The 143,841-nt window shown below is 45.0% G+C and overlaps 4 protein-coding genes across 5 annotated transcripts; 2 read left to right on the forward strand and 2 right to left on the reverse strand.

The window, feature by feature from the left end:
- Nucleotides 1-17,170: 17,170 nt before the first annotated feature.
- Nucleotides 17,171-46,998, reverse strand: LOC311524807 (cytochrome P450 4B1-like). The gene is made up of 12 exons (XM_084636331.1): nt 46,650-46,998; nt 41,832-41,976; nt 40,380-40,424; nt 35,912-36,039; nt 32,338-32,462; nt 31,168-31,319; nt 30,302-30,408; nt 28,601-28,791; nt 27,606-27,739; nt 24,377-24,441; nt 20,601-20,683; nt 17,171-18,057 (listed from the first exon to the last, which is right to left on the reverse strand). Exons 1-12 carry the CDS (start codon nt 46,857-46,859, stop codon nt 17,889-17,891), a joined length of 1,554 nt encoding a protein of 517 aa, XP_084492457.1. The 5' UTR covers nt 46,860-46,998; the 3' UTR covers nt 17,171-17,888.
- A 14,657-nt stretch (nt 46,999-61,655) lies between these two features.
- Nucleotides 61,656-86,670, forward strand: EFCAB14 (EF-hand calcium binding domain 14). Of its 2 annotated transcripts, XR_014712674.1 has the most exons (12): nt 61,656-62,134; nt 64,660-64,808; nt 69,282-69,427; nt 72,302-72,400; nt 75,080-75,190; nt 76,205-76,306; nt 77,277-77,468; nt 78,556-78,642; nt 80,569-80,677; nt 81,850-81,981; nt 82,823-84,230; nt 85,466-86,670. XR_014712674.1 is itself a non-coding variant. In XM_084636873.1 (11 exons), exons 1-11 carry the CDS (start codon nt 61,947-61,949, stop codon nt 82,996-82,998), a joined length of 1,491 nt encoding a protein of 496 aa, XP_084492999.1. In that variant the 5' UTR covers nt 61,656-61,946; the 3' UTR covers nt 82,999-85,415. The 2 variants fall into 2 exon arrangements, 1 of the variants encoding a protein (XP_084492999.1); XM_084636873.1 differs by lacking the exon at nt 85,466-86,670 and having other exon boundaries at nt 82,823-85,415.
- A 996-nt stretch (nt 86,671-87,666) lies between these two features.
- Nucleotides 87,667-89,420, reverse strand: TEX38 (testis expressed 38). The gene has a single exon (XM_084636733.1). It carries the CDS (start codon nt 88,908-88,910, stop codon nt 88,329-88,331), a length of 582 nt encoding a protein of 193 aa, XP_084492859.1. The 5' UTR covers nt 88,911-89,420; the 3' UTR covers nt 87,667-88,328.
- Nucleotides 89,421-92,717: 3,297 nt separating this feature from the next.
- ATPAF1 (ATP synthase mitochondrial F1 complex assembly factor 1) lies at nt 92,718-114,092 on the forward strand. The gene is made up of 9 exons (XM_084636732.1): nt 92,718-93,000; nt 93,956-94,064; nt 95,944-95,994; nt 96,732-96,794; nt 98,109-98,159; nt 101,270-101,317; nt 103,610-103,705; nt 108,568-108,675; nt 112,829-114,092. The coding sequence occupies exons 1-9, from the start codon at nt 92,771-92,773 to the stop codon at nt 113,021-113,023; spliced, it is 951 nt and encodes a 316-aa protein (XP_084492858.1). The 5' UTR covers nt 92,718-92,770; the 3' UTR covers nt 113,024-114,092.
- The last annotated feature ends 29,749 nt before the right edge of the window (nt 114,093-143,841 follow it).

Consider the following 143,841-nt stretch of genomic DNA (forward strand, 5'->3'; position numbering starts at 1 on the left):
ACACCTGCGAAAAGTGTAACCACTTTGCGAGAGTTTGCAAGCAGGAAAACCATAGGCTCAAACAGAAACAACGTGTGCACGCCCTGTCCCAAGAAGGGAACAGCGCAAGCACCAGGGAAGAATTCTTCATTGGAACTGCACATGAAACTCCAGCACCTAGTGACTGAACTATTATGATAGAAACAAACAGAAACCTTGCGACTGGTAAGTTGGACAATGGTGCACTGGCAATTGTGGTACCAGCCTCTGTTGTGTGGGTCTTAAAGGAAAAACAAAGTCACACTGAAAAGAAACAGGTAAAGCTCAGTGCTTACAGGGGGGAGCTGACTCCAACTATCGGTGTACGTGCGCATGAAGTAAAGGGAAAAGACAATGTGGAAAGGATAGGGTTTGTAATTGTACAAGAGCGAAAAGCACCAATCCTAGGGTTGCAAACGTGTCAGACCCTGAGCCTTATACAGAGTGTGTTCTTTAGAGGGGGAGGGGATCACACATATTGAGGACCAGTACCAAGATGTCTTTAAGGGGACTGGAAAGCTCTCAACAGAATATAAGATAGAGTGGACTGAGGCCAATAGTCCCATAATACACCCCCCCTTAGGAGTGCACCTTTTTCTCAGGCAGAAGCTCAAAGAGGAACTGGACAAGTTCGTGGCACTAGGCACCATAGACAAAGTAGAACTAACAGAGTGGGTCCATTCTTTAGTAATGGTTGAAAAGAAAGATGGACCTCTTCACCTATGTCTAGACCCCAAGCAACTTAATAATATGTTTAAAAAGGGAACTTTTCCCTATATCTACAAGGGAAGAAATCTTTGGAGAAATGGTTGATGCCAAATATTTCTCCACACTAGATGTATCAGTTAGATTTCGGCAGGTTCCCTTAGAACAAAAGTAGCACACATTTGTACACTGGCCTTTGGGAGATACTGCTTTTGCGGACTACCTTTGGGTTATATCCTGCACCTGAAGTGTTCCACAGAAAAGCACAACAAATATTTGGTGGTCCTGAAGGTACCAAAGCATGGATGGATGATGTTTTAATTTGGGGACATATGCCAGAGGAACCATGACCAGAGGCTCAAAAGATCAATAGAAAGGGCTTGTTGAGGAGGGAAAAAGCTAAATCAACAAAAATGTAAATTTAGGGTCAGAGAAGCATACCTGGGAGAAAGGCTGATGGAACAGGAGATACAAGTAGATCTGAGCAGGATACAGGCAATTACCAATATGCTGGCCTAACAGACAAAGGTGAGGTACAAAAATTCCTAGGAATGATAAGTTTGTAGGGCAGTTTGTACCTAGATTCATAGACTTTAAGGTCAGAAGGGACTGTCATGATCATCTAGACCTGCACACTGCAGGCTACAGAACCTCACCCACCCACTCCTGTAATCGACCCCTAACCTCTGTCTGAGTTATTGAAGTCCTCAAATCATGATTTAAAGACTTCCAGTTACAGAGACTCCACCTCTAGTTCAAGCTAGCAGGTGACCCATGCCCCATGCTGCAGAGGAAGGCGAAATAACCCCCAGGTTCTCTGCCAACCTGACTCAGGGCAAAATTCCTTTCTAACCCCAAATAAGGTGATCTGTTAGAGCCTGAGCCTTTGGGCAAGACCTACCTAACTTGGCCGATAAAACCAGCAACATGCAAGCTCTTCTGTGTAAAAATGCTCAATGGACATGAGATGCCAATCATAATAAGGCACTTGAAAACCTGAAAAAGTTCATAAAAGAGCCTCCATTCCTTAGATATTATGACAGTAACTGCCCAATGATGGTGGCTACAGATGTTTCCAAAAAAGGCATTGGCACAGCACTCGTGCAAAAGTATGGTGAACACTGGAGACCTGTGGCGTATGCTTCCAGGGCACTAACCAAAACAGAGTGTCAATATGTTCCGATAGAAAAGGAGGCCTATGCCCTAGTTCATGGATGTAAAATGGGGCAGGTTTTTATTATGCGAGACCATAAATAGTCCACACGCCACGAGTAGCTATTGCAAACAAAGGGTTAGCAGACACTCCCCCTAGGATCCAGAGATTATTCTTTCATATGCAGTTGTAAATAGTATGCAAGCTTGGAAAAGACCTAGTGGTTGGGGACAGGGCATGAGCCACTTGTTCGGGGAGGCTAGCACCTGACTCCGTCCCTTCTGCTGGAGGCCTCACCCCATCTCCACCTCTTCTGCCCCCCTCCACCACCGGAGACCTGAGCCCCTAACTGCGGCCGCCAGCCCCAGTCCTGGCCAGCCTGCCTGAGTGCTCACAGCCCCGGAGTGCCGGGCGCCATGGCCCCAGCGACCCAGTGCCACCAGCACCGGGATGCCATGGCCCCAGCACCCCCAGCCCAGGAGCGCTGGGTGCTGTGGTGTCAATGTCCTCAGCCCCAGAGCGCCAGGCAGCTCCAGCACTGGCCCCAGCTGCCCTGAGTCCCAGGCCGCAGGCTGGCCTACTCTAGCTAATTGTTCCAAAAGCATTACGGAAAGACATGCAAAATTGAATACACAAAGGACAATTGGGAATGGGAAAATGTAAATGGAGGGTTAGAGATATTTTATGCTGGCCTCAAATGAATGTGAATGTAAGAACAGCCATACTGGGTCAAACCAATCGTCCATCTAGCACAGTTGTACGGGGAGATGTCAGCAAACCGTAAAATGACTGAAACAACTATGGCTTATTGCTAAAAGCAGCCAAGTCAGCAGTCTTAGCTTAACCAAGGAAGGAGGGGAGGGGGTTTTGGGTGCCACAGAAAGGGCAGCTTAACCCCGCGTCCTTCTTGATGAGAATTGTGTTGAAGTTGCTGACACATGCATTTTAGAAGAGCAGGATGTGCCCCAGGAATGTCTATTGGGGCCTCAAGGCTGCAAACTCTGGAAAAACCCACACCTGGTTAATCAATAATCAGAAGGAACCTCTTGCTTGACCATTGAAACTGCTTACTTAACAAGTTTTCTTTAAGGGACATGTCATTGTGTTACTAATGTGTAAAATAAGGGGGGAAAGTTTGAGGTGGTGGGACTCTTCGGGACTGGACTCTCCCTCTGGATGCATCTTGTGTTCCCCACTGGCAGATGGGCTGCCACTGTGCCACTCGAGAGCCACACTCAGCTTCGGTAATCATCGAGGGTTGGGGCTGTTTTACTAACCTGTTGCGGACGTGTGTAAATGCTTGAGACTAAGTAAAGTTTAGCTTTAAGTGAAAGGACTCTTGTGTTGTCCTGTTTGTGCCAGCCATTGATCGGTCGGATGGCCGTGTCTCCCCAGATTTATTTCCTGACACCACCTTGCACAGAGTAAAAGTTACCAAGAGCTTTTGGTTGAAAGAACCCCGGGTAACACAGTGGCCAATGCCAGCTGCTCCAGAGGGAATGAACAGAACAGGGAATCATCAGGTGATCCATCCCCTGTTGCCCATTCCCAGCTGTTGGCAAACAGAGGCTAGGGACACTTCAGAGCATGGTTTTGCATCCCTGTCCATCCTGGCTAATAGCTATTGCTGGACCTATGCTCCATGAACTTATCTAGTTCTTTTTTTAATCCTGTTATAATCTTGTCTTCACAATATCCCCTGGAAACGAGTTCCAGAGGTTGACTGTCCGTTGTGTGAAGAAATAGTTCCTTTTGTTTATTTTAAATCTGCTGCCTAATAATTTCATTTGGTGGCCCCTAGTTCTTGTGTTATGAGAAGGAATAAATAAGACTTCCTTATTTACTTTCTCCATTCCCGTCTTGATTTTATAGACCTCTATCATATCCCCCCTTAGTCGTCTCTTTTCCAAGATGAAAAGTCCCAGTCTTATTAATCTCTCCTCATATGGAAGCTGTTCCATGCCCCTAATCGTATTTGTTGCCCTTTTCTGAACCTTTTCCAATTCCAATATAAGTTTTTGAGATGAAGCGACCAGATCTGCACACAGTATTCAAGGTGTGGGCGTACCATGGATTTATATAGAGGCAATATGATATTTGCTGTCTTATTATCTATCCCTTTCCTAATGATTCCCAACATTCTGTTTGCTTTTTTAACTGCCATGGTACACTGAGTGGCTGTTTTCAGAGAACTATCCACAATGACGCCAAGATCTCTTTCTTGAGTGGTAACAGCTAATTTAGACTCCATTATTTTATATGTGTAGTTTGGACTATGTTTTCCAGTGTGTCTGACTGCATTTATCAACATTGAATTTCATCTCTCATTTTGTTGCCCAGTCACCCAGTTTTGTGAGATCCCTTTGTAATTCTTCAGTCTGCTTTGGATTTAACCATCTTGAATAGTGTTGTATCATCTGCAAATGTTGCCACCTGACTGTTTACCTCTTTTTCCAGATCATTTTTGAATATGTTGAATAGTGCTGGTCCCAGTACAGACCCCTGGGGGACACCACTATTTACCTCTGTCTGTTCTGAAAACTGACCATTTATTCCTACCCTTTGCTTCCCATCTTTTAACCAGGTTCTGATCCAGGAGAGGACCTTCCTTCTTATCCCATGACAGCTTACTTTGCTTAAGAGCCTTTGATGAGGGACCTTGTCAAAGGCTTTCTGAAAATCTAAGTACATTAGATCTCCTGGATCACTCTTGTCCACATGCTTGTTGACCCCCTCAAAGAATTCTAATAGATTGGTGAGGCATGATTTCCCTTTAGAAAAACCATGTTGACTCTTCCCCAACAATTGTGTTCATCTATGTGTCTGATAATTCTGTTCTTTACTATAGTTTCAATGAATTTACCAAGTACTAAAGTCAGGCTTACCGCCTGTAATTGCCAGGATCACCTCCGGAGTCTTTTTAAAAAATTGGCATTATATTAGTTATCCTCCAGTCGTCTGGTACATAGATGAGTACATAGAAGAAACCATTAGAGCTTGTGAAACATGACAGAAATACAGACCCAATCAAGTAAAGGGGCCCATAATCAGTGGTGAGCTGGAGCCAGTTCGCACCAGTTCACGCGAACCGGTTGTTAAATTTTGAAGCCGTTTTAGAACCGGTTGTTCACCCGCTTCCCTTCAGGTGGGCGCTGAGGCTTTAATGGGGTCCGGCTGGGAAGTGATGTAATTCCTCCTCCGGCCGCCAGGGGCGCTGTGCTGCGGGAGCCATGTGGGCTGCCGCCTGGCCCTGGGTGCGAGCCCTGGGGCCGCTGCTGCTTGGTGGGTCCCCGGCTCCTCTGCTGGGCCTGGGCTGCGTCCTGCTGCTCTCCCCGTGAGCACCCACCACCCTGCCCGCAGCCAGCCCCTGCCTGCAGCCAGCCCCTGCAGCCCCTGCCGCACGCACCCCCTGCCCTGCCCACAGCCAGCCCTGCACCCCCTGCCCTCAGCCAGCCCTGCCCCATGCCCCTGTCTGCAGCTGGCCCCATGTCCACTGGTGCCCTGCAGGTCCCAGGGCAGTAACCCTGCATACCTGCTTCAATGAGGGGGGCAGCGAGCAGCTGGGACCCACACATGTGCACGCCCTAGGGTGACCAGACAGCAAGTGTGAAAAATCAGGACAGGGGGTGCGGGGTAATAGGAGCCTATATAAGAAAAAGACCCCAAAATTGGGACTGTCCCTATAAAATCGGGACATCTGGTCACCCTAGCACACCCCCAGGGAGTGGCGGGGACCCACACATGTGAAACAGACCTCATTTCTAGTTCAGGCCCATCTTTTTAAAAAAGAACTTTAAGGAGGGTTAACACACACCCATATTTTCCCGGACAGGTCAGGCTTTTTGGTTCTTAAATTGCCATCCGGGAGGAATTTTTAAATTTTAAAAATTCCTCCCGGGAAAATACGGACGTATGGTAACCCTGTTGGTACAAAAAATACATACTGGGGCACATCCCTTAAATCTGAACGTTTTATAGGGAACCGGTTGTTAAGATTTTGGCAGCTCATCGCTGCCCATAATATTTACTCAGGAGAGTTTAGTTCCATGGTATAAAGTGGGCATTGATTTGTTCACATATGCGAGAAGAAACTGTATACTGGTTTGGGATTATTTACTGAAGTTTCCAAAAATAGCATTGCTAGAAAACACTACTGCAAAACATGTTATTATGCACATAAAGTTCTTTTTTGTTAGATATGGTATACCGGAAGTGGTCGTGTCAAATAATGGTCCACAGTTTGATGGATGTGAGTTTAGACAATTTGCTAACAAATAAGGGTGTAAACTAGAGCTATCAATTAATCACAGTTAATGCACGTGATTAACGTAAAACAAATTGACTGGATTAAACAAATAGTTGTGATGAATCGTAGTTTTAATTGCACTGTTAAACAATAATAGAATACTTATTTAAAGGTATTATAAATATTTTTGGATGTTTTTCTACATTTTCAAATATATTGATTTCAATTACAACAGAGACTACGAAATGTACAGTGCTCACTTTATATGATTATTTTTGATTAAAAATATTTGCTCTGAAAAAAATAAACAAAAGAAATAGTATTTTTCAATTCACCTCATAGAAGTCCACTCAGTCCTACTTCGTATTCAGTCAACTGCTAAAACAAACAAGTTTGTTTACATTTACAGGAGATAATGCTGCCTGCTTCTTATTTACAATGTCACCTGAAAGTGAGAACAAGCGTTCGCATGGCACGGTTGTAGCAGCGTTACAAGGTATATATATGACAGATGTGCTAAAGATTCATATACCCTTTCTTGCTTCGACCTATAGGCTCTAAAGTTTTACATTATTTTGGTTTTGAGTGCAGTTGTGCAAATAATAAGAATAATTCTCCATTTGTAAGTTGCACTTTCATGATAAAGAGATTTCACTACAGTACTTGTACAAGGTGAATTTAAATATGCTGTTCCTTTTGTTTCTCTTTTTTATAGTGCAAATATTTGTAATCAAAAATATATGAAGTGAGCGCTGTACACTTTATATTCTGCATTGTAATTGAAATCAGTATATTTGAAAATGTAGAAAAACATCCAAAACTATGCATGATACATTTAAATTGGTGTTCTGTTATTGTTTAACAGTGAGATTAAAACTGTGATTAATTGCAACTATATTTTTAATCTTGTGATTAACTGCAATTATTTTTTGTAATCATTTGACAGCCCTAGTGTAAAAACATTACATATAGTCCGAGATTTGCAGTGTAATGGTCTAGTGGAAAATGGCATAAAAATAATCAAGAAGCTGTTTAAAAAGGAAGAGGAGTCTAACTCTTACTTAAAATTGCTGCACCCTTAAAGCATGGTGGGACAAAGTGTGGGGAGCGAACAGGTGAGTCTGTGCTCTGAGCACTCAGACGTTAGTTAGCTCCCCTTGAGAAAGCTGGCAGTGGTAATTAGACAATCAGGTTGGTCGGCTTGGTGGGATCAGAAGCCAAGGCTGACAAAAAGGCAGGAAGGAAGTGCCAGGGGGAAACAGAGGGGATTAAAGCTAGCTGAGCCCAGATCTGCAGAGATGGAACCAGGAAGGGCCATGGAGGAGTCCACAGAGCGGGTGCGCATGGGTGGTACTGAACTCCACCATGCAGAGACTGAAGGGATAACAAACAGATGCAAGAGACTGAGCAGCACACCTCAAAGACTAACTGAAAATTGTTAGTGAGTTAGTAGGGGGTTGTATTTGTATATATACTGTTGTGTCTAACCTTCATGTTTATTTGGAGACGGGAGGTGAGAGGATATCTCTCTGAGAGTCTGGCTCAGCACAAGGCGGTTAAGGATGCCACAGAAACTCAGGGTTGGGCTTTCCTCTAATACAGAACCAGTACCTCAACTTTGTTAAAAGTCTCCTTTAGATGGACCAAGGAATATTCCAGATATTGTCTCATTGCACACTGGATCAGCCTTCATTGACAACTACTAGTAAAAGTCAGTCCCTTGGTAATCTGCATTTGAAAATATTGCAACATCATAGAATCATAGAATATCAGGGTTGGAGGGACCTCAGGAGGTCATCTACTCCAACCTCCTGCTCAAAGCAGGACCAATCCCCAACTAAATCATCCCAGCCAGGGCTTTGTCAAACCTGACCTTAAAAACTTCTAAGGAAGGAGATTCCACCACCTCCCTAGGTAACACATTCCGGTGTTTCACCACCCTCCTAGTGAAAAAGTTTTTCCTAATATCCAACCTAAACCTCCCCCACTGCAACTTGAGACCATTACTCCTCATTCTGTCATCTGCTACCACTGAGAACAGTCTAGATCCATCCTCTTTGGAACCCCCTTTCAGGTAGTTAAAAGCAGCTATCAAATCCCCCCTCATTCTTCTCTTCCATAGACTAAACAATCCCAGTTCCCTCAGCCTCTCCTCATACGTCATGTGCTCCAGTCCCCGAATCATTTTTGTTGCCCTGGACATTTTCCAATTTTTCTGCATCCTTCTTGTAGTGGGAGGCCCAAAACTGGACACCGTACACCAGATGAGGCCTCACCAATGTTGAATAGAGGGGAACGATCACAGTCCCTCGATCTGCTGGCAATGCCCCTACTTATACATCCCAAAATGCCATTGGCCTTCTTTGCAACAACAGCACACTGTTGACTCATATCCAGCTTCTCATCCAGTGTAACCCCTAGGTCCTTTTCTGCTGAACTGCTGCAGAGCCATTCGGTCCTTAGTCTGTAGTGGTGCATGGGATTCTTCCGTCCTAAATGCAGGACTCTGCACTTGTTCTTGTTGAACCTCATCAGATTTCTTTTGGCCCAATCCTCTAATTTGTCTAGGGACCTCTGTATCCTATCCCTACCCTCCAGCGTATCTACCTCTCCTCCCAGTTTAGTGTAATCTGCAAACTTGCTGAGGGTGCAATCCACACCATCCTCCAGATCATTTATGAAGATATTGAACAAAACCGGCCCCAGGACCGACCCTTGGGGCACTCCACTTGATACCGGCTGCCAACTAGACATGGAGCCATTGATCACTACCCATTGAGCCCGACAATCTAGCCAACTTTCTATCCACCTTATAGTCCATTCATCCAGCCCATACTTCTTTAATTTGCTGGCAAGAATACTGTGGGAGACCGTGTCAAAAGCTTTCTAAAGTCAAGGAACAACACGTCCACTGCTTTCCCCTCATCCACAGAGCAAGTTATCTCGTCATAGAAGGCAATTAGATTAGTCAGGCATTAACTGCCTTCCAAAGAACTCTCTGCTGCAGCAGAGCCCAGGATCAGCCTCCACCTCATGAGACACCTTGTGTGGAGCGGCTCTGACACAGCTGAGCTCCCGGTAGCTCAAAGCCCTTGGCAGCAAACAAGCGGTGATCTCACCCTTTGCATCACATCCAGGCTTCTCAGCTTGATCTTCAAGGCTCTGCACAGCTGCTCTGCTGCTGAAATGCCAGTTCCTATATCTTATTCCCCCAGCCAGCACTCCACCTAAGTCTGTCTCCTAACCGCTCCCCGTTGTAGCCTGATCCCACTCTCGCCGTCACAACTTCTTCCCCCTGCTGCTTGTGCCTAGGACAATCTCCTACCCACCATCTCTGAGCTCTCATTGCTGCAGCCATTGCTGCAGCCATCCAGAAGAGCAGCCTAGTCCCCAGTGGCCCCCTCCACAGCCAGAAGGGTAAAGAGAAGAGCCCAGTGCCCCTCTGTGACCTGGGGTATCCCTCACTGGAAATGCCACAGTCAGGGCAGGCTGCAAAAGAGAGACCAGATACTTCCAAGACCGGTGGGTAACACTGAAGTTAAACTCCCCAACCAGTCATAAACTGTGCTTCTGATCCCCCACTCTGGTTATCAAGAAGCAACCAAAGGAATCACACAGCCCCTTTTATTGCATTCCAGTTCTCTGCCTCCTAATCAGGACCTAGGTCCAGTATAGTGAGAAGTTATTTAAAAATCTCTGCTCACACATGCAAAATATTCCTCTGACCCCCAAAGGGTCAGCCACGTTACCAGATCAGTATAAGGTTTGGATCTTAACCAAAATCCCACTCTGCCAGCCAATTCTTTAGTGTCTAAAACTAAAGGTTTATTATAAAGAAAAAAGACAGAAGAAGAAGAGAGTTGTTAAATGGTAAACTGTTACATACAAACAAAGATTTCAAAGTCCATATATCAGGTTCCTAGCAGTATTGGTGAGTTTGCTGGCTTGAAAGTCCCTCTGGAACACATCCACAACTTGGATGGGTCATTCAGTCCTTTGTTCAGAACTTTGTTTGTAGAACGGTTACTCCAGAGGTAACAAACAGGAATGAAGACAAGAAGCAGAAGATCAGCTGCCTTTTCTAGTCTTTTGCCAGGCAGCTTGATTTCCTTTGTTCCAAACACAAGCTGCCCAGCAAATGGCCTGAAAGCCTTAGAGTTCTCTCCATAAGCATGTCCTGGCATGCCTTGCTGAGTCATAAGGTATATCCCTGACCCTTTCAATGGGTTCATTGTACAAGTGATGAGCCATCAAGCAGTCTAGGCAGCTCTGATGCCAAACTGTCTGGGGGTGTCATTCAGAAGCATGGCACAAGTTTGAAACACAGACATACATACATACATCTATAACGCATAATGCAAAGGTGACACGAACATATAAACAAGATCATCATACTTGGAAAATTATAACATTTCTGCAGATACCTTACATGGCATACCTGACACAACTCATTGCAATTTCACAATATTGGTGTTCATAATATCCTAAAGTGTCCTCCAAATTCCATACAGCGTCGCACCCTCCCTGCCACAGAAGCAGGAAGATGGGGTGAAGAACAAAGGGGCCTTTGCTTCTGGGTGAGCCCCCACACCCTGGGAAGGAGATGGTGCAGCCAAGATGTCGATGGGCACCATGGGTATGGTAGTTGGGGGTAGCGTGGGCAGTGTTGGGGAACTGAAGGGACACCACATATGGAGTATTGTCGGCCATCTGGCTTTTGGGGAGGCGCAGTCCAATGCACCACGGTGCACACAATGAACCATGGCCCAGCACCACTCTGGACCCTTCCCAGCCTTCCATGTGTGTGTGGGGGGGGGCATGAAAAGGGGTGTGGCCAGGAGTACACTTGTGCCCTGGTGATCCCCAGCTGCCAGAACAGCCCCTCGAGCCACACTGCACCCAGTACAACTTTACATTTCTCTTGGTAGCCAGTCCAGAGCCCAGCAGCCTGATTCAGTGTGCAGGTCATACACTATGTTACCACAGCCAGTTACCACTGGGGCCTTTATACTAGTATTTCCCCTTCGCTGTTTCAGAGCATCTTTTACGTTGTGAGTTCTTCGGGTCAGGGACCACGCCTGGCACACTGTGGTCATACTCAGCTCTAACTAATACCAGGGGTCGATTTCACCGGGGCTCTCTACTGTTGTTTTAATTACTAAAGCTGCTTTGTTTTCCCCCAGCATTCATGAAAGTACGTTGTATGTATCTTGCACTGTCTGAATCTGAGAGCCTGATCCAGCCCCTCAAGTCAATCGGAGTCCTTCTAACTGCTGCGAGTAAGCATTACAGTAAAAGCTGTGTTATCCGGCACTTAAAGCCTTAGAAACCGGCATGTCTGATATCTCCCAGTACAAATCTTCAATAGGGTTGACAGGTGTCCGGTTGACGTAGGGCCGGCAGGCTCCCTACCTGGTTCTGTGTGGCTCCCTGGAAGTGGCAACATGTCCCTGATGCTCCTGGGTGGAGGAACAGCCATGGGGGCTCTGTGCACTGTCCCCACCCTGCCCTGAGCACTGGCTCTGCAGCTCCCATTGGCCGGGAACCACGGCCAATGGGAGCTGTGGGGGCAGCACCTGTGGGTGGAGGTAGTGCGCAGAACTGCCTGGCCATGCCTCTGCTTAGGAGCAGCAGGGATATGTTGCCACTTCTGGGGACCCACACAAAGCCAGGTAGGGAGCCTGCTGGCCCTGCGCCAATCAGACAACTGGCAACCGTATTGAAGATTTGCAGGGACATGTCGCCACTTGCGGGGAGCTGCCCGAGGTGAGGAATACCTGTAGGAGCATGGGAAAGACAGAATGCTTGTCACATGGAGTGCTAATTAATCTCTACTTCTGGAGGAGGCAACAGATCTCTCAGATCATGAAATAGTGATTGCAGCAGAAACCTTTCCAAGCGAGGCTGGAAGACAGTGTCATGAAATAGCTCAGTAAAAGAAATTATTTTCACAGAAGAGTTGTGTTCTGCAGATCAGTTTTAGGTTCAAGTTTGTTCTTTTCCCTGTTTTAGAAGTCAGTGTAAAACCCTTTACCCTAGAGGCCAAGGGCTTTTCAGGATTGAAAAAATAAATAAATTGGACATATATATGGGTAATAAGAGTATCTAGAGTTCTGTTAGGGCAGAAAGAAGAGTTTGGGCATGTATATAAACCCTGGTGCTTCCAGGCATAACTAAGGGGGTCAGAATTTTTCCAGGAAGCAGATTATCCCATAACGGCCACTGCAGGGCTTCATGCACCTTCTTCCGACACAGCTGGCCACGGTTTGAGAGAGGATACTGGAGTAATGGTCTGATTCAGCCTGGCAGTTCATAGAATCATAGAATATTAGGGTTGGAAGAGACCTCTGTTTCTATGTTGCCATGTGTCACAGGGTCACTGGCCCATTTTAGGAGGGAGCAGGGGCCAGTGCACCTGTAACTGATTACCTGCAGCCAAATGGGTTTAAGGGAAGACACCTGGGCCTTAAAAAGGAGAAGATGGCAGCATGGGATGACTGGCTGCCCACTGACCTCTCTCCAGGCATGGAGCTAAGAATGTTGCTAGAGAAAATTGTGGTATAGTGCAGGAGCTCTGAGTAACCAGAAGAGCAGCAGAGGGGGTTTGCCTGCTGACCTCTCTGAGGCAGAGTTGAGGAAGGCTGAGCTCTAACTGGGAAGCGCTGGGCCTGGCTGCTTGGTGGAGCAGACTGGAACGGAAGAAATGCAGGACTAGCTGAAGACACCAGAGCTGAGTATGAGGATTTTGTGTCGGCGGGATGGACTTTAGTTTGGAACACCGATGATTGTTTTCGACTGTTTGTTATTAAGCGGGCCACAAGAGAGCCTGTCTGGAGTTTTATTAAGGAGCCCTCAGCGAAGGGGAAACTGAGACAGGCTGCTGCAGAGCCATTCTGAAGACACGACTGGGGGCTTGGGAGGTGATGCACCTTGTTACATCATGTTTCGTGGAAAGCTCTGAAAGGCTTCTTGAGAGACGAGGCCTTTACAAGGAATCATTTGAAACAGACAATGGATTTGACCAGTGCTGCCTTATCTCAGTTTGTGAATTGCCTGTGAACTCACTTTTTTCACTGTTGGTTATCTGCTGTTTGGTTTGAATATCTGTTGTTTCAGATTTCTTCATCCAGTAAGTACACTGTTTGTTCTGCAACTCATTCGAGCGGGCATTTGCAATCAAATGGACAATGCACAATTCTCCTTTGGCAAATATAGGTGGTAAAAATTATCCTGTGGGGAAATGTGACAACACCTTTGCGTTTAACTGCTTGCTCCTTTCTAGATGTAATTGAGGTTATGGAGAGGAAGTGACTAACAAGACCACAAAGAAGCAAGAGAGTGTTCTAGGCATGAGCAGCAGCCTGGAACAAGGGCGGAGAATTGGGAGCAGGGTGCACAGGGAGTGGTAAGGAAATCGGTTGTGTTGGCTCGAAGGGAGTGGGAAGAAAGCAGAGCACAGGTTTATACAGGAGTAGAGCCATTTTAGAGGTAGAAGGTTGAATTGGACTGGCAGGATGAAATGTCACTTATGTTCCCCTGCATAGTACAGAGGTCCCCAAACTGCGGGGCACGTTCCCCTAAAGGGGAATGTCTGAGGGTGGGGGGGCCTGGGCCAGCCCCCACGGGTGGGCGGGGAGACAGTGCCACCCAGCCCCTCCCTGGCCCTGGCCCCGGCCCCAGCCTCAGCGTGACTCCGACTTGGCAGTTTCAGGACATATCAAAAACTTATTCATGGGATGGAACATGACACTGGGTAGAGCCTTCCTGAGTAGACCTTCACTGAATGATCTAGTCATTTTTTCACTCCGAACCTGGTGGGGCAGTGAAATGAACGCACAATTGATGCAGTAAGATGAGCAAAATACAGATGTGGGTCTGGATTTCTGAACCCCTAAATTCATGAGGGCTTTTGCCCAGGGTGTTCGGTTGTCCAAGCAGAGAGAGTGGCATCAGCTGCACAAGTCATTAATGGATTTGGATTCTGGGATGGTCTAGTGCAGACCTGTCTCTAATAAGTTTGATGCTATTGTCTTTTGGTGTTTGAATGAAGCCGTAATTAAGAGCAATGCCAGATCTGATCCCCTCCCCTTCAGTCTCTTGAATTTGGGAGATGTTCTCCTGAAGCGCTGCAACTTGTAGCAAATGTCCTTTATCTGTTCATGGGTTTGAATTAGAACACCAGACCTGAATGCCTCTTATCCTTGGGGCAGTTCATATTTTGATCCACGTCTATGGCTCAGGCCCATCTTTGGATATTTAGTCCTGACGGTCCTATTTTGAGAGAGGGACACCCTACAGTAGGTGGAAGAACACTACTGTGAGAGCTTCTTATGCAAGGTGCATGCAACACAGATGCTTGTGCAACACAGATGCTTGCACAACAAAGACTTCTGTGTTACTACTCAGCAGTTCCAGGCACTGTCCTGGCTTCGCGTGTAATTTTATTGGCACAGTTACAGCCTGTAAATCAGAACAGTTGGAAAAGAGCCACAATCCCTGAGAACACCGTGTCCTACAATCAGATGCCATAGTTACAGGGGAAAAAAATGACGTAGTCCACGTTAAAGAGCATTTCACTCGCTAAAGCAACAGATCACAATCAAGATTGGAAGTGTACTCCTGAAGCTGCTAAATCTTGCCTGGGAAAGAAAAAATTCAGTATATTCCTCCCGATTAAAACACATTGCGCTGAAAAGGTTGATATTCCTCAGTGTTAATCTGGGGAAAATGCATTGCAAAATACAAAACACATGCCGCTGTGAGGGGGGATGAGTGGGTAAGGGTAACAAGGAGGGCTGCCCCATTAAGGGCTGGGAGTGGTGGGGAAGGGTCAGCCTGTTCTGGGGAGGGTCCTCGCAGGTTCTGGGAGTCATCAGACCCACTTGAGTGGAGGCAGGTGACTGAGTCTAATGATTACCAGCAAGGGAATAGAGAGAAGGGTCCCAGCTCTGTTAAAGGAGCCTGGGGCCCAGGAGAGGGCTATGAAAATGCCCTCCTCAAACAAAAGACCAAATTATAGACCTTGACGTAGAGAGCTGCAAGGGGCAGGAAGCCCTGGGGAAATCCCTGGGCAGAGGGAAGACCTTGGTTACTAGAATGCCAGAGGGGACCTGCACTCTACACTGGGGAGCAGGGGAATTGCTTTATGTTGTCACACCCATGTTTTCTTTTTTTGCATTTGGGCAGCAAATGCTGGGTTCTGAACTCTGGTTACTCATTTGGTGTCTGGACTGTTCGTGATATTGCTGGGCATGATCTGGGGCTCTTTACTTTCAAATTAACTTATCATATCAAATAGCAAAAGAGTTAAAAGGAGCAAACTACACTTTGGACAACGGAGAAAAAGCCGGCTGTATAGTGCTAAATACAGACTGACTTAACTAGTGCTTGCAAGCTGGGACCAATCAAGGTTCAACACTCCATGTGGGAGTTTTAAAAGCTCTCAGTATTTGCCTCATTCTGTCCCCATTGACATGAATGATCAAACTCCAGTGAGAGCTTAGTTAGCCCAGTGCTGAGTGTATTTGAAAAGCCTACCCCACCCTGCAGGAAACCTGACGAGGCTGTTTTAAATGAGGCCTAAGGAGAGGTATGGGCACCAAGGGGATTTCTTGTTTCCCCACAACTCTGCATCAGTTACACTGGTGGATTGACGAAGATGACACAAGGTGGGTTCTAGCCATGGCTGAGTCCTCGTACCCGAGGGATAGGTGCGCTTACAATCCACAGACTACTGGGGGGTCCCAAAATCACAGTTGAGATTGGTGAGCTCTCCTGCCTTTGTTGTGGTGGGCCTTCAACTATGAAACACGATCACCTTGACAATCATCCTCATTCATCTCTTCCCATTTTAGAGCCTGATCCAATTTTCACTGAAGTCAATGGAAAAGCTCCCACTGAGGTCAATAGGAATTAGATCCAGCCTTTAAGAAACACTGAAACCTTCCCCCCACCCCACCAAATGTGTTTCAGGGTAGCACCTGTCAGTTCCATCTTCATTATCGCCTGTAACTTCGCTTTTTGTGTATTGTCCCCCCCACACACACACTCTGTTTGCTTTACCACTTTGAATTATATGATGGTGGTTTGCTTTTTTAAATTTAATTACGTTTTCAGGCATTTGAATCAGTTTTTGTCCTGTTATTCAGCTTGAACGTCCTAGTGAGACGACAGGAGACTCCTTGGCTAAAATGTGGGAGGCACATCATAAGTGCATGGAGAAGTAAGAGGCAGGATCTATTCATCTGAGGATCTCTTGCACCATGTCCCATGTGTCGTACAGAATGGGGCTTGAGGACAGTGATGAGGCAGGAGATTTAGAACAAATACAAAGAATTTTTTTTTTTTTTTGTGGTTCAGTAGCTGGGTAACTTTGACTCCTGATAACATTCATGGCTATGCAAACAAAAGTCTTCCACTGACTTCAGGGGGCGTTAGACTGGATCTGGCCATAATTACAAGGGTAATCATAAAACTTCCTGCTTCAGAGTATGAACTGGCTATCTGCAATGCTCAGGAATGAATCTGCACCCTCAGAAACCAAATTGCCCTGACGAGAATTATAAGTTGTGGGGGGTGTTCATATTCCTCTGAAGTGTCAGATAGACAACTGCCGGAGACAGGGTATGATGGAAAGATAGTGTGATCTTTTATAACAGAAGGCAAAACGCCATGTGAGATGTTCCAATGGGCTTAGCTGGTACAGCAGCCTGGTGACTTCTTACTTTCACAGGCATTGTAAGTCGTATTTATAGACATGCCAATATTACTCAGCTAGGGGCACGGGTGTTCTGCAAGGGGGGTTCATGGGATTTGACACCCAGCATTGCAATCATTTCTCTTGTACAGTGGGCCAGATTCTTAGACCCGGTAAATCACCATAGCTCTGTTGAAGTCAATGGCGCTATACCAATTTACATTAGCTGAGGATCTGGTCTTATTCCTCCTGGTCCATGCTTTTTCCTTCCCCATTGCTAAGGTGTTTTCTGGGGTACTCCTGTTTGATCGGTTTAGCTATAAATGTCACTAATAACTCCATACAGCTGTTGTTATGTTAATAACTAGTTATTTATTAACACAGAAGACAGACACTGTCCCGAGCAGCTTTCCAGTCTTAATCAGATGCAGATAATGCAGTTTGCCCAGAGGTCGACAGTCCAAACTTTAAGTTTTTTAATAAGCATTGATTAAAGCTCAGTAATACTTGGCCTATTCCTGCAAGTGCAACATAAGGAGGGTTTTGAATGAGGACGGAGGGGTTCATATGCAGGCATTGTAGAAGGTATGGACAGTGGAAGAAGGACCCAAAAAGGTAACTAGGAGGGAAATTTAGGCTAGATGGATAGTAGGGAGCAGTCAGAGTTGCAAGAAAGAAGCTAGAACTTTGGGGCCTGATCCAATGCCCATTGCAGTCAAGGGAAAGGCTTCACTGGGTGCTGGACTGGACCCCTGTGCGAAAGACGAGAGGAAGCCAGTGAAGAGATGTGAAGAGGCAAGGTCAGAGCAGGGGCAGATGTTCCAAGGGGATCACTTGCTAGACAAAATCCTACTGTGCAATAAGATCCATGCCTTTTATTGAACCAACTACCTATGACACATCAGTTCAGGCCAATTTGGGCACTTTGGCTGATGGTGGCAGAAGAAGGGGGATGAAGATCTTTGGGCCCAAAAGTTTGTCTATTCTAACTAACTCCTTGATCTGATTCACATGGTACCATGTTATCTACTTGGTCCCTTTCCCGCACTTAGCACCGTGCAATATCGGCATCAGAGGACTTTCTTCAAGTGCAGGTGAATCCCGTTCTTGGAGCGTAAGATGAGCTGAGGTATTTTGATGGGGGGGTTGGCCAGATCCGGTGAGAGTTCGAAGCGGAGCAGAGTCAGGGCGAGAGCCACTTTCAACTCATTCATGGCGAACTGCTGCCCGATGCAGTTCCTGAGAAAAGAGACCCAAAGGAAATTCAGAGAAGCTGGGCCTGTATCAGCAAAAAGCATGAACCTCTCTCCATAGCTCACCCTCTCTTTTATATCTCTTTCGCCCAAGAACAGCCATTACTTATGGTTTTCTTTAGTTCTCTTACTCTGCCAGACAGACACAGTTATAGTACAGATGGCCATTTAGCAATTCCAGTAGCTGAGACTCACATACTACCTGCCTGATGTATCCAGCCTATTCTCAGACTTAACCAACCACTCGTCTTTCACACATGTTCTACTAAAACCCTCCATAAAGTTCCAGAGTGTCCCGTAAGACTCTTGCCCATCTGTCCCGTTTCTGGTCTCTGTGTGCAGCCCCTCAGGGGACAGGCCTCTTGCCTTTGCCCTGCCTTATGGTGAAATCTTGCAGTGTTTCCCCCACCAGATCAGGAATAAGGTACGCTCCCCCATGTATCAATGATTTATGACCTTGAAGGCTTGACTGGGTTTCAGGCACCTGTTTCCTCGCTTGGGTACCTGTAGCCAATGCTAGTAACCAACGGTCTCCTTCAAACACGGTGTTCATATTTATGTTTGTATTAGCCAAGATGGGCAGGATGGTGTCCCTAGCCTCTGTTTGCCAGAAGCTGGGAACGGGTGACAGGGGATGGATCACTTGATGATTACCTGTTCTGTTCATTCCCTCTGGGGCAACAGCATTGCCCACTGTCAGAAGAAAGGATACTGGGCTAGATGGACCTTTGGTTTGACCCAGTATGGCTGTTCTTATGTTGCCCCTTCTTGATGCAATCAAAGTTTGGGGCCTTGGGAATGTTCCAGTTGGAAGCAGAAATTAATGGAGTCTGGTATCTATCTTGTTTATTTACAAGGAATGTACAAAGTCCGTGTCTCTGAACACAGAAAGAACCAAAAATAAAAGGAGAAGTTTCTTATCTTAGAAGCCCAAAGTCTCTCTAGCTAACACCAGACCCCAAATCTTTCTCACTAGCCTTTTCCAGGGTCATAGTGTGCTTACAGGCTCCTGCTTGGATTTCTTGTCTCTCTCCCTCTCCCTTTCTGTTCTCAGTTTCTGTATGACCTCTCTCTTCCCACATCTAGTCTCCTGTCGACTGTAATATTTTGGTCTCATTTCGGTTGTTAGTGCTGTGTAATGATGGTGGCCTGTGATGTACTGAAGGTCAAAATAGAAGATCTGGTGGCCCCTTCTAGCCTTAAACTCTATGGGCATGGCTACACTTGCAGATGTAGTGCGCTTTGAGTTAAACCAGCCTTCATAGAGCGCAGTAGGGAAAGCGCTGCAGCGTGTCCACACTGACAGCTACAAGCGCACTGGCGTGGCCACATTTGCAGCCCTTGCAGCGGCATTGGGAGCGGTGCATTGTGGGCAGCTATTCCGGAATGCAAGTGACTGCAACGTGCTTTTCAAATGGGCGGGGGGGGGGGCGGTGGAGTGTGACAGGGGGGGTGTTGTGTGTATGTGGGGGGAGAGAGAGTGGGTTTTTGGGGGGCTGAGAGCATGTCAGCATGCTGTCTTGTAAGTTCAGATAGCAGCAGACACTCCCCCTTCCCCCCCACCTCTCTCTTTCTCACACAGCATTCCACACTAATGGTTGCTTTGTCTCGGAGCAGAGAAGCAGCTGGCTGTCAGAAACGGAGCTTTCAAAAGGCATATCCGCATTCCTGCAGCGATTCAAAAACAATGACAAGAGTGGCCACTTGACTTAAGGGGATTATGAGCCATTTCTGGAGGCTGATCAGAGCGCAGTCATGCAACACCTCGTTCACACTGACGCCCAGGCGTTGTAGCCAAGTCGCAACAAGCGTTATTCCTCTTGCCAAGGTGGAGTACCAGCAGCGCTGTAGCCGCGGAGTCATAGCGCTCTACGTGCCTTGCCAGTGTGGACGGGGAGTGAGCTAGGGCGCCCGGGGCTCCTTTACTGCGCTGTAACTCGCAAGTGTAGCCAAGCCCTATGACTCTAAAAGCCCTAGGACCATGAGAGGTTAAGAAGGAGAGTAAGGGAGGGGATGAGAGTGGGCACGAGAGAGATCAGGAGATGGGATGGGGTCACTTGGGCAAGTGGAGATATCAGAGGAGAAGAGCAGATGAGAATTTCTTTGTCTGAGATGGGGTAGACTCCTTGCATGATCCCAGCCAAGTCATTTAATCTCTTTGTGCCTCGGTTCCCGGTATCTAAAATAAGGATAATGCTACTTTCCTATTTTGTGTATTTAGATTATAAGCTCTTCGGGTGATGGTACATGACTGCCTAGCAAGGTGGGACAGGATCTTAGCTGGGGCCTCTGGGTGCTACCGGAATATAGATAAAAACTGATGTCAACTTGATAGAAAATATTAAGATTGTCTGTCTTTGGGGCAGGGCTCATCTGTTCCTTTGTGCTTGCACAATGGGGCCCAACCTTAGTTCTTGGCTGGGGTCTCTAAGTGCTTCTGCAATACAAATAGGAACATCTGCTAAATCACATTTAACAATGGTGGGTTCTTTTCTTCCCTTTGCCTTTTTAAATTAAAATATACTTCACCTTGACCCAGCAGCAAAAGGCAGGAAGGCATGAGAATGTCTGTCAGAGATGTTCTCTGGAGAAAATCTCCACGGATCAAACACCTGGAATGAAAGAGTTCATTTAAAAAACAAACAACAATGATCATTTCAGTTTCAAAACTACTGGCCAATTCTTTCAGAAGCGACTAGTGGCCTTGGTGTCTGTGTTCTCGATGCCCAATTTGAGACTCCTTTATAGGATAAAACTGGACAAATTCAGACAAGAAACAAGGCACAACTTATCTTTCACAGTGAGGGTGCTTATCCATAGGGGTGGATTATGATTTTGTGGGGCCCTGGGTCAGAGCAAGTGGGGGCCCCTCCCAACCCCTTCCACCTGCAGTCCCCCCTACACTGTTGCTGGGGAGCGGGGTCGGAGCATGGGGGCCTTGCCCACTCCTCAGGAGTGCCAGGCAGGCTAAGCAGGACAAACCCTCGTACCCTGACCCCGCTCCCCGGCTGGAGTGCCAGACAGATGCAGTGGGTTGGAGTGCGGGGGGCACCCATTTTTCCAGGAGCCTCCAATTGGCCAGGGCCTCTGGGCACAGGCCCCGTTGGCCCAGTGGCTAATCAGCCACTGCTTATCCATGGAACCACTGAACAAAGGACACAGTGGATTCTCCATCACTTGAAGTCTTTACATAGGTATCCAATCTTGATTTAAACAGCTTTCTCTAGCTCCGATAGAAATGGAGGGCTTGATATTGGAATTACTAGGTCCTGGTGTGCAGGAGATCAGACTAGATGATCTAATGGTCCCTTCTGGCCTTAGAATCTGTGTCTCTCTTCCCCACTTCAACCCCAGGAAGGGTCAAGTACCTGCCCTCTGAAAGTCAGGTCCCTTTAAGGGAAGTGTCCTAATTAAACTTGCTGATGACCCAAATTGGGAGCCATCAACAATACAGGTAGAACTGGAGAACTGAAGTAATAGAAATGGGATGAAATTTAATAGTATAAAGTGCAAGGTTATGCACTTAGACTAATAAGTATTTCTGCTATCCATCAGTTGGAAACAGGAGGAGAAAGACCAGGCTGCCTTAGTCAATCACAGTAAGACTATAAAAAGAAAAGGAGGACTTGTGTCACCTTAGAGACTAACAAATTTATTATGAGCATAAGCTTTCGTGAGCTACAGCTCACTTCATCAGTGGAATGCATCCGATGAAGTGAGCTGTAGCTCACGAAAGCTTATGCTCAAATAAATTTGTTAGTCTCTAAGGTGCCACAAGTCCTCCTTTTCTTTTGGCGGATACAAACTAACATGGCTGCTGCTCTGAAACCTGTCAGTAAGGCTATAAGCCACCACTGATGTGACTCTGGGGAAAAAAGGTAAAGGCAGTCCTAGGATGTATCAGGCAAGGTCCTTCCAGTAGAGAGAGAGAAGTATTAATGCCAGTAGTAGGCACTGATAAAACCTCATCTGGAATAGTGGACAGCTCGGGTCATGCATGTTTGAGAAAGATGAATTCAAATTGGAACAGGTGGAGAGAAGGGTTGCTAGGGTGATCGGGGGAATGGAGGGCCTGTTTAACCAGGGGAGATTAAAAGCCTAGCAAAATGAAGACTGGGAAGGGGATCTGATTGTTCTCTAAATACATTGGATTAAAATGGGGGAGGAGGTAAATTAGAGCGGGAGAAAGAGCTATTGAAAATAAAGCACAATCTTGGCACAAGAACAATTGGGGATCTACTCCCACAAACAAATTCAGGCTGGAAATGAGAAGAAGGTGTCCAGACATCAGAGGATTTAGGTCAGGGGTGGGCAAACTAACCAGCCCGGCCCGCGAGCTCCTCCTAACCAGCCCCTGAGCTCCGGCTGGGGAGGCTGCTCCGGCCCCTCCCCCGCTGCTCCCCCTCTCCCGCAGCCTCAGCGCGCCATGCGAGCAGCGCTCTGGGGGGGGGGGGGCTGCATACGCCGACGGATCAGCGCGGCAGCATGTCTGGCGGTGTGCTAAGGGGGCCTGGCTGGGCCGGGGCGGGGCAGGGGGGTTGGATAAGGGGCAGAGGGTCTCGGGGGGCGGTCAGGGGATGGGGAACGGGGGCGTTGGATAGGGTGTGGGAGTACGGATAGGGGTTGGGGCAGAAAGGGGACAGGGAGCAGGGGGTTGGATAGGGGGTGGGATCCTGGGGGGTGAGGGCAGGGGGGCTCTGGAGGGGGCTGTCAGGGGACAAGGAGCAGGGGGGCTTAGATCGGGAGTGCGGTCCTGGGGGGCAGTTAGGGTGGGGGGGGTCTCCGGAGGGGGCAGTCAGGGGACAAGGAGCTGGGGGAGTTGGATGGGTCGGGGGTTCTGAGGGGGGCAGTCAGGGGGTGGGAAGTGGGTGGGGGTCGGATGGGGGCGGGGCCGGGCTGTTTGGGGAGGCACAGCCTTCCCTACCCAGCCCTCCACACAATTCTGAACCCCGACGTGGCCCTTGGGCCAAAAAGTTTGCCCACCCTGTTTTAGGTTCTGGGACAGCCTCCCAACAGGAGCAGTGGGGCAGACGCCCTAATTTTCAGGCTGGAGCTTGATATGTTTATGGATGGGATTATATCACAGAGTTGCCTGCAAAAGCAGAGGACTGGACTCTGTCCTAGGAGGTCCCTTCCAGTCCTATGTTCTTTAGGTATCTCCAGTTGAGCACCCAAAAATCACTACTCACTTTTGAGGATCATGGCTATTATTTAGTTAGCCACCTGGCTCTAGTTGTCTCTGTTTTCATAAATTACAGCCCTTCGGTTGTATAATGGGGATTCTAGCATTGTAAAGCCACTCACTAGATGTAAGAATCAGGGAGAAAGTTTCCCTGCAGGCTTTTGCCTGTCTGAAAGCTCAACCCGATTTGCAGCTCAAAACAAGGTTGTGACACACTGAGATGGATTATTATTTTATTAATCTGAGTAAGGACTTAATCTCTCAGTTGGGCGTGGAGTGGCTCCAAAAACACTTAATAATAATCAACAATTTGCACAGCTATGGGACATTAACTGAGGATTGCAATGCAAACAATTAATTAAGCCTTCCAGTGCCCTTGTGAGGTACCAGTACAGATTGTTACCAAAGCCAATTTCTGTTTGGCTAAACTGACACCCACAGAAAGGTCTGGGCCCACATTTTGAAAAGTGGATGCTCACTCTGGGTGCCCCTTCTTCAAGGGGTGGGAAGGTTTAATTAATATGTCTAGATTCTCTGGGAGATCTTCAGATAAAAAGATGGTACAGATGTGCAAATAACTATTGTGTAAGTGCTTTAAGAGATCTACCGATCAGAAGAGGCTTCCTGAAATGCCTAATCAACACAGAGGAGGCAGGTGGACTTGTGAAATCCCTTTGCTGCTCTCCCCTAACTGTGTCTTTAATTGCTGACAAAGGTCTCTGACTCAAGGATGTCTCCAAGACCACGGAGTCAGACATTGTTCGAGCCAGGATTAAACCGAGGCGACCGGACTCCATGGGTTGTGTGCCCACGCACATGGATTTTCTTGTGGACTTTTTTTTTTGGGGGGGGGGGAGGGAGTGGGGTTTGTGGGGGGCAGGGCAGGGCGTGTTTTTGTGAAGTAGAAATAGCTCATCAATGCCACCCACCCATCTGGGGAGACAAAGCCAGGAAAGTCACAACACAGTGTGTATGAAATGTGTGCAGCCTACAATCTTCAATCACAGGGGCCTGTGTGCCAAGGTGTTTAGCTACTAAAGGTGCTGGCTCACCTACTAAAATACATACATTGAATGCACTTCTTGCAGCGGAAAGGGTCTCGTAACGACAAAAGAAAACATACCAGCGGATCTTTCCATATGCTGGGGTTTCTGTGAATGAGATAGATGCTTACTGCAGCCAAAGAGCCTGTAAAGCAAACAAAGGGGAGAAAATGTTTACTGATGCAGCAATTACAGAGGGAAATTCTATGGCCTGTGTTACACAGAAAACCTGCTTAGGTGATCAGTGGTCTCTTCTGGCCTTAGTCTGTGGATGAAATCTTGGCCCCACTGAAGCCCATAGAAGTTTTGCCATTTCTCCTATGAATCTTTGAACAGGAATTGGGATGTAAGGACCTACTATTTCATAGAATCATAGAAGATTAGGGTTGGAAGAGACCTCAGGAGGTCATCTCATCTAATCCCCTGCTCAAAGCAGGACCAACACCAACTAAATCATCCCAGCCAGGGCTTTGTCAAGTCGGGCCTTAAAAACCTCTATGGATGGAGATTCCACCACCTCCCTAGGTAACCCATTCCAGTACTTCACCACCCTCTGAGTGAAATAATAATTTCTTTGTTCTTAATCCATTTTATTCCATCTGTCTACATTTGACACTTGCTTAAGTGGCCAGAAGGTGGAAATTAGCAACAAGTTTCTGCTGCACCTACATCTTTCCCAGCCCCTGATTTAGCAGCCCACTTGCTGATCAGAAGAGTGGAGCTTCAGTACAAAATAATCTGTGTGTCTTGTCTCTCCGTCTGTAGGTCAAGATGGGATCATTTCACTCAGATGTGGTAGAACTCAGTTCACATGTGTTTAAAAGCATGACAGCGGGCTTGGAAGAAAAAAGGGCAGTTTTGAATAGTTTTTTCTTGGGGTATGTCTACACTTTGAGCAGGAGTGTAAATTCCAGCTTGAGGAGACATTGGACTTCAATGACTGCTTTTCACAAGGGGCCAATCACATATTATCTTGGGCTTGAGGGGCCTGATATAACACCCAGTAAAATCAATGGGTTTTAGATCAGGCCCTGTCAGAGGATTTCTATTTGATTTGTTTTCCAAATTAAATGTCACTTGTTCAGTATCCGTTTAGGAGAAGAACAAGTCAACAGGGTGAAAATCTGCTGATTCCTTCTGACAGGGGGGTACTAGGTGTTTGCTGCCCCCTGCTGGAGGCCCTGCTGGCATGGCAATCCTGCCCTATGAAGCAGTCCTTTCGGAAGAGAAGGGTAGCGAGTTCAGACCTCCAGGAGTTGCCTAGAGAGGCCTCCCGGGATCAACTGCTGGATGAATAAAAGTGAGGCTAGAAGGGCTGGGAGCAGGCAGAGGCCAATCAGGGGCCAGGAAGACAGATAAAAAGGGTTGGCTGCTGTTTTCAAAGGCCAGTTCTGGGTGTGGCTGTGACAGAGAAGGCTCCGTCTCCCTGATTTAAGACTAAAACCTGGGCTGGTCATAGGCCTAACACTGATAGTTTGGTTAGATCTGTGAAAGACTGTTATGTTATGGTCTTTAACACCCAGGTGGCCATTTTGAGTTGAAAATTATTTTACAGAAAACTAAATTAAGGTAAGCCTGCTCCACAGGACACCCCAGCTCTGGCGAGCCCATGATATCCCTATTGTGACTGTAGAGTAGCATCCCATTCCAATTTGTTTAGGTTACTGGAACCCCCGTGAGCATGAAAATTGTCAGGCATTAAACTATAAAACCATCATCTAGTATAAGATAAACCAAGAAATGAATGTATTTAAACAGTAGGGGGTGAAGTTCATCTCTGTGCAGAAGGGCTCATGAACCACTCACATCCCAATTAATCCTTATTTTTTAGGATTTAAATGAGGCGTACACCTTGTTCTGGCACATGGCCTGGGGTAAATTTCACACTACACACTTTGACGTGAATAATCGAGACTCTGGCATGAATAGAGAGGAACAAATTAAATGCAATGGATACAGGAGAGCAAAGTCCAACTTTCCTCATTCATTTTTAAAGCAAATATTGTGCAAAGTTCAGAACTAGGGCAGGGTGTTGGCCGGATAATCCTGCAGAAAGAAATCTGTTTGTCCACCAATAAGAAATTTCCCAGGGAGCAGCAGCAGTGTAAATTGCCCCCTGAGCCAGGCCAAGGTTTCACAGTACTGGCCTGGAGGGAGTTTAATCTCCAAGATCTCATTCCGTCTCTACTCTCTTCAGTTATGTTTCAGTTGTGGTGGGTTTCTGTATGATATGATACCCATCCACAGTGAAACAGCATTAATTAACAGTGAGTAATTATGGAACAATTTACGAACGGTTGTGGTGGATTCTCCATCACTGACCATTTTAAAATCAAAATTGGATGTTTTCTAAAAGATCTACTCTAGGAATTATTTGGGGAGTAGGGAAGTTCTCTGGTCTTTGCTATACAGAAGGTCGGACGAGGAGATCACAATGGTCCTTTCTGGCCGTAGCATCTAGTAACTGAACTTAGATCACTGATTCATTTCATATAGGCACATGACCAGTGGTCACAAATCATTCTTGCTCACTAATGTCATATGTTGTTTTTCAGCTGGCTAAACGTGCAATTCCATTACCCAACACTAGTCCCTAGAGCAATCGAGTATCCCTTTCTAAAGGACTTAAGTCTCCGCTCTTAACAATATTAGTGCGGTCAAAAATTTGACTGAAGATTTTTGCGTCGGAATTCATTCAATTGATTTCCAACAGTTTGATTCTAATCACCTTCTTCTTACTGCATTTCATCTCCTGACAACCAGAGGGTGATGTCTGCAGCTTTTTATATAAATGACAGGTTTCAGAGTAACAGCCGTGTTAGTCTGTATTCGCAAAAAGAAAAGGAGTACTTGTGGCACCTCAGAGACTAACCAATTTATTTGAGCATGAGCTTTCGTGAGCTACAGCTCACTTCATCAGATGAAGTGAGCTGTAGCTCACGAAAGCTTATGCTCAAATAAATTGGTTAGTCTCTGAGGTGCCACAAGTACTCCTTTTCTTTTTATATAAATGCTTGCTCTTCTAATGGCATATAACTTATTTAGGGGTGGGCCATATCCTTCTCTCCGTTTCTTAGGTTTTTAAAGTCCGGCTTGAAAAAACCTTGGTTGGGATGATTTATTTGGTGTTGGTCCTGCTTTGAGCCCGGGGTTGGACTAGATGACCTCCTAAGGTCTCTTCCAACCCTGATATTCTATGATTCTATGATTCTAACTCTCCTGGCTGTCAATGGGAGTTGTATCTTTATAGCTGAGAGCAGAATCTGACCATTAAAAATTAATGGAAAAGAGGAAGCCAAATGTACAGACCTTCTGGTAAAGTACGTCCATCGTGGAACGTGATGGGTTTGCTGAGCTGTCGGGATACTCCAGGTACCGGAGGGTAAAGACGAAGGCTCTCCTTAATGCACATGGTGCTGTAAGTCATCTTGCCAAGGTCATCCCTGAAATGACCCAAAGGCAAGGGTGTGAGTGAGTGATACAGATATTCCCAGTAGAGCTATTTTAGCAAGCAACAGCTGTACACAGAGCATACACAGAGTTTGCATCCGGCACACCTTTGGTTGTGATTTGGAATTATAATTTTCCCTACATCTGCTCAGACTTAATTTGTGGGTAACATATTGCACTGCCCGATGCCCTGAAATGCAGTTACACGGACTAGATTAAATATAGATCAGAGGTTCTTGGGCCGCATGTGACCCAATTACCACACAGCTGCAGCCCAGCTCAGCAATGTGCTACAGGCTGGCCAGCGAGGCGGGGTCCAGGCTGTCCTTCTGCCCGGCGCGGTGGGGTCAGGACTGCCGGCCCGCCCTGTGTGGTGGGGGTCTTGGGTTGAGGCTCCCAGCTGGCCCTGCGGGGTCGGGAGTCTGGGACTCCCAGCCGGCCCCGCGCGGTAGGGGATCCAGGGTCGCCACCCAGCCACACAAGCTCCAGGGTCCAACGCTGCCGCTCAGCCCCGCAAGCTCCAGGGCAGCTGGCCAGCCCCGTGCAACGAGAGTCCAAGGTCTGGGGCGGGCAGCCAGCTGGCCCCGCAAGGTGGGGGTCCAGGATCAGGGTCCGGGCTGCAGCCCACAATGATAAATAAGTTGAGAACCACTGATATAGATATTGCAGGCCCAGTTTTAAGAAGGGCGTAGCATCCACTACATCAAATGAAGTTATAACTACTGTGTATTCAGTGCCTCTGAAAACTAGGCCCTGAGCACCTTGGCTTTCTAAGCAACATTTATTAATATGTTATCACCTAGTAACGATATTGACAGGGTGGAATCAAATAAATACAAAAATATGAGATTCACCACTGGATAGTAGTCTGGTCTCCCAGAATCTCCTTGATCTCTTCCCTGCATCTCTGCTGGTGCTCTGGGTGCAGGGCCATGCAGTACAAGAGCCAGGAGATCCCACTGGCTGTGGTATCGTGACCCTCAAACATAAACGTGTCCACCTCGGCACGTAGGTCTTCATCGGATAATCCAGCTCCGTTTTCATCCTAACGACACATGGACACTGTCAGTGGCACAAATGAATCCAGCAGTAGGAATTACATTCACTCATCATGCTGGCTATGGCTAGGCCAACCAGTTCAGGCAGGAATCCAAAATCTCTTTGTTACAGTGCCCATGGACAACAACTGCTACCTCGCCTTGGCTCAGAAATGGGAAGAGGCAGGTTGGCTCCTCTTGTGGAGGAGCAGTGGAGAATCGCTCCTTACAGCACACTTCTCTGGTTTTCTCCAGGAAACATGCTCTCCCACTTTCCTGCAGAGACTGTTCTGGAGGCCCAAAGGGCCAAATTCATTCTGGCCTTAGCCAATTGACTGCCATGAAGTTAGACCAACTTTTGACCAGTTGTATCTATCTAACGCTGACAGACCCTGGTCGTTGGTGAGCGGGATCAAACCTGGGACCTCCGGAACTTAGTGCATGAGCGTGTACAGCATGAGCTAAAAGCCAACTGGCTGTTAGCTAAGGCTGTAGAGCAGACTCATTAATATCTTTCTCTAAGTGGGCACGGTGCCACTAGATGGGACAGAACACTACACCCAGGAGGTGTGTGGGTTACATCTACATTTCCTTTTCTTAATATTGCCCTTTTAGTCCAAGTTATGCCACCTGTCCGGGGAAAGGAGTTATGTCCCCTGTAAAAATTTATCTGCTGTTGTAGTAGCCAGGCAAGGTACTAACAAACGTCAACAGGACTTTATTTTTTAAAGTGGAAACCTCTTTTCCAAGCTGCTGCTGCACCCTCAGTAGCTCTCCCTCAGCCTCTTCAACTCCTCCCCCCTCCTTCCTGTTTCCTGTCCTTCCAGACACCCAACAGCCAGTGCTCCCAATTCTAATAATTACAAGCAACGTCTAAACACCACATCTGCCCTCTCCACTCTTCTGTGTAGATACACGCCACTCCAGGAGCTTCCAGCAAGCAACCATGAGGAAGGGAGAAGAGAATATTTTCACTCTCCAGCGCCATGGAAAGACTTGAGAGCAAGGCCTGCCTATGCTAGAGAGGGGTAAATTGAAGCAAGGGGGCTCCCTAGTGGACTGAATCAATTATTGCGGATTGGAAAAGGAGGTTATAGACAAGAAGTGAGGTTTACATCTGGATGCTTGATTGATGACTCACTGAGCACGGGGACTAACTTCTCTTTTCACTTTCTCTACAGGGGACCCTGCAGCTAAAGTCTGGGGGACCCTGCAGCTAAAGACTGGGGGACCCTGCAGCTAAAGTCTGGAGGCCTACCCAACTTTCAGTAGGATGAGAAGAGGGAATATTTTATTTAGTCACCAGGTGAAATTCACTCTATGCAATAGGCCAGCCATGAGGCTTACGCATCACTTCAGCCCCCATTTGAGGGCCTAAGTGGTGCGTAGGTCCTGTGCTGGCTCTCAGCACAGGGGTGCGGTTCGCTTAGTCTCACCCAGGCCTCTGGTGGTGAAGCCCAGTGGAACATACCCCCTGCTTGGTGGTATTTAGTGCACACGCATTCCTCCATAACTCACTTTGGCGTGGAGAAGAATATCCAGAAAGTCCAAGTGCTTCTTCTTCTGGACCTTCTCACGTTCTCGCTCATCCCTGAGAGACTCCTTCCGCTCCCTGATCACCTTGCCTGCATTAGAAAACGGTTGACGCACACCTTTCAGCTACAGCAGGTAGCGTACTGTAGTCCTGGAGGCTGCCTACATGCTCTCCAAACACAAAGTGGGGTGGCCATTCAACTGCACCGACCCTCGTCTGACCTATGGGAACATGGTAGCACTCACTCTGTTACCATAGTATGTAGATCTGATCCCTCAGATTTAGACTCCTGGTGTTCATTGAAATCAATGGATGTTAGGCGTCTAAATACCTTTGAAGAGATGGGCCCTTGTGCGTCAGCAAAGATCTGTTAGAAGGAGGACTTCAGGAGTGGAGATTTCCTCCTATCCTGACCCCATTTACCTTAGCACCTCCACCAACCCCATTTACTACACTTCAGGAACAATAGGGCACAATTAGGATTCAGAGAAAGGTCATTGATCAATTCCAGTCCAGACCGGGCATGAGTCAGCAGCCAAAGCTGTTACCCCAGGATGGCTATTCATTAGCCAATGTGAAACGAGTTGCTGGGTCTCAGCCTGGTTCCTAGCTGCCCTGTGCTCACATCATGAGAAACAACTGGTACAGCTGACAAGTAACTGGACCCCTGGCTGAAGATTCGGCACTGAGGCCAGAGAGTGTATGGGCCAGGTAGTCTGCACGACTCTCTCAGCTCTAGCCTTTTAGAAGAAGGTTGGAGCACGTTGGTCAGGTGCTGGGATGGCTGCTGTTAAACACCCGAAACGCACAAAGGATTCAGGAAACCAAAGGCCAGGGTGTTGGGAAGTACCTGTGTGGCGGTGTGCGAGCTGGCAGGCCTTCGCGAATTGGAAACCATGAGGGCTGAGCCAATAAATGAAATCATTGTGATACGGGAAGATGCGCAGCCTCTGGTGCACCAAGTAGCTGAGATCAAAGACGGCTCGGATGTAGGAATTCTCCCTGGGGTTGGAGGGGAGGGACAAACAGAAGGGATTTGCTTTCAGGAAATCAAATATTGTATGCCGCGGTGCACGTGGGCCCTGCTCACTTTCACCCATGGACACCATGACTTCCCAGCACCTCCTGGTCACAGGCTACAAAGCAGCACTGTCGTCTCAGAGGGAACAGTTATCTCTCTCCGAAGTATGAGCAATGTTAGTACCGTAATGTAACATGGGGGAGCAGCTGAACGGGATTTTAAAGCGGAAGATGGTGACCAAGCATAGAAGGGAGGGGCAAATACATCAGGACTCCATATATTCAACCAAATACCACCCAGGAAGGAGTGGGCTATCACTATTAGTTATAATACAGTAGCAACGGAAGGCCTTATGCAAGACCAGAGATCTTTTGGTCTAGGTCCTGTCTGCATATATGGTAAGACACAGTACACTGGACCATGCTGCAGGGAAATACACAGTCTGAATAAACAAGACAGTCAAAGGGTAGGAGAAAGGGAGAATTATTATTCCCCTTTTACGGATGGGAAACTGAGGCACAGAGATTAAGTGGCACAAAACGACTCTGTAGCAGAGCTGGAAATTGAAGCCAGAGGTCCCGCATCCCCGTCCAATGCCTGAACTGCAAGACCATCCTTCCTCTCTGCCTAAGGAGGGAGGGAAGCAAATATTGCAACCTTTGAAAAGGCGGCAGTGGTCTCAATAATGCATCCGCTCCTGGGAGCCCCAGAGACACTCTGGCAGAGACAGAATCTTTGCTGTGGGTTATCTGCTGAGAAGAAAATGTACATGCTGAGACTGTATAAAACTCTGGGAAATGTAAAAGTCACCTCTGGCACAGGGTGACTGGCAGCCAGAGGCAGGATTCCTGTGCATTCCGCCCATTAAACTTATGGACTGTTGGAGAACTTTTAAAATGAAGATGGGATAAATTTACCAGGCATAAGCAACTTGCACAGTTTATTCACGGCCAATGAATAGCAGCCTTCCATGAGGACCCGAGAGCACCCGGTACTGACCTGTCCGTCTGGCAGTTGCTCTGGTAACTGAAGGCACATTTCATGATGCTGTCGAGAGTCATCAAGCTGACATGTCCAAAGAGCTCCACCGACTTCTCCTGTGCGATCAGCTGTTCCCACTTATCCTAGTGCAGGAAGGAGATAGGTGAGAAGGCCCAGAAATGCCTTGCCCTGCAGTGTCAGCATTTACCTTCCACCTTAAAAATAAACGAGGGACACCTTGAACCAGTTGTGTATTCTGGGGACAAAAAATGGGAAAGGGAGATGTTCCCTTAATTCTCTTTTAGCGATGCTACCTTGAAGCAAGAGGAAGCTAGGAATCGACTTGGCACTTGTGGTATAGACCCAAGTTATTTTTCTCTCTCTTGCCTTTGTCCAGAGTCAGTTGCTTTGATCATTACACTGCAGGGTATCTTAGGGTATGGTAAATTAGTCCCCAAAATTACTGTGTACAAATGGTCCCTCTTTAGCCAAACCCTGATGCAAAGGTCTTGGGCTAGCCCCCTGCACAGGAGTGAGCTTTCACTGTAGTCCCCATGTATAGGATGCCAGACACTCTGCCCCCAGCCTGAGCAGTACCTTCCTCTTCCTTATGAGGCACATTCGCTACCAGACAGATATCTGTCCCATGCCAACATTGCCAGTGTCAATTCAGACAGGGGACACACTAATGCTGGCCCACAGCCCATCCTGACGTGTCAAATGTCATTGCCAAAGGCCTCCTTGGAAGAAGCCTCGGGCTCACATCATGATGAGGTCAGAAATAACGGCCACAAGGGGAAGTGTTTGAGTACAGCAGAAGCCACAAGGACAGCTGAGTGGTCCCACAATGGGCTCTTAATGTTTAGTTTCCTGTGTCACTGTGAGGCTCTTAGGTGTTATAATAAAAGTCAATCTAAAAATAATTTGTTCATTGATCAATGATTTCAGGTACCAGTACTGACTGATCTAAAGGCTACTGGTGGCTGAGGATGTCAGATGCTTTGGCGTTGGTATATGATTTGTATTGCTCCTTACTCCTGCGTAGGGGTGGCCATAGCTAGATTAGCCCAGAAGCAGCCCTGGGAAGGAAATTGACTAAAAGACTTGCAACTCCAGCCTGGGTTCTCCTTTGCATCAGTAGGGGTGTAAGTTGATTCAATCATTTGTAGGATGCAGCTTGCTTCCTTGTGTGTGTGGGGGGGGGGTAGGGTAGCATATCTATATAGGCTTGGAAGGATTAGATGCATTGATAAATATCAGTGAATGTTAATTTCAAATACATACACAAACAGAGGGGGGAAATATTTCCATAGATAATAAATCAAAATATACAGTTAGGAAAACTTAAAGTTTGATTTAAGGCTTTTAACTTTGTCAGCGTGATGTTGACAAACTGTATTTTAATGGTTAGAAAGCGTTACCTTTTTGAATCTCAATCTCTCTGTAATAATTATTGTCTGACACCCCCCTACCCGCCCCAATCATTTCCTGAAACTGTGAAAAATTTAAACTGACGATACAAAAAAAGCTTAACCCATAATTTTGCGCAACTGTCAAAATTTAAATCAAAAATTGAAAAAAAAATGCTTAAAAATAATCAATATTAGCTGTCCAAGATATAAAAATGAATCAATAAATTCTACCAAGCCCATGGAGAGAGAGATCACCCTCTCATGGCACATATCAGAATAACAGCATCTGTTATATGGTTTGTAAGTTTATAGGTTCAGTAAAGGTGTTATACTCTGTAAATGGCTTCCAGCTGTTAACACCTCGAAGCTTGCACTGGGTTATTACTGGCATGTTGGGGGGAGAAGCCACAACTCTGTGGCCACTCTGCTCCCCTCCTATCCTATTCCCTGCCCAACTTGCTGGGGATCAGAAGTAGTAACACTGCAATGTGGGATCTCACCTTCCCTCCTCCCGCCCACCTGAAGCTGCAGGCTAAATAGAAAAGCTGGGTCAGTGGGGCATTATGCGCCCCGCACCACCACAAGAAGGCAAGGGAGAATCTTGCCCATCATATTTAAAACTGGAATGTATTAGCTTTTTTGCTGCCCTATTAAAGAAAGCAGCAAAAAAGGCAGCAATACTGGTCAGTCTTAAGGAGGTGTGACCTGCTAGTGAATGTGTGCCCCTTCCAGACCCATTCCAAAGAGGGTCTGGGTCTGTTACAGCTCCCCACTACACCCGGAGGCTCTTTGGCTCCATACAAGATGTACAGGCTCATGTTTTCAGCAGTGGAAATCCCCCGTTCAATCCCAGTTATATTGGCTGACACATACAGAAGATAGGGCTGTTTTATTTTTCTGTAACGATAGCCCCATGTGGTTCAAACTTCATGCCAGTCTGTCAGTGTTATTGCTTCTCTCCGTGCACATGTTCAGTTCCCTCAGCAGTGAATCTAAGCTGCAGGCCTGTCTTTAATTCTCACACTAGAAGGCAGTGTTGTCCACATGGAATCAGAGTTCTTTCAGGGACAATGCATTGCCTGTTTAGTTGCTCTTGTACCCAGACTCCCTGACAATGTAGCTGCAGAAATTAATGATGGTCCCGTGCACAAATCTGGTAACTCTATTATTTTTTCTGCATAGAGCCCACCAAGAAGTGAAACTGTAGTTGCACTGTGTACTATGCAAAGCAGAGCTTGCAGTCTAAACATTGTGAATATTGGCATCTCGGGGTATTTTCTAATCCCCAGATCACAGGGTTGAAGTGTCCCCAATCCTAGGGTTTAGGAATGCATGAGATCCCTTATTTAATCCTGCCTTTCATATAAGTACCTTCAAAGAGTGCCACCAAGAACCTATTTAATGCCTTATTATATAGTAGTAATCACTATTGATGATTAGATGTGATTTTTGGATCATGGTAAAATGGAACCCCAAATCCCTGGATTCTAGAATTGTTCTAGAATTGTTAGCTATTGAAAAGCAAGGAAATACTGCAGCTGGAATCCACTTCAGAAAGGCCCAGACTGCCCATTTCCTGACATTTCTAATAAGCAAAATGCATTAATTAACTCGAGTCGAGCTGGTTGGGACCCATCCCTCACAAACCGTTTCATTGAAAAATGTGTCCCTCGCAGAGCTGCTCAGAACACCGGGGCATCTTCCATAGAAAAGGTCAACTTTTCAGTAGAAAACAAAACTCAGCCCCCCAAAAATATTTGGCTGTAAACTGCCGAAAAGTTTTTTAAAAAATTGTTTTTCAGTTTTGATGAGGAAAAAAAACAGAAATTTTCAAGGACAGCAGACCGGTCACAGCCAGATTTTCATTTACTCAAAACACCATTCTCTGATCAGCCCTGGTCCCTTATCTTGTTTTGTTTTTTTTTTTAAATGATATTATAGGCTCGGCCACAGAGTCTGTACAGCTTCTGGACCAATTAGTTGCGATATCTCAGAAAAGAATTGGGATTCATTCAAAAAGCTAACCACCAGAAGAGAGAATTTTCATAGAATTATAGACTGTACAGGCTGATAACAGCAAGGTAACAGCAAGGAAACTCTTGATCCATCACTTTGCCTTCAACCCATCAAGGATAAGAAACTAATATAATAAATATGGCAATAGCAGTAATCATTCCTACCAGCATCACTTTGGTAGAATCTGCCATCAATGGCACATAAGGTTTCAAAACGTCATAATGAAACCCTGGAGTCAGCAGTTTACGATGCTGGTACCACTTTGGCCCATGTAAGACCAATAATCCTTTCCCTGGGGGAACACAAATAGTGGAGTTCAGATCATTTCAGATTTTAAAGACCATAAGCAGACATTTTGATGTATACAGGTAAAGTCTGAGCCTACAGTAACCAGAACTTCCATCAGAGATGGAAACTATTTGGTCACATCTAATCCATCTCCTATTTGCTAGGATAATATATTTTCTAGTGCTATGAAAACAAACAACTGATAGGAATGTGGAGAGGATATTGATCTTTCATCTTCAAATTTCACCATGATTGCTCAGGATCATTCTCCAGGTGATGATTTTATTGTGGATAGGTGACCAGGTTTAGATGAAATAAGAACCTATTTGAATCTTCCACCCATAACTAGTCTTTTACCAGTCTCTAGTAAAATTAGCTTTGGTTGCATATTCATTTTCATGCTTCTCTGCATTTACCAGTTTCAGACCGGACCAGAAGTGGATGTACAGAAATGCCTGTAGAATGGCTGTGTTCCCAAGATTCCTGATTGGACCAGAAGCAAAGAATAGTCTAAATCACAAGAGAATGCCAGTTCTTATGAAATCCACAGCCAGATTTCTAGAGCCAGGAAGTTCAGATGAGCAGCTAAACTTTGGGTTGCTTCTTCAGACTGAACCTTTGGATCTTCGCCCATCACTAGTGCTTGCTGGATTCAAGGTATGTTAATGGAATTTCATTTGTATATATCACATAAGTATATGGTTGCCAACTTTGACAAATTCCCGGAGATGTCATCACATGACATAATCTTTAATTAAAGATTAATTTTTAATTCCTGGAGACTCCAGGACAATCATGGAGGGTTGGTAACCTTACATAAGTAGCATCATGTGGGGGAGAGACCTCAGTGTTGATACAAAAATGATAATAAAAATATTAACTTTTTTTTAAGTTGTTACAAACTTGTCTGCACCTTTACTGAACATTAAGATATAGCCATAATAATGTTTTAGCCAGGATGCTTGAAAATATAACAGACATGAGTTTAGCTAATTATGTTACAAAATGTTAAAGCTAATCAAAGAGATTTCAGAAGGTTTCTGTTTCTAATAGCCAAGGACAAGCAATCATCAAGTAGAATAACCATTTAAACCCTGATAGGAAGAAAACTGATTGTGAAAGAAATGCAAAGTTGTGTTATCAGAGCAATAAATCAAGAGGTAAATTGGGCCTATAACAAATCCCTTCCCCTTTTCTTTACAAAGAGAAACCCAAGTTTAAACTCACACAAGGAATGCTAGGAATATCCTCATTGAAACTGATTTATCCTGAAAATACACTAAAGTCTTCATTCTATATACCTGCAGAATATTCACGGTGGTAAATGTTTTTACTAGGGCTGTCAAGCCTTCCTATAATAATTGCTTGATATCATTGCTGTATGAATAGTAAGATGTTTTATGTACAAATATAGCAAAGTCATTTGATGCTAGACTAATGACTAATATAAGAAGCCATTTAAGTATAGAATAGTTATATTAATGGGGAATTAATTAATCAAAGCAAACCCTCATCCAACACAGGAGGAACATAAAATCATCATTCCCAAAATTTCCATCTAGAATCAACAACTTGAGCTAAGGTCTTACAAAGAGTTATTTAATTTTAAAAGACTGTTTTGAGGACTAAAAACTCTTATATAATGAACAGGAATGCTTGGACTTTTTGAAAACAGATTTTCACTTCCTGTCAAACTAAGGTAAAAACATTTTATTAGAAAATGGACTGACTGAAAAGAGTTAGTTTTAACTTTAAAAGTTATCTGGATATACCCTGCCACAAGAAAAAGGGTAATTAGCTGACTGACTAAGCGGCAGTTCTGCAGAAAAAGACCTGTGGATTACAGTGGATGAGAAGCTGGATAGGAGTCAGCAGTGTGCCCTTGTTGCCAAGAAGGCTAATGGCATATTGGGCTGCATTTGTAGGAGCATTGCCAGCAGATCGAGGGAAGTGATTATTCCCCTCTATTCGGCACTAGTGAGGCCACATCTGGAGTATTGCGTCCAGTTTTGGTCCCCCCCCCCCCCCCCGCTACAGAAGGGATGTGGACAAATTGGAGAGAGTCCAGTGGAGGGCAACAAAAATTATTAGAGGGCTGGGGCACATGACTTACGAGGAGAGGCTGAGGGAACTGGGTTTATTTAGTCTGCAGAAGAGAAGAATGTGGGGGTAGGGGGAAGGATTTGATAGCATCCTTCAATTGCCTGAAGGGGGGGTTCCAAAGAGGATGGAGCACGGCTGTTCTCCGTATTGGCAGATGACAGAACAAGGAGCAATGGTCTCAAGTTGCAGTGGGGAGGTTTAGGTTGGATATTAGGAGACACTATTTCACTAGGAGGGTGGTGAAGCACTGGAACGGGTTACCTAGGGAGGTGGTGGAATTTCCATCCTTTGAGGTTTTTAAGGCCCGGCTTGACAAAGCCCTGGCTGGGATGATTTAGTTGGGGTTGGTCCTGCTTTGAGCAGGGGGTTGGACTAGATGACCTCCTGAGGTCTTCCAACCCTAATATTCTATGATTCCATGATAAAGGAATGTTGCATATTCATTAGACAGACTGCATGTTCAGGAGTTGAAAATGTCACATAAGCCAATCCCAAAATCATGGAGTCAAAAAATTAACCAGAATCTAAAACAACTATAAAAAGGTTTGTTTTCCTATAATTTCACAAAAATAAGAAGGGATAAAAGACTGAAATAAACACCTCATGCTCACACACTCCCAGTACTCATAGAGAAAGCACGCCCTAACTCATCCTGTCCATCTCCACAAGCAAGCTGCCACAGACAGATAAGAAAAACAGAAAAGACTCAAGAAGAAACAACCCAAAGCAACCTCTCCATGACTTCAACATGGATCGGTGAGAGGAAGTTAACTCACTTGCAAGGGATTACATTTAAAACTCTTGTAATGATTTTATTGGAACATTGAAATGGCGTTGTAACTTAAATTTACTTATCATTTCTCCTGTTAATCACCAAATGATTAGATCGTGTATTCCTGGAGAGGAGACACGGGCTAAACATTGGTAAACGGAGAAACAGTGGGATTTAATTGGATTTAGGATTCTTAATATTTGTACCTGGCCTGTTTTAAGACAGCTTGTTAAATGGCTTCTTTTAAGGAACTAATGTAAATATTGTCTTTGAATTCATAGGATTTAGTTAAGATTGCTTACTTTGCCCAGCTATAAACTGTTTGGGTTATTTTTAACAACTAGATAGGCTTAAACAAATTATTTTGCCAGACATTAAACACTTAAGTATCTAATAAGCTACTAAAACCAAATTCACAAGAATTTTGAAAACAATATACTTTGATCTTTACTTACTGAGGGAAAAGTGACCCCTCCTCCCCAAAGGCGGGTTCACTCCCAAGGGTATAATCTCTGTTAAAAGTTCACCACAGAAAGGCTTGCAAAAGAGACTAACGGAAGTTACAGTCCAGAATCAGGGCCTGCAGCGAAGCCAGTCTCTGGGCAAACTAACGCTCAAAGCTGGCCTTTAGTGGGCTGCCTGATTGGCTCCACTGCTTATTGCTTGGAAGAGGCAGCAGACTGGCTCTTAAATCCAGCAGCAGCAGCAGTTCAGCAGACGCTTAAAGTATTAGCCCATGGCTGCAATAGCTTATACTCCTGCCTTGGTCCTAGCCCTGCTCCTGCCTTGCTTCACTTCAGGTAACCCAGCTCTGACCCTGGCTGCTGACTCCAGCTAGGACCGTTGGCTCTGATGCCTGGCTACCGACTTCTGTCCGACCACTAGGCCTCACTCCTGCTCTGACCACTAGACATGACTGCCCACCTCCCCATCACTGACACTAACCAGTTTATCACGCTGTCATTTGTGGTATTTTGTTTCATGTTTTCTTTTTCTCTCTTTCATAATAAAATGGCCCGACTTAATCATGGGGGTTATTTGGCTTGGTCGTGATCAAGGTGTTCCCCATGGTATGTCAAAGAGCCCTGGTGATTAAATAATGGAAGCCACACCACTGAGTTGGCAGTAAGAGAAGCAATCCATAAAAGCTGGCCTACTCTTTCTTGTTTCTCTAAACTCAATATTTTTAGTCATTTTTAAAAGAAAATGACTTTGTAACCACCAATTTAAAACTAGCCCTTTCAACCCTACAATCTGAACCTTCTTCTGCGGCATGTAACCACCTTTATCCAAAATCTTCTTCGAGTTTCACCTTTTTTTGATACACAATGCGTACATGATGATTTCAGAAAGCTTCCGGCCCTCACCGCGCCAAGGAACGCGAAATGCCATCGATTGATGGCTTGTTCTTGACTGACCTCGGCATCATTTCTGGTCGGGAATATGGAGGAGGCCACGAATATACGTACCAATCCATGGAACTATATGCCTATAGCTAACGTTATCCTTGGGATCTGGAAAAGTCAATTGAGAGAGAGAGAAGAAGACAATACTTTATTAGTAATGATTCACTGTATTGTACATTTCTGTGGAGTACGCACCAACCTTCAGTTGTCAATGAAACAAAATGGGTGGCATCAGTTCATAATGAATCAATATTACACAACAAAGCTACCCCCAGTTCAGCATAATTGTGTGAATGAAGGAGAGATGCAAGACTAGGATTAACCAAGGATACTGCGAGTCTAGAGCTGAATGGGAACACGGAAAGATATTTCTGTAAGAGTTCACCGCTCATCTACATCATTTTTCAGCACAATCTGTCTGGACGTGCTCAGTATATTACTTTGTAGCTATCATAAATTAGGGCATGACCCAAAACTCATTGAAGTCGCTGGACACAGCTAGATATGGAACACTGAATGGGGTGGACCAGCTCTCTGAGAGGGTACAGAGAATTGCTGTTCTCGATGCTGGGCTGGCGTGACTTGCTCATGGTCAGGGATGCATGATTGTCAGATTTGGGGTCAGGAAGGAATTTTCCCTTGGCAAGGACCTTGGACGGGATTTCACCTTTCACTGCAACGTGGAACATAGTTCACTTGCTGGGATCATCTGGGCATATCCTACCTAATCTATTACTTGCCATTGCAGGAGATTTCGGTATTGGGGACACCTTGGTATCTCCTGTTCTCTGCCTGCATCAAACAGTTTCGTCTCCTAAGGACTGAAATGCTTTAGTCTAACTAAAGTCGTTGGTCTCTGTAGGGGTATCAGGTGATATTTAATGGCCTTTGATAGACAGGAGGTTAGACTAGATCAGGGGTCGGCAACCTTTGGCATGCAGCTCATCAGGGTAATCCGCTGGCGGGCTGCAAGACATTGACTGTCCGCAGGCATAGCCCCCGGCAGCTCCCAGTAGCCGCGGTTTGCTGGATTACCCTGATGGGCTGTGTGCCAAAGGTTGCCGAGCCCTGGACTAAATGATCTAACAGCCCCTTCTGGCCTCAAGTTCTAGGAAACTATCAAAGACTCCCACCAGACTTCAGTGTGCCTTTGATCAGTCCCCAAGTGTGCAGTTTTTATGTACTACTTTAGAAAGTTTGATTTGCAACCAAGGAGCAGGAAATATGAGGTTGGAAAGAGTAACTGCTATCCAGTCTGAAAGTACACAGACTGTTCCAAGGTAGTAAAAGACCCTAGCAGTCCTTCAGAGCGGATAGCAGTCCCTGGCTGGGCACAGATCCATGGTCAGACAGTTGCACACATGATGAGGCATCAAGCAGTAGAGATTCCTAGTGACAGCATAGGTGTGGAATTCTGCTTTGCTGTGAATAGTGAACACCAGGGAAATTATGCATGGCATTTGCAATTTGCAGTCATGTTGCAATCATTCAGAACTCAGCTGCAGCAGGCCTTACCTCCTCTGGCAAATAAGACCTTGGCATAATCAGGGTGGGTGATGTTTAAGAATGCTGAGAAAGTCCCAAACCAGAACGGGAAGGCATACGGGTACTTCTGGCTCCATTGCTCTAGTTTGTTTAAAACCTCCCCTTCATGAAGAAGCTGCAACAGCAGAGGAGAAAAGAGAGAAGAAAATAGGGTGGTTGGAAAACTCTCTGTCCAGAAGAGCTCAACGATAATCTTGCCACAGCCAGAAGAATGGGGAATGTTCATAGGACGTGACAGTTATAAACAGTCTATGGTCCCTCTGAATTGGCCTGATGTACTGCAGAGAGGGGTGTCATTTTTCAACGTTATATGAAATAACTGTTCATCCAGGGATTCTCACTAAGAAAAATACCTTTACATGGAATGCTGTAACGGACTGGTCAGTGTATGTTACGTGTCCCTACCCTGGAAACCAATCCACAGAGGATGTGAATCTGTTACAGCTCCTAGCAGGACAGTCTGGCTTTTTAGCTCATAGATGGACACTTCAGTTTTCAGCTCTAGGAGGTCCCTGGTTCAATCCTTGCCACAGTGGTACAATATATAATGGACTTTGTAAAGGAGCAGGAGGAATCTAACTAACCGATAAAGAGGCCAGATAAAGATGGGCCAGAAGCTGTCACAGATCAAGGCAACTGCAGTTCCCTTTGTGGTCTCACAAGGGCACCCACTCTATGCTCCCAACTCCTCAGCAGTCACCTCTCTGGGGCGGAGACCTGTGTCTCTCTCCCTACTGGCCAGGGCTTTTCCAGACTGCGAAGTTCCCCAGCAAGTCAGACTGCCCAAGCAAGCCTGCTTGGCTTTCTCCTCAGAGGCTGTGAAGAGCATAATTGCCCCTGGCTAAAAATCAGCACCCTGCTCTTTTAAGCAAACACATTTGTTATAAAGGTGAAAACAGTGCAGAGGAAACATATTAAAAACAATAAAAGGACCTACACACATGCTAATTAGCTTATCAGAGATCATAACCCCCACCCCAAACTTCAGCAAGGGCTCTAGTAGGAGTCAGTCCTTCACACCACACACAGGGTGTTTTTTTTTGTTACAAGTTCATACATCTTTTGCTCAGAAGACCCCACATGAATAAATCTGCCTGTGTGTTATACATCTGGGGTCTCTGATTTACAGATTCCAGGAGCAGGTAAACAGACAATGGACCTCTCCTCAAGGCATACCATCAAAAGGCTGGGTTTTTGCATATCTAGAAGGGGGATGGGGTCCATTTGCAATCATCTCCCCCTAGAGATTTCCTAGGAAACCCACTTAGCCAAAAGTTCATTCTTGTCCGGCACACTGTTTAAAAGAGTCCTTTGAAGCTCAGAACACTTCCCAGGGTTTGCATTAGTCACATCTTCCCCCTAGAGCCGTTACGTACAATCCCACAATACATAAACATTTGCATCGTTAATACAATAACTCTTAAAATACTCAACTTAATCCAACAAGGTTTGGCTTAATGCAATGAGGTTTGTCCAGGATAGTGAAGGAAATTGCCATATCTGTCACAGAAGCATTCACCCATCCCTTCCACCAACCTCTGGTTTGGGTTTTTACAAGGGGAGATGCACAGTATGGTCTAGTAGACTGAATAAAAAGGTAAGAGCCACAAATTCCTCAGTTCTAATCCCACCACTGACTTGCAGCATATCCTTGGGCAAGTCACAAAGGGCCAGATTTTAAACAGGTATTTAGGTGCCTAGCTCCCATTGATTTCAATGGGAGCTAGGCGCCTAAATACCTTTTAAAAATTTAGGCCTAAACCTCTATGCTTCCATTTTCATTCTAAGTAAAGTGAGAAGAATAATAGTGGCCTACTGCACTGGGGCGTTGGGTGCAGTCAGCAGTAAATGCTATACGCTATAGTGAGCTGTAGCTCACGAAAGCTCATGCTCAAATAAATGGGTTCGTCTCTATGGTGCCCCAAGTCCTCCTGTTCTTTTTGCGGATACAGACTAACACGGCTGCTGCTCTGAAACCGATTCAGGTATAATTATTCATATTAAAACTCAACCAGTGGGAGCTTGCAAGACAAAGTCCCACCACAGTGTTGCTCCTGTTTGAACACTGCAGGTTTCCAGGCCGGGATGGGGGTGCGCATCTTGGGGGGGCTGTACGCCATTCAAAGCTGGTACTGCATCTGCACGCAATGGAACTGCTTTAACAGAAGGCTCGAGCCCAGGCTTCCGAGGTCAGAATGGAGCCCTAACTCTCTACCCCGGAGTTGGATGCTGAAGAAAGATGGAACCATTCAGGTAAGTGTGTCACAAAGCCGGTCGGGCAACTCAAAAATCTGCTTTAAAATTCCCTGCTGTCAATAAACATGTTTTTGAACAGTGAATAAATAGGGATTTTGTACCGTATGGAGCAAAGGTAGATACCAGGCTTTTATAAGCTGTCTTTATGCCAAGACGATGCCACAGTAGTCAGCTCGCACAGGGCGCTGTTTCGTATTCCATTTCTAAGCAGACTCACAGACAAGTAGGTTCTGATCTGTACTTGCGAACACTGGGGAAGTCAGAGTTACAGCCAAGCCATCCATTTGACATGAAATGACATGGTACAATAACTAAGCCCAAGGCTGTGTTAAGGTGCAAGGACTGTACGTTAGAACAGGGACTGTCTTTTGATCCTATTTCAGGTTTACTCTTGTTCTGACGCTTTTGTGGGGCCCTTGTTTTCTCATTAACCTGGAAACAATTGAACTTTGGAACTCAAACACAAGCTGTAAATAGTTCGCCTTTTGGAGCAGGTCCAGAACAGCATTTCACTGGAGAAAAATTAAAGGCCAGATTCTGATACCTTAACTCACACTGAATAGGATCTTACTCTACAGCTGGAGCTACGCCTGGAGTAGGGTCCTACTCAATATGAGTAACTGGATCACAATCTGATCCTCAGTTACAAGCGATTTGAGCCTGCCCATTAGACATCTGCCTAAATGGCCTCAAACCTGCTGCCTTTGAAGTCAATGGGAGCTGAATCAGACCCATTTTATAACAAAGGCCTGTCTGCTTTGTGACATTACTGGGGAGGGGCCAGGCAGAAGTTCCCTGTGAATGGGAGAGTGGGGGTCGGAGGGATAGGAGGGGGGAAGGAGGGGAACTACCAAGACTTGGGGAGGAAGGGGAAAGGCAGGGCAGCTCCTTCACCTCCCCTGCGCTGGACAAGATACAAAGCCAGGTTTGTGACAGTACTCATAAGACATGGAGCCAGATCAACAGGTAACAGGGAAAATATTTAGCAATCCCTCTTCCTAGCCCTGATCCACTGAAAATTCATGAGGTTCCGCAGTCTTTGCAGTCCACTAATTTCCATGGGTGCAAGACCATGCCCTTCACCTTTCACACCTAAACTTCAGTCCCAGGTCTTGTACAGCATCTAACAATTACAAGCACTGAATTCAGCCTAGTAACCTTAAACTGGTTATGTTTCCAGGAGAAATGGAAACATTTACAGCCATACACTAGAGTGGTTATGGATTTTCTCTACAGGTTATAAAGATTTAATTAAGGAATACCCTAAATTTTAGAAGGATAGTCTGGGTGACCCTAGTGTTCCTGGCTCTCAGTGCAGGATAGATGGCATTGGAACAGATGATGCACAAATTTACTCATATGAGTAGCCCTCAAGTCAACAGTCACTCACCACCACAAACCAATGGTCTATAATTAAATGTTCTTGCATACATTGCTCATTCTAATCTCCAGCTAAAGTCAATGGGAGATAGGACCTTATCCTGGATTCCCCAAACTACCTTCAGACCTGCTAGATTAACAACCAAGTATATATTTATTGTATTACTATATTATTATCTGTGCTTGTGTTAACTTTTAATTGATTTATTATTATAAAAATCAATAATAGCTACATTTACAATTATGGATCCTATGAATTCCTATTCCTGTAAGAAAGAATCTTCTTCTGTTGCTTTGCAGCTGTCAAAATACTCTTACCTCGGTCTCTGACTCTGGGTCTGACCCTCAGCACTGTTCCTGTCCTCTGATTCCTGCTATGACCACTAGGTCTGACCATTGCTGCTCCAATCACTAGGCATGGCTGCTCATACCCCAGTCCATGACAATCAGTGCTGACTGCTGAGTGTGGGATTTGTAGCAGGTGCTGTTACATCACAAACTGATCTTCACTACTCGGTACATCTCATTTGGCAGTGGAATTAACGAAACCCTACAAATTGGTAACAATATGTCCCTGAACCTCATTATCTGCCATGTATGGAAGCCTGATTCTAATGTGCATTCTGTCCTTCTCCAAAGGAATGACAACATGGAGAGTATTGCAGCGGTTTCACTCTCAGTTTGCTTCCCAGTCAAACCAGAAGAGCCCTGGGATCAGCAGGTGGAAATTGGTGTAGTTTTAATGAAACTACCCTGATTTACGCCAGGTGAAGAGCTGACCCATAAGGTGTCATAAGGTGTTACCTTCTCCTTTGCCCTCAGGTAATCATTACCTCTTTGTTGTGCTTTTTGTATTGACCTGTGTCTTTTGTTCCTTACACAACATTCCTTAGATAATGACTTCAGAGCAAGCTTTGTATAGCGGGATGCATGACTTACCAATGATTTATATTAGCCAAAGGGGCACGAGGAGGATTCTCTCACAGATCCCAGGGACATTCCATATCAGTGCGATTTTTCCCACTTCCCGCCCCCCTGCCCCCAGATTCAGGGAAGCTGCTTCCTCTGTTCACTGCATTGTGTCTATTTCATTTTTAAATACCACCTCCTTCTGCCCCACCCCCCAAAGTGCAAACTCAGCCCTTTTCCTACCTCATGGACATGGCCGTATAGCCAGTGGGTCGGATGACCTGGGAATCTGCTGAAAGCTTTGATCAATTCCTGTCTCCTGTGATACAGCTGAATCACTTTCAACAGCACGCAGGTCAAGCAGAACACAGCAGCCAGGTGAAAAATCCGATAGATATCCACCCCCAGCCAGGACCAGGGGGGCTTTAACCCTCTTTCTAGCACTGATGTCATGTCCCTGCTGCTTCTGTCTGACTCCCCCAACCTGCACTCATTGTCCTGTGTCACCCTTCCTTTCCTACAGATATAGTCAGCAGCCTCAGCCAATGCTGTGCAAAGAGGCAGAATCTCAAAGGCTGGTTTGCTGTCAAATCATGAGAGCCTTTGTTGGAGGGAAGAGCCCAACTGGCACAGCCTTGGGGAAACATTATTTATGCAGGGAAGAGCTCAGACAGAGCAACAACCTGGCAGGTCTTTCCTGTACCCTATAGCTGCAGACTAGGCTGTGAAGCACATGACACTCACATTGGATGGGTGTCAATAATTGCACAAGGTGTAAGGTAGTGGAAAATCAGCCCCACAGAGTGACCTACATAGTTCAAAGAGGAATGCATTAACTGTGCCACATCTATGCTGTACACTGAATGCGTCAGGGCACTGGCGGAAAAATTAGTATGGCATCGTGTAATTAAAGACTGTATCACAACCCATCCACATAAGGGAGCCAAATTAAGGTTGCACTGGCAGGATCAAGCACTGTAGCCAACATTTTCAAAAATGACTGCTATTTTTGGGTGCTCAGCGTGAGGTACCATAGGAGCTGCCATCCAAAATACAGGCCATGCTGGGCCAGTCGGAAACTGAGCTATGTGGGCAGAGGAGTTTTGCTGAGTATTGTTTGCTGGAGCTCTGTGTGGGTTCGTGTGCGCAGATACGAACTGGAAACACCACCGGAGACAAAGCAGGCAGCAAGAAAGCACCAGGCACAGCCACAGAAGCATTGGTGGTGTGACTCTGAGAAAAGCTGAGATAGAGAGAGAGCTTTTGGGTGAAGTGCTGACCGGAAAGAGGCCTGGATCTTTGAACTAAGAAACTGTCTTCTGCTGTTTGATTCCTATTGTGATCAGGGGAAAAGGGCTTTATGAACATTCTTTGTAAATAAGCAGATTTGCACCAAAGAAATACCTGATTCCATCATCAATTTCTCCTCCTAATGGGAATAACCCGCAAGACCTCCAAAATTGGCTAACTGCTCAGGTCAAAGGATGTAACACTAATATTATTATTATCCCCATGGACAGGTGCCAAATTGAGGTGTTTTGAAGTAAATGCAGATTTGATTAACTAGCCAGACACCAGAAATTAGCCCCTGACTGCTGCTTCTCTTTAGCTTTTAAACATCTATGCTGCAATAAAGAATATGAGCCAGCACTGGCAGGCATATTGGTCCAGGTACTTGGTGTGCAAGGCAACATTCACCAAGCTGACAAAAAGAAAAAAGAGTCACAGAAGAAATCAACCCATGGTCATTAGTGCCTTTCATAGAATCATAGAATAACAGAGTTGGAAGGGGGACCTCTGGAGGCCATCTAGTCCAATCCCCTGCCCAGAGCAGGACCAATCCCAACAGCAGGACCAATCCCAACTTGATGGCCTGTCTGAAACAGCTGTCCATGCTAGGAATACAAATCTATTTCTTTAACCCGTTCCAATCATAGCATAGGCACTATTTGCCTGCTAGGTGAAACTGAATCTTTCCACTGAGAAGCTGGCTAAATCACAAACCAAGACTGGCTTGGATTTGCCGCATGTAGGGCAGGGGTTCTTCGTGGCACCGCGGCCCTCTTTGACAACAAAAATTACTTCACAACCCCAGGAGTGGGGGCTGAAGTCTGAACCCATCTAAGCCCCACTGCCCCGGTGGGGGAGGGGGGATCAAAGCCTGAACCCCACCGCTCTGGGCAGGGGGGCAAAAGCTGAAACTCAAGGGCTTCAGATCCAGTCAGGGGGCCTGCAACCTGAGCCCTGCTGCCCAGGGCTGAAGTCCTCGGCCTTTGGCTTCGGCCCTGGGCAGTGGGGCTCAGGCTTCGGCCCCGGATCCCAGCAAGTTTAAGCCAGCCCTGGCAACCCATTCAAAGGGGGTTGCGACCCACTTTGGGGCCCGACCCACAGTTTGAGAACTGCTGATCTAGTGTATTTTCCGCTTGAATAGATTTCCTCAAATGCAAGTGACAATGATAGACAAGGGGTGTGAGGTAATATCGTTTATTGGAGCAACACACAAAGTGGAGCGGATTTAATGAAAGGTGTGATTTTGCACCAATTTAGTTGAATAGGTGCAACTTTCTGTGTGAACGTTCCTGTATCAGTTTAAGCTTCACATGTAGCAGTTTAACTTGCGCTGGCAAATTTACAAGTGCGAGCAGATCGAGGGCCGTGATCGTCCCCCTCTATTCGACACTGGTGAGGCCTCATCTGGAGTCCTGGGTCCAGTTCTGGGCCCCCCGCTACAAGAAGGATGTGGAGAAATTGGAGAGAGTCCAGCGAAGGGCAACAAAAATGATTAGGGGACTGGAACACATGACTTATGAGGAGAGGCTGAGGGAACTGGGATTGTTTAGTCTGCGGAAGAGAAGAATGAGGGGGGATTTGATAGCTGCTTTCAACTACCTGAAAGGGGGTTCCAAAGAGGATGGATCTAGACTGTTCTCAGTGGTAGCAGATGACAGAACGAGGAGTAATGGTCTCAAGTTGCAGGGGAGAGGTTGAGGTTGGATATTAGGAAACACTGTTTCACTAGGAGGGTGGTGAAACACTGGAATGTGTTACCTAGGGAGGTGGTGGAAGCTCCTTCCTTAGATATTTTTAAGGTCAGGCTTGACAAAGCCCTGGCTGGGATGATTTAGTTGGGGTTGGTCTTGCTTTGAACAGGGGGTTGGACTAGATGACCTACTGAGGTCCCTTCCAACCCTGATATTCTATGATTCTATGATACTAAGCTAAATGGCTATAACCAGTTCTAAACTGATATAGGAGAGTCCACACACATCAGTTGCACTGGTTTCAATAAACTAATTTAAGGTAAACCAGTGAAACTTGTGTGTGTAGACGAGCTCTTAGGAAACAAACAAAACAAAAACAGACAAACAAAAAACACTGGGAATCCCATTGGTGGGATGATGTCATGGATCCACAGGCTCTGTGCTATTCCCCAGCTTTTAAACAGTCCCTTGGAGAAACCCCTTCTGTGTGGCAGCCCCCACGGGGTCCTACTCTTCCTCAAGGATAGTCCACACAGCCTCAATACCTCCAAGACTGAGCCTCTGGGCTCCAGCACTCCTGCTTCACGCCATGAGCTCTGCCTGGGTAGGTCCACTGAGGTAGACACCTGATCAGAGGCTTTTACAGTCTTCAGGGACCAATGCAGCTCAGCAAGGATTTGCAGTGACACCAGGCAGCCTTTTCAGAACAGAGTAGGGTTTTGAGTCAACTGGAACACAGTATGCGGAAATCCTTACGTTAGCACAGAGAACTATCCATTCTGGCCAAGTCAGCGCTCCACCCAGCGAAGATGGCATGGAATCTCTCTCTGGTTCCGGCTCTTTGGGCATGGCTACACTTGCAGATGTAGAGCACTTTGAATTAAACTCGCCTTCGGAAGCACAGTTGGGAAAGCACTACAGTCTGTCCACACTGACAGGAACAAGCGCACTGGTGTGGCCACATTTGCCGCACTTGCAGTGGCATTGGGAGTGGTGCATTATGGGCAGCTATCCCACAGAGCACCTCTTCCCATTCTGGTGCTGTGGCTTTGGGGATGGGGCGGGGCATTCTGGGTCCTGTCTCAACGCCCCGTGATGCATCGGTTCGCATCCCAGTAATCCCTCTGCTTCCGTCCACATTTGGCGCCATCTTTCAACGGTTTTTGTACTGCGCGCTCTGTCTTCCTTTTCGGTCTGCGGGAATGGAGCCAGAACTGCTAAGGAGTCTGCTGACGAGTCTCGCCGGCACATCACGTTTGGCAGTCAAGTTATTCCTTATGATCCAAAGTGACAATGAGGGCTCCGACGATATAAACTCGAGTAACGTATATGACACAAGTTTGCTTGTGGCATTCACGGACATGCTCACCACCATGGCATGCTGCTTTTGGGCTCGGGAAACAAGCACTGAGTGGTGGGATCACATTGTCATGCACATCTGGGATGACGAGCAGTGGCTGCAGAACTTTCGGATGAGAAAAGCCACTTTCATGGGACTGTGTGAGGAGCTCGCCCCCACCCTGCGGCGCAAGGACACGAGACTGAGAGATGCCCCACCGGTGGAGAAGTGGGTGGCTATTACAATCTGGAAGCTTGCAACTCCAGACAGCTACCGATCGGTTGCTAACCAGTTTGGAGTGGGGAAGTCGACCGTTGGAATCGTGTTGATGCAAGTTTGCAGGGCCGTTAATCGCATCCTGCTCAGAAGAACCGTGAGTCCGGGTAACGTGCATGATATTGTGGCTGGCTTTGCACAAATGGGTTTCCCTAACTGCGGAGGGGCGATAGATGGCACACATATTCCAATTCTGGCACCAGCCCACCTAGCCTCTGAGTATGTTAATCAGAAGGGGTATTTCTCTATGGTTCTCCAGGTGCTTGTGGATCACCATGGGCATCTCACTGACATTAACACAGGCTGGCCTGGAAAGGTGCATGATCCACGCATCTTTTGGAACACTGGCCTGTTCAGGAAGCTGCAAGCTGGGACTTGTTTCCCAGACCAGAAGATCACCGTAGGGGAAGTCGAAATGCCCATTGTGATCCTTGGAGACCCCACTTACCCTTTAATGCCATGGCTCATGAAACCCTACGCAAGGAGCCTTGACAGCAGCAAGGAGCGGTTCAACAACAGGGTGCAGAATGACTGTGGCATGTGCTTTGGTCATTTAAAGGGCTGCTGGCGCTCTCTGTATGGGAAGCTGGACCTGGCCGATGACAGCATCCCCGCGGTTATATCCACGTGCTGTACCCTCCATAACATTTGTGAAGGGAAGTGTGAACCATTCACTCAGGCATGGAACTCGGAGGATCATCACTTGAAGGCTGAATTTGAACAGCCAGAGTGCAGGGCTATTAGAGGGGCCCAGCACAGGGCTGCAAGGATTAGGGATGCTTTGAGGGAGCAATTTGAGGCTGAAAGCCACCAGTAATGTCTGGTGCCCTGCACGGGAGTGAAGTGCAGTGGTTCCAATGTTAATAGGAATCTGTGTTCGCTACGCTGACTTGCAGTGCCTGTTTCTTTCCTGGGCTAAGGTATCTTTTACTTTATGCAATAATAAAGAATGTTTTCAAAGCCAAAAACTCCATTTATTGAAAAGAAACACAACTGCTTGGAGAAGGAGTACTTGTGGCACTTTAGAGACTAACCAATTTATTTGAGCATAAGCTTTTGTGAGCTACAGCTCACTTCATCGGATGCATACGGTGGAAACTGCAGAAGACATTATAAACACAGAGACCATGAAACAATACCTCCTCCCACCCCACTCTTCTGCTGGTAATAGCTTATCTAAAGTGATCACTCTCCTTACAATGTGTCTGATAATCAAGTTGGGCCATTTCCAGCACAAATCCAGGTTTTCTCACCCTCCACACCCCCACACACAAACTCACTCTCCTGCTAGTAATAGCTTATCCAAAGTGACCACTCTCCTTACAATGTGTATGATAATCCAGGTGGGCCATTTCCAGCACAAATCCAGGTTTTCTCACCACCCCCCTTTCCAAAAACCACACACATAAACTCACTCTCCTGCTGGTAATAGCTTATCCAAAGTGACCACTCTCCCTACAATGTGCATGATAATCAAGGTGGGCCATTTCCAGCACAAATCCAGGTTTTCTCACCCTCCCCCCCCCCCCCCAAAACACACACACACAAACTCACTCTCCTGCTGGTAATAGCTCATCCAAACTGACCACTCTCCTTACAATGTGTATGATAATCAAGGTGGGCCATTTCCAGCATAAATCCAAGTTTAACCAGAACGTCTGAGGGGGGAGGGGGGAGGAAAAAACAAGGGGAAATAGGCTACCTTGCATAATGACTTAGCCACTCCCAGTCTCTATTTAAGCCTAAATTAATAGTATCCAATTTGCAAATGAATTCCAATTCAGCAGTTTCTCGCTGGAGTCTGGATTTGAAGTTTTTTTGTTGTAAGATAGCGACCTTCATGTCTGTAATTGCATGACCAGAGAGATTGAAGTGTTCTCCGACTGGTTTATGAATGTTATAATTCTTGACATCTGATTTGTGTCCATTTATTCTTTTATGTAGAGACTGTCCAGTTTGACCAAAGTACATGGCAGAGGGGCATTGCTGGCACATGATGGCATATATCACATTGGTGGATGTGCAGGTGAGCGAGCCTCTGATAGTGTGGCTGATGTTATTAGGCCCTATGATGGTGTCCCCTGAATAGATATGTGGGCACAGTTGGCAACGGGCTTTGTTGCAAGGATAGGTTCCTGGGTTAGTGGTTCTGTTGTGCGGTATGTGGTTGTTGGTGAGTATTTGCTTCAGGTTGGGGGGCTGTCTGTCAACCGTGATTATCATACACATTGTAAGGAGAGTGGTCAGTTTGGAAGAGCTATTACCAGCAGGAGAGTGAGTTTGTGTGTGGGGGGGTGGGGGGTGAGAAGACCTGGATTTGTGCTGGAAATGGCCCACCTTGATTATCGTGCACATTGTAGGGAGAGTGGTCACTTTGGATAAGCTATTACCAGCAGGAGAGTGAGTTTGTGTGTGTGTGTTTTGGGGGGGTGGGGGTGAGAAAACCTGGATTTGTGCTGGAAATGGCCCATCTTGATTTTCATACACATTGTAAGGAGAGTGGTCACTTTGGATAAGCTATTACCAGCAGGAGAGTGAGTTTGGGGGGGGGGGGGCGGAGGGTGAGAAAACCTGGATTTGTGCTGGAAATGGCCCAACTTGATTATCATACACATTGTAAGGAGAGTGATCACTTTAGATAAGCTATTACCAGGAGGAGAGTGGGGTGGGAGGAGGTATTTTATTCATGCTTTGTGTGTATATAAAAAGATCTTCTATACTTTCCACAGTATGCATCCGATGAAGTGAGCTGTAGCTCACGAAAGCTTATGCTCAAATAAATTGGTTAGTCTCTAAGGTGCCACAAGTCCTCCTTTTCTTTTTGCGAATACAGACTAACACGGCTGTTACTCTGAAACCTGTCACAACTGCTTGGGAAACAGAAAGGGCAAGGGGGTGGGGCGGGGAACGGTACAATCACAGATTTGCGTATGTCCTGTCTGGAGTGCTGTGCAATGAGTGCTGCACTTCAGGATGGCTCTACTGCATGGTGGTGGGGGTTGAGTGCAGAGGGTCGGGGTCGTAGTTTTCAGGGCTGGGTGGTGAAGCTACTGGTGTTGGCGGCAGCTGGTGGCGGTAAGAACCCGGATGTTGGGGAAAGTGGGTTGGAGGTGACATGGGGGCACAAGGAAAAGAGTTTTGGGACAAGGGCTGCAGGGGGGGCAGTAGTGCTCCGCCTGCATGGCGACGAGTGCCTGGATCGAGTCCGCTTGGCGCTCCATTAGGCTTATCAGCCGATCCGTGCTTTGCTGCCGGAGCACCGCGCTTTTGTGCCGGCGCTCCTCATTCTGCTGGCGGATCCTCCTTTCACTGTCCCGCCACTCCTGCCCTTTTCGATTTTCATTACTTGAATGCTGCATTACTTCATGCAACATGTCGTCCTTGCTTCCTTGCTTCTTCTCTTTCTGATTCTTTGGGGTCTTTCAGCCAGTGATAACACGGACAGCTGAGATCTCAAGGTTGCATCTGTAAAGGCAAACTGCAACACTTGACAGAGGCAGCATTGTTCACGCCAGACAGAGCAATGATTCCCCCCTACTTAAGGGCAAGCACAGTCTACCCAATAGCATAATTTGCCCATCCAAAAGCAAGCGCACATAACCCATGGAAGCCCCAAAATGGTGAGTAAGCACAGGGTCAAGCATGACTGATTGTTTCACGGCTGTACTGTCCTCTGGGGTTCTGTGCCTTGGGGAGAGCCAACAACAGCAGGGGGCCCCTACAGTGAACACGGACCCCACATTTTCCACAGGCGTTCGTCCTGGAAGATATCTCGCTGCTGAGGGTGACCTGGGAAGCAAGAGAGGGTCTTCAACGGCAATGCGGATTGCGTCCCTGCCCATATGCAGCTTGCCTGTGTGCAGCAATGGTCCCCCCGCCCCTCACGGCACAGTGGCGCAAACAAGTTAGCCTTAATGGGACAAGGACCACAGTTGCTCTCCCGAGAAACCTGCACAAGCGCATTGCCCAAGTTCTGGATGAGACCTTTGAAGAGATCACTGAGGCCGATTACCGCGATGTGAGAGAGCACATCAGTGCCGTGTTCCGCATCTAGGCATGCATGCAGCCCATACCCTCCTCACCCCAAGAGCCTGCACCGAATAACTTCCTTCCCAAAATAAAAACCGCTGACTGGGAACCTCCTCTGGTGATGTCCTTCCCCAAGCACCGGCCGCCACAACTGGCTACCTTCCTGCTGGCATGAGAACAGCTCCTGGCTGCATGCATCTAGGGATGCCGGGGTGTCTCCCCCAGCCTCAGCACCCTCACTCCTGCTTTGCTCCTCCTCCTCCTCCCACCTTGTTGCACTGGGCTCTGAAGTGTCCATGGTGGTCCTCGGAGTGGAGGTGGGGTCGTCCACAAGTATCGTGTCCAGCTCTTTGTAGAAACGGCAGGTCGCAGGGGCAGCACCAGAGCGGCTGTTTGCCTCGCGGGCTTTGCGGTAGGCGTTCCGCAGCTCCTTCACTTTAACCCTGCACTGCAGTGTGTCCCGATCATGGCCCCTTTCCATCATGTCCCTTGATATCTGCCCGAAGGTATCGTAATTCCTATGGCTGGAGCGCAGCTGGGACTGGACAGCTTCCTCCCTCCAAAATTATGAGGTCCAGCACCTCGCCATTGCTCCATACTGAGGCTCACCTGGCGCGTGGAGGCATGGTCACCTGGAAAGATTCGCTGAGAGCACTCCACGCCTGGCTGAGCAAACAGGAAGGGATTTTTCAAAATTCCCAGACAATTTAAAGGGCGGGTCTGACGGTTGGTCACCTGAGGGCAAGGCAGTAGAGTTCAAAGTGATGCCCAGAGTGGCTAGCACAGGCATTGTGGGAACTTCTGGAGGCCGATCAGAGCACATTATAGGACCAGGGCGTCCACACTGGCGCCGTGGCGCTCCAGCGGGGGCACACCAAATGTTATTCCACTAGCCGAGGTGGAGTACCAGGAGCGGACCAGCGGCGGAGTCAGAACGCTCTACGTGCCTTGCCAGTGTGGACGCGTAGTGAGCTACTGCGCCCGGGGCTCCTTTAATGCACTGTAACTTGCCAGTGTAGCCAAGCCCTTTGTCAGTTCAAGGTTTGAGCTTAACCCAGCCACCAGCCACCTTTTCCCTTTGCTTTTAAGTGGGGACCTGTGCTCTCCTTCACTGTTGGGAGGAGGGGGGAAATTCCTTCCTCTTGGTTGGCTGCTGTAAGGTGTGAATGTTCTGGCCAGTGGGGTTCCCATTGTCGTCTCAGATTCACCATAGATTTGGGTCGGTTTCAGCCACTCCTTTAATAGCCCATTCATTCCATCCCAGACAGCTAGGTGACACAAACACCTCATGCCTATTGCTCCACTCCAAGAGCATCTTTAACCGTTTTTAGCCCGCTGTGGAGCAATGGAAATCACAGAGGGAAACTAAGGCACACATAGGATTAATAAAAATATTACAGAACATTCCCACTTCATCACTGGTGGCAAGTAACCAGCAGACCATCCTCTGTGAGGTCCTCCAGGGGTATTACAACTAGTAGGAAAATGTTGGGGGATGGGTCTGGTTTCTAATGAAAAGTTCAACTTTTTGCCAAAAAACCTGAAAAGCTTTAGTTTCCAGTCCAAAAATTTCCCGTATTGGGATTCTGAGCTTTTCAATGAAAAGCTGACATTTTCCACAGAAAGCGGATACTTTTTGTGGAAAATTTAATTTAGTCACAAAGCCTCTTTTGATGGAAAATCTCCAAGCTGCCCTGTCTGGAACTTACTCTCCATGTGGGCCATGTCTACACTAGAAAGTTGTGCTACTTTAATGATTCCAGTATAGCTGAAGTGGTACGGGCGTTATATGAGTATATGGGCATGAGTAGAGGTATGTCTACACTGGAAACTTCAAAGCGCTGCAGCGGGAATGCTCCCACGGCAGCGCTTTGGAGTGCGAGTGTGCTCTCCCAGCGCTCCTGGTAATCCACCTCCACGAGGGGATTAGCTCCGAGCTCTGGGAGCGTGGCTCCCAGCGCTCAGAGCCTGTCTACACTAGCTCTTTAAAGCGCTCAGACTTGCTGCACTCAGGGGGGTGATTTTTCATACCCCTGAGCCAGCAAGTTAGAGCGCTATAAAACGTAAGTGTAGGCAAGCCCTAAAGGTGCTTAGTTATAGCTATTTCTGTAAGGGAAGAGGAATAACTATATTAGTATCAGACACTTTTATACTGATATAACTGTGTCTTCATTTGGGCTTGTACCAGTAGAACTATATCAGTAAAAAAACCAGACCCTTAACCAACATGGTTATCGTGGTCCAACTTTCAAGTGTCGATGAGCCCTTAGTCTGAAATGGCTCAGATGTGGGCAGGCTGCAAAGTCCATTTATTCAGCCAGGCCTTTGTGGAGGGAGGGACACCCTAGAAACTATCATTTATGTGGCAGAGTGTGAGAATTGTTGGGTGTGGCTTCTCCTGTGCACTGTTAGCCTTGGCATAGGGGCATGGAGCATAGCTGCTGACTTTACTTTGGATTGATTGGTTTTTTAACTGTTGGCAAAGGCCTAGGCCAGGTGCTTTTATCCATAGTGTTATAAATCTGAATAAATAAGCAATAGAAATCTATTTATCAAGTTCAGTTGTCACAGGTGATTAGCGCCGTGGCATACACCCTCCATGGACAATCCTGACTCACTTCTGCACATGCCTCTGCTTATTCACCCTGACAACACCTCAAATTCCTGCCCTGTCATGGGGAAAACAATCACAACCACAGGCAAATGATTTGCTTTGCTGGATGCTTCTTGCAGTGATCATCTGGCTCTACCTACTTTCAACAAGCTATCTGTGCTGCAGACTACAACAGCCTGGGAAACAATGCTCTTTGTCACTGTGTAATAATTGCCCACTGCAATAATTTCATGACACCATGTTACAATAGCGGGTTATACAGGGTGTCTGCATGCTTTGGATGTTATAACAAGCTGCTCTGCCCCTTGAAGAGCCAGGAGGCCTGGAGCCGGCAAGCCCTGTTCGATAATCAGATGCAGATGGGAAGGGGTCAGGGGGATATTATAAAGGGCTAAGAGAATACAATTGGAGGTTTCATCACATGACATAATCTTTAATGAAAGACTAATCTTTAATTCCTGGAAACTCCAGGACAATCGGGGAAGTCTGGCAACCCTACAGATCAGGTGTGTGGCAATGCAGAGAGGGAGGAGAGAAAGAAAGATATGAAGATGGATGGATGAGGGGGACTGACCGTGAGGTATATAGCCTTTTGTTGCTTTTACTCCTACATCTCCAATCCAATCACAGGGTGGGAAGAGTGGATGGCTCAGGGAAGTGCAGGGGGAGGGGAGGAAAAGGAGTTTCCCTTGTTAAATATAATTAGAGCCACAATACAGTCCTATGCATCCACTAGCAGTAAGAAGAATGTGAGTAGTGCTTTATTTAGTTTTGATTTTATTTGTGTCCAGATTATATATGTGGGAATTATCCCATTGTATTACCGTGTAACCCTTGCTGATTCAAGACCCTATCCACAGCAATCTACCTTTGTGTTGCTGATGTAACACGAATAAATAGAGTGGTTAAAAACTAGATCCTCATTGTGTCTCCACTGCTTCACACTTGTTCAGAGAAGGTCATTGGTTGTGGGTGACGGGCCCTAGCAAATTCATCTCTGATAGGAAAGCTGGCACAGACAGTCTCACAGCTTTACCAGGGCCAGCTTGTTCCAGCCCAACCTTTCATCATGATGGTAGAATAATGAGTTACAAAGAGAGTTGACCTCAGTGGGGTGGTGTCAGGGATGCTTGAGGTGAATTATCTGAGAATGGAGCCAGCTAACCATGTGTTAAAGACATACATGCCATTGGACTGCAGATACTTCATGTGTGCGATATACAGAATCTCTTTGTCAGGGTGATGCCTTCTATTTTCATTCCCAAATATCTACAAAGAACACAGGGTTTGTTACACAGGATAGAGCCCAGCTCCATCTGGTCTGCTTTTCTGCTTCCTTCCATATCAGAATAGATTATTGGCTTGTGTACATCAGCAAGGGCTCGTATTTGATGCTTCAGAAGAAGGCACAGTCCCATACGGCACACACCTGCCCACCTCCTGCATGTGTGTGTGCAGACATACCCTTAAAGTTACACACAAAGAGGGGAAAAAAACTTCTTGTCTCCTGCAGCTGGTTATTCACCTTTCTCCCTGAAGCCATAAAGTTTGATTACTTTATAATCTAGTGTGAACAGCTGAAACTATATGATCAGTTAAGACCTTGTCAAGCTCTTGTTTATTTAAATCCAGCCCTGGTGTTTGCTATACTGACATCCTACTGCAATAACCAGACACTGCATAAGAAAGGTCTCTTCTTGTTTGCTTTACATTTGCTAAGTAAATTCCTAGATTGAGCCCTTATCTTGTAATTATTTATAGGGGTAACAGAGGTGACGTGTGTGGGGAGGGGGGCATCCGGGGTCATGTGTTCCCCCTCCCACCTCTCCGATTTGCTTCTTGGCTTGCACGGAGCATGCTCACACAGATTGCTGAACCCGGCTGCCCTCACTCTGCCGCTCCACCCCCCACTATTGGCAGGCCTGGGCAGTCTCTGAGGATAGCTAAGAGAAAAGATTAAAAACTCACTTAGTTATGTACTCCTTATTAGAAACAGCTACTCTAGTGCAAGTGAAATGTAACCCAATAACTAACTCTGTCTTGTATCTAGCTGCTGCTCTGAAAGACTTTAAATCTAATTCACTTTAGAAACCATGCATTGCTCTTGTGAGTTGAGCACAGGCAAGCAAAGCCACACAGGCTGACACGGAAACCCTCCACTGATCCACAGAGCACGTACGGCACTGAGAGCAATTCGGTGAGCAATTCAGCCAAACTATACCACTAAGTCTAGTCCATGGGCCCCTAGCTCTAGCGAGAGATTTTGTGACAGGAGGTGGACTGAGCCCCATCTTCCCACATTTCACATGTGCTGTCTCTGCTCTGTTGTGAAGGTCCACTAGCAAGACACAGTCTCAAATGTTAACATCCTTGAAAAAAGCAAAAACACCCAGCAATTGTCAGCTTAGATGGAGAAGTGGTGTTATTGGACTGGGCAACGATAGGCTCCCCAAAATAGTTTTTGATGGTGAGCTGAAGCCCGGAAACCCTGGAAGGGTGGTCAGTGGAAATGCACCCTCAAGTAGAATCTCACCGCACGCGGCATAGATATTGATAACTTCAAAGCCATGGCCACAGACAGATCTGAATGGAGAGCCGCTATCAATAAAGGTGGCAAATAGTTTGAGGAAGACAGAGGTTAAAAAACAGATCTAAAAAAGGTTCAGGTGTCCTGCCAAGGCTTCAGTGGGAGCCTGCGTGTTCCTGTATGATATCTGTTCAGATACATGAGGAAACACGTGATGCTGTGATGTCATCATGGTATTGGATTATATAGCCACACGAGAACACCTGTGATTACTCCTGGGGGGATTCTGTGTCCCCACTGCATGCAAGCAGAATTCATGTCCCCCACGCAGATTTCTTTGCTTCCCCGCAGAAAATTATGAGGAATTCACCACTGCCCCCACCCTACCAAGCCCCACTCCCCCAGCACCCGGACTCCCCACTGAGCCCCCCACACCCAGACCTCCCCTGCAGAGTGCCAACCACCTTCATCTGGACCCCTCTGCAGAGTCCCATTGCCCCTGCATGTGGAATCCCGCAATGAGCCCCAATGCATCCAGATCCCGCATTGAGCCAGCCACACCCAGATTGCCCTACACACAGCCCTCTCTCTCCACACCTGGATGATGGATCCCCCCCCGCACTAAGCCCTCTGCCACTGCATCCTGATGGGCTGAGCCTGCCTGCCCACACCCGCTGTGCCAGGCGCAGAGGGGCAGGGCCCTGGGGTGTTTGTGGGGCAGACCTGGACCTCACACTGTGTCAGGGGTGGGTGCCACCTCACTGCCGAGTCCCTGTCCCATGGGGGAACGCAGGGTGATCTCCCGCCTCCATGCAGCCAGTGGCCCGTGCACGCCATGCTGGAGCCCCCACATTCATTTATTGACAAATACAATTTGCAGAATTTTAAAAGAGCGTGCGCAGAATTTGTCATGGGTCGGGGCGGAAGTCCCTCGGGACGCACGTGGTGCTGTGATGTCACCGTTGCATCACACAATGCAGCCACATCAGAACACCCCGATGTCCTCGCCCTGGGAGTCTGATACAGCCCCGCGCTGCCGTGCGTTCACAGAATATCAGGATAGGTCCCCTAGTCCAACCCCCTGCCCAAGGCAGGACCCATCCCCCATTTTTGCCCCAGATCCCTAAATGGCCCCCTCGAGGATTGAACTCACAACCCTGCGGTTAGCAGGCCAATGCGCAAACCACTCAGCTACCCCGCCCCCGCCGTTGCCACTGGATACGGCCCGGGGACCCCTCCCAACAGCTGATGGGCGATACCACTCGGGCCTGCCGGGAGCCGGACTGGAACCGGCCCCTTCCACCCGCACGCGCTCGCGAACGCGCCAGACGGGGCGGCTGGCCCTTTAATGATCCCGCCCCCGCCCCCTCCCCCTCCCGGCCGGGCGGGGCGAGGCGGGCGCCGCTGGCCAATGGGAGCGGCCCTTACTGGCAGGTGGGGCCGCGCTGGGGCTGAGGGGAGCGGAGCGGCGGCCGAGGGCGCAGCCATGGCCCAGGCGGCGGCGGGGAGGAGGCGGAGGCAGCAGCGGCGGCGGCGCCGAGGCGCGAGGCCCTGCTGAGGGCGGGGCCCGGAGACCCGGACCCCGACCCGCCCGGGGACCGGCCGACCCCCGCTGAGACCCGCCCGACGCCCCCGCGCGGGGGGGGGGGGGCGCCTCCTGCGGGCGCGGAGCCGCCCCAAGCTGGAGAGCCGGGGCCCGGCGGCGGTGCTGGGAGTCGGGTACCAGCCCCCGGCGCCCCCCGCCGCCGGGGCCCCGCTGACCCCGCACAAGAGGATGAAGAAGCGCAAGGAGCTCAACGCGCTGATCGGCCTGGCCGGGGACGGCCGCCGGAAGAAGCTGCCCAAGAAGGGGTCGGGCCACCGGCTGCTCCGCACCGAGCCGCCCGCCTCCGACTCCGAGTCCAGCTCCGACGGCGACGAGGACGAGTTCGGGCCGCCGGGCACCCGCTCCCGCTTCGCCAAGTGAGCCCCGGGAGCGGGGAGCGGGGAGGCTGGGTTGGGGGGGAAGGGGCGGGGTCTGGGCGGCGGAAGCTGGGTTAAATGTAGGGGACGTGGGGAGTGGGGGCCCGGGGGGAGCTGGGGTGAGGGAAGTGGGGGGGGGTCTGGGACGAGAGGGGTGGGGTGGGAGTAGGGGGGGAAACTGGGACGGGGGGGGCTGGTTGTATGTTGGAAGGAAGCAGGGGGTGAGTTGGAAGGTGGTTGGATTAGGGGATTAGTTGGTGTGATAAAGGGGGGCTGAAGGTTATTTTGGATGTTGCGTATTGGGTGTGGAGGGGGCTTAAGGGGGCTAAGAGCTGGGGGCATAGAATGGATGTAATAGGTGAGAGGAACCGGAGGTACAATTTGGGAGGGGATCAAGGTTATGAGCTACAGTGGGGGTTCTCAAACTGGGGGTCGGGATCCCTCAGGGGACTGTGAGGTTATTATGCGGGGGGTCTTGAGCTGTCAGCCTCCACCCCAAAGCCCGCTTTGCCTCCAGCATTTGTAATGGTGTTAAATATATTAAAAAGTGTTTTTAATTTATATGGGGAGGTCGCACTCGGACGCTTGCTATGTGAAAGGGGGTCACCAGAACAAAAGTTTGAGAATCACTGGGCTACAGTGTAGGATAGGCGTATCGGGGAGCTGGAGGTTATAGGACATGGGAGCTGGGAGATGGTTCTGGGCTGTGAGGGTAACTTGGCCTTAGCACCTAGTTTCATCAGGCTCTGACATATGAGGAATAACCCTTGAAGATAAAAAGGGGTTTGTGCGCTCTTTTGATAGCACAGTGTTGTTGCCCTATTGAGTTTGTTGTTCCCTGTTTCCCATCTGTCTTACCCCTTACTTGATCCTAGTTACTTCCATCTTTGTTCTACTTACCATCAGTTATTTCAGTTGCTCACTTTCTATCCTTAGTAAACCTGAGTGCTCCTTGACTCCTAGTTTCAACCCCTTCTTCAATTCTCTCTTCTCAAACACAAAATAAGTCTTAATTGTCAGCAGCGTGGTTCCCTCGTGGTTAAGATGGAGACCATTCTTCCTGCATAATTTCTGTTTCCAAAAGGTTAGGCTGCCTCTAATAGCCTTCATCCCATCCTTGCTTTCATGTGTCCATATTATACTGTTTTTGTATCCATGCATAACACATTACCCATGTCTAGCTGACATTATCTGGCTGGTGACATTTCATATAAAGCTCTCACACAGGCACTGACTGGTCTTTCTAATTTAAATTTACTTCCAAGACTGAGCTCTTCAGTTTTCTAAGTTACTGGTGGTGTTATGTAAGCCTGCCACTGGCTTCTCCCTATTTTTAAAAAATTGCTTATCTTCTTCCTGGAATCTGACACTTCTGCACCCACTGGGCAGATTAGTCACACACCTAGCTATCTGGTTTCTGGATGAATAAATCCCCTTCTGTCAGAAGGGGTTTCTGTCTTCCGTGTTTCTAATGCACCAACCACTGTAGTTGTAGGCACCACTTTTATTTTGTTGATGCTCAGGAAATTAGCTTCAGTTTCTCCTTCTGAGGAAAAAAGTTCCTCCATCCTTCCTTGGTTGTCTTCCATCTCAACATCACTGCATGACCCCAGTAGCTAACCTTACAGGATTATTTACCAGGTAGTCTGATGATAGTCTCTTGGTTGCAAATGGATCCTTAACTCTTCTAAAGTAACTCATTTAATGTGTTCTTAGAATCTTTCCTTTTATAAAAGTCAGTAAGGGCAAAACGATCTTCAGAAAGATTTTTCTTAAATTGTGTGTTGTCCCGTATGAAAGAATTTATCTTCATACAACGAGTAGAAATAGATCTGAAATAGCTTCTGTATTTTGTAACATGTATGTGGCATATGTTGCATGTTAAATATCCACAGAGGTAAAGAATAGTAATTAGACAGGTTGAATGGTTACCAGTATATGCACATATGCTTTAATTATACTATTAAATTTACAGATGAATTGATGCATAGTGTTGTTGTTATACTAGGTATAGAGGAAATACTTTTGCTGGTAAATAAATTCTGCCGTTAAATATTGAAGATCCTCCAACAATGACTTAAAATAAAAGGCTTTACATCTCAGGATTACAATACTTTTAAAATATCTTTTGTCATATCATAATTGGTCTAGTCCTACCCTTTAAGTCTACATTACTTTCCAAACAAACTTTAATTTTGCATTGTAACTCTATTGTAATAAAGCAGGAAATTCTGGAAACAGAAGCATGACAATTGACAACAGGCATGGAGGAGGAAGCATGTTTTCAGTCTCATAGGGATACATTTTACTATGAATACTGTTGAAATCAGATTTTCACGGTATCCCACTAATCAACTGTTTATTCCTGGAAATGCATTGCATAGATTCTTCTCCCCAGTGAAGCAAACTTGCTGTTTTGTTAGTGTGTCAGTTAAGTGAACTTGACTGTAGGTCTTCTTACTCTTAGAATATAGCTGTACATGTCCCATTGCAGATTCATGGTCAATTTTTGATCTTTTATTCAGGGGAGAATACCTGCGATGCTGCAAGCTCTGTTATCCACTATGTGCTTTTGTTATTCTGGCTGCTTGTGTGGTAGCTTGCGTTGGCTTAGTATGGATGCAGGTTGCCCTCAAGGAAGATCTGGATGCACTAAAGGAAAAATTTCGAACTAGTAAGTATATCAACCTATATATTAAACTGAATAATTTAGCTGTGTTTTACCCTTGCTGTTGGGAGAAGGTAGGCTGTGCGTAATGTAACATGCTGTCCTGTGCTTCAGATTGTCACAAGACAAGGTCTAGATAGACGGGGTCAGAGCCTCAGCTGTCCATGTGTTTTTATGGAGATTTGTATATATCTTTCTTAAAAACAAACTGTGAAAATGGTTCTCAAAAATACCAGAGGTGTATGGTCTGTGGACTGTTAAAGATTAACATGATTGCAGCACTGTTTTTTTAAAAAAAGGGGGGGGGGGGAGGCGGGGGATGGCAAGTAGTCTTAAGGGATTTTAACACATCTTTCATTAAAATTAATGGAAGCTGTGAAAATTCCTTTGGCTGCTTTAAAAAAACTCAACTTCTTTTCATGTCTTTGAATGCTGCCAGTTATGTCCTGCTTTAGTACAACTTTGGCTATTTCTGTGTATCTTTACTTTCATTTGAAATTGCTCACTCCAGGACCCATTTTTCTCATTATTTATCTTCATCTCTTGTTTAAAACTGATAGCTGATAATTCTGAACTTAGAGGAATTTAGGTTTACATGAAACATTCTGCTTATTAGTATGAGTGTTGCTTTGTTCACTCATACAAGGTTGACACAGTTGCAGCACGATCAAATCACATCCCTGTGCATAGACTTCCCTCAAACAATTAAGCTTGTCCCCCCAAAGGGACAATGCTGCAAAATCAGAGTATGAACCCTCACATGAAAAGAAATACAGAACTATCTTGTTACTGTTTATTTGTATTACAGTAGTGCCTCAAGTTCTCAGCCAAGTTCTGGGCCATATTGTACTAAGCATAATGTACAAAAACAGAGAAGACTGTCCCTTCCTCAAAGAGCTAACAATCTAAATAGACAAGACAGATGAAGATTCGGAGAGAGGAAACATTATTATCCCCATTTGCAGATGGCACAGAGGCTCCCTGGCAGGGTTTGGAATTGAACCCAAATCTCCTGAGTCTCAGTGAAGGGCTGTAATTACAAGACCAGTTTTCCTTTTTGTTCTGTTGGGGTTTATTTTTATTTTAACAGTTTCTCATTGTTATTCCTATTGTATGTTCCTGATGTTGCACTGGGAATACGCTCAGTAAACTGCTTCTGATAACCCAAAACACCTCTGCTTTACTTTTGTTATAATTACAGAGAAACCAGATTTTATGGACATGTTCTTATAACATGAACATATCCCTTAATTAGTGTTTTCCTTTTGATTTAAATGGTAGGTGATGTATTTTTTATAATTATGAGCTTGTATGCAAAGTGGACATGGTAGCTTCTGCCATTGATGTCTGAAGCAGCTTTGTGTAAGAGAGAGGATTTCACACTTATGATTTTTTTCAGTATGATACTAAGAAAATTCAAATGGAAAATCTCTTAACTTCAAATAGGCTTTTTTTTAAAAAAAATCTGACAATTTTTCACCAAAGAAACATGGTCAGTGAGGTAATATATTTTATTGAACCAACTTGTGTTGATGCGAGAGACAAGCTTTCAAGCTACACAGAACTCGTCTTCAGGTCGGGGAAAGGTACTCTGAGCATCACTGCTAAATACAAGGAACCTGTTCCACCTTGTATTTAGCTGTGATGCCTGGAATGCCTTTCCTCGACCCGAAGAATACCTCTGTGTAGCTTGAAAGCTTCTCTCACATCAACTCAAGTTGGTTCAATAAAATATATTACCTCTCACCCACCTTGTCTCTAATATCCTGGGACTAACACTATGCCTTTCACTAAGACAGTTTCAGGTCAGTTGTCAATAGTGATGCTTAGAATTTATATAGTACTTAATCTTCAAAGCGTCGTACCAGCTTTAAATAGGTCACTTAAACGCATAATAATGAACACATGAAAGTGGGGAAATCAGTCGCATTCATTAATGTGAAAAACTTTTGCAGGGTTTCCTGGAATTATAAGTAGGAGTGGGAGGACAAGCCATCGTATTTCAATGTGAGCTCTTAAAGTGAAAAGCATAGAAATGCAAAGGACTCTGTCAGTTTGTTTAGGTAAAAACATTTACTTACTTTCTAAAGCTATTTTATAAATACCTGATTTACCTATAGGAGCTTCTGAATAAAACACTGTTTGGATCCTGAGGAGTCCATACAGATCTATTATAATCCTTGATCAGGACCCAAAATTGTTTTTTCTTTAAACAAGTTATAAAAAGTAATGTATTTTTTTTTTTAAATAAAAGCTTCTTAAATATTGGTATATTTTTGAGCCCAAAGAGGTAGGCAGTTAAATGAGGGGAAGCAGCCTTTCAGGATGAGGAAAGTGTGGGACTAGAAAACAGAAGTGTCGTGGGGCTGCCACCCTTTAGGGCTTTAAGGAAGCCCAGCACAGCATATAGCGGGGGTGGCCAACCTGTGGCTCCGGAGTCGCATGCGGCTCTTCAGAGGTTAATATGCGGCTTCTTACATAGGCGATTACTCTGAGGCTGGAGCTACAGATGCTGACTTTCCAATGTGCTGTGGGGTGCTCACTGCTCAACCCCCTCCTGTGCCCCAGGTCTTGCCCCCACTCTGTCCCTTCCCCCAAGCCTGCCGTGCCCTCACTCCTCCCCCCTCCCCACCAGAGCCTCTTGCACACTGCAAAACAGCTGATTGTGTGGGTGCTGCCGGTGGGCAGGAGGCACTTGGGGCTGGAGGGGGGTAGCAGATGGAGGGCTGCTGACATATTACTGTGGCTCTTTGGCAATGTTCATTGGTAAATTCTGGCTCCTTCTCGGGCTCAGGTTGGCCACCCCTGGCATACAGCAATCAAGTACATTTATTTTCCTTGGAGAACCATATAAAGTCAGTGGGAGTTGCTACTGTTCTTCATTTCCTTTGGGCCCTTTTAAAAATCCCCATCTTAAATTCTAAATAAAAATGTCGCTTTCCTGTAGATCATAAATCCACAGAATTCACTGCACTTTCTTTAAAGGTGTGCTGTTTACTCTTTATTTACAAATTTCTCTTTAGTCAAAGAATTTTCTGTTCGCCAACTTGTTTTACAAGCAGACTTTTAGTGTGTAAGTACATGCATTTTTTTTGTAAACGGAGTTTGTTGTCAGACGCCACCGGTGTGGTGCTCCGCTCTGTTCAATGATAACAATCGGCTGCATGCGTGTGTTCCCTCTGCTGACACAGCAGACCCCGAGAGAACCCCCAGTGACCACAGACTCCAATAAGGTGCGAAGGCACCTGGCCAGGTTTATTGTCAAATGAAGCACAGTAATAATTTCCAGCAGACTCTAAAGGACATACGACGAATATGTGCCCCCTCACAATGGACTGGCTCAATCAGTGGCAGGACTCTCCACTGCCTTCTAGGCTGAACGAAGACATCCACTCAGGGATGCATTCTTATACACAGATACAAACAAGTTGCACATCGCTCCTGACACATTGAGGTACAACCCCTCTACATGTTAGCGTGCTACCTCTCTCCTGGTACATGTAGGTTCGAACAAACAACTCTCTCATCATATTATCCTTTTGACCCTGTCTTTAGGATGGGTCAGCCTGTTCCTCATTATCTCTGTGGAATGTGTTCGTACCGGGATGTTCTGGTGCCATCCTGGCACATGTTCATCCTATTAGTACTTCATACCCTTTAGATATGTGTTTACGTGCAGTTAGTAGCCGCCTTCTTGCCAACTTCTTTGAGCAGGGCTCGCCTCTGGCTCATAGCCTAACTTTGCTTTATATTAGCAAAGTCTTGACCATTACTTTAGTTTAGGCCTCTGATATCAAGAGTTTGTCTCAGAGCCTCATCTTGCTTACTCTGTTCAGTACTCCAAGTTCCTTCAAGTGATATGAAATCACTCTAATCTCTTTGGAATATTCTTCATAGTCAGCAGTCAGTGTTTGAATTGGGGATTGGGGTTAATTTCATATGTTTTTTCTGTGAGAGTACAGTTCTTGGTAGTTCTCATCACTTACTCATTTTACATCTGAAGAACTGGGGTTTTTACCCACGAAAGCTTATGCTCAAATAAATCTGTTCGTCTTTCAGGTGCCACCGGACTCTTGTTGTCATTTTGCACAGTTTCTTTATTACATCAGTTATTGTATATGCTCCCAACTATGATGTAATAAGAAAATAGTGCAAAATGATTGGATTACCTGAAGAGATTCTAAAGATTGTCAGAAATAACCATAATACGAAGGTACTGTAAAGTGCCAAACATAGTAGACTCTCTCTAATTTTTGGCATCATGTGTTAGATACTGTTGGGCAGGAGCTATCAATTTAAATCAACACTCTATTTCTGGGTTGATTCTGAATATATGAGGATTATACAATGGAGAATGTTACTTGCAATGTTCCCCGACTACTGTAGATGTCACTGGCTACGACTTGTGTTTTAGCTTGTATAATTTTCACATCTTAGTCTGTTTTGCAGGATTATTCAGTTTTTCATTTATTTTTTTAGTGGAATCTAATCAAAAAACATCATTCCAAGAGATCCCCAAATTAAATGAAGATCTGCTTGACAAGCAAAAGCACCTTGAGAAAATAGAGACTGGAGACATGGGACTAAATAAAATTTGGATAAATATCACTGAGATCAATAAACAGGTAATAGGAACAAATGTTTAATATTGAAAAATATTTCATGGGATATTTTCAATGTTTTAAATTTACTCTGTCGTCTTGACTTTACTGTGTGTTTACACTTTGTATGAAAGTAAGAATGAAAATGAACTGTCCTATATTTACAAGCATGCTAGTAATCAGGTCTCTAAAGACTTAATATGAGAAGTTATGTAGATGTAGGTTGAAATTTTCAAAGCTGACTAAGGGATTCAGACACAACTCCCTATAGTTTTCATGGCACATATATGGCAAAATGCCCTAGTTAGTCAGCTTTGAAAATCGCAACCAGAGCACATTACAGTGGATCAAAAATAGTGACTGACTGCCATTCATCTGGGAGGAAAAGTTTAAAGGAGACAGCCTCAGGTTGAGATTGCTTCATCTTTGTGACAGAGATAATTATGCCATTTGTCCCTCCTAACATGAGGGCAGCCCCAAGTGTGAGGGGGCTGTTGGAAGTGGGAATTAGCATACCTAATTACAGCAGAAGCTGAGGGGGATGAAAGATGCCTAAACCACAATCTGTCTCCCGTTTATGGTATTGTAAAGGCAAATAACTCAATACCTCTATTAGTATGTAACATGCTAAAAAAGATGAGTCAGGTTCTCAGCAGGTATAAAATGTAGCTCCATTGAAGTTAATGGCACTAAACTAGGTTAGATTAGCTGAGGATCTGAACCTTTTTGAGTGTTATCTAATTTTAATAATAATTTATTAATTAAAACTGACAGATAAGAATCTTAGTGAAGATAAAGATACCTTTTGCTGGGAAGATGGAGATTTAGATTCAGTCTGTGAAATTGTTTTCAAAAACAATTTCATGTTGGATAAAGTCATCTCTTTGAGTCAGATTTTTAAAGATATTTAGGTGCCTAAAAATGCAAATAGGTGCTTACTGGGATCTTTAAATTTTAAATATCCACCTAGGCACCTCTCTGCATCCTTAGACACCTAAATACCTTTAAATTTGGCCCTTTGGCACTAATCCCTTCCAAGTTTTCAATTATTTTATAGCTGGCCACTTCAGGCCAATCTGATAGCCTGACATACAAGGGGTTTACTAATTTCTGTCATGGCCAGCCTACTGCTAAACCAGTATCTATGCCTTTCTGCCGCTTGGGAAACTGCATATATTTTTACAGGAGCAGGCTGAATTTATATGTTTAACAACTGGATTGTCAAATGGAAGAACTTTGTACTTTGTTCACTTCAACTGCAGAGAAGTGTAAACTGCTTTTAAAGTGATGTGTTTAGCAAATGACCACAAATTGCTGATAGTTTTACTTGCTAATTGGCAATTTTCTAACTTGCATAGATCATATGTATAAGTCCATTTGAATGACTTAATCTTTTTAATGACTCAACTTCTGGTGCATTATTTGTAACTAATTTTTGAGCTAAACTATTTTGCAGAAATTCTTCTACTTTCATAACTTAGTTTTTCAGTGCGTTATATATGTAGCTCCCATTTTATGTAGCTGTTTGAAGCATATTAAGGGAGGGACAGACAGGAAAGTTGAGCATTTTGTTGTATCAGATACTGTGAATAAGCACGCTAACCAATAAGGAACTAGATGATAGTGCATTTCCTGCTTTTAAAAGATTATTGCTCGTCATTTTGTTCTCTTACAGGAAACTAATTCTATAGCAATGGGCAAATACAAATTGAAAAAATTTGTTGCAAACAAATATGTAGGCTTTAGTTCCTATGATTCTTACAAATACAATAAAATTTTAAACAATGTAAGGAGTAGTACTGATGTTTCATGTAATAGAGCTCTTACATAGGCCAATTTACAGTATTAGTTGTATGTCAGTTGTTCAGTGTAATATTCTATTTTCTTAATTATTTGACCTCATTACACTATAAACAAAGCTCCTCACAATAGTGAAGGTGCTTCTCCTCTCACCACCCCTGTGAAGTAGGGTAGGGCTGTTGTCCCCGTTTTACAGATGGTGAACTGAGGCACAGACTGAGTGACAAGCCCAAGGTCACACAGAAAGTCTGTGACAGAGCTGGAATTGAACCTGGGATTCCCAAATCCAGGCTGGCATGCCAACCACTGGGCCATCCTTTTCTAGCTCTTTTTCAGGTGACTGCGAAGTTCAATAAAGTACTTACAATATTATCAAGGTACAGTGTCATATTTGAGAGTTCACTGAATAGTGAAAGTGCAAAAATATCCAGTTTGGACATTTCTGTTAAGGCTTTGCATTTAAAAAGTTTCTATTAATAAAAAGGCATTAAGATTCTTTCCTTTTTCAGTTGGCAGTGATATGAATAAAATAACACAGTAGAGAAGATATTACTCTATAGGTCCTATTTTCAGGCACTTGTATCTCATCCAGACGATCAGTCTCTTATGCTAGTTCTCAATCCTGATTATTATAACTTAACCAGATGTTAGTACCACAAAAATGATTTTCGGTGTCTGTCTTATACACAAGATTTAACATGAATAGTAAAGGAGGGTAGCAATCTGTCCAAACAAAAGCAGTCTAAAGAGTGAAATTAACCTGATATGTACACCACAAATTCTTTTTTGCAAATTCTAAAGTTTGTGGTCAGGGTTTTCCTGTGACTTGCAGGGCCCAAGCTGATTAAATTCTTGCTTTTTGTTTTATGAGAAGGCATTAATAGTGTTAGAAACATCAGCCATCCCACATCTTTGTGGTGGTGAAGACTGGTTGGGCTATGGATTCTGTGCACTTCCAAGAAAAACACATGGCCTTGAGTAGTTGCTTGTGTTGAATGTCAGTTATAAATTAAAGTAACAGTCATTAGGGGTGGGGGAAGATTGAAATAAAGAACTTTGATGTGTTTACTAATTCTAAATACTTTTCTCTGTTTTTAGATATTGTTTTTGACATCAGCAGTAAATCACCTCAAAGCCAACATCAAGTCTGCTTCTGATTTGATTATTCTTCCTGTTACTGTAGAGGAACTTCAGAAGGTAATTATTCTAAATATGGCTTTTGGTGAACATCACACTAACTCTAAACTATAGCTGATTGCAGAAACATTTGGAAACTCGTCAAACAGCAGTAACTACCAGAGTGTCTCAAAGATCATATGCCTCTATGAAACACTGTTAGCTTGTGTTTATTTCAGTGGAGCACCTTTACTGTCATGCTCAGTGATCCTTACTTAAGGCAAGCTAGAATATGATAGAGAATTCTCTAGACACATTTTAATTGGTAAAATGAGAAATCTCTCATGAAATGGGTACGCCTTTATGTTGGTTTTATACGTATATTACCATTTGCATTGGTAATCTTCCTCCATTCACATGTACATGAAGGGCTTGGCTTTGTTTTATAACCCTTACAACCCTAAATCAATATTTATTTAGCTTTCTTTGGTTGGAAGTGGAAACATATCATTTTTTGGAAAACCTTCTTAAATTTCAACAGTAATGTAATTCTCTGTATGGTTTATTTTTATATTAACATGTAGACGTGCAGAAACTGTGTCATTTATCCAATAGACTGAAGTGACAGTAGGAAAGTCCTCAGGGTATTGTGTTTTCAGTATATGCATAGTGAAATTCATTATGAAGTGGTCAGTGTACACATACTAACCAGAATTTCCAAGTTACATATCTGCCATTTTATGTTAATAGCTGACAAAATTTAAATTGATTAGTAAAAGTGTCTTTGAAATTAGTTTTGCCTTCTGTATCTCAGCTACTTTTTATTTTAAATTTGCACTGTTTTAAACTCTTTTTTTAAAAGTAACAAATACACACCCCTCTTGTGGTCAGAGTTCTTGTAGAGCAGGGCTCCACATGTGGAGAATATTTCCAGGCAATTGATAACCTCTTGAAAGACTAGCTAGATGGAAACAAGTGTAACTGTACTTGGACTTCTGTTAACTGTTATAGGGGTGGTTTCTGTGGCTCACGCCTTAGCTGAACTTTCTTTCAAAAAGAGGAGCTGGCTTGTTCCCTGGGTTAAGTGATTGCCTAAACTTTCCTAAGGTCCACGTTAGCAGTTTTGTTAAAGCAAATATTTATATTAAGGGAATACCTGAAGGCTACAGATGGGCTGGATACCCATCATGATGACAGTATCTAAGTGGAAGTCTTACAGTCTACAGACACAGAGTAAAGGGTTGGAGATGGGGATATAACAAACAAATCAATATAATGAAGAATTGGCACAGTGTGGTTGGTTACATTGTAGGGGTTTTGTTTTTTATTTGAAGCTAGAGATGGGTGTAGGGTTTGGGAAAGAAGGGGAAGAGGAGAGTATTTATAGCTAGTCACCTGTTTTGACATGATCAGGAGACTCCATTTTGTAGGCATTATATCAGTGGTAAGTCTTAAAGTAATTTTCCAGGAGCCCAAGGGCTGCACCTAGTTTGCACAAAACAGAAGATTGCAGTGTCCCCAGATTCCCCATCGCTGCCACCACCGACTTTAATATAGAACTGTGGTCTCTAGGGCTTCAGGTTTCAGCATGCAATGCTCCATTTTGAGCTGAATGATAAGGCTGCGTTTCCTGCTGGAACAAGTCATGCTTGGCCACATCTCACTAAAGTTGAAGGCCCAGCTGACAGTATGACGGAACTTTGGGAGCTGAACTAGGTTCATGAAGGGCACTATTTCCAACCCTAAGCTAAGGTATTAGAAATAGTGGCATCCATTTTCACTCTTCTCCCAGATATCCTCTTGCTTGCAGTCTTACATTTGGTAAGTACAGTGTAAAGTTGGAAGCCTGCCAGGAAGTACATTATGCCTTAACTTCATTTAAAAAAAAGTGCTTGAAAAACACTATAGGGAGTTAAATAAAATTGTTTAACTAGTTTTTAGGTTTGACAACTAAAAAAGTGGTGAAATTCTAACCTTTAAGCTTGGTGTCCTTCACTCCTCACTGTGTGTACATTGCAGCACATTAGATCACTCAAGAGATTGCTGCAGTGCGTAGGTGGTAGCATGGTTTTTTTGAATACTCTTGTGGAAAAGAAGCATATGTGGAGCTTCTTAATTTTTGTATTTGGGTGTTGCCTTGTTTGCTAGGGAAACTGCTGCTACCCCCTGAATTGTATTTAAGAATATTTTTAAGCCTCCTCTTCCATTGCAGTTTAATGTCTCTGAAAGCAATGGGGAGGCTTTTTTATACTGTTAAATAAGCCCGAAGAATTCCTTTACTGTATCAGAGTTCCCCCTGCAGAAGGGCAAGTGGTGAGAGCACTGTTGCTGCAGTAGGACACTCTTATGGAAGAGTGGAGAGGGTGTATGCTGTGTGCTTGTGTTGGGATTTACAAGAGGAGAAAATGGTCAAGTTCATCTAAGTATGGCTTAACAGCCCAGAAATACTTAGGTTGCTGCAGGAGGAGCATGCCTCTATAGATCCCCTTAAGTCACCCACATGAAAAATGGAAGAATACATGTGGATGGAGGTTATATTAATCTTCCTTGTTTGCATCAAAACATTTTGAGCAAAGACTAAGGGTAAAATGGCTATTATATTCTGTAAATGCAAATCTGAATCCTCCAGTTCATCACATAGGTTTCTCACAATCTAGCTGCCTGGCATTTCATTAACAAAACATTGTTTTGCGAGTTGGTCTTTCAGGCTCTGCAGCTGAGCACAGCTGAAATTTATTAAGTTGCTATTTCTGTTTTCAGAGCGTAGCTACTATAGGTAGCACTCTAACCAGTGTTGCTCATGATGTTGAGGCTATGCAGGCGGCGATTGAAGAACACAAGAAAACCACAGAAAGACTCCAAAATGATTTGGTAAGGACCGTACTAATTTAACAGAGTTAAATATTAGCTGCATAATCTGTGTAAAGCTTAATGTGAACTCTGCCAAGTGCTGTGTAACTTGAAAAATAATAATTAAAGATCTCTGCAAGATGCTGGCTAGTATAATAATATAATAGCTAATAGTCTTCATGTGGCATCCATTGTACAGTAATGAGAGCATATTTTCTTGAGGCCAGAATCTCTGGTTCCCTCCATAGGTTTGCAAGACCAGAAATACTGGTTGCCCACTGTGTAGGTGTGGCATCTCCGGAGGGCTTTACACCACCTACGTGCTGCAAAGTACAACTTACTGTAGCTCTCGGCACAACAACTTGAGAGCAGTTGGGATTGTGGTGGTGCTAGGAGTAGGCTGGGGTGAACAAGTCTCTGGCCCAAATCAAGGTGCATACATAGGAAATATAGGTTCACTAATACCAGCTGAAACTCTCAAATAACTGAACCTTTTTACTTTTAAACCTTCAGTCTTCCTGCCAGACTGGGAATGGACGTTTGTAAACTAACTTCTGCTGCTGCAGCAGGAAACACTTCAAGAACACCATAATGCTAATCGATTTGTTCACTTCCACTAATCCGATTTTTCCTTTATAGCAGGGTCACTGACAACCAGGGATTCTTTGTGCTATGTATTGGAAAATCGTTGGTGCTTATTCTAAGAAACTATGCAGTTCATTCTTAATTTTTCTTAACTGAAATGTGTATTACGTGCATGTGTACTTTGAATGCTGCATGTGATGGGGAAAATGGCTAATGTGTGGCCGCTATTTTGGTGAAACGAATGTCTGGACCCTACCTATTTAATAGAACAGAAATCGTACAATGTGCCTTCTACTCGCATACTTAAAATATTCCATGCACAACCAACCTATGGTTCAAAATGTGTAATTCTTGCAGATATTTTACTAAAATATGTGAAGTTATGTCTACAGTCTTGTTTCATAGATGTAACAAAATATTTATTAATGTAACTTCTGCTTCTTTTGTTAGAATGAATACATTAAAGAAAATGGAGAAAAACAGATATCTTCACTTTCCGCAACTGTCAGTCCAAGAATTAGCAATGGGAATCAGACTGAGAATTTTAAACAGGTATTTCTTGCTTTTCCATTAAATACCAGCAGTATTGCAATGGGTAAAAGTACAATTAATATTTCCCTTAGGCCCTTCAATATTGTAGTATACTATGAAGTATGTTTGTGTCAAGGCTGAACTTGAATAGAGTCCACATAAGCCAAATACAATATTGTAATGATATTCCTGTAATGTTTTCCCATAGTAATGTTTCTGCATGTAACTCTAGATGGATCTTTACAGTGCCTCCTTAAGTGACATTTTTCATAGCTTTACTAGGAGTACAGTGTAAGTGAGTGCACTGCAAAGGCTTAGTAACTGGTGGTTGAACAAGTTAAGGGTGTATCTTGTAGTAGAAGTGCGACTAATGAGTTAAGGACTTGAAATAGAACCTGGCTTTAGTGTCAGGTACTTGCCTGTCAGCTTGAGCAAGAGAAGGAGTGGCAGGTGATGAGTCATTCTGAAGGTGGTAAAGTACAGAAACAGCTTCAGAAAAATGAGTGAATGGGACATATGACTAGACGGAAATAACCTTGGGATGGGAGTGAAACCAGTGTTTGTGTTTTCAATACAAACCGTGCCCACTTCAGAAGTAAACCTTGTATGAACAATGCCTAGTGCTTAAGCTTTTTGTCTAATACAGTAATTGGTATTGTGCTTAAGGTAATTTGCATTGAAATTAGGTTAATGCACACTTCAGTTAACTGCATGGCACCTGTTGTAATCAGAGAATTCATTGGCAGCAGTGAGTTTTAGCACTAGGAAACCCCATTTTCAAACAGCAAAAGCTAAAGTGACTCACTCTGTTCTCTCTCTCACTGTCAGGCAGTTCCAAATACACAGTAATTTGTGGGGCTCTGAGGCCCTTTGGAGAAGGATACTTGGTTGAGCTGGGCCCATTCGCTGTTTCGTTAACTAAAATAATGCTGTGGCAGTGTTTCCAAACAACCGTAGTAGGATAACACAACTTGCTGTCTTTTTATTTCAGGATAACCAGTTCCTGCATGCCACGGTAGAAGAGATAAATGCTTCCTTAGTGGCGTACCAAAAGCTCAATGATCTAAAGCTTCTAAGTATGGATACAACAATCAGTAATATAACTCGAAGGGTTACATGGTTAGAAAACTCTGTGGTTGCTGTGAATACGTTGGAAAACGGAGAGAATTTGTCCACTACTGTGGTAAGTGCTCAGTGACCATGGGTGCCTGCTTGCCTTGTAGGGTACTTGAGTGGCTGAGGGTGCTTCCTGTGCAGCAGTCCCAGTCTGCAAGAGACTAGGGAGGCCTTTCACTACACTGGGGATGGACTAACCCAGCGGTGCTCAAAGTGTGGATTGGGTCCCCAAAGTGGGTCACAACCCCATTTTAATGGGGTTGCCAGGGTTGGTGCTAGAATTGCTGGGGCTCGTGGCTGAAGCCGAATCCCCTGGGTGGTGGGGCTTGGATTAGAGCCCCCCTGCCTGGAGCTGAAGACCTCTGGCTTCGGGCCCCCTCCTCCCCCTGGGTGGTGGGGTTCAGGGTCAGGCGTTAGTCCCCCTTTCTGGGATCCTGTCGTAATTTTTGTTGTCAGAAGGGGTCGCGGTGCAATGAAGTTTGAGAACCACTGGCTAACCTAAAGGAAATGTGTCAAGCTGATGTTCTGAGAGGCTTAATATTTGATTTTAAAGGAAGTTGGAAGTGTCGGCTGCTGTTCAGGTATCCTAAGTGGCAACCTTAAGAATGTTTGTGTGCTGAAACCGACACAGTTCTTCCACCAGCCCATTAAGAATCTAGGCCAATCCCTGAATGCTCCTACCTAGTACTGCCTCTGGGATAGGGTTTTCGAAGTGTATGCTATACAGTAAGGGTATGCTGATGCTACAGTGTGTAGGAATTTACTGTATAAGTCTCATTAACATTGAGTCATGCAGATAAATTTCCGGGCTGAAATTAAATTCTAGGACTACATAAGGTAAGATTCCCAATGCCATGTTTGAAATTTGCATTTAAATACACTACTTAATCCCATCTTGTTCTGCAGGGTCTCGGTTGGTTGTTGGAAAGTAGAAAGTGTGGCCAAGTCCATGCATGAGATCCTGCAGAAATATGTTTCACATAGTGTGGTAACCAGAATCAACCTCTTAATATTAATGTGGTTCTGGTGTATATTTGTTGTAAGTTTGATTCTGTTTTACTGCTACATGCTTGCCCAGTTTGAAGGAAGCAAACTTAATTTCAGAAAACTTTAAGCAAATGTCTAAGTTCTAATATTCTCACCTTTTTCTTCAGGTGGGTAATACAACTACCTCCCCAAAAGTGGAAAGTCAAGATCAACTAGAGAATGAAACTGGTGCAGAAAAAGCACAGAATGCAAAGGTAAGCAGAGGAAAGTAAAATCAGTGTTGATTAGTAGATCATGCCATTAGTCATTTTAAGTCACATTTATTTAGATCAGTCTGATACTAATACATATTTTCAAAGACAGTGAGGTAGCAAAGTAACTTTCCCACAACACTGTGTGTGTGGGAAATGAGTTAAGATGAAAGTAAAACTAATAATAGGGTAAGATCCTGCCATCTTGAAATCTGTAGAAGCAGCATGCACATGAGTAAAAGCTGCAGGATCCAGGCTCCCAGTAACTACATCTCCCTCTGTAACTTGCCAAGATAGCTGCATTCAACAGCAATATTGCAACTGAAGGAGCATTGAGGGAGACTCTGAGGGGCCAGGGGCTGGGTCGTCTTGGCAGACAGCCCTTGGCACATCAACTGCTTACTAAGAGAGATCAGGACACTCATGGCATGTTTTGTGGTTCAGTGAAAGCCTTCCCCCTCAAGTAACAAACTGTAAAGACTAACTGAAAGCATCTCTAATAGACAAACAAAAGACCACCCTGATTAAATAACAGCAGCTGAATTGTTGTGGGTGGGAGTTATTTCTGGAAAACAGTTTATTCCTTTATATTCAGTATATAAATAGTGTTGGAGTGGTAGTTGGATGCATAAGAAATGCTTGTGCACAGGTTTAAAAAAACAACCTGTGATCATCCGAGTGATACTTGCTGAAGATCAAATACCTTCAGTAACCCTGTTTTTGTAACTCTTATGTAATCTTGATTTACATGTTCAGTCTGTGAAATAAGGGCCAGAGAATGGATAGATTGAGCAAAAAGTTTGAAAGGGACAGTGTGATAAAACTTAACTTAGATACTCTTAAAAGGTATCAGAGTATCTAACAGCCATGTTAGGTCTGTATTCGCAAAAAGAAAAGGAGTACTTGTGGCACCTTAGAGACTAACCAATTTATTTGAGCATAAGCTTTCGTGAGCTACAGCTCACTTCGTCGGATGCATAAAGTGGAAAATACAGTGAGGATGTTTTTATACACACAGACCATGAAAAAATGGTTTATCACTTAAAAGGTTTTCTCTCCCCCCACCCCACTCTCCTGCTGGTAATAGTTTATCTAAAGTGATCTCTCTCCTTACAATGTGTATGATAATCAAGGTGGGCCATTTCCAGCACAAATCCAGGGTTTAACAAGATCGTCTGAGGAACAGTGGGGGGGAGGGGGAAAGGAATAAACAAGGGGAAATACTCTTAAAAGGAATTCAGATGGATGAAATAATTCCTAAGATGTCCTAAGAGTCAGTGAGTTGCCATAACTTATAAACAAGACCCCAAGTTCAACTGCATGTGGTGGCTGGGTTTTAGTACATGGCTTAAATCCTATGTTCACTATGAGAATTAGCAAAATAGATCCCATGTGTGACAAACAAGCTCTGTATAAAGGTCTGGATATTTTCAGTTCATTTGTCAGGGATTTAGTAACTTATAACTCCTGCATCCCACCACGGCCATCATTGTTGCACAAAGACTTAAAAAATAAGCAGTTGAAACAATGCTGTGCAGCTCTACTAAGATGTCAGAAGCTTACCCCACGTTACGTTGGGAAAATATAGTAAACGAAGGCTTTAGTCAACATACCGGACACCTTACTTTTAGATACAAAATAGTGGTAAATAAAGCATGGGAATTTTTTGTTTAGAAACAAATAATGCAAAAAAAAAAGTATTTTTGCCTGTTTTAGATTCAAGTTCTGGTATTAGAGACTAATGCATTGCATAGGAGTGAACTCTGATGGGATATAGTTCCCTGAAGATTTTCTTTACCTTCTTAACCAACTGAAGTATGTAGACCAACAGTTGTAAAGTGAATTCTCTTTACCTGCTGTGCTGTGCTATACCTGGTTTAAAAAAAAAAAGGTGGTTTTTAAGAAATATTTTCCTGTTGCTTTGTACAGAAAATAGAAAATGTAGATCATCAGGTATCAAAACTAAGAGAGAAGCTTCAACTGATCAATGCTCTCACAAGCAAGCCAGAAAATGAAAGATCTGAGGCATCAAAAAAAGGTGGGAGTATTATGTAGTAATGTCACATAAATTTGAAGGATCATTCTATAATTCCGAGAATAAGTAACACAGGTGAATAATTAATATTAAGATCTTGGTCAGGGAACATGAGTAGTCTTTAAAATAGAAAGAAATTGATGGTACTAAAATGGAGAACTCTTGCTTAGAGTTCAAAATATAACATGTAGAAATTAAGTGAGGTTTCCCATGGTGCTTAGAAGGACCCCTTAACTTATGCTGTGTAGCATTTCCATTTATGTAGAAGCAATACAGGCATGGAATGAAATGTTGTTTGTCATCAGGGTCTGTTAAACTATCACATTGTCACTTTATCATTTTAATACTAATTGGTGCTCAGTAGCCAAATTAAGTACTGCTTTTTCAATAAATATTAGTGCTTCTAAAAATTTAGCATAATGCCAGCAAGAGTTACAGCTCTACTACTGCACCTCAGTCCCGAACTTCAGTATCTCTGCTATTCCAGTCCTAAGTAATACCAAACATGTGCATCAAATGGCCACACTTTACTGTAGTAGAAACTTGCTAATTCGCATCTGGCTAATTGCTAAACTTGACAGTTCCTTCCAAAAAAAGGCTCTCGCCTCACTTACTGGGAAAGAGGTAAGAGCAATAGTGAGACCTGTTTAGGAATTGCCATGCCAAATCAGACCAGTGGCCGTTCTCCAAAAAATTTAGCACCAGGTGATCTAGAGGAAGGTGCAAGAAACCCTGGAGTGGACAATTACAGTATCTAGCCATTAGGAAATTTTGTTCTTTAACCCCCTCAGCTAGAGAGCGGCATATGCCCTGAAGTGCACTCATACTGCAAGTGTGTGTTCTTTTCACAAAATGTACTAATGTACATTTCCTAGTATAGCATGGAATACTAAAACCACATAACTGTCTTACAGAATATACTTCGGTGATATGTCCTATAAGATGGCTTATTTGCTTACTTCCTGTTTCTCCAAGTTAGATCTCTAGTGGGTCTCCCTACTACTAGTGAGATGTAGCAAGATTTTGCTACATGTTGAAAGTAGCAAACCACCCCATAGTACGCTTGAACCTAGTTTTTGTAAGGCAAAAAGTCTTTGTACCACAGGTCTGTCTTGTCCCTGTTGATTTTAATTGTGTTAAAATTGATAGAAGTTATTTTACATTTGTTTTAACAGGTGGAAAAATGCAGACTGCTATGTCAAAGCCTACAAATCTTCCAAAACTTTTATCGAGAACAGTTGGAGGCAACATGGAGAGAAATGGACACCCAAGACGCTTGTCGTTACCAGGAATTGCCACCATAAAAGGTACATCTCAGTTTACCTTTGATTTTCATAAACACTTCCTATAAGTGCAGACTAACAGACCATGAATAGTTGTGGTATAACATAGCTGAGGCAGAATATGGGACGGTAGTTCTGGAAATGGAACATATAGAAAGTATGTTGACAAGTCCAACAGAAGGAAGGATGGATGGAAGAAAATGGGCTTTAGTGATTTGGAGAAGGGCCATTTGCATGAAATGGGAGACTGTTTTGAGTGTAAGGTGTATCATGAAAGATACATAAAACAGGGTGGGAGAGAAGGGATAAAAGGAGTGGGAAGGTGTCAAGGGCGCAGGATATAGCTGTAAGATAGAGCAAACTGGTATCTGGATAGAACTATTTCAACTCTTAAGTTGGCAAAAATATAATGTTTTAGCTTCAAAAAATGTGCAGAGAATAATAGAAATGCTTGTCCCTCCATATGATCTACATAACAAGTATAGAAACTTTTTAGTTGAAAGGCTTCTGTCATGGAAGGTCAACTAAGTCTGTATATTTTTATCAATATTTGGTTGGGGGAGTGGGTTTTTAGATGTCATTAGAAATAGCGATTAAATGCTTTTGTGTTCACATTCACTAAGTGGATTCCAACTAAATCTACACACCTTCAGCAGAGCTTACACTTGCTTTCTGAATTCTCATGGTTACTGGCTTATGCTTTGTGTTTGACCTACTATATGTATACAAAGAACATCTTATAAAGCCTCATGTAGCTTTCCAGGCTTGTAAGGGACCATATAATGTAGTAAAAAAGGAGCATAACTTGTACTATAACATCGTGTAATTAAAGTGCTTGCTCCTTAAAACTTTGTCCTTTTTGCAGATCTTCAGGATTTGTTTGAAAAGACAGATCAAGGCACTGATGGAAAGCTATCCTATGAAGATCTCCAAACTCTGGTTGGCTTGGCAATACAAGAGCCACAGAGCTTTAAGGAATTTGATACAGACGGGGATGAAAAATACTCATTACCAGAACTGAGATTAGCTTTAGGTGTATAGCATACATATTTAGCAATGCAGTATTGATTAACTTTACTGTAGCTACTGAAAACTGCAAAAGCTACGTCTGCACTTTGCCCAGCATTCTTCAAATCTTTGGAGCTAACTTTATGTACATGGTGCCACCTTTTTAATTTGCATTCTTTGGATATATTTAAAGATTTTTAAAGGGTTTTATGTATGGCATAATGTTAGGAAGTTCCTTCAAAATTCCAGGAAGATCATAAACTCAAACTACATTAGGAATAGTCAGCCAACATTTTCTTTCCCTTTAAGGGGCATTCTTGTGTTTAAATTGGAACATGTGTACGTATAGACAAACCCATGTTTTATATTTCACATAAATTTGCCTTAAATTAGAGAGCTGCACTTTATATAGAGCCAGAAGAAATCTGTCTTTTAAAGGTAGGCCTTTTCTTCGTGTAAATATTTGAAATTGAATAAATTATGCATATTTTGGGGAGAGGGGGTGTTTTCAGGGCTGCATTGATAACCACGCTGGTTTGTAAAACATAAAAATGCAGGATAGTCTGGAGGCAGAGGGTATTTCAGTTTCCACTTGGATTTTAAATTGCCAGTGCATCCAGGGATGGTGTTTGAGTTCAGACTGAGGCAGATGCAAGGCATGATTTTTCATGCCATCCTACAGAGGGCTTTCACTTTAAGAGGCAAGGAGTGAGAAACTTATTGTTTCTTTTTACATCATGAGCCCATCCGAATAATGACATGATTGGGACTAGGTAAGCTAGCAGCTTATGACCCAGTTCAGTGTTTCCTTTTAACTTTGTTGCGTCCGGGGTTATAATTTGTGGGAGGAGGATGGCTGTAAGGGAGGGAAAACTATTGGGACATTTTAATGGACTCTTAGAGTTTAAAGCAACCTTGTCCCCTGAAGCTGCTGCCAGCTGCCATCATGACAAGATAACTTGCAACCCTACCCTCCATATACTTGGCAAGCTTACAAGTGCGATAATGGTCTCCCTGACTGATCATGGGTGTTTATTTTTAACAGGGCTTCTGATATTGTTTCATGTTGTTAGTCTATCCATGACCACAAGCAGTTTGTTTCTAAACAAGCCTCTTTGTGCTGCAGTGTCTCCAACAGGATGGGAAAGCCTACAATAAAGAGAACTTGGATGCAGTTTCCTTGCTGCATGAATGTTCACAGTTCTTAGGATCTTAGAGGACTGTATATTCTTCTCATTCAAACGGGGACAAAAGGCAGGTGCAGGGTAAGATTGTACTACATATAATTTTTTTATTGATGAGTGCAATATAAATTTTCTTCACTATAGGTATTGCTTTGACCTTGAAACCAATATCCACACTCAGAGAGGAACATACTAATATGTTCATACTATAAATCTAAACTTGAAGACTGCAATATCCAGAAACTTTCTCTGGACCATACAGAAAGGCTTTTGCAAAATGTAGTATCCTGCAGGCCAGATCAGGGACAAATTAGACTTTATACAAATCGTTTCATTGGCCACAAGCAAAATTCATAGCTCATTTTTTGTGGTCATTTGAATATTGATTTAGTGGACTGTGAAATACACTGATGGTCTATCGATATGGGCTATCTGGAAGTCTGTTCATAGTTAATTTTATGTGACTTTGAATGGGATGCTTATAATTTTTACAAGGAAATATTCTCTGGAAGTATTCAAATCAGTGAAAGGTTTAGCAAAATGGAACCCTTTCCTAGGTTATCTAGTCTGTTTCACCATCACTCTTCTGTCCTGTTTTGGGCATGTTTGCTTTGCTCAACAGGGAGATGCTTTCATTGATGTGAAGTTTTGAAACGCAGTATAACCTGGCTTCTAAGGCAAGTAGAAGTCAACACTCGCTTGTTCTGACCAGTTTCCACACCCCTTTTATACACTTCTGTATAAATCCCTTAACCAAATAAAATTTCTAGCAATAAAAAATAACCATTCTGGTATTTTATTTGTACATTGTGTATCATAGCTGTATGCCAGAATTTGCACGGTATTTTTGCAAGGTTTATTTGTATGAAACAAAACTTCGGTAAAAGGTAAAACTTAGAATTGTCTATAATCGCAACTTTGAATGTTTTCCCTTGTTGCAGTCTGTTTTAATTTTGCAGGGTTCTTCTATGGTAATGAGAAATCTTACTCAAACAAAACTCTGGAAAGAGTGCATGCATCTCTGATCTCTAGTATTTTTATGTCCTGTATATGGCAGTAGCACTGAATTGATCAATTATTGAGGTACTAAGACATGAGACCATTTTGTAGTGCTGGTTAACCTTGGTTATTGTGCATCTTGGATACATATTGCCATCTCTAAGGTCATTAATTGGCCTTGCCACAAGGTCTGCAGCCTTACTATGATTGTGGAGTGGACATGTACAAGAAATATAACAAACTAGGGTCATTTAAAAGTACAGTGAATTATTGTTTGTTGCTGACTAGTTCTTTTTCTATTTAATTTTGGCCCGCAGGCAGCCATCCTAATTTCAAAGTATTGCTCAGCATTCAAATGCTCAAGACTTGTACTGCTTCTCAGTTTCCACTGATGTTATCAATCCATGTGCTGGCCTAGATTGTTAGGTAAGGCACCAGCAGGCTTTTGCTGATCGTCCAAAGCCCTTATCTACACTATTGTTGACTGGTCAGTGGTAGCGGCAGGTCTGTTAAATACTTGCCTAGATTTGCTCTCAGCAGGGTGAGATGACTGGTGGCTGGTCTACATTTGCACCACCTGGCACTAGTGGGAAATAGAGCCACAATTGGTGAGACTTTTTTAATCCTGTTCTGTCAGCCATGGGACTTAATGCTTCCCTCCACAACCAGAACAGCTCTTCCAAAATGAAACAGTGGGATAGTTCATGGAAGATACATGGATCCTAAATTCTAGTCTTTCACTGTGGTTAACTCCATGGATTCCAGTGTAGTTACTCTTTACTTACCCTAGAAAGGCTCAACCATGGTCACTAGGATGCGGTACTTAAAGGGAGATGCTGCCACAGAAGTACCAGTGAAACTTTCTTAGACATTGGCTATTGGAAACCCAAGCAGGAAAGGGTTAAGTCTGAGAAGCAGAGGTGGGTTTACTTTGGGAGAGCGGATGGAGAAGAGGACTTGACAGAGGTCTTGGCAGCAGTGGAAGTTTGAAAAAGGTTGCTTCTAAGCATTGGGAAAGGGACAGGAGAGAAGGTACGTCACTTTATTAAATGGGCTTTTAAAATCATTGACTTTCAATGCTCTTAACTTAGTGATGTAGACTCCTGTTTGAGAATACCTACATGAGAGAAACCTCTGGATGCTCCTGTTAAACTAGTACTAAAGCATGGCACTGGTGTAGCCAACTGCTGTCCAGGATTCTTACACACCCATTTTATAACCTATCCTAGAATTGTAAATAATTACCAAGTTGTTTTGCAGTGATTTTTTTTGAAGTTTTGTTTCCATATATGTTATGTTCTTGCCTGCTAACTTGTTTTTAAACTTAGATTTACTAAACTCAGATTTTTAGACTCAACAGTGTATAAGGACCATTTTGTTAATTTTAGTTTACCTGACCTTTCCTGTACAATAAGTGAAATGTTGGATTTTATTTCAATAAAGTTGGACCTATTTTGGAAATGTACAGAAGCTTTTTAGAGCTGTATATGGAGTAAATTAAAGCTGATTTTAGTTATAGTTCTGCACATGTCATCATGTAACATAACTGTTTAATTTATCTAAATAAAATATTTCATTTTTGTAGTGTGTACTTGAGTAAATCATTTGTGGAATAAACAATACTAGTGATAAGAAGATAAAATTTAAATAAAACCAGTGAGAAGACATTGCAAATTGAGATTAGCTTCACTTTCCCTGATGTTTCAAATGTTCAACTTCAGCACGTGGGTACTGATGAAACCTTTTTATTTCATTCAGGGTTCTTATCCCACCCTTGTTGCCATAGTATCAGAGTATCATAGAACCTTCCAGAAGTGCATTAAGCAATGTGACACACATTTATTATGTGTAATTTTTTCCTCCATTTTTCCTCTGTGGGGAAAATTTTGATTTTAATTAGTTTGTATCTGCTGTGTGTGCTATTGAAGGCAAGAACAAAGAAATGCTTTATACTTGGAAAGTGATGTTTGAGGCAATTCTTTCATCGGTGTCTTCCATGATTGGGATAAAAAGGAGTTAAAAAAATATGGACAAGTTTCTCTGGATGAAATTAAGCATTGTCCTTTCAGCTTTTAAACTAGAGGGGGCTGGAAAAAAGTGTGCTTTTGTTTTTTAAAGGGGCATCTCAAACTTCTAAAACATTCAGGAAATTACCCAAAATGTATGTGGGGAAAATTCTGCTCCAATCTAACATTAACCATGCATATTTTGATGGGCAAACTAATGTCCTAGCCTAAGTTGAAGGTTGAGGGAGTTTGAATATCAAGGATTGAACTCCTGGCTGTATTAAAAGTCAATGTCAAAACTCCCTGTGACTTCACTGGAGCCAGGATTTCACCCCTGGTTTATAATGGAACCATGGTTATAACCTTAATTATGAAGAAATTTTCTCCATAATTAAATTAGCAACACAAAACAAGGCTCTAGCATGGATTGCCGCGCTTAACCCCAGCTATGGCTGGGTGGGTACGTGATTTGGGGTGAAAGGATGAAAAACACCAAACCTGTGTGGCTGAATACTTTTTAATTAAACCTCAAGAAAAGGGGGGTGGGGAAGGTGTCTGCAGCTCAGTTAATTGGTGGGTTAAGCTCTCAGTTTCTTATTTTGATACAGTGCTTTGGTCAGGGCTCTGGACATGAAAATAAGAGAAGGTGCATTCTCTACTAGTCAGAATGATGTGAAGATGAAAAGCAAACTGTGTGCCAAGCTGAGCAAACGGCTTTTGTGGTGATTTCCTGGGGCACCAAATAGCTGGTTTAACTCTAAGTGGAGATCATAGAATATCAGGGTTGGAAGGGACCTCAGGAGGTCATCTAGTCCAACCCCCTGCTCAAAGCAAGGCCAATCCCCAATTTTTGCCCCAGATCCCTAAATGTCCCTCTCAAGGATTGAACTCACAACCCTGGGTTTAGCAGGCCAATGCTCAAACCACTGAGCTATCCCTCCCCCCCCTACATATAGGAAGTTGAAATTGGGGTGGTTCAGGTTTAATTCACTCAAAGGGGGAAGTATCTCTACTGCAGCCCCTATGTGTCTTGTGAGTAACAAAGAAAACACATTTAAGCTGGCTTTGAAAGTATTCTGGTGACAGTTTGTTTTGTTTGACTTTAAAAATTTTTTCCATGTTTTATTTTGGTTTTCATCACAAGTGATGCAGTCCACTCTGGGTTTGACATGAATTAGATCTCACAAGCAGAGTTGCCGTTACTGAGGTGGCATCTCCCATTTCCTAATGTAACGAAGTCAGGAAGAGAGCTGAATGGAACGGTCCTTGATGGAATGGCTGAAAAAGGATAAGAGGTTGAATGATGGAGCAGCGGTGGGAGGCTGGAGAGTGAACGAGCACAAGGCAGTTCCTGAAACACCAGTTTGTATGAACCCACACCTGTAAGGGAAGGGAAGAAAGCTCCATCCCTGTCTGTGGTGGTCTCTCTGTTCAAGCTTTTGCCATTTTGCTTTGGGCTGGCACTGGACTTGGGAGTGCATACCTCTGCTTTAATCCCATAATGAGCTCTCTTGTTTGCCCAGTGAACTACTGCATTGGGGAAGAATGTTTCGCTCCTCATCAGCTCAACCCACGCTTTTGCACGTTGCTCCCGCTGGATGGCTTTCTTCCAGTGAAAGAAAAACATGGTACTGAATATCAAGATGTAACATAGCCCTAGGCTCGCAAAGTAGAGAGGCAGCCAACCTGAAAAGCAAGAGCAGATGGTAAGCTCTTTGGTGCAGGGATCACATCTATAAATGCATTTCTCCAGCATGATAGGAGACCGAAGTCTGATAAGTGCCTTTTTGGAGCTATCCTGCTATAAATGCCATGAAGTGTCTGTCAGTCATTTGATTTTTTTTTTTTTTTTTAACCCACTTCCATTAAGTATAGGAGAAAATTTTCCCCTTTTTCCCTTTCTATGTGTGGATCTTGGTGTTCGAGGCTAGGGTTCAAGCAATGTCTGAGTGTTAATAAGTCAAATTATATTTTTAGAATAGGGTCCATTTGAATGAACCTAAACTGCAGCTTTAAAACATGTATGTGATTGCCCTGCACAAATGAGCACCAGTTGAAACTGGTGTTGCCCCCTGTCTATACATTCTTTCTTTGTCTTAAGCTGTTCCTTATTGACTTAAGCTAAGGGTCCACGCAGCCTTTTTTGCAATGGTTTTACTAAGTGTTTTAAGTAACACCTTTAGTTAAACCAACCTAACTCTGTGTTTTAGACTTTCCCCTGGCTATCTGGAAAGCCAGGTTCAAACCCCAGAAGTGCCAGTTTAGATTGAACATGCAGTTTGTATAAAAGTTTTTAAGAAATCGTTTTAAAAATAAAGACCTGTCTACTGTGTATAATTATAGAAATTGTAGGCCTGGAAGGGACCTCAAGAGGCACCAGTCCATCCGCCCTGCCCTGCCCTGCCCATGAGGCAGGACCAAGTAAACCCAGACCATTGCTGACAGGTGTTTATCTAACCTGTTCTTTAAAACCTCCAGTGATGGGGGATCCACACCATGGCCATGTGGTATTTTGGGTAAGGGAAGGGCCTGGTCTCTAGCTCAAAAATCTACCCTGTTGTGCAAAAATAGCAATGTTGTTACGATGTAAAGTACTTCGGGATCCTTCAGTGAGAAATGTAATGTCAACACCTGGCTTTATAGTTTAGGCACCAGGGAAACAATTGTTTTTGGCTAATTGAAAGAGCTGCTTTCAGTCTGTGAGGGGCATAACTAGTGCATAGCCAGCAGTAAGGAGACACAGATAGTGGGATCTGGTTGATGGGATAATCACCAGGCAAGTAAAAAAGACCATTTATGAGCTGGATGCAGGAATTACAGGGTGAACTTCTGGCACGTGTTATGAGGAGCTCAGGCTAGATGAGCATACTGGGTCCTTCGTGCCTTAAAACCTACGGCTGTACTGTTACCAAATGCCTTTTGAACATAGCAAATCTATCTGCGGTCCATAATTAAAGCTAATAAAATCCATAGATGCTTAAAGAACCTAGATTAAAATATTGCCTCTTCAGACAATCACTTGCTAATGTGACCTTCCCAATTTCCGGGGAGCCAGGGCATTTCTTAGAACTTGCCACAAGAGAACAATTGTACAGGCTTAGCAGCGAGATTGTCTTTCACCGTACATAGTAGTCTGCGGGAGGGGTGAGTGATCTTATTTGCTAGTCCATTTCACTTACATAATATTATCATTTGAGGTTTCAGAAAAAGAACATCTTAAAGAGGTAATAGAGAACTGATGACTAGTTTTCAGAGGGTAAATATGGTACTCACTGATGGGGATAATCATTGTTTACCCACAGCGTGCTCTTCGAAGAGGTGTGGGTGGTAATCACAGGTCTGTGCTGGTTCCCATCCCCGCTCTGGAGCGGGGAGACAAGGAGGGATTTTGAAGGCACAAACACACTGAGATTACAGCCGCTGCCTTTGCTGTAACAGAACTGCAGTCGCTGAGCATTCTGTGTCTCACAATGAAACAATGGCGGCTGCTACAGCTGCATCAGCAAGAGCTAGACCATCAGCCTAGGGTGTTCAGGGCCCTCCTGGGGCAGAGGGCCTCAGTAATATCTGGTGGCATAAAATTAACCCATGTTGTGTCTTGGAAATTTCCCTTTGAAAGGAGTGAAACAGATACTAGAAATGTGACTAAAGCTATGTCTACACTAGAGACTTTACAGCAGCACAGCTGTATCCCTGCAGCTGTGCCACTGTAAGGTCTCTCTGTAGCCGCTCCATGCCAATGGGAGAGAGCTCTCCCGTTAGCATAATTGAAGCACCCCCAATGAGCAGCGGTAGGTAGTGCTGTCCACATGGGCTGGTGCTTCTCTCGGTGTAACTTGTGTCGAGCAGGGGTGTGTTTTTTCACACCTGACCAACAAGTTTTATCAACAAAACTATAGTGTAGACAAAGCCTTACTCTATACAAAGCCGAACTTCCTCCAGCTAGCACCAAAGCCAGGGGCTGATCTATCACTGTAGACACCGCAGAGATTTGGGGTGGTATATTCATAGGCTTGGCAGAATTTGATTTTTGTGTGTGTGTGTGTATGTATATATATATATATATATAATTTTGATGGATATCAATGTTTATTTTTAAGCATTTTTTATTTCTATTGATTTAAATTTTCACAGTGGAGGGAAAGGAAGGGGAAGATTATTATTTAATGACAGCAGATGTTGAGATTCTAAAAGTTAAACCTTTACAACGGTTAAAACACAATCTACCAACATCGCATATCAAAATATATGAAGTAAATATCCTCACATCAGTCTCTGTTAAGTTCTAAAGCAGCATTTTGCTTCCTTTGCCTATCTGTACATTTCAATTGTTATCCATGGAAATATTTTTTCTGGGTTTGTGGGTGTGCTGGGGTGAAACTGACGTTCATGGACAGTTATCGATGATGATAATCTAAACCTTCCAAGTCCACTTAGTCAGCATGCCCCCATCCCATCCCATCCCACCCCACCCTATACACAGATTTAACCTAGCAGAAGTCTCTGGTTTTTTTACTGATCGTACAGCCACGAGCCTTTACAGCTGAATCTTACAGCCTAGCCTAACCCTGTGGTTTTCAGCCCGGGGGGGGGGAGATTTTTAGTCCCTCTCCCAAAATCACTCTATCACAGATTCACCATGTGTACTTGGTGGGCTATAGCAGTGGTTCTCAACCTTTCCCAGACTACTGTACCCCTTTCCCGAATCTGATTTATCTTATGTTCTTCTCTTCTTCCCTGCCCCCCACCCCGCAAGTTTCACCTCACTTAAAAACTGCTTGCTCACAAGTTCAGACATAAAAATACAAAAGTGTCACAGCACCCTGTTACTGAAAAATTGCCGACTTTCTCATTTTTACCATATAATTATAAAATAGATCCCTTGGACTATAAATATTGAACTTACATGTCAGTGTATAGTATATAGAGCCCTATGAACACGTCATGGTCTGTATGAAATTTTAGTTTGTACCGACTTCGCTAGTGCTTTTTATGTAGCCTGTTGTAAAACTGGGCAAATATCTAGATGAGGTGATGTACCCCCCGGAGACCTCTGCGTACCCCCAGGGGTCCACTTACCCCTGGTTGAGAATCACTGGGCTATAGGATAGTCATGAAGCATGAGGGGACAGGAGGGGCTTATACAGCCCCATGTGCCCTGCACCCACCCAGCATCCAGGTGAGGCCCCATAGCCACCTCCTAGAGACATAAGAACGGCCCTACTCGGTCAGACCAAGGGCCCAGCCAGCCCAGTATCCTGTCTTCCGACAGTGGCCAGCGCCCAGGTGCCCCAGAGGGAACGAACAGAACAGGGATCATCCAGGGATCCCTCCCCTGTCGCCCATTCCCAGCTTCTGGCAAACAGGGACTAGGGACCCCATCCCTGCCCATCCTGGCTAATGGGTGCCTAAGCTCTGGGCTTCCCATGTGCTGCATAATGCAGTTCTCCCCCTTCCAGCCCCTAATCCTCCCCCTCCCCACGCCCCCACACACACTTCACCCCACCTTCCCCTCCCCTTGTCAACTCCCCCCGCCCCTCCCGGAACCTTTGGTGCCCGGAACCCTGGCGCGGGCAGCGCGGCGGAGCCGGCGGGGTTCGCGGGCGGAGCCGCCGCATGTGGGGCGCCGGGGGGGAGCCGATGGCGGGGGCTCTGCAGCAGGTCTCCGGCCTGTACCGGGGGGCGCTGGCGCTGCGCAGCCGGGCCGTGCTGCGGCCCCTGGGCCTGCTCTCCCCGCCGGCCCGGCTGCTGGCGGTGCCGCGGGGCCCGGCCGCGGGGGGCGGGCCCGGCCTGGAGGAGAACCCCTTCTACGGGCGGTACCGGGACAAGATCCAGGCGCTGCGCAGGTGCGGGGCCGCGGGGGGACCCCGGGGGAGGGGGGTCACTGGGATGGAGGGGGCCGCCGAGGGGGGGCAGCCCAGGGGGGTCACCGGGATGGAGGGGGGCAGCCCAGGGGGGTCACCGGGATGGAGGGGGGCAGCCCAGGGGGGTCACCGGGATGGAGGGGGGCAGCCCAGGGGGATGGGGGGGTCACCGGGATGGAGGGGGCCGCCGAGGGGGGGCAGCCCAGGGGGATGGGGGGGTCACCGGGATGGAGGGGGGGCAGCCCAGGGGGGTGGGGCGGGTCACCGGGATGGAGGGGGGGCAGCCCAGGGAGATGGGGAGGTCACCGGGATGGAGGGGGGGCAGCCCCGGGGGATGGGGGCCACCCAGGGGGATGGGGGGGTGTCACTGGGATGGAGGGGGCTCCCCCTGGGCCATTGAGGGGAGCGGACACTCCTGGGGGATGGGGAGCTGCCCGGGTGGAGCACCCTCGGGAGTTGGGGCTGGAGTCCTCAGGTATTGGGGTTCTGACAGCATTGGGAACAGGGGGAATGGGAAGGGGGGGGGAGCTGGTGCTTGGTGGGACTTGGGGGTCAGGGGTGCTGGGAGAGGCCCAGAGTTTGGGTCTCCTGGAAGCAGATAAAGCCTTCAGAGTTTGGGGGGCAGTGAGGGCTTGGGGCTCTGACGGGAATGGGGCACTGCAGGGGGAATGAGGAGGGAGCTGTGGAGAGCTCTGGGGTGCGGTAGATGGGACCCTCCAGAATGTAGTCTGGGACATGGTTTTCTCAAAGGTCTAGATATTACACATCCAATCCGGGATCCACAAACACAGTCTGCTGACATAAACTGGATATCTGCAGATTTGCAGGGCTTTAACTAGAAACACTGAGAATAGAAATCTGTGCTACGGAAAGTCAAGTTTTAAAATGCCAGAATGGTAGTAGCCAAAATGTAGTAATAGTCTCAGTTTTGTTTCAGATCCAATCCAGGTGTTTTTGAATCCCGCATGGAGAAACGAAGTGAAGTGAAAAAGCAGCCAGTGGGACATTCCAAGCAAATGGAATTTATCAGATATATGGAAGAAAAGGCAAGACCAGTTGTTAACTTCCTTCAGTATCATGTTCAAATTAGCTTCAAAATGTCATCTTTTACAGCTGTAATCCTGGAATGGGAATTACTGTCTGGAATTAAAAATGTTCCTGTTTGCTATTTATATGGTGCCTGAAAGTACAAGGCTCACTGAAAATATGCAAGACAGGTGCTTGCCCCAAATGGTGATATTGCTAGTAAATGCTGTGTTTGAATCTTATTCAAAGTGTTTGTGATCAGTCCCAGATCCATGAGGTCCAACTTGGTTGACATATTCTCTCACCTTCATTCTCTTTTTATGAATGAAACAAACTATTGAATAGTATTGGATCTGGAATGGGTCTTTAGAGAGCCTCTGACGTTTCCCAACTTAATGCTGAACAATTAATAAAATGGAGTGATTAGGCAGTTGCATATTGATTTTGTAATTAATAATCTACATTAATTTACTCCTATTGTTGATGTTTACTTGTCCTGATCCAGTATTTTATCTAAGTTAATTGCATTTTAAGCATCTTTACTACTTATTCCCTTCCAGAGACACTGCTAGAATGTTGCAGGGACACCATCTTCTCTTGGTGGGCATGAAGACTAATGCAGAGTTAATTTTTCTACAGTGTTTTTCTTTGTGTGAAGTATCAGTGCACCACCTACCCAGTCTAGACTGGTGTATTGAGTGTATTCCCTTCAAGTGCACTGCCAATTACAGGACTGCTCCACCAGGTGACCCACCACCATCATCACACGTAGGGTGCTGAAGTTGTGCTCATTCACACATTGGGTGCATCCCATTAGGACTTCACATTTTTATGAGCTTGAGTTGCATGGATGTGTACAGGAGTTCAGGTCTGAGAACTGTGGAAATCCTCCACTGGTTGATTAAGAGGCTGGAGGGACTGAGCTGTGTGGAAAGATGTAGGCCCTAAGTAGGATATACGTCAATAGTCCTGTTAAAGTAAATGAGACCATTTATGCTCACATACCTTGCTGGGTCAGCTCATAAAAAAAAACTACCTATAGCTTGGCTAGGCAGGGACTAAAGGAAGACTTAACTTCCTATAAGTATTTGAAGTTGTTAACACCAAGAAGAGAGAGGAATTATTTTCACTCCATGCATCTGAAGAAGTGGGGTTTTCACCCACGAAAGCTTATGCTCAAATAAATCTGTTAGTCTTTGAGGTGCCACCGGACTCCTTGTTGTTTTTGTGGATACAGACTAACACGGCTGCCCCCTGATACTAGTTTCTCCAGGTTCATTTTCACCACTGTTACAGTGAGCATGATTTGAAATCTTGTTTTACTAGATCTGGAATATACTTGCTTGCTTTAAAGGTGTTGAAACTAGTTTTGGCCTGTCCACACGAGAAGTTAAATAATTTTCTGTACCAGTTAAGGTGGAGACGGTTGCTGACGAATACAGGCAGCCATCTGCTGTGAACAGTGTGTAGACAAGGGCCATGAGAAGTGCTGGAATCTCCATTGTTTGAGGCTCTTTAAAAGAGACAAGGTTTTGAAGCAATGGGCAATCCTTCATTAGCTACAAGGGTGGGCATGTCGTCTTAACTGATATTTCCTTTGCTAATTTCTGTTGTTCTTGTTTATTTGTAATACCCCAATGTGCTTCAAGAACAGAGCAGAGGAACAATGTCGTGGGTATGACCTCATGTTAAAGAAAGCCTGTAGGTCTAATTTTAGACCTTGTCAATGCCCCTTTAACAACCAAGGTTACTAACTACATAGGTATGTCCTTTGGTTTCTTCACTTCCACTCACAGGGCACGTGCTTGAAAGGTTTTGTCAATGGGCCTATTATGCTTGCTGGATATGGCAGTATAAATAACATGAAAACAAACTTTGAAGGCTTATTTTTAATTTTAGGCAGAAACCTTGGGCACAAAAGCATCAAAGGAAGGATTCACAAAAGATAAGGTAAGATAACATGGACCTCCACATCTGGCTGTGGTGTGCATGGAGATTAATTTTAAACACTGCATTATCCGTAGGCCAGTTGTTGTGTGGGATGCAGGAATCCAAAATTCCTTGTGTTGTATCTCATTTTAGGAGGTTTTTTTAGTACTGGAATAGTCTTAAAATCCCAGAATAGTTCAGAGGGTTCCATTCCTATCCTTGTCTCTGTGAAATATTGGAAATCTGTGCTATTCTGGGGATCAGTCTTGAGTGCACACAGAAATTGATACAAAAAATTAAGCTCCCTTTAGAGCTTATTGATGCCTCTCCTAGTTCCATCAGAGGAGATGCTGCAGAGGGACTGTATTGTGGTTAATATTTCAGTGCCAGCAATCTCCTTGTTTAAAATTGTGAAAGCTACTAACAGAGCACATGCAGGTAATAGTTGAAAGGGAAAAGGTCACAAAACATATTACGAGCACATGGGTCCTGTTGCAGTTAGATTCCTGGAACCAACATTTACCATGTATCCTTATGGATTCTGTTACTTAGCTCAGTATATATTTCCTTTTCTTTTCATTGTAGGTCTATCTTATGACTTACCTTTTTTTTTTCTTCTTTTTTTTTTGGACAATTAAGTGTACCAGGGTATGGTTTAAATGAGATGTCATTTCTGAACTTTCTGCAGCCTGCATTTGTCCTGTGTAACGTACCAGTGAATTGCCTTCATAGTGACTTCTTTGTGCTTTCTGTTGCAGACACTTGATTCAATACTTAATGTTGAAATGGTGAAAGAGAAAACACCAGAGGAAATAAAACAGGTGATACATTTACATGGAAATTTTACAATTAAATGTTAATCGTCATTCTGGAATTCACTTATTAGTATTTTACGTGTGAGGTTGGAATGTGTACTAAGAAGAATTGTGAAAATAAAGGCATCTCTTTCAGCCAAACATTAAAAAAAAAAATTAAATAGAAACAAAAATGAAAGTTGTCTCGGGGTTAGGTAACGTGACATAGGACCTTTCGCCTTTGGGTAGATCAGCAGTTTATATCTCGACCTGATCAGTCAACAGTTGCCGTCTGTGCAACTGGCAGTGTCCCAACAATTGGAGAAGCGTGGCGACCGAATTGTCTGTTCACCAGCTGCAGTCAGAGTTGAAGCATGTTGGTAGGACATCTTGCAGGAAGCTAATGTCGCCGGGGCTACACCTATTCTGCGGTTTTTCAGAAGAGCTGACAGCCCTGGCTAGCGCTAACAACGCTGAGGAGGAGGGGAGGGAAGTGAATGTTTATTAACAACAGTAAGATGAAAGGTGGTTTTCCTGGTACAGTTGTGGGCATTCCACTGAGATTTATTTTCCTCTTTTTGTTTTTTAAAATCTGCTTCCATTCTACATATCTGAAGCAGCCAAACTCAAGCAGAGTTTTTCTGTTTGGTCATCAGATTGTGAGGCAATGGTATATAATAGGGTACCTTGTGTGCACAAATGTCTCTAGGGCTGCACCACACTTCAAGATTTCATTTGTTAAAGGCCCTTCTGAAGATTCTGATTAAGTATCAAGGATTAGAGGGAGGCAGTGTTTAGCAGTTAGAAAAGAGTTTTGAGAGTGTGGGTTGTATTTCTGTCACTGACTTTATTAGTGACTTTGAGCTGGTCGTATAAATCACTTTCCCTGCATGCATAATGAAAAGAACTTAATCAAATGTTTTGAAATTCTCAGAAGCAAAACACGATGCAAATGCAGTGAATCATTAAAAATATAAGTACTATCTTCTGATGGGAAGGGTCTTGTACATTCCTTACTTAGAAATAATCTTTTGCTTGAATTCTGTGTTTGTGAAAAGTCACATGGTCTGAAGCATTTCTCACCATCACTAAACTGTGGGCCACCCAATCTGACCCCATTGTTTATGGCAGTTGTCTGGTTGAAATATGTATCATTTGATACTAATAGTATTGGAACATGAAATTACAGCTTTCAAAAATATATGGAAAAATTCCCCCTGCCCTGATGTACTTACAAACGAAGATTAGTTGATAAATGAATACTTTTAAAGGTGTTTAATATTAAATGCTAGATGCTTGTTTATGGTGTTAATCATATATGGCTTCCCTCCTTTCTTACAGATCTGGAAGCAGTATTTTTCTGCAAAAGATACAGTTTATGCGGTTATTCCTGTAAGTAGTTACTTTAACAAAATGTACACCAGGGAGGTCAGCATAAAAAGCTTTGCAATACAAGCTTCCTTTCCTCTAGGTGTCTGTTGCTTGTAACAACAATCACTTAATGAAAGTAAGGTTTCTAACCCCAGTCTCCTTCCTAAGCTGACCAGCCATAATTCTGCATGTAAGATCAGTAATTTGAAAGTCAAGCTTCTTAGGCTTCCGTTGACCTCAGTGGTCTTTGGAGAAGGCCCCTTGTGTATATTAAATGCATAGTCTTCATACTTTCCCAATTGTTGACTTTCAGAATCAGTAATGCCTGTGGTGTCAATCTCCTTTCTGCAGCACTGGGATCACACCCAGGTCTCTCTCATAGCAGTGTCGAGCCAGTGGTCTGTTAGACCAGAATAGTTCCGAAAAATTTCAGCCAGAATGGTTTATCCATTGCCAAGAATGAGCCTAGGGGAAAATATATAGCTTTTCCCATGTTAAACAGTTCTGGCGACCTTTTCTCTAGTGCCGCATGCTTTGGAGTAAAGACTTGAAAATTGGTAGTAAGGTGGCTTTTGTGTCCAGGGTGAGTTTTGTGTGTCCCCAAGAAAATATGCCCAAATTCGGTAAAAATCCTTGTTTCGAAGCAGGGCAGATCAAAGCGCACTGTGGAACTTTTCGTGTGCGGCAGCTGGATCCATTTGGACAGTTAGTGTGTGTCAGGCTGCTGCAGGGTAGATTTACACCTCAACTAACTGCAGTCTTAGACAATCCCAGCTTTTCAGTGACACCCCATGAGCAGCCTCTCCCAATTCATTCAGCCTGCCTGCCTGTCTCCCAATTCATTCAGCCAGCCTGTCTTTCTTTTCTAGGCCCTTGGTCTGGAAATGGCTTATTGTTTGATTTGATCTCTCTTCCCATCACAGCTATAAACCTGGCTGTTGTGTTTTGGAGGGGGGGACTCCTTATCTGGGCCAGTGTTTTACCTTTCCTGCTTGGTTTTTTTAACAACCCCTTTTGATCTTACTCCATAGCAAGTAACCCACCATAAACAAACACAGAGGCATGTATCATATTCATAAAATATAATATAGATAATTCTCAGTTCATCATAGCTAAGGCTGCGATTTAGCCACGGAGGTCATGGCAGTCACGGATTCCGTGACTTCCATGACTTCTTCAGCTTCAGCTGTCAGCGGCTTGCTGTGGGGCTGCAGCCAGGGCCATGCACCTCTGCCCCGTGGCTTGCGGTGGGGGCTGCAGCCAGGGCCCCTGCTCCATGGCCATGGCTGCAGCAGGGGCCGTGTGCTCCCCTGACAGCTTCCCAGGGTCATGCACCACTCCCTCCCCGCGGCAGCAGTCAGGGCTGTGCACTTGTGGCTGGGGTTGGAGCTGGGACTGTGTGCCCCTGCCCCGCAGCTGCAGCCAGCTCTGGAGCAGGGGCTGTGCGTCCCCCCCTCCATGGGTGCTGGAGCCGGGGCTTTGCCCCCCCCCAATGGTGGGGGGCTCAGTTTGTCAGTGTTCCCCCCCCACCCCCCTCTCCCCACCATGGGACTCCTGCTGTCATTCCCCCCTACCTAGCCCTGCGCGCCGGGTTAGACTTTGTCACAGTTGTTTTTAGTAAAGTCATGGACAGGTCACGGGCTCCCATGAATTTTTGTTTATTGCCCGTGATCTGTCCATGACTTTTACTAAAAACAACTGTGACAAAATCTTAACCTTAATCATAGTTGCTCATTCCTTGAGCACCGTCCATCCTGTGCACTGGATGAGGCAGAGGTCCCGTGGAAAAAATCGTTTATGATCCTGTAATGAAAGACTGGATCATGCCTATGTGCAAGAGGGTCAAATTAAGGTTGCACAAGCAACCTGAATTCTGGCATTTCCTAACTTTTGACTGCTTGACTTTGCAACCTTAATGTCCTTTTAACATAATGTTTGTGGGTAATATAAAATATATATACTTAAAGAGATTGCTATTATTGGCAATAAGATGTGTCTCCAATTAAAGCTGAGTAGATCTCAGAAGAGAAACAATCTTTTTGTTATATATTGCACCCCCTATTTATCTGAGAGGTTGTGGACGGTTCTAAAACTTCAGTATAAACCAGATCTTGTATAAGTAGGGGAGCAATGCATGGTGCATGTTGTTTAAGGAAGCAGCTGCATTTCAGTAGCCTGCAGTTTTACTTGGCTGGATGCTGAATTATCTCTTTACAGTGTCCAAAAGGAGTCTAGGAGCTTCATCGTTCGAGCCCTGCAAATCCGCGGATATCCGCTTTATATCTGCAGACCATGTTTGCGGATCACGGATGGATGTGGATCCAAATTTTATATCTAAAGCCCTGCAAATCTGTGGATATCTGCTTAATATCCACGGATCATTTTTGTGGATCGGGTGCAGATACAAATTTTGTATCAGCGCAGAGCTCTATTCATAGTACAGTTGAACAGCACATTTCTCCTGCCCTGAATATTTTATAATCTGTATTAGCATATGATGCAGCAAAGGGGCAAAGAAAACAGCAGGGAGGGGATATTGGGGAACACTTGAACGAAATTACATTGTTATGCAGGAAAGGCATGTGTGCAGCATGGTGGAACTCGCATGTTTGTGGGGAACAATATAACTTAATAAGATAAATATGATGTACGACTCACTTGAATGATAATCTGGCTTGTACTGTAATAAAGAGCAGAAGAGAATCTATAGTGTAAGTTCCTATGGGTCAGCAACCTGCCTGTTTGCTTGTGTATAAAGCACCACCATGCACTCCGTGGAACTATATTGGAGAAAAAAAAGTATAAGTCTGAAGCGTAGACATTTTTCAAGAGATAAAAGCTTTGAATTCCAAGAGTTTGTTACTGTCTTCTAGGGACTGCATTGTCTAGAAAGGGTGCTGATGATACTTAGACAATTAAGAGCTAACTATAACTTTCCATTCGCTCATTTCTGCAAACCTTACCAATTAAGGCAGCCTGACTTGCTTAATTGTTAATATTTACATATTTGAGACCGACTGTATATGCAGGTTGAACCGTATAAAGGTTAATGGAGTGACAGAGTGATAACTGTGTATCCATTATTTTCATGTTGTGAAAGTTAATTAAATGATCTTGTTTCATCTCCAAAGGCAGAGACGTTCGATGTAATATGGAAGCGGGCCCAGAATTGTCCATCAGTAAGTGTGATAGATACTACATGCATATACAGCTTTAATGGATTTCTTCTACATAGAAGTTAGAGTAGAAGTTTATAAACTTTTGACCTTTTGTTATTCAGATTGTCGTAACTTGATTGTAAAAGCCATTTGATCAAGTATTTGTTTTAGTGGTCAGTTAAAGACAGCAGGATGCTCATATCTGTCAAACATTTCAGTATGGGCATAACAGGCAAGGAGTTCTACAACCAAGCAGTCTCTCAAGCTTAGTTTTATGATGGAGATTTAGCTACATGCCTCGCATTCACCGTACTAGGTGTCATGTTGTTAAATCGCCTGCATGCGGCTCTGTGGAGAAGCGAGCTTTGTATGCTACAGCGAGAACCCTGTGCATCAGCACATTGTCTGGTGTGTCACTTCTCTTTCAGGTCCCATGTCATCCTTTCTCTTTGTATGTGATAGTGTTACAGATGCAACACTGAAGCCTATAAAGCCAAATAGACCAGAAATCTCCAGAGAGAAGTTGCTTTCAAGTTGCTGTGGGACAGAGTTAGAAAAACTAAACAAATGTGAAAGCTGTTCGCCTCTCCTCGTCCCTGACTGACCTTTTGTGACTTTAATCCCTCATTGCAGCATCTGGGGAGAAGGGCAAGAATGTCGGGAGTGCTAGGCCACCGTCTCATTGTACAGTAACTGCTCACTTAACGTTGTAGTTATGTTCCTGAAAAATACGACTTTAAGCAAAGTGATGTTAAGCGAATCCAATTTCTCCATAAGAATTAATGTAAATGTGGGGGTTAGGTTCCAGGGAATTTTTTTTTTGCCAGACAAAAGACTATATATACACGCACATATACACAGTATAAGTTTTAAACAAACAATTTAATACTGTACACAGCGATGATGATTGGTAAGCTTGGTTGAGGTGGAGGAGTCAGATGGTGGGGTATTTCCCAGGGAATGCCTTACTGCTAAATGATGAATTAGCAATTGGCTGAGTCCTCAAAGGTTAACTCGTTGTTAATGTAGCCTCACGCTCTACAAGGCCACACGAATGGAGGGAGGGGAGACAGCATGGCAGACAGAGACACGCACCCTGTGTGTGAGAGAGAGAGATGCGCATTTCCCCTTTAAGTACACTGACCCCACTCTTAAGTACACTGCCTTGTTAAGTTAATCAGCAAGCTGAGACTGCAGCAACTGCTGCCAGGAAGCTCCCTCTGTCCTGAGCCCTGTCCTGTGTCCCCCTGCTCTATGGAGAAGGGGTAAGCGGGGAGGCAGGAGCAGGGGGGAGGGGGACACCCTGACATTAGCTCCCCTGTCTTCCCCCACCCCCCACCCCCAGCAAGCAGGAGACTCGGGGAGCAGCTCCAAGGCAGAGGGCAGGAGCAGCACATGGCAGTGAGGGGAGGGACAGCTGAACTGCTGGCAATTGATAGCCTGCTGGGCGACTGCTGCACAGGGACCTTAGGGAGTGGGGAGCTGATAGGGGGGCTGCTGGTCCACCCTGATTCCAAGCCCCCACCAGCTACTTCCAAAGGGCTGCTCTTCCTGCAAGCAGTGGACAAAGCAGGCAGCTGCCAAAGGACATTATAAGGGAGCATTGCACAACTTTAGACAAGCATGTTCTCTAATTGATCAGCAACGAAACAACGTTAACCGGGACGACTTTAAGTGAAGAGTTCCTGTACCATACTGTTCACTGTCCGGTTTTAAATGTCTCAAAACACTGTTACTGAACATCCTCCAGGAGTCCCTCCCGTGGCAGTGAATCAAGCGATTCTGAGAACACAGTAAAGTTTAGGGTCATGAGTCTTTTAAATCTGAGCTTCTAAAACTATCTACTAGGAAATGTGAAGCTGGCGTGTTGTCTGCCTGGAAGATGGATGCCCCCTCTCTCCACAAAGCAGGTAGTAAACAAGAAGCAGCAGTGCAGACTTCCCTACGCTGCCCTGCTAGTAAGGCTCGACCCAAGCCTTTGTGTGTTTTCCTCCCCATCGGGAAGGCTTTCCTGGTGGTGGGGAAAGGCTCCGGGAGGAGGCTGGCAGCAGGGAAACGCTCTATCAGCTCCCTTTCAGTGCGGTGTGTAGCTACACACCACAACGTGGGCACAGCCTATTTTTCACTGTAGCTACACATACCCTGCACTCCAGCCCCAGCACAGAAAAGCCGCAAGCTCTGTCTCCGTAACCAACTCCCCGCTGTGACTCCTAACAAGGTTGCCAGTTAGGTCCCATTTCGTGCAGTGGGGTGCCCATTTACGCTGACGTGGGCGGGGAGCACATATAATGCTGACTGTCTTTTTCTCCGCAGTTCCTGTGTGCTTTGCCAAGGAAAGAAGGCTATGAGTTTTGTGTGGGGCAGTGGTCAGGGACAGAACTGCACTTCACCGCGCTTATAAACATTCAGGTGGGTGTATTTTCTTGTATTACTCTCCAGGGTTAGGTTTGAGACTCCAGCTGTATTCAACTCTGAGTGACGTCTAGACACAGAGGTATCTTTAAACAAAACTACAAAACCAGGCAATAGTTTGCATGGTTTCCTCCAGCTCCATGTCATGCAGCATGTACAGGACTGGTGCATGATTTCAAATGAGGCATTCTAGTTCGGTGGTAGTGTATTTCTTCTTGGTGTTGTAAATGAAAGAGGTTGTAATCGTCTCAGATGTTTGTTAGGCCCTAACGGTTTTTGTTCCATTTGATTTGCCATACTAGATCAAACAACTGCTCTAGTGTTTTGCAGCCTTACCCTACCTGTTCATAGTCTGTCTACTCAATTAAGCAAGGTTTCCTTTCACACACCCACCAGCAATCAGTTTATGCATGAAGTATTTGACTGCTCTTCTCTTAGCCGGTGCATATGAGTCCAGAAAATCATCCCAACCTTTTAAAAATCCATGCATGGGATTTTTCTCTGATTTGCAAGTTACATGTCCACATGTTACAGTCTTCAGATTCGGCAAGCTAGGCAGGCTCGGACTGGCTCAATACATGGATGGGAGACTCCGAGATTCAGTTTGTGACATTCATTCCTCTGAATCAGAACTTGATAATCCCTTGTTCATTGCCTCCCACAAGCTTTCTTTAGGTTCATCTATTAGCAAAACACCCCTGAGACCCAGTGTGCTAAGCCGCCTCACTCTTCCTTCAAGTCTTTTCTGAGTTGCTTCTTTTTCATTTGCTTTCCAGTTTGGCTTTTCCCTCCACCACTTCTGCCATCTTGCCTTATTTTGTTCCCTTTAACCTTTGAAATATATTAATAAACAAGTTAAATAAAAAAGTGTGGGGAGAACCACAGGGCCAACAATATACTTAACGTAAGCTTCTCTTGTGACCTTTTCAGTTTATCATCACTCACTGACCTTTGTCTAGCTTAGATTGTAAACTCCTCAACACGGAGGACAGCACTGGGTTTGTGAGTAAAGCACCATGAACTCTTATGGTGGTGGTGCAATAATCCTGGAATATCAGAGTTGAAAGGGACCTCAGGAGGTCATCTAGTCCAACCCCCTGTTCAAAGCAGGACCAGTCCCCAACTAAATCATCCCAGCCAGGGCTTTGTCAAACCTGACCTTAAAAACCTCTAAGGATGGAGATTCCACCACCTCCCTAGGTAACCCATTCCAGAGCTTCACCACCCTCCTTGTGAAAAAGTTTTTCCTAATATCCAACCTAGACCTCCCCCACTGCAACTTGAGACCATTACTCCTTATTCTGACAATAATAATTATAATAGTCCCTAGCTCTTAGATAGTGCTTTTCATCAGGAGATCTGGAAGCACTTTACAAAGGAGGTCAGAATCATTATCTCCAACCCATGCTGTGCAGGGTGGTACTGCACTGCTGGAAGTGCCATGTTTTCGGACTTGAAACCAAAGAGCTGACGGTTTACAGCCACTAAACGTTCCTTGGTACCTCTTGCAAGAATAGAGAAGCTAATCCTGATTGGTCATTCAGACGCTGACACTATAAATGGCCTCTCCATTTTTAATTGGATAAGGTATTCCCTTCTGATTCTCAGTTGAAGTAGAGTGATGTGTGCTGTAAAACAGTTGATGTCGTTGACCCCAGAGGAAGCTTCATTTCTTTAGTGGATGAAATGTTTCCTGGTTTTGGTTTCTAAACAATCGTGGGATCCTTGAGCATGAAATGTGCTATATAAACATCAAATTGAATGATTATATTTTGACGATTTGCAGCATTGGAGTCCGTAAATTCATCACATCCGACATAAAGTAGTACCATAGACATGGAAATTGTCACTGTTGTTGTTTTCCCAATTTTGGCACTATGCCACTGACTCTCAAATAATAGAAATGGTGCCAGTTCTGATGATTCCATAGTGAAGTTTATAAATTTGATGAAATAGATATTTGGACCCTTCAGCGGAGTCCTATAATTTAATATAGGGATATTAAGCAGTTCTCTAGTATTTCCTTGGTTCTGTATTTACTGCCTTATGAAAATGTTTGAGTCATAAATAAAATGTCTATAAAGACCTTGGCTTCTAACTCCTCTATAATTTAATTTTGTTGTATACCAGCATAGTTATTCTTGTTCGTTTTAGGCAGGCTTTCTAATTTCTCCTCTCTCTATGATTAGTTTGACACCTATATATTATGTACTTAAATTATCATCTAGAATAAACCTTTTCTAACACAAAAGGTGTTGTCCCAAACGTGAGGTAACTCTGTTTTGGACTTAATTGTGACACATAAAGATGAATGGTTTCAGAGTAGCAGCCGTGTTAGTCTGTATTCGCAAAAAGAAAAGGAGGACTTGTGGCACCTTAGAGACTAAAATTTATTTGAACATTAAGCTTTTGTGAGCTACAGCTCACTTCATCCGATGACGTGAGCTGTAGCTCACGAAAGCTTATGCTCAAATAAATTTGTTAGTCTCTAAGGTGCCACAAGTCCTCCTTTTCTTTTTATAAAGATGAATGAATCAGTGGACTGGAAGCTGGTCGTTGCCTAGGGACCAGTGATCATGACTTGATTGCATTCAAATTGGGCAAACAAAGGAAAATCCCAACCAGTAATATATTTAACATGGTGCTTTAAAAGGGCTAATTTTCCAAAGATGAGGCAAATTATCAGAGAAATTGATTGAGGGGGAAAAATTTAGACAGAAAAATATGAAAATTGAGAGTTATGTAAGAAGAGTTTATTAGATAGCCAAAAAGCCATGATTCCACAATCAATAAAATGGACATTTTTGCCCAAAAGCCAATCGTGGTTCAGTGGTGAAGTGAAGGCGGCAATTAGAATTAAAAAGGCAATATATAACAAATGGAAAAGGGGGGTGGGGAAAGCAGTCAATATACATTAGAAAGTCTGAAGGGTAGAAAATTGATCAGGGAAGCTAAAAATATCAGAGAAAAATGGCTGACAGGGCTAAGGACAATGAGAAGGAGGTTTTAAACATGTTGGGAACAAAAGAAATCACAGCAATGGGATAGGCCCATTACTAGATGTAGATGGTAAAACTGTTAATGGTGCAGAAAAGGCAGAAGTGCTCGTTAAATATTTCTGGTCTGTATTTGTAACAAAGCAAGATAATGTACTCCTATCACATGAGGATGATGAAGTACTTTCTAGTCCATTAGTGACTGAGGATGTTACATCTACTACGGATGCATATTTTTAAATCAGCAGGCCCAGATAGCTTGCACCCAAGAGTAATGAAAGAGCTGGCTGATGAGATCTCTAGTCCTCTGATGTTAAATTTTAATAAAACTTGGAATACCAGGGAAATTCAGAAGACTGGGTGAGAGCTAATGTTGTGCCAGTTTCAATTAAAGGATGGGAATATAATTAATGTCAGTCAACATGGTTGAAAGGAAAATAGGTCTTGTCAAACGCACCTGATTTCATTCTTTGAGGCGATTCCAAGTGTGGTTGATAACGATAACTTAGTAGACGTAATAGACTTTTGTAAGGCATTTGACTCGCTACCCCATGACGGTCTGATTTGAAAATTAGCACCGTACAGCATCAGTAAGGCACACATTACATGGATTAAGACCGGCTGACTGCAAATGTCAAAAAGTGGTTTTCAGTGAGGAATCGTCATCAAATGGTGATGTTTTTAGTGGGGCTCTGAAGGCAGCGGTTCTAGGCCTGACATTTTCATCAGTGGTCTAGAAGTAAATACTGATAAAATTTGTAGATGACACGCAGATTGGGGGAGTGGTAAATAATGAGGAGGGCAGGGTAGTCGTACAGAGGCATTTGGATCATTTGGTAAGATGGACCCATTCAAACAAATGTCTTTAATACAGCCATTTGCAAAGATATATATCTAGAAACAGTGAATACAGGCCATATCTACAGAATGGGGACTGTGTCTTGGAAAGCAGTGACCTGAAAAGGATGTAGGGGTCATAGTGGACAAGCAATTCACCATGAGTTCCCAGTGCGATGCTGTGGCAAAAAGGGCTAATGAGATCCTTGGATGTGTAAACGGGAGTAATGAGGAGGTGTTCAGGGAAAGGATTTTACCTCTGCACATGGTATTGGTGAAACCAAGCCTGACTAAAGGAATAGGGTCCACGTTTTAAAAAGGATGTTGAAAAATTGGAGAGGAGGCAGAAGAGAGAGAGAAAATGATTCATAGGCTGGAGAAAATGCCTCACCGTGGGTGATTTAAAGAGCTCAATCTGTTTAGTTTATCAGAAGGACAACTGAGAGATGGCTTGAGTACAGGATATACAGGCTTTCACTGGGAGAAAATACCTGGTACTCCGGGCTCTTTAATCTAGCTGAGGAAGGCAGAACACAGACCAATGGCTAGAAGCTGAAGCCAGCAAATTCAGATGATAAACGAGGCACACATTTTTATCAGTGAGAGTGATGAACCGTAGAAACAAACTACCAAGGAAAGTGGTGGATTCTTCATCTCTTGCTGTCTTCAAATCAGGACTGGGGGCCTTCTGGAAGTTATGCTGTAGCTGAACACAAGTTATTGGGCTCAATCCAGGGGTAACTGGGTGAAATTTAATGGTCTCTGCTATACAGGAAGTCAGATTAGATGATCTGATAGTCCCTTCTGGCCTTAATCTGTGACTTACTGTTGGCTACAGACACACAGAAATGCAAATAATTGACTCTTAATTAAAATGGCGTCTCCTTGACCTTGCTAGGAGGACAGTGGGGAGACTCTGAATGAGTGAGTCTATGCACTCAGTTGATATTCAGATTCTTTATTAGCAGACTATTAAATATGCAATAAATCTAGGGCACTGTTAAGTCTCTCTCTTATCTCCTGCAGACCCGAGGTGAAACTGCCTCTAGCCAGTTGATCTTGTACCATTATCCTGAACTTCAGAAGGAAAAGGGAATAGTGCTAATGACAGCCGAAATGGACTCCAGTTTCCTGGTAAGAGAATCTCGTATTGTTTCCTTAGTGTTCTTCTAAGATCTGATATCTACAGCTATCCATTGAATAATTAATCTAGGGAACAGCAGAAAAATTCCCGAAGTCTGCAGACTGGGTGTCTAGTGATTGTATTTTATGCCACGTCTAATTCCCCCCCGCCCCCCGTTCTTGACGGTAGCATAATTCAGAAGGATAATTTAGAAAAGTGCAGAATTTTGGAGCCTCTGTTTCTCTTTTTTAGGGAAGGGGATTTAAAGAATAATAATAAAAAGTTGGCACTCCCCAGCAATGTTAAAACACACTTTTTAAAGTTATCACTGATGGACAAATCAGGAGGCCCTTTTTTTAAGCCTGCAGTGGATTTTCTTTGTGCCTTCCCGTACCTCCCCTGAGTGAGGATGTACTGCCACTTGGATAGCTCTCATAGGACATGTAATGAGCTTATGGGACTCATGTTGCCAATAACATGACTAGCACGCGTGCAGAATGTTTTATTAGAGGATGGGCTGTTAAAGGGTGAGAGTTTAAGGTCGTTTCATGTTGTTTGGAACAATCTGCCAAAGGAAGTGATGGATTCTCCATCTCATAAAGTGGTCAGATCAATATTGGACGCCTTTCTGATAGATGTACTTTAGTCAAACACAGTTATTGGATTCAGTGCTGAGGTAACTGGATGAAATTCTATGGTCTGTGCTGTGTCAGACTAAATAATCTAATGGTCCCTTCTGGTCTTAAAATCTATGAATGTAGATACCTTAATTCTGCATTTCCACACATTGGCAAAACAAAGTGTGACATTTTACTGTTATGCACGTTTTCTTTTCCTCCAATGTTAGTTTATTTTCAATCACCCCAATGTTCTGTTGATAATTTCCAATTTTAACTCCATCACCAAAGTTTTGTCTGTGAATTATATATTATATATAAGTATATTCTATCTTAATACTAGAGTGAGGCAAATACTCAAAATAAAAACCTTTTAGTGAATGTTTGTATGAATTTTTAAACAAATTTGTTTCATCTCTCTGCTTTCTGTAATGTTTCTATAAACTAATTTTACATCCTCATTCCACTGTCTTTACTCGTGCACAGGATCCCCTGCTGCTGTTTATTTTTTCTTGTAAATATCCTCTCTTGAACATTTCACAATCTCTTTATTAGCATTTTGCTCACTATACAAACAAGCAACCGTTGTAAGACATACAGTACCCACTACACATATGACCAGACAGAGAGATAACAGTCTGTTATCTCTTGCTGTGAAAGGAACCTGTTGGGGACGTGTCACATCCTGGTTACCTGCCTTAAGAAAATAATTTTCAGTATAGACATAGAACTCCTTAAATATTATCTGTACACACATTTCACAGTGATTATGATGTCTAGTGGGCTACCGGATCTCGGTAGAGACCTCCAATGCCACCCTTTAGTGAATTATTATGCATACATCTGACACAGGGGATCACTGTAAAACTCTGTGTGCCCCGTGTGTCCTCTGTCGGCACCAAGAAGTTCCTGGGTCACAAATGTTCATAGAAATAGTTAGTGTGGAAATTGGAGAATATTCAAGGAAAATGGATTTTTAATTCAGAAACCATGCTGTGGGCAATAAAAATAAATAGGGGTATGGAACGGCTGCCATATCAGGAGTGATTGAGACTGGGACTTTTCAGCTGGGAAAAGAGATGACTAATGGGGGATATGATAGAGGTTTATAAAGTCACGACTGAGAAAGTAAATGAGAAAGTGTTATTTACTCCTTCTCATAACACAAGAACTAGGTGGTCACCAAATGAAATTGATAGGCAGCAGGTTTAAAACAAACAAAAGGAAGTATTTTTTCACACAACGCACAGTCAACCTGTGGAACTCCTTGCCAGAGGAAGTTGTGAAGGCCAAGACTATAACAGGGTTCAAAAAAGAACTAGATAAATTCATGGAGGATAAGTCCATCAATGGCTGTTAGTCAGGTTGGACAGGGATGGTGTCCCTAGCCTCTGTTTGCCAGAAGCTGGGAATGAGCAATGGGATGGATTACTTGATGATTACCTGTTCTGATTGTTAGTTACTCATCCAGTCAGGAAACTGAGGCATGTGACCCAGAAGTCCAATCAAAATGAACCAGCACAGCTTGGCTATTGGATATGTGTGAAGAACTGCTCCCAAGCAGAACATTTTGAATAATTTTCTATAATTAATAAAACTGAGAAAATTCTGGTCTTTTTCTCTTATACTTTCCAAACAGGTGAAATTGGTCCTTCTCTTTGGGCCATGTCTGCACACAGAATTGAACCACTCTAACTTATATCTGTCTAGTTAAAGCAGTAGGACACTTCAGCGTGGATGCTGTTATGCTGATGTAAAGGTTCCTTACACCAGTATCGCTTACTCCTATACGGGAAGGGGAATAAGTAGGGAGGCCACTTGTCTGGCTTTGAAACAGACCGTCCTCATTTGGGCTGATTTGTCCTCTGTCTAATATTGGATCAAAACCGGACATAGTTGTGTCTGGTATTGGATGAGGGCACCGTCTTTAAGAGTGTGCCACTCCACCCCTCTGCCGTGACCTTTTTCATAGATTCATAGATTCATAGATATTTAGGTCAGAAGGGACCATTATGGTCATCTAGTCTGACCTCCTGCACAATGCAGGCCACAGAATTTCACCCACCACTCCTAAAAAAGACCTCACACCTATATCTGTGCTATTGAAGTCCTCAAATTGTAGTTTGAAGACCTCAAGGAGCAGAGAATCCTCCAGCAAGTGACCCGTGCCCCATGCTACAGAGGAAGGCGAAAAACCTCCAGGGCCTTCCAATCTGCCCTGGAGGAAAATTCCTTCCCGACCCCAAATATGGCGATCAGCTAAATCCTGAGCATATGGGCAAGATTCATCAGCCAGATACTACAGAAAATTCTTTCCCGGGTAACTTGGATCTTACCCCATCTAAAAACCCATCACAGTCCATTGGGCCTATTTACCATGAATATTTAATTACCAAAACCATGTTATCCCATCATACCATCTCCTCCATAAACTTATCGAGTTTAATCTTAAAGCAAGATAGATCTTTTGCCCCCACTACTTCCCTCGGAAGGCTATTCCAAAACTTCACTCCTCTGATGGTTAGAAACCTTCGTCTAATTTCTAATCTAAATTTCCTAGTGGCCAGTTTATATCCATTTGTTCTTGTGTCCACATTGGTACTGAGTTTAAATAATTCCTCTCCCTCTCTGGTATTTATCCCTCTGATATATTTATAGAGAGTAATCATATCTCCCCTCAACCTTCTTTTAGTTAGGCTAAACAAGCCAAGCTCCCTGAGTCTCCTTTCATAAAACAAGTTTTCCATTCCTCGGATCATCCTAGTAGCCCTTCTCTGTACCTGTTCCAGTTTGAATTCATCCTTCTTAAACATGGGAGACCAGAACTGCACACAGTATTCCAGGTGTGACCTCCCACACACCATGCATGCGAGGTCATGGTGGGCAGGCAGGACTATACCATTCCCTGAAGTACCTGAATGTCTGGTTGACTGAGTGTGGCCACCCTAGGAATAAGCCATACCAGTATAAAGCACCTTTATACCAGTATAACTCTGTCCACATTAGCAGTTGTACTGGTATAACTATGTCTACAAAATAAAATCTCACCCCTAACTGACAGAATTTTATACTGCTATAAAAACTGTGTTGTTCAGAACTTTGTTCTGAGTTCTTTGCCTAGCTGTGTTTAATACAGAGTATTACTGAAAACTTTTACGCAGGAAGTCTGACAAGGAGCAGAGGGGAAAGTTAAGGCGTTCAGAGTCTTGGAGGGAGGGGAGCATGAGAGGGGTGGTGGAGCTGTGGTTCCTGAAATGCGTAGCTATAAGGAGATGAAGTTAGTAGGAGCAACACAGAGGTAAGTAGGTCAATGACAAGATGGATCAGGCTTGTGGAGAACTTTGAAAAATGTGAACTTTGAATAGAGTTAGGAGCTGAGTAGGAAGCTTGCTAAGGCAACAGAAGCAGACTGAAGAGGGATCTGTTTGCAGCTTTTCAGCAACCGCAGAGCTTTTTTGAAAGGCGAACTTACTTTCATGCCAGAATTGCTATTTGCGCTATTTTGATAAGTTCTTTTTTTCTTTCTTTTCTTTTTTAAACCTTACAGAATGTCCCCGAAGCTCAGTGCATAGCCAATCAGGTGCAGCTTTTCTATGCGACAGATCGTCCAGAGACCTATGGATTAGTGGAGACCTTCAACCACAGACCTAATGAGTTTAAGTACATGGCCGTTATAGCAGAGCTTGAGCAGAGTGGACTTGGAAGAGAACTGAGACCTCGATGGGACCCTGATAAAGCATAGTGTCTGATTTGCACAGCATCTGGGCCAGAGGCGACTGAAATTACTCATTGGAAAGGGTCCTTGACACAGGAGTTTTTTTAATTGGGGGCAAACTCCACTTTTTATATGGGCCTGTTTGCTCCAGAGTTGGGCTGGACAGAAGAAAGATTCAGGGAGTGATATTCACCCCTGACTATTTTGTATCGGTTCAAGGAAATTTGGCAGCCTAACTAGGGCCGAATGGAAACAACGCACCTTAACACAATCTCATCAAAACAACTCTTTCAATATCTAATGCCTGAGTGCTGTATTCCTTTGGAAATGATCAATCAAATGAGAGAAGGGAGGTTACTTGCGGGAATATGTCAGCCACTGGGGGGAGAGAGAGAGAGCAAAGGATGGTTGTGTTCAGTAAAAGCTATTTGGAAGTTGCCCTCCACTATAACTGCACGGGTCAGTGATTTTTATCTTGTATGAAGATGATAAATTCCCCTCTTTCATCCAGCCGTAAAAAGATAATGCAGTTGATGATCCAAGACAGGCTCCTCTTTGTTGATTAATGTGTGGGATTCCCTACATAAGATGCATGCTTTGCTTTCTATGCTGGTGCAGCTGAGGACAAAAAACACTCAGCTGACTTAGATTTGGCTCTGGGAATGTCAAGTTTTTTAATTGAGACATGAACTTCATTCAGGTGCCCAGCTGTTAGGGGACTGTATTGGAGATCATTTCACTGATGACAGGATGTGATAAATGGGGTTTTCTTTTTGCATATTGGGCTTTCTAAAGTGGTCCAGCAGATAATTAAATCGTTTTAGAAATCATACTAGTTCATTTTCAGATATCGTCTGGACAGCCAGCTCTTAAACATGTCACCATTTGAAAGGGGTAAAATATAACTTTCCTTTATCATTTGGGAAAGACACTGTATACAACATTAAAAATGGTCGGGAATAGAGAGCTTTGTAATTCTGTTCAGGATTACCGTGGGATAACTCATATGCACTGGAGTGAATGTATCACACATGATATAACTGAGCAGCCATTAAAGTGAGTCTGCCTTAATAAACCTGGGTGATCTCTGGTGAAACTAGCGTCTTTCCTGCAAGGATCTTTCAAGCATTGCCTGAAGTCCTGTTGTTTGCAATGACTGTGGGAAGCAGCCACTGAATCCTTGAACAAGGGCCGTAACGATATGCACAGTGAGGATGCAAAGGCTGTGCACAGCTCATTGATAATATGATGCTAGTGCCCAGCTCGAGAAGTAAACGAAAGGCAGCCAGGGTTTCTCTGCAGCTGTAGCTGCAGGCGAATAAAACGGCAGCGTTTCTCAAATGGATTTCAACCCCCTTGGGAGCAGTAATTACCATCTTTAGCACATCCTGCGTGTTGGTAGTATCCAGAGCACCTTGCAAACGTTCTTTACTCCTTCCAGCACCCGATGAGGTAGGTAAGCATTATTTGTCAGAGTGGGAAATAGAAAGAGGAAGGGTAAGAGACCTGCCCCCAGCCAGAGCGGGAGCAGTGATCGGAGCAAGGATTGTAACCTGCGCTTGACCCATTATTAGAATTAGGCAGAGGCGTGAATGGGGCTGAACGATGGAGTTGTGCACATTGTTCACTTATGTGCATAGTTCATTACTGTTATCCCCCCCCCCCCACACACACACACACACTGCTGCTTCTCTCCTGTTGGGCCAGCACTTGCTCCCTTGATTCATACTGTGCTCGTGTAGCTCTCCCTACTGCTGGTGGAAGGAGGCTCAGGTATCTCCTGAGACCTGTCTGACCCTCTCCCTAACCCTGGACCCTCTGGAGGCTTCTCCACATGGTCTTGGGGACAAGGTGGACACTGGTCAGGGCAAGTGGAAGAGGGGGTGGGGATGGGATTGGGGATGTGACACTCCTCTGTCATCTGAACAGGAATTAGAAAAGAAGATGTGCTGGCTTGGTAAGGGTCCTGGGAGTCCCTGTGGGAGCAGCTGTAAAGGAACGGGCACCATAGATCATGGAACCAGGATGGAGGCATAGAGCCCTCACATAGATGGTCCTGGCTTCCCACAGATCCCTGGGCATGTGTTTGGTTTGAGGTGTGCCCTGATGTGCTCTTCTTCAGGGGTTGGATGTGAACCTTGTTCCCTAACGGGGATGATGTGGCGGTGTGTTTCTGGAAGAAGAGCCTCATCCTCCTGTTTTTCTCTGCAGGAGAGGGTGCTCTTGGCCTTTGATAGTCGGTGACCTCATCTAGGCTTTGATTAGGTTTCAAGTTCCTGTGTGTGTGTACAGCACCCTGCACAGTGCGGGGGGATCAGTCCTAACTGATGCCTGCCTGTTGGTGCTATGATACACCTAACAGACTACGGCTCTTCAAAAAGCAAAGCAGAGCATAGAAACAGTTGCCTCCTTCTGGGTTTCTTGTAGCCCTCCTGTTACATTTATCAGCTTCCCTTCATGTGCTGAAATAAGGATGTTTTCAATCTGTCTACCACTTTCTGGTTTCAAGATTTTCCAGCTATCGCAAAAATTTTCACTACATATGTAGCATGACACCTGCTTGGGTGATTGGCAGGGGGAATCAAACCCAGGACTTAAAACTCAGCCTTTGTCTGAGCTAAAAGACCTTAAGCTCTGTTAGCTCAAGGCTGTAGCAGGTTCCCATTTCTGCAGTCCTCCCCTAGAGGGGGACAGAGAGCCACCCAGAGTAAGTGTGTGTTACCCATCATTAACCAACCCTGTAAATAGTTACAAGGTAAGAAATTGTTCAAGGGACTTTAAAAAGCAGCAAACATAAAGCAAGAGAGGAGGCATTTCTTTATGCTGTGTGTAGTTACCTCAGTAGGATGTCAGTATCGCAATCACTGGGACAGCATTAAAATAAAGGCTTGATAATGTCAACCGATAATAGCATTTGCAGCTGTTCATGCTAAGATAATAAGGTAATCAGTGTTTATGGTTTCAGGGAAAGAGGTGTATAATCATTTGCAGAGGGTCGAGAGGGAGTTTTTCCGCCACGGACAGAGTTGCTTTATGGATGCGTGAGCGCACCGTGGCAGGGGGGAAGCCATGTGGCAGATGTGAGTTGACTTCCTTCTGAAGCATCAATGGCTGCAGTTAGTTGACATTTTTCACGGGAAAAGTTTTGTTCCCACTGCAAAGTGTGCGTTTTGTCAAAATTGACTTGTTTGCAGAAAAACGGTGATTTTTTTTCTAGATTTGTTTTTGATTTTTCGATTGAGAGAAACGGAAGCCACATTTTTCATTGAAAGTGACATGCCAAAGGAACACTTTTGGTTTCGCCACGTTGGCTTGTTTAGTTTTGACCAGACGTGCTGACATTTCAGTTTTTTGTTCCGATCCGGAAACTAATTTTGAAACGTCAACATTCCCCACGAAAGGAAAGGTCTGTTTTTGGACCCACTGCTTGTGAATGCAATGCTTATGGCCGGCTCTCTCGTTTTCTGTTACAAGGTGCCATTCTTCTCTTGCTGCATGGGGTGGTCTGTCAAGAGAGTTTCACTTTGCCCTTCTCCCTGGCACCTTCCTGGTGAGTTTCTCAAGGCTTTTTACAAATGCAGTGGACTGAACTTCACAACACCCCTGTGAGGTAGGACAATGCTACTGTCCCCATTATATGTATAGGGAAACTGAGGGACAAACTGCAGGACTTGCCCAAGAGCTTGCTTTGTCCTGTTACACAGCTGAGAATAAAACCCAGCTCTCCTTAGTCCCGTGCTTTAGCCACTAGATTCTCCTTCCCCTTCCTAAAATAAAATCAGGTCTAGGACTCAATCCAGCTTTGAGCAGAAGAGATGTTTGTTTGTTTTTTGTTAGAAATGTGAATGCGGAGGAGGATGAGTCATTGTTCTGTGTAATGAGGTCAGAATCTGAAGGGATCCAGTACAGAACAGTGGGGCTTTGGAAGCCTTTTTACTATTGAAACGTTTGTGTTCCTGAAACTCTCTGGATGGGAAAACCTGTCACCGACAGACAAAGGCAACAGGGAAATTTGCACCACCGAGGATCCTGCAGAAGGGTCTGTTTCAGAAGGTACGTGGGTATTGAGACGATTTTGGGGGTCCTTCGAGAGGGGTTTGTCATTTTTATTTTCTCCATTTGGAAGCCTGTCTCATCCCCTGTCTCTACACATCATCTGTCTGCCCATCACTTCATTGTGGGCCCCTTTCCCCTCTCCCCCTTTCCAGGGCCTGACCCTACATAAATGCACCACCTGTTCTAGAACTGGGACCTGATGATTCAGGGCCTCTCCCCAGTAAGCTGAGAAGTGGAGCTGACCAGTTTTGTTTTTTTCTCCATGCAACAGGAGCAGCGTTACGTAGGGGCTAGAGCGGTGAGAGCGTCATGACTCCTGGGTTTTATTCCCAGCTCCACCTCAAACTCGCTGGGAATTTGGACCAGGCACGTGGGCGCTTTTGTAGCTGTGGCCCTGTGTGCCTGAACTTAACCGTCTCTCAAATGGCTGTGACGCTGTGCTGGCCTGTCACGAGATTTAACTGTGCCTCCCAGAGCACGGCTCTTGCTGTGTATGGGTGTCTCAAGAGCTCCAAGAGAGCTGGGTCTCTACTGACAGCTGTTTCATTCTCACCCCACAGCTTGTTGCCTGACTCTGTACAGCATCTCAGCCAACAATCAAACTAAAGCCCCTTGCTGGTTACAAACCACCCATATAGTTCAATATTAACAGGCCTCTCTTGGGGGTCAGCATCTGTCGCATCATGACCATGCCTCCGGCTGATTCTAAATAGAAAATCAGTAGCTCTTATTCCTTTGAAAGTGCGGCCTGGTCTTACTGTGCTCGCTCCACTGACTCGGGTTTGCGTGATCCATGCCAATTGCCATGGTGAGTGGTGGTAGAAATTGGCATCAGAGCTTTGAGGAGATGAAAGGCCCAATAGAAACTCCAGGCCTGATTCTTCCTGCCACTTACTCAGGCACACAGCTTGAGGTTGACAGAGTAAATGGTGGGGTTTAATGCCATCTCTGTACCCTGCCTTTGTGCTGTGGGGTTCTCAGCTGTGGGTCTGGGAAGGAGCAGGAGTAACTTAGCAGCCTGCTTCTGAATCACATAGAGGATTTCTATTTAAAGTCTGTAAACATCAAGTCTCATCCACTTTAAAGGACCCTATTTATTTTCTACCTTTGTGTATGATTTAAAGCCACAAACTGTGATACCAAGTTGAAATTAGACAGGGGTTTCTAACCATCAGAGGAGTGAACTTCTAGAGCAGCCTTCCAAGGGGAGCAGTGGGGGCAAAAAACCTAACTGGCTTCAAGACTGAGCTTGATAAGTGTATGGAGGGGATGGTGTGATGAGGTCGCCTACAAAGGCATGTAGCTGATTTGTGCCTGCTAGCGGCAAATAATTCCAACAGCTGGAGATGGGACACTAGATGGGGAGGGCTCTGAGTTACTACAGAGAATTCTTTCCCAGTTGTCTGGCTGGTGAGTCTTGCCCACATGCTCAGGGTCTTAACTGATCACCATTTTTGGGGTTGGGAAGGAATTTCTCCCCGGGTCAGATTGGCATAGACCCTGGGGGGTTTTCACCTTTCTCTGAAGCATGGGGCCCGGGTCACTTTCAGGTTTGAACTCATGTAAACGATGGATTCTCTGTAACCTGAAGTCTTTAAATCATGATTGAAGGACTTCAGTAACTCAGCCAGAGGTTAGGGGTCTATTACAGGAGTGGGTGGGTGAGGTTCTGTGTCCTGTGATGTGCAGGATGTCCAACATGATGACCATAGTGGTCCCTTCTGGCCTTGAAGTATGAGTTATTTCTTCCAGAAGTCATCCCATCTTGAGTTGGAGACATGGAGAACCCACCGCTTCCCTTGTGAGTTTGTTTCAATGGCTAATCACTGTTGCTGTTAACAAATCTGTGCCTTACTTTGAATGTAAATATGTCTGCCTTTAACTTCAAGCCAATGGCTCTTGTTCTGCCTTGCTCTGTTAAATTAAATAGCTGTTTAGTAGCCAGTATATTCTTCAGTATTAGAATGAGGAATGAGGATGAATGAGTATCACTGTGAAGGTACTTAGACGCCATAATCAATCCCCTCTTGATCATGTTTGTAATAAGCTAAATCAAGACTGGATGCCTTTCCAAAGGATCTACTCTAGTTCAACCTCAAATTATTAGACTCAATGCAGGAATCATGGGGCAAAATTCTATGGTCTGTGTAATGCAGGAGATCATACTGGATCATTTTTTGGTCTTAAAGTCTCTGAAAGTCCTGCTCTGAACGTTAGATGGCTTTTCTGTATCACATACACTGAGCCTGGAGTGCTGGTGAGAGTGTGTTTGCAGTCTTAGGGAGAACTGGAAAAAAAAATTGTAACTCAAAATAAAAGTAGCACACCATAAAGCCACCAGAGGGCAGCATCGCCTACTGTTTGGGAAGGACCACAGGACCCAGAGTTAGAAAGGGACTGGTCCTCATATTTAGGCACTGAATGTTTCTTACTAAATGAATTTCACAATCAGAATCTTCATGGCCCACACACCACAGATCAGAGACGCTACTGTGGAGCCTGCTGATATGTATGACAGGTAAATAAATGGATATGGTTTAAATCACTGAACGTACAAATGTAAAAGGAAAGATCAGTTAAGTTAGGCCAAAACGTAAAGAGAAATCTATAGTTAAACGGTCATGGGAGTTCAGAGTACAATCCAAAGAGTTGATGAGCAAAGGCCATGTCTAGTTCCCGGCATCACCAACGCGAATAGGATTTTAGACTGATCAGGGAAATGTTTATGGTGGTGGAGTTGAGAAGATGCCCCAATAGTCCAAGGAAAGCAGTGGCATCACATGGATTGTATAAAACTAGACTCTAGCAACCCCTACAAATTCTAATCTATGGAACAATTTTGTATTGTCTCCTATTGAGGCTGAGTGGCTTAGATAACAGGGTACCTCATCACCAGAATAATGCTGACAAACTAGAGGGAAATGATGCAGAGAAGATGCATCAATGCTTTTTTTGCCTCTGTCTTCACAAACAAGGTCAGCTCCCAGACTGCTGCGCTGGGCATCACAACATGGGGAGTAGATGGCCAGCCCTCTGTGGAGAAAGAGGTGGTTAGGGACTATTTAGAAAAGCTGGACGTGCACAAGTCCATGGGGCCGGACGAGTTGCATCTGAGAGTGCTAAAGGGATTGGCAGCTGTGATTGCAGAGCCATTGGCCATTATCTTTGAAAACTCGTGGCGAACCGGGGAAGTCCCGGAGGACTGGAAAAAGGCTAATGTAGTGCCAATCTTTAAAAAAGGGAAGAAGGAGGATCCTGGGAACTACAGGCCAGTCAGCCTCACCTCAGTCCCCGGAAAAATCATGGAGCAGGTCCTCAAAGAATCAATCCAGAAGCACTTACATGAGAGGAAAGTGATCAGGAACAGTCAGCATGGATTCACCAAGGGAAGGTCATGCCTGACTAATCTAATCGCCTCCTATGATGAGATTACTGGTTCTGTGGATGAAGGGAAAGCAGTGGACGTGTTGTTTCTTGACTTTAGCAAAGCTTTTGACACGGTCTCCCACAGTATTCTTGTCAGCAAGTTAAGGAAGTACGGGCTGGATGAATGCACTATAAGGTGGGTAGAAAGTTGGCTAGATTGTCGGGCTCAACGGGTAGTGATCAATGGCTCCATGTCTAGTTGGCAGCCGGTGTCAAGTGGAGTGCCCCAGGGGTCGGTCCTGGGGACGGTTTTGTTCAATATCTTCATAAATGATCTGGAGGATGGTGTGGATTACACTCTCAGCAAATTTGTGGATGATACTAAACTGGGAGGAGTGGTAGATACGCTGGAGGGTAGGGATAGGATACAGAGGGACCTAGACAAATTGGAGGATTGGGCCAAAAGAAATCTGATGAGGTTCAATAAGGATAAGTGCAGGGTCCTGCACTTAGGACGGAAGAACCCAATGCACAGCTACAGACTAGGGACCGAATGGCTAGGCAGCAGTTCTGCGGAAAAGGACCTAGGGGTGGACAGTGGACGAGAAGCTGGATATGAGTCAGCAGTGTGCCCTTGTTGCCAAGAAGGCCAATGGCATTTTGGGATATACAAGTAGGGGCATAGCGAGCAGATCGAGGGACGTGATCGTCCCCCTCTATTCGACATTGGTGAGGCCTCATCTGGAGTACTGTGTCCAGTTTTGGGCCCCACACTACAAGAATGATGTGGATAAATTGGAAAGAGTCCAGCGAAGGGCAACAAAAATGATTAGGGGTCTGGAACACATGACTTATGAGGAGAGGCTGAGGGAACTGGGATTGTTTAGTCTGCAGAAGAGAAGAATGAGGGGGGATTTGATAGCTGCTTTCAACTACCTGAGAGGTGGTTCCAGAGAGGATGGTTCTAGACTATTCTCAGTGGTAGAAGAGGACAGGACAAGGAGTAATGGTCTTAAGTTGCAGTGGGGGAGGTTTAGGTTGGATATTAGGAAAAACTTTTTCACTAGGAGCTTGGTGAAACACTGGAATGCGTTACCTAGGGAGGTGGTGGAATCTCCTTCCTTAGAAGTTTTTAAGGTCAGGCTTGACAAAGCCCTGGCTGGGATGATTTAATTGGGGATTGGTCCTGCTTTGAGCAGGGGGTTGGACTAGATGACCTCCTGAGGTCCCTTCCAACCCTGATATTCTATGATTCTATGAAGAGCAACAAAAAAGATTATGGTACTGGAGGGGCGGGTGTGTGCGCGCGCGAAATTGACTGATACGAAGAAAGAAGAGTAAAATATAGCTTGGGTAAGAGATGTCCTTCAGTGGGGAAGGACAATAACCTACAAATATTTGAAACATGTAATAGCAATTAGGAATTATTTTTAAAAACACCTAGGAGGGGTATACAACTAGGAGCAGGTTAAGGCAATGAAAACTGAAGATCAAGATCAAGATGAACAGATGTCACTCTCAGGAAGTTTAGCTGGGGAATCAGCTGCCAATGGAAGTAGCAGAAACCCTCAGAAGTGCGATAGATTTAAAACCAGACTAGACAAAATGCTAGCACAGTGAATGTCTACTAAGGAACAGTCTTGTCCTGACAGGGAGAAGGTCTTCTTCATCTCCAGTGCCTTTGTCTCTGATGAAAGCCATGCAGACGGTTGTAACAATGCCCTGACTGTCTTCATTCCAATATTCCTGTTGAGCTTAAATCTTGGAATTCCCTGTACTCCTTCATTATGGGGTGCTGAGTACAGGAGAAAAGCCTCAAGTTTTACCTTTCCAGAGGTCATCCCAAAGGCTATCCATTGATTTTTGGTTGCATTTCAGCCACTCGAAATGCATATTCGGGGAGGAGGTCAGCAGGTCTACTTCTCCACTTTTAGCCAGGAGATTTGCTGCTGGAGATCAAACGTGCTGTGGGCTCCCGCAGCGCTTGCTACTGCTGCCCAAAGGGTTGAGACCTAATATGGCTCATGAGCCCAGATCCTTTAAGGTAATTAGGCTCAGTGAAAGTTTGGAGCCTAAATAGCTTTAGGGTGACCAGACAGCAAATGTGAAAAATCGGGACCAGGGCGGGGGAGGGAGGGTAATAGGAGCCTATATAAGAAAAAGACCCTAAAATCGGGTCATCTGGTCACCCTAAATAGCTTTCTGGATCTGACCTTTGGAGACCCAACTTCTATGATTCAGACTAAGTCTCAGTTCACACCCTACCAGGAGAATCTTCAACACAGGTGCAACATCCCAGGGAGGGGAAAAGCACGTGGGAAGAGGGAAAGGGAGACGGCCAAGACTTCTGCAAGTGAGCCATGTCCGTTGCACACAGCTGCAGGCAGACCTCCTGCTCAGGAGTCACTAGGTCGTTGCACAGATGAGGGTCAACTGGGAAAACCACAGTTTGTTTCCTAACCAGAGGCGTGGCGTGAAGGAGCACAGTGAATTTATGATCCGCAGCTTGGCTGTGCTGTTGTTGGGAATGAAGTTAGGGGGGATGGTTTTAATTTGGCGGAGTTCCCTGTATTGCTGTGGTATTACAAAATGGGACTTCCTGGGGTGGTGGTGGGGGAACACTGGCCTTCTTAAAACATAGGAGAAATAGTGCAGCTAATTCTGTATAAGCCAGCAGCAATGGGCTGCGTTAAGGGGAAATGAGGTGATCAGCCAGTTTCTTAGATGGGGCTGACTAACAGATGCTCAGGAATTGAAAGATACATGCAGCTCTCGCATCCACACAACCTGCGATTACTGTGTCGTGGGGTTGAGTTCAAGGCTCCTAAGACTGGATCAAGTCACCCCCTTCTCCTTGTTAAACTAAATAGACTGAGCTCTTTGAGTCTATCACTATAAGGCAGATTTTCTAAACCTTTGATCATTCTTGTGGCTCTTCTCTGAATCGTCTCCAATTTATCAACATCCTTTTTGAATTGTGCATCCGCAACTTAAGAATCAAGTTTTGACCTTCCCTGGGGCTGTCAGAGGATGAGCTCCAAATTCTCACTCCATAGCAGTGGTCTAAGGGGTGGAGCCATCTTTCTTCATTAGTGCCTTTCCTTGCTATAACGACAAAGCCAGCTCTCATTTCAAGGGGAACCTGGCTTGGCACAAAGAGTAAGTTACTCAGCAGCATTCCCCAAATGATTTGTATTTCTCCTTGTGTAAAGACCTGGCTCTCTGTGCATTTCCCAAATGCAACGTGGCTTTTTTCTCTGATGGAATGGCCGTGGGTAGAGAGGGGAGGGAATCGGCTCGGGAATTGGCTCATCGTGTTAAAAGAGAAATGTCATTTCTCCGAGAGAGTGGATGGCTTGATTAATCAGCTGTTTGTAGCAGCGTTTTCAAGGTCGTAGCCTGTGATGTGTGTTCTGAGGTCTGCATGGGAATTACCCAACACCAGGGCTGGAACAAACAGCGGGACTGGAAAGGGAACTCTAACCAGTAGTGCGGCAAACTGCCAGTGTGGAATTCAACGTGACTTAGGGATGTGTTTGGGGACAAGAGTCACTGGCACGAACTGCTGATTGGGTATCATCCATGCCAAAATGCTAAGGGCCATGTGCCTGGCTCCACCACGGGCTTCCTGTGTGTCTTTGGGCAAGTCACCTAGCCTCTTTGTGACTCAGTTCCCCCTCTGTACAAACAATGGGGATGATAGTACCGTCGTTGTCTGCCTCATCTGTTGAGACTGCAAGCTTTCTGGGGCAGGGACTGTGTGTATGTACAGCACCTTGCGCAACAGCTCACTGACCTTGGCTGGGGCCTTTACATGCTACTGTAATACAAATAAGTAATAGATTAGACCAAGGGCTGTATGTGACTCTAGGGGTCAAAACGGGCCAGATGGATCCATGGTGTTTCAATCAGCAGTACATTAAAGCGCACCGTGGAGCTTTTAGTGTGGGTATCCGCGTCCACTCGGCCAGTAAGTGCATGGCAGGCTAATGCACTGTAAAATCATACCTTGGCTTGCCACACACTGATTCTCCAGCTAGACAAGCCCATACAAGGAATGAACTTGGCACAGTGGGTATCGCTTAGTGTCATATAAGCTCTGCAGCAGACCCAGGCCAGTCTGTCTCTGACACTCTGCTCTCATGGAATTTACAAGCTCCGCCGAGCTCCGTGGGGCGCTTACAAACGGTGTCTATCGCTTGGGGGCCCAGAGACGTTTCAAAGAGGCAGGTTAGAACTTTTGGGAACTTATCATGCATCGCTTGACAAGTTGGGCCTATGGGATATTCTAGATGCCCAGAATCTTGGTGAGTTTTAATCTTGGGCAGAGAGTTTTCCACTGGCCCTAGGAGTTTGTGATTTTCTATAGCAAATACTTTTTCAGGGGTTCATTCACTGCAGGAGCGCTGCCTTGTGGCCAGACATGGCGTAGCGGCTCTCTCCCCATATGGCGCCTGCTGCTGACAGTCATTTCATCGCTGCAGTGGGCTCCCTTCCCATAACTCAGCCCTCAGGCCAGTCACGGTTTAGTCCTCCCTTTCTGGGATAACAGAAAGTCCCAAACAACTCCGGGCTCATGCAGCTTTGCCAGGGGCTGGTAGGAGAACCCAGGCTTCCCACTACACCAGGTTCCTGCCCTGGGACCGTACAACACGCAGCTGAGGTCTGTGCAGTTCCATTCTTTGCAGCTGTCTCCCTGGGTTCTTTTCTGCTACCTTCTTCTCTGCAATTTCTCTAGGTAGACCTTCCTTCCAGGTTGGATCCTTGTTCTCCCTGCTGGGCTTCATCTTCCCCACCTCTCTATTCCCAGAGAGTGACTGCTGATTTCCTCCCTGATGCCCCCTTCTGCTACAGCCTTCCTCTCGTTATACTAACCAGCCTGCTCCTGCCGACCTGGGCTTCATGATCTGTTAAGCCTGGATCTCCCTCAGGTGCAGCCATCTACCATACCTGGCTGCTCAGGCCCACATTAACCCCTTCCGGGCCTGCGTGGGCTACACACCCCATCACAATGTGACTTGCCAGTTCTGCACATGAGCCCGTCTCGCAGTTTAGCGAGTGTTCCCAACGGGCAGTTCCTAAACCATCGGCGCTCCTTTAGCCTCACCGGGGGAGGCTGCTCTCTTCAGAGCTACCGTGCCTGGGTTCTATCTGTCATGCTGCATGTTAGCTCGGGGCCTAACCGCAGGACGTGCAAAGTCGATTTCCATTGACCTCTTCGGCTCTGTGGTTAAGGCGCTGGATTGGGACACGGCAGACCTGTCTTCTGCATCTGGTTCTGGCACAAACTTCCTGGGAAACCTTGGACAAGGCACTTACCATCTCCCTTCCCCATCTGTAAAATGGGGCTAATAGTATTCTCTCTCCTGATGCTCAGAGAGACTGGGACCGTGGAAGTACCTGACCCATTCATCATCTAACAAGATTGGACCCTCAGCCTGCGTGTGGCCACGGACCGCTACTATCGCCTGCTTTCTAAATCTTCATGAATTATATGCCATGAGTGAGCAAAGGGGAGATGCCAGCAGCTGTCTCTAGTGATCCCACCCTTCAGGCATTTGCTTTGAACTTTCCCAGCCTCTTTAGTCCGAGAAGAATCCAATTACCTCAAGCAGATGAACACTGTGCTCATGCAAAGACTAAATTAAATCCCTCCTGACTTGGATCTGAACTCTGGGCGGACGAATGGCCTTTTCAACAGCAAGGGGTGGAGTGAATCGGTAGCAAGTGTCTACAATCAATCCCATTTAAACTGGATCAAAGCTTGACCTTTGTCTCCTGGCATGTTGGGTGTCTGACACGACTGGTATTTCAAACCATTGTCATTTAGTGATCCATTCGAGTTCTTCAAATCAAAGATTCTTTGGAGGTTCTATTTTATCACCTTTATTTTGCTACGGCGCGTGGGTTAGATCCCTCCATCTGCATCAAGTGAACAGTGCAGCCATCCAGTGTCCCTGTTATCCACAGAGAGCAAAGAGAAGTGCTAGCAAGTTGCAGTCTTCTCCACTTCTGCTGTGATCACAATTTTATTTTGGGTCAAAGGCCCTGATCTGAGAACATGCAATTGAGTGACTTCAATGAGTTGTTGTCGCTTGGCACCTCTGAAACTTAGGCCACAAAAGCCTTGGGACTTAGTACCCCATGTAATTTAGGGTGGCCACATATGGATGTTACCCAGGGAAAACGAGGTCTCCATGTTGCTTCAGAGCACGTTCATGCCACGTCAGGATGTTGCCCCACTGCGACATCACATGGACAAACATGTCGAGGGGCTAGGAAGGTATTTTAGGTCTTGAAAGCATGGCTTTGTTGGACGTATTATCCACCCAATACAACTGGGATGGCCTTGGAAAGCCAGGACAAGTAGCTGGATCTCAGATGTAGGGGGTCACATACAGATCTGAGTTCAATAGACCAGGACGCAAATAATAAAGGGAGAGCCACGTGTAACCCACTGCTCAGTATGTTATATGTGGATGTGAATCTGTTACAAGCTTTGGCTCTCTAGCATGAGCTGTAGGGACTCACTCAGGCTTTTAGCTCTGAAGGTTGCCAGTTCCATCACCAGTGTTGGCTAAGATGGTACCCATCACACATGCATTGATTTGTTCTGTATCTTCTTCCCAAGGGCCAGACAATCCAGGCTTTCTTTAACCAGGAGTTGATTGCGGGGAGGAGTGACAAAAATAAGACACTACGGGGACTTCTTCAGTCATGTGTGGTTGTGCAGTAAAAGCTTCTTGTGATGTAAGCTGGTATGACAGGGTGCTTTTGTGTAACAGCTTCAGAAGTTGCTAGGTAACCATGCTTTGGCCTCCAGCCAGCAATTACCTGTTCCGATGGCATTCTAACTTGTCTTCATTGACTGAACACTGGGTGGGGGGGTGGGGGGGTGTCTTTCTCTAGCTACTTGGGCAGTTTAATTCTATCCAGATCAATCAAATCTCTTACAAAAAAAAAACCCCAACAGCCTCTAAAAACCAACCACCAAGATTTTAAAGATGACGTGTAGAGATGGGGGAAATGGGTTGGAGCCTTGTTTGTTTCAGAAAAGCTTAAAAGTGTGTGTGTGTGTGGGGGGGGAGATTGTGATGTGTCTTTAAAAAAGCTTTTTACTTTAGACTTACCATATCAATAAATAGCCACGGACAAAACCAAATAGGAAACAGCATTTTAAACAGACTGACTGAAAATACCTTCTCCTCCCAATTTCTCCACTTTCGTTTTCTGGACTCTTATGATGTCATCATTTCACTAGGTCTCCCATCATCCATAGAGACTTCCAGGAAAAAAAGAATAGACAAGATCTGAGTTTCTAACATAATAAAGGGGAGAAATTCACCATAAATAAGGGAAAATTTCCCCTTGGAAATCACCTTTAAAATATTCCACTCTATAAACAACAATCACCCCTGTCAACCTTTTCCAGTCTGAGTCTATGAGGAATTGCTCTGAATTTTTGCTTAAATTGGGATAAAACCACTGAACATTTGAATGGAAAAGGATAGAATGATGGTATTTGTAAAGGAACGTTACTAATTAAGCCTGCAATAAGATCTACATTCCCTCCTTATATTTATCTGCAACATTGACACTTTCTTTACAAATATAGATTCCCTCCCCCACACACCAAAAAAAAAAAAAAAGGGTCTCATTTCATATTTTCCCATTTCTGCATCCCAGCACATGTGGTATTGGATATCGTTCTGAGGTACTCTGTTAAGTGCTAGTGTTTTTTTAAGAAATATTCTCTTTAGTCAGGTCATGGTGAGCCAGAGGATTATGGGAGTTTGTAGGTGAGGCCCGGGGACTGACTGTGCATGCCTAGGGCACTGCGGTAGGGTGGAGGTGCAGAGTTGGAGTATATTTTGCTCTCTGTGTTTAGGTAACGTTCATGGCTCCCCATCCAAATCATGTGACGAATTGCCCGGCTATTGCAGTCATGGACAGACTATACAGCAATGCCATCATATTCTGTCAGTCATCAAGGTGGTGTTTTCAGTCGGAGCTGTCAAACCTATCCCAGTAACAGTCATTGCATGAGACACCCAATCACCCTCTTAGCAAGCAGTCCTCTCTAAACTGCCCTGCTCGCACTAGCAATCCCAGCAAGGACAGAGTCTGTGTGCTGCGCTGGATGTGGAGACCGAGCGGGTGGGGGGGGTGGAGTGTGTGTGTGTGTAAAACGCACCTTGGGTGTTTTATACGGTCCAGCCACAAGAGGGTGACAAAGTTACACAGTGGGTTAGCATCTCAGGGACAAGGGCTAAAAGGAGCCAGGTTGCTGATGAAGGTGGAGAAAAGCAAATGTAGCACTTATCTCCAAAGAATGGGATGGCAAGTGATCCTGGCGATTACTGTCTTATAGGTTTAGCTCCTCTCCTGGCTGGGACTGAGAGTTCCTTTTTTGCATGGCTAACTTCCTTTTTGGCTCTTTACAAGCATTTGCCTTTATCCCTAAAAGACATCCTATTCCCCACCATGTGGGATAATAACAGAGATGGAGAAGACCTCTTTAGCATTTGGGTGCATTTTCCTGCAAGGGAGGGGCACAGTCTCCTGCTGGAGGGTGCGTTATTGCATCTGATACCAGTCCTGAAAGTGCTGTACTGCCCCAGCCCACGCTTGGCCCTCCCCATCCTCCCAACCTCCAGCCCTGGTACTGTCCTAGCAGTGGGATTCATACTGGTGCACTCTGCCATCTCATCCGGTCATACCCTTTAGAGAGACTAGCATCTGCTATATTACCAGTACTGACCATGCACTGGGGCTGAGCCATGGACCTTTGAACACCTTCATAAGCTAGCTGCAATGATGTTACATGGGTAATTGGAGCAGCCATGGGGTTGCAGCATAACTGTGAAAACCCTGAGCTCTCTGGTTATTAACAGGCTGCAGTGGACTATTCTATTTCATGGCAGCCCAGTGGCTTGTGCATTGCGTGGGGGTGGGTCACTAGGGTGGGGTTTTCCCGTGACTAACTCCAGCTTTATGCTGATGAATGTCACATGTATCAGTTTCATTATTTCATCTCAATCTTAGTCATATTTTGGACTCCCTCCTGAGAGCCAGATACAACTGTGATGGGTATTTTGTATTTCTATAAAGCGAGGAAAAATAGTGGTTACATTAAAGCACCGATCTGGGAATCGGATAGTCTGTCACTTAAACGCTCAGTACCTCAGTTTCCCCATCTGTAAGATGGGGGTAATACTGTTTCCCTCTTGGCTGTGGTGGTGTGAGGATAGATAATCAGTGATTGGGAAGCGCTCAAATACTACAATGAGGAGGCTAGATAGACTCTGCTCTCCCCTGCTTTGTAGTCAAATGGCTCTTAGAATCCAGGCCAACCTGTCAGATTCCACCCACGGGCCTCCTTTAAATTTGTCTTTGTCCGGGGAGACGCATGGAGCTGTCGTCTCCAGCCACAAACAGAATCCAGGCAACCTGTTGCAGCAATTCTTAGCAACTCACACATTCAGCCATTGTAGCTCAATATGAAACGAACACACTTGGCTCACACTGAACAGCTTTCCAGCATCACTCCTGTCGCTGCAGGTTGGCTGGCCTGGGAATAAAGGCAGGACCCGGGCAGGCTGGTAGTAACCTCCTGGGCAGTTTGCCAGAACGATTTCCTATCTCGGAGTGCTCCGTGGGTGTGCTGTACTCATTTGCGCGCCCTGCCCCGATTCCCTGAGTCACGTGTGTTACATCGATGGCACATCCACCTTGGCCTCTCAGTTTGGCCTTGTCTCTCCCAACCCACGCACAGAGGAGAGATGGGTTTTTTTCAAAGAGCATCTCAAGGCTCCAGTTAACCTTTGCGAGGCAGTTCTTCTGCGCTGTTCCCCGGCCTGTTTCTGGGCTCTCCCTCAGCCCAGGGAGCCTGACTGCAGGGCCTTGCGCTGCTACGGCAGTGATAATGGCCAGCAGCTTTTGGTGCTCCCTTCCAGTTGGGAGTTCCTCCTGAATTTCAGAGTAACAGCCGTGTTAGTCTGTATTCGCAAAAAGAAAAGGAGTACTTGTGGCACCTTAGAGACTAACCAATTTATTTGAGCATGAGCTTTCGTGAGCTACAACTCACTTCATCAGATGCATACATCCGATGAGCTACAACTCACTTCATCAGATGCATACATCCGATGAAGTGAGTTGTAGCTCACGAAAGCTCATGCTCAAATAAATTGGTTAGTCTCTAAGGTGCCACAAGTACTCCTTTCCTCCTGAATTTGGCCACCAGGAACTCCTCCTTTCACCTACAGACAGGGCCTTTCCATTTCCTCCCATATATCTCATCCCCACCCCCACCCCCGGGCCACCTTATGAATGCCCCATCCCCTCCTACCTCTACAGTCATATAGACCTCTCCCACCTTCCCCCCAGAACATCCCCCCTAGTGATACATCCCCCCACCCAAACAGTGCCAGCCCCAAATTGCCAGCCGCCTCCCGCATCCTCCTGACATAAACCCCAGCTTCTCCCCACCTCCCTTCTTCCCTACAGCCTGAGAAGCTGAAGAACAGGGCCCTGGTTTGTGTTGTCAGAAATCGGACACCATCTTCAACTAGTTAATCTCTGTTTTCCAGCGTGGGTAGTGGGTCAGGTCCTTGGCTGGCTCCCCCTGCAGTAGGCTCAAGAGGGGGTGCCAAGTCTGCCTGGGAACCATTCCCTCTGTGGTGTACGCTGGCCGGCGCGCTCCTCCTCCCGTGCACGGCACAGTGGCTGCTGGGGCTCTGTAATGCTGAGCGCGCCTCAGTCTGCCCGTCAGGAAGCCAACTCTCAACCCATTGCAGCAATCAGACGCCCCACCCGCTTGAACCCCTCGTCTTCCTCGGGAGCGGCTCTTTGGGCAGCTCCCCGGGGGGGCGCCCCTGTTGAGGGTAGGAATCACTTGGGGTTCATGCTTCTCCCCACAGCTGGCAGCACCCCATCTGCAGTGCTAACCACCCAGCGCCTCTTAACGCCTGCTGCAGGGGCTTCCTCCGAGCGGCTTCCGGTGAGTGCTGCGGCCACATTCCCAAGCAGAGCGCTGCCCATGGCTTAAATGGCAGCCCATGGACCCTGTCCTCTGTCCTCCCCAGGAGCTCGTCCGAGGCTTCCAGCACGGCTCACGTATCTCCTCTTCCCTCAGCTGATCAGGGCCGAGCGATGCCCTTGATAATGAGTCTAGGGGCCAGGCCTAGGAGTCTTTGTTGGTCCCATCCACACCGCAAGCGTGACAGGGCTTTGGGGTGACTCGCGTCTGACCCACTTGCAATGGACACAGTTACGTTGTGTCTGCCCAGCACCTCTTCCCCGCAGGCCGGTGTCGGCCATGTTCGTTTGCCCGCCCCTAGGCATTCTGGGTATTCTCAGCGGGCGAGAGGGTGGCTGGCGGATGTTCATGAAGGGTGGCCGCCGCTGCATGGGGTGCGGTGCATTCTGGGACGGCCTATCACACAGAGAGCTGGGAAGGAGGCAGACTGGCCGAATCCGTGCGAACACCTGGTTAGGCGTTGACTCCATGGGGACTCCAGGGCTCAAGCACCCCTGGGAAAAAAATCAGGGGTGCTCAGCACCCACGGACCCCAAGGCCCCACCCCGACTCGGTCTCTTCCCCCGGGGCCCTACTTGTGCTGCGCTTCTTCCCGCCCCCACTCTGCCTCTTCCCCTAAGACCCCCACGGCTCACTCCCCTCCGTCCCCTCCCCCGTCACTCGCCCTTAAGGCGGGGGGGGGGAGGGAGTGAGCAGCAGGCGGGAGGCGCTCGGGAGAGGGGACGGAATGGGGGGCGGGGCCTCAGCGGAAGAGGCGGAGCAGGGGCAGAGCACCCACCGGCAAAAACAAAAGTCAGCACCCATGGGATTAGGGGTCCGCTCCACGCAATGTTGCAACCTGGGAACAGGGGGACACCCAAGCACCAGTGAAACGTGGTTAGTTGCCATGCCAACTGAGTGCTAATGATGTTGCACTGGGATTTAAAAATCAAACACGTTTAGAGCCAACCAACTCTTGAAGCTGTGGTGCAGACAGGGCCATGGGGGCCCCAGAGGCTGATGGGAGCTGCTAAAGGAAAAACTGGAAGTCAAACACATTGCTAGCCCCTTAGGGGTGGCTGCTTCTTGTCATCTAGTGAGTTATTGCAGGTCAGAGCTGGGCTTGTAAAATGGAGAGAAATTTTGAAGGCATGGGGAAAAAAGGCAGATTCCCCCCCCCTTTTTTTTCCAGAAAAAAATAGAAATTTTGGGGAAAACTCAAATGTCTACAGTTGTTGTGTATTTATCAAAGCTAAACATTATTTATTTCTTTAAGAATCAGAACTGTCTGATGGATTTCGTTAGCACATAAAAAAATACCGTTTGGTCTATTTATGAAATACAGATGTAGAAATTATTTAGTTTTGATTTGAATAATAATGACAAATATACCTAGTATTAGGGCCAGCGCTGCAGCTGCCCACTAAGGTACTTAGGTGTATATTTTTTTCCGTTGTCAAATAGGATAAAAATATAACATGTTGCAAAGAAAAAACATCAATATTGTTGTAAACAGAAGAGAAGGTTATATAATTTCAGGTCAGAAATAATCTGTAAATAGACCTGACCTGACATTATCCTGGAGATACAGAAGAAAATCATGTTTCCAAAGAAAAAGCTTGGAAAACAAATGTCCCTGTAATGTATTAACAGAGCACAATATTAAGGATCAACTGTAAATTTGGGTATATATCCAAACTTTATAGTAAAATTATCACCAAACTCTTCAACGGTGCATTATCATCAGATATACATCTACACACAGTAAGTGTCATAACTGTAGACAAAACTAGCCATCTATTAAGAGTATAATATAACTTAAACAGCATACCTCAATTTTACTTCTTTCCTTCCTCAATCGCTGTTCATTCTAAGAGACAAATACTTTATAGAACAGTTCTTTTCAAATTTTTCCCCAAATTTCCAATTTTTCCAGACCAGGCCTTGGAAAAAAACAGACCCCCCCCACACACACACCAAGTTTCCCTTCCCCCCTTACCCTAGACTTTGAGAGGGCCAGCTGCACCTCTGACCCTTCTCTGGCTCTCTGAGTGCACTCCCTCCAGGGGCTAAGCCCTTAGCTTTCACCTTCCTGGGGTGATCTCACAATCCTTCACTGCCAGAAAGGGCACTGGCTACAATACTCTGTGTACCAACCCTCATTGCCTAGCAGTGCTGACTGAGTTCAGCCCCTGAGGTTTGTCCCTTTAGAAGCTGTTACCAAGAAGTGAATACAGTGACCCAAACCAGCCTTCTTAAAGCATTGTTTAATCTTAACAATAGGAACGAAGTATGACAAGAGAAAAGTATTTTTAAACAGTAATCCCTAACCTTTATATGGCACCTTTCACCAGTAGATCTCAAAGTGCTTCACAAAGGAGGGCAGTATGGTTTTACAGGAGGGGAAACCGAGGCACAGAGAAAGGGGGGGAAAGTGACTTGCCCAAGGTTACCCAGCAGGCCAGTAACCAAGCCAAGCATAGGACCCAAAGTGCCTGAGTCCTAGGTCAGCCTCTATCCCTCTCTTAAAACAGTCTATATGCATACCTGTCTTACCTAAAGGCTACCCTACACCAGACTCTCCAACCTCGGGGGAGAAGACTGCTCCCCAACAATCTCTGCCTCAATTCCCCTCTTAACCATCTGACCTCCTCCCAAAAGTGTCTGTGTCTTTTAAACCTTTCTAGGGCTTTGATCTCCCTGCCCCCAGCCAGACTGAGCCATTCCTGGAGGAACCTGTTTAACAACCCCGGGGGATCTAGGCAACCCATCACTGCGAAGGAGTCCAAGCTTGTCCAGCCAGCGTTTGCTGAGAGGGGGCAGTTCAGCTTTCACCTTCCCCTCCCATGAATCCACAGAAATGAGGAACTTCACAGTTAGCGGTAGGTAGGTGGGAGGAGAAATCTGACAAGCAGTGGGGGCCAGATTCTGAGTCCAGCAGACCTGCTTTAGATCGGGAATAACTCCTGTGGGATCGGTGGAGCTCCGTGCCCCATGGGTCTCAGGGATCAGAATCGGCTCCCTGCATGGTGGAAATGGGCCAATCTCCTCTGAAAGAGGTGGTCCCATTTTACACCAATCTGTGGAATGTCTTGTGCTGAAACCTGTAATGGATTGAGCCGGAACAGCCAAGCCAGCCCAGCACCTGCAACCGAAGAGAGCTTGTGGTCTGTGAGCCTTCTCCTTTTGGGTGAATCCATCTCTTACAAGGACACAACCCCAGACCACTGTAGTGACTGGGTGCTGGCTTATCTCTCTCCCCTCTTCCCCTCTTCAGAACCAGCTCAGCTGTGGGGCTCCACCTATTCCCCAGCCACCTGCTCAGTGGGGTGGGGAAGTAGTGAGCATATGCCTCCCCTTCCCCCCGGTGTTTCCAGTCCTGTCTGGATATAAAGGGGGTCTGTGTGCATATTCCCGGTCATGCACCAGCCCTTGATGACTATGGTGGGTGGTTTTTAATCCTCTCTGGCTGTGGCAAGAGTGATGCGGTCTTCACAAATGTGCCTGAAGAGGAGACTGTTTGGGGTCCTTTCACCTGTTCCCACCGCCTGTTGGAGGGGAAAAAAGGACTGAAAGGCAAAGGAGGAGTGTGTGTGTTCTAAGAGACCCCTGTGCTTTCTGTCTCCCTAGGTTCAAACTCCCTCTCCAGCGTCTGTCATCTGGTAGGATCCCTTCCCTTGCAAAGAGGACCCCTCCCACCCTGAATAATGAGGAGTCCATCAGTAAAGGTAAAATCAAATAAAGTGTATTGAAGGGTTTATAACAAAGAGTGGGACAAAGAAGAAGGAGAATAAACAGCAAATGATGCAATACAGTGATTACCCACAAAACTCAACCCTATAAAACATATATATAAAAACCTTCTTCCCAGATCAAAACGACGGCCGATGCTTGGGATCTCAATCCTCCGGCTAATGGTAAGCCTTTGGAGAGGATCTCCAAGGAGTCCCTTGTGGTTTCCTCGAGACCACAGGCAGAGCAGATGTTGCGTCCAGGAGAACGGCGGCGGATGGTGCTTCTCCTTCTCTCTTTCTTGCAGGTGAGGAAGCTTTTGGAGGAAAATCCCTACCCCTTCTATCACTAAAATGGATAGATAGATGCCTGCAGGTCAGACCTGTGGCCCGTGACCATCCCCCACTGCCACTCAGATGGACAGCAGCTGAGCAGTGCTTGGGGCAGACTTATGAAATCTGGCCCGGGAAACCCGGTAGAAAGAGCAGAAAACCCCTTCTGGGAAACCCTGTGGAAAAGGCAGTAAAAACCAGTTCTATCCAGAAGTTGTTTACCACTTCTGAGGAGAAAATAAAGGGCGGGAAAATAAATCCATTGGTCACATGGGCATAAAACTCCATTTTGGAACCAACATGGCTTCCTGTGATTACAGAACATATGAAAGCAAATCCAACCTAACATGCCCCCGGCTCAGGAAATCCTGGGATGTTACTGTCAATTGTGATATCACTAGGAGCTTGCTCAGGGTGGTCTGATTGGGTGGGGTGAAGGCACCCGGCTTGGGGCTCTGTTGGATGAAGAGCAGATCCTTCTACTCAAAAAGTAATAGCAAAAAAAAAATTAAGTACATCAGAAGCAGGAAGCCTGCTAAAAAACCAGTGAGGCCACTGGATGATCAAGATGCTAAAGGAGCACTCAAGAACGATAAGGCCATTGCAGAGAAACTAAATTAATTCTTTGCATCAGTCTTCATGGCTCAGGATGTGAAGGAGATTCCCAAACTTGAGTCATTCTTTTTAGGTGACAAATCTGAGGAACTGTCCCAGATTGAGGTGTCACTAGAGGAGGGTTTGGAACAAATAGACAAACGAAACAGTAATAAGTCACCAGGACCAGATGGTATTCACCCTAGAGTTCTGAAGGAACTCGAATGTGAAATTGCAGAACTACTAACTGTAGTCTGTAACCTATCATTTAAGTCAGCTTCTGAACCAAATGACTGGAGGACAGCTAATATGACGCCAATTTTTAAAAAGGGCTCCAGAGGTGATCCCAGCAATTACAGGCCAGTAAGCCTGACTTCAGTACCTGGCAAACTGGTTGAAACTATAGTAAAGAACAAAATTGTCAGATACAAAGATTAACATAATTTGTTGGGGAAGAGTCAACATGGTTTTTCTAAAGGGAAATCATGCCTCACCAATCTATTAGAATTCTTTGAGGGGGTCAACAAGCATGTGGACAAGAGTGATCCAGGAGATCTAATGTACTTAGATTTTCAGAAAGCCTTTGACAAGGTCCCTCACCAAAGGCTCTTTAGCAAAGTAAGCTGTCATGGGATAAGAGGGAAGGTCCTCTCATGGATCAGTAACTGGTTAAAAGATAGGAAACAAAGGGTAGGAATGAACGGTCAGTTTTCAGAATGGAGAGAGGTAAATAGTGCTGTCCCCCAGGGGTCTGTACTGGGACCAGTCCTATTCAACATATTCATAAATGATCTGGGAAAAGGGGTAAACAGTGAGGTGGCAAAATTTGCAGATAGTATAAAACTACTCAAGAAAACTAGAGTCCCAGGCAGACTACAAAGGGCTACAAAAGGATCTCACAAAATTGGGTGATAGGACAACAAATTGGCAGATGAAATTCCTTGTTGATAAATGGAAAGTAATGCACATTGGAAAACATAATCCCAACTATACGTATAAAATGATGGGGTCTAAATTAGCTGTTACCACTCAAGAAAGAGATCTTGGAGTCATTGTGGATAGTTCTCTGAAATCATCCACTCAATGTGCAGCAGCAGTCAAAAAAGCAAACAGAATGTTGGGAATCCTTAACAAAGGGATAGATAATAAGATAGAAAATATCATGTTGCCTCTGTATAAATCCATGGTACATCCACACCTTGAATACTGCATGCAGATGTGGTCGCCCCATCTCAAAAAAGATATATCGGAATTGGAAAAGGTTCTAACAAAAATGATTAGGGGTATGGAGTGGCTGCTGTATGAGAAGAGATTAATAAGACTGGTACTTTTCAGCTTGGAAAAGAGATGACTAAGGGGGATATGATAGAGGTCTATAAAATCATGACTGGTGTGGAGAAAGTAAATAAGGAAGTGTTATTTACTCCTTCTCATAACACACGAACTAAGGGTCACCAAATTAAATTAATAGGCAGCAGGTTTTAAACAAACAAAAGGAAGTATTTCTTCACACAACAGTCAGCCAGCCTGTGGGACTCTTTGCCAGAGGATATTGTGAAGGCCAAGACTAGAACAGGGTTCAAAAAAGAACTAGATAAGTTCATGGAGGATAGGTCCATCAATGGCTATTAGCCAGGATGGGCAGGGATGGTGTCCCCAGTGTCTGTTTGCCAGAAGCTGGGAATGGGCGACGGGATGGATCACTTGTTGATTAATACCTGTTCTGTTCATTCCTTCTGGGGCACCTGGCATTGGCCACTGTCGGAAGACAGGATACTGGGCTAGATGGACCTTTGGTCTGACCCAGTGTGGTCGTTCTTATATTCCTCTCATTTGTTTTCTCCTCTGAAAGGTTTTTACTGGGGCTGCTGGATCCAGACAAACCCTGTAGGTCTCTCTAGCTCCCACACAAAACCTACCCTCTGCTGGTGTTACGGGGGTGTTTGGATCAGAATATTTTCCTCTGCCTTGCTTAGCTACCAGAACTGTGTGAAATTTTTGTATTGTTAGAGGTGGAGACCCATCTCAGACTGATCTGAGCATCCCTGAATTTTGGGGAGGATAGTCCTTCATGTATCAGAAACAAGGGCACAATCCCAATGAAAAAACAAATTGTTGCAGGCCCCTTTAAGAGTTAAAGAGACCAGGATTCTGGATATCTGTCCTTCTGCTGGCTGTTTGCTTTGGGAGGCTGTGAGTGAAACATACCCGAGCTGGTTAGAAGAGTCTTGCCACCCCTGGGTTACAGTATTTTTACTGTTGTCAATGACTGTCCCTGTAGCTGGTAGCAAAAGGAACAAGATCCAACATCATCTGAAGTGGAGTCCATATTTGGGGGACTAGGGCCCAGTCGTGCTAAGACTTATGGAGGTGACTCGCAGAACTTTAGTGCATAAGGCTCTGCAGGATTGGGCCCTCTGTGTGGAAGGTAAAATGTACATCAGACCCTCTTAGGTCAGACATTTGCTGTCCTGGTGCCACGTGTAAACGTCAAGCCATCTGCAAAGGACAAAAGCAAAATGTGAAAAACATCTGAGCCTCCAAGCCTCCCAGTTAATGCAAAAAATGAACCGCCCCCGCACCCAGCTTTGTGGCTGACAGCAGCAGAAGGGAAATCCCAGAGAGGCTGGAGACTGAGACTCATGATTTAATGCAACTCCAAAAATGACTGTGGAGGAAGGTCCAGATGCTCAGCTAGTGGGAATTGACGTGGCTGAGTTAATTTCAGTGGTGTTAAGCTGACTTGCACCCCTTTAGGATCTGACCTAGAAGCCGATGGCCCAGAAAGGGAGAAGATCAGGGGGAGCTTGACTTCTTGTTTCCCATTCGTTTCCTTTTCGTGAGGCACAGTTTAGAATTCAGAATTGCGGAGGGAGGGTGGGTCTGTGATTTTTACAAGCTGATGGGTCTGTGGCTTCCTGCCTCCTGGATGACTCATGTTCACGCAACTCAATTCTAAAGTGTGATAAAAAGAGAAAGGCAAATCTCATAGACTTTAAGGTCAGAAGGGACCATTATGATCGTCTAGTCTGACCTCCTGCACAACGCAGGCCACAGAATCTCACCCACCCACTCCTGTAACAAACCACTGACCTCTGTCTGAGCTACTGAAGTCCTCAAGTCGTGGATTAAAGATTTCAAGGTGCAGAGAATCCTCCAGCAAGTGACCCATGGCCCACGCTGCAAAGGAAGGCGAAAAACCCCTAGGGCCTCTGCCAATCTGCCCTGGAGGAAAATTCCTTCCTGACCCCAAATATGGCAATCAGCTAAACCCTGAGCATGTGGGCAAGACTCACCAGCCAGATACCCAGGAAAGAATTCTCTGTAGTAACTCAGATCCCACCCTATCTAGTGTCCCATCACAGGCCATTGGGCATATTTATCCCTAATAGTCAAAGATCAATTAGTTGCCAAAATTAGGCTATCCCATCCTACTGTCCCCTCCATAAACTTATCAAGCTTAGTCTTGAAGCCAGATATGTCTTTTGCCTCCACTGCTCCCCTTGGAAGGCTGCTCCAGAACTTCAGTCCTCTGATGGTTAGAAACCTTCGTCTAATTTCAAGTCTAAACTTCCTGATGGCCAATTTATATCCATTTGTTCTTGTGTCCACATTGGTACTGAGCTTAAATAATTCCTCTCCCTCCCTGGTATTTATCCCTCTGATATATTTATAGAGAGCAATTGTATCTCCCCTCAGCCTTCTTTTGGTTAGGCTAAACAAGGCAAGCTCTTTGACTCTCCTTTCGTAAGACAGGTTTCAGAGTAGCAACCATGTTAGTCTGTATTCGCAAAAAGAAAAGGAGTACTAGTGGCACCTTAGAGACTAACCAATTTATTTGAGCATAAGCTTTCGTTGAGCTACAGGTCACTTCATCGAAAGCTCATGCTCAAATAAATTGGTTAGTCTCTAAGGTGCCACTAGTACTCCTTTTCTTTTTTGATAAGACAGGTTTTCCATTCCTCAGATCATCCTAGTAGCCCTTCTCTGTACCTGTTCCAGTTTGAATTCATCCTCCTTAAACATGGGAGACCAGAACTGCACACAGTATTCCAGATGAGGTCTCACCAGTGCCTTGTATAACGGTACTAACACCTCCTTATCTCTACTGGAAATACCTCGCCTGATGCATCCCAAGACTGCATTAGCTTTTTTCACGACCATATCACATTGGCGGCTCATAGTCATCCTGTGATCAACCAATACTCCAAGGTCCTTCTCCTCCTCTGTTACTTCCAAGTGATGCATCCCCAGTTTATAACAAAAATTCTTGTTATTAATCCCTAAATACATGACCTTGCACTTTTCATGATTAAATTTCATCCTATTACTCCAGTTTACAAGGTCATCCAGATCTTCCTGTGTGATATCCTGGTCCCTCTCTGTATTGGCAATACCTCCCAGCTTTGTGTCATCCGCAAACTTTATTAGCACATTCCCACTTTTTGTGCCAAGGTCAGTAATAAAAAGACTAAATAAGATTGGTCCCAAAACCAATCCCCCGAGGAACTCCACTATTAACCTCCTTCCAGCCTGACAGTTCACCTTTCAGTATGATCCGTTGTAGTCTCCAGTCTCCCCTTTAACCAGTTCCTTATCCATCTTCCAATTTTCATATTGATCCCCATCTTTTCCAATTTAACTAATAATTCCCCATGTGGAACCGTATCAAATGCCTTACTGAAATTGCGGTAAATTAGATCCACTGCTTTTCCTTTGTCTAAAAACATCTGTTACCTTCTCAAAGAAGGAGATCAGGTTGGTTTGGCACAATCTACCTTTTGTAAAACCGTGTTGTATTTTGTCCCAATTACCATTGACCTCAATGTCCTTAACTACTTTCTCCTTCAAAATTTTTTCCGAGACCTTGTATACTGCAGATGTCAAATTAACAGGCCTGCAGTTACCCGGATCACTTTTTTTCCTTTTCTTAAAAATAGGAACTATGTTAGCAATTCTCCAATCATACGGTACAACCCCTGAGTTTACAGATTCATTAAAAATTCTTGCTAATGGGCTTGCAATTTCATGTGCCAGTTCCTTTTATATTCTTGGATGAAGATTATCTGGGCCCCCCGACTTAGTCCCATTAAGCTGTTCGAGTTTGGCTTCTACCTCGGATTTAGTAATATCTACCTCCATATCCTCATTCCCATTTCTCATCCTACCATTATCCCTAAGCTCCTCATTAAAGACTGAGGCAAAGTATTTGTTTAGATATTGGGCTATGCCTAGATTATCCTTAACCTCCACTCCATCCTCAGTGTTAAGCAGTCCCACTTCTTCTTTCTTTGTTTTCTTCTTATTTATATGGCTATAGAACCTTTTACTATTGCTTTTAATTCCCTTTGCAAGGTCCAACTCTACATGGCTTTTGGCCTTTCTCACTTTATCCCTACATGTTCTGACCTCAATAAGGTAGCTTTCTTTGCTGATCCCTCCCATCTTCCACTCCTTGTAGGCTTTCTGCTTTTTCTTAATCACCTCTCTGAGATGCTTGCTCATCCAGCTTGGTCTACAACTCCTGCCTATGAGTTTTTCCCCCTTTTTTGAGATGCAGGCTTCTGATAGTTTCTGCAACCTTGACTTGAAGTAATTCCAGGCCTCCTCCACCTTTAGATCCACAAGTTCTTCAGTTCAATCCACTTCCCTAACTAATTTCCTTCATTTTTTTTAAGTTAGCCCTTTTGAAATCAAAAACCCTAGTCACAGATCTAGTTTTGTTTATCCTTCCATTTAGTTTGAACTGAATTAGCTTATGATCCCTTGTACCCAGGTTGTCCCCTACAACCATTTCTTCTATGAGGTCCTCACTACTCACCAAAACCAAATCTAAAATGGCATCCCCTCTTGTTGGTTCAGCAACTACTTGGGGAAGGAATCCATCAGCTACCACATCCAGGAAAATCTGAGCCCTGCTATTATTACTAGCACTTGTCCTCCAGTCTAACCATTCCTCCTGTCTTACTCAGCCCAGTGGCTGAGATGGCAGGTGAGAAGCACTCTGCACCAAGAACGGAATGTGACCGGGATAGGGGCAAAGACACTGCTGCACCTCCTGTGGCAACTACTAGCCATAAGCTCTGATCCGCAGCCCATTGATGTCAGTGGAGGGTCTATTAACTTCAGTGGGCATCGGACCAGGCCCACAGTGCTGAGAAGGGTCAACACTTGTGATGCAGGCAGGATGGGGAGCAGAGGGAAGCAGTGTCCCTGACTAAGGGAAATCTTTGGCTGCTGATCCGCATCTCTCTCCATTTTTACACAGTGGTGACACTGCAGAGATTTCAGTGGAGTTACTGCTTTTGTAAACCCATGGAAGCAAGATCAGAGTCTCCCCTGTCTTGCTTTACTTCCAGAGCTGTGTGAAATTTTAATATCCTTAGAGGTGGATTTAAAGCAAGACCCTACCCAGATCTGAGCATCCCTGAATTTTGGGGAGGAGCCAGACTTCAGTGAGAGTAACTGCACATTTTCTTGCAGTATATTATTCAGCCAGTAGGTGACCTTGTGTGCTGTATAGAGTTCCAGGCAGGGTGCAACTACGCTGGTAAACAAGGGAGACAAAGCTGGGACTCAAGCTACATGGAAGCCTGTTTGTCTGTGTCTTTACCTGTGGTTTCTTGAATAAATGCCTCCTGTTTAAGAACGACTATGGTTCTATAAACCATGATAGTGAGGAGGTGACCTGACAGAGGTACATAAAATAATGAACAGTCTCGAGAAGGCCAGTTGGCAACATCTTCCTCACAAGGGGCATCTGATGAAATTAAAACTTAAAATAGGTGAAAGGAAGTACATTGGCAACAATTAACCTGTGGAACTCACTGCTACATGATATCATTTTAGAGAAAAAGATGGATCTAAAATAAAGTCTGGACAATTATATGGGTAATAACTAGCAACTGAATTTATACTAACCAGGATAAAATCATATGAGTTATACCTACCATCATCCTGCAAGATAAAGGGCTGCCACATGGGAGATGCACATGTAAGCCTGTTGTTGCAAAACTGTTAGAGTTTTGCAACTAACTCTGCAGCATCTTTGGTGCTGATCCCTGTCAGAGGAAAGTTATTGGCAATGTGGACCTTTGGTTTAAGCCTGCGTGGTCCTAAATGTTAAACTGGCCAGTTTAGCTTCATTGCCCAAGCAGAGGGAGAGAAAAGTAAAGTAACAACTTAGGACGCCATCCAGCGCACTCTGGCAGAATTCCCATTGACTCTATCTAGGAAGGCGTGTGTCCTCCTGAGTGCTTAACGAGGCCCATAAATAGTGGGAAATAAATGAGACCTTTCACATTCTTTAATTTTAGTAACTGAAGCTGCGACTAGTAGCAGCAGGATTTGATTACATATATGTTGATGGTCCCCTTTAAGAAAACCAAGGTATTGTTAGTAGCTACAAGCCAATCTTGGTGGGCGGGGGAAGGATTGTTACAGAGCTTAGGTAGCCAATAGTTAATGGACAATGTGGACAAACTTGGCCCTAAATCTCCCTTGTATAGAATAAGGGTTTACAGAAGCTAAGAACAACAGAAATGTTGCCATGGTGTTTTTCCCCCAATGAAAACCCCTTTTGCAAATATTCCCCAGCAACGTTTGCTACCCAAACACTGTAGCTTTGTATCAATACAAGGCAACCTGATGGTGAAACCGATTATAAGCAAAGGCTAAGCTGCTGAGTTGAGAGAGAGAGGCAAAAACCAAACCTACAGAGCAAACAGTGAAGGAAATGGATGTGTAAA

This window comes from Lepidochelys olivacea (genome assembly GCF_965140295.1).
Source record: "Lepidochelys olivacea isolate rLepOli2 genome assembly, chromosome: 8".
Classification (NCBI taxonomy): Eukaryota; Metazoa; Chordata; order Testudines; family Cheloniidae; genus Lepidochelys; species Lepidochelys olivacea.

Excerpts from the sequence above, each read along its gene's own strand:
- ATPAF1 (XM_084636732.1), top strand. The coding sequence starts at position 92,771 with ATGTGGGGCGCCGGGGGGGAGCCGATGGCGGGGGCTCTGCAGCAGGTC. Across the intron at positions 93,001-93,955 it reads AAGATCCAGGCGCTGCGCAG|ATCCAATCCAGGTGTTTTTG; the intron begins GTGCGGGGCCGC and ends GTTTTGTTTCAG. Across the intron at positions 103,706-108,567 it reads CCGCGCTTATAAACATTCAG|ACCCGAGGTGAAACTGCCTC; the intron begins GTGGGTGTATTT and ends TATCTCCTGCAG.
- EFCAB14 (XM_084636873.1), top strand. The coding sequence starts at position 61,947 with ATGAAGAAGCGCAAGGAGCTCAACGCGCTGATCGGCCTGGCCGGGGAC. Across the intron at positions 72,401-75,079 it reads CTGTAGAGGAACTTCAGAAG|AGCGTAGCTACTATAGGTAG; the intron begins GTAATTATTCTA and ends TTCTGTTTTCAG. Across the intron at positions 81,982-82,822 it reads AGGAATTGCCACCATAAAAG|ATCTTCAGGATTTGTTTGAA; the intron begins GTACATCTCAGT and ends TCCTTTTTGCAG.
- TEX38 (XM_084636733.1), bottom strand. The coding sequence starts at position 88,910 with ATGCTGGAGAAATGCATTTATAGATGTGATCCCTGCACCAAAGAGCTT.
- LOC311524807 (XM_084636331.1), bottom strand. The coding sequence starts at position 46,859 with ATGACATCAGTGCTAGAAAGAGGGTTAAAGCCCCCCTGGTCCTGGCTG. Across the intron at positions 40,425-41,831 it reads GGTCTTATTTGCCAGAGGAG|ATCCCAAGGATAACGTTAGC; the intron begins GTAAGGCCTGCT and ends TGACTTTTCCAG. Across the intron at positions 27,740-28,600 it reads GACCAGACTACTATCCAGTG|GGATGACCTTGGCAAGATGA; the intron begins GTGAATCTCATA and ends GGGTCATTTCAG.